Source organism: Megalops cyprinoides, chromosome 10 (assembly GCF_013368585.1).
Source record: "Megalops cyprinoides isolate fMegCyp1 chromosome 10, fMegCyp1.pri, whole genome shotgun sequence".
In the NCBI taxonomy this organism is placed as follows: domain Eukaryota; kingdom Metazoa; phylum Chordata; class Actinopteri; order Elopiformes; family Megalopidae; genus Megalops; species Megalops cyprinoides.
In genome coordinates, this window is record NC_050592.1 from 26782024 (window position 1) to 26924323 (window position 142300).

The 142300-nt window shown below is 45.7% G+C and overlaps 9 protein-coding genes across 10 annotated transcripts; 5 read left to right on the forward strand and 4 right to left on the reverse strand.

Moving 5' to 3' along the window:
- The first annotated feature begins 2459 nt into the window (after positions 1-2459).
- Positions 2460-16769, forward strand: mms22l (MMS22-like, DNA repair protein). Its single transcript, XM_036539844.1, has 25 exons — positions 2460-2524; positions 2967-3167; positions 3348-3473; positions 4020-4072; positions 4220-4307; positions 4409-4592; positions 4781-4874; positions 5055-5185; positions 5355-5468; positions 5622-5798; positions 5897-5956; positions 6538-6657; positions 7490-7740; positions 9350-9859; positions 12885-13063; positions 13244-13388; positions 13509-13648; positions 13856-13998; positions 14137-14296; positions 14577-14746; positions 14874-15085; positions 15213-15379; positions 15816-15909; positions 16173-16340; positions 16694-16769. The coding sequence occupies exons 2-25, from the start codon at positions 2992-2994 to the stop codon at positions 16767-16769; spliced, it is 3738 nt and encodes a 1245-aa protein (XP_036395737.1). The 5' UTR covers positions 2460-2524; positions 2967-2991.
- Positions 16770-19293: 2524 nt separating this feature from the next.
- On the reverse strand, positions 19294-37218 carry klhl32 (kelch-like family member 32). Its single transcript, XM_036539816.1, has 11 exons — positions 37015-37218; positions 35413-35516; positions 34860-35040; positions 32044-32151; positions 30815-30913; positions 28666-28881; positions 25830-26556; positions 25400-25458; positions 22041-22233; positions 21438-21532; positions 19294-20952 (listed from the first exon to the last, which is right to left on the reverse strand). The coding sequence occupies exons 2-11, from the start codon at positions 35433-35435 to the stop codon at positions 20791-20793; spliced, it is 1863 nt and encodes a 620-aa protein (XP_036395709.1). The 5' UTR covers positions 35436-35516; positions 37015-37218; the 3' UTR covers positions 19294-20790.
- Positions 37219-38664: 1446 nt separating this feature from the next.
- On the forward strand, positions 38665-40842 carry calhm6 (calcium homeostasis modulator family member 6). The gene is made up of 2 exons (XM_036539841.1): positions 38665-39250; positions 40282-40842. Exons 1-2 carry the CDS (start codon positions 38711-38713, stop codon positions 40708-40710), a joined length of 969 nt encoding a protein of 322 aa, XP_036395734.1. The 5' UTR covers positions 38665-38710; the 3' UTR covers positions 40711-40842.
- A 2563-nt stretch (positions 40843-43405) lies between these two features.
- Positions 43406-46099, forward strand: LOC118784892 (calcium homeostasis modulator protein 5-like). The gene is made up of 2 exons (XM_036539362.1): positions 43406-44104; positions 44595-46099. The coding sequence occupies exons 1-2, from the start codon at positions 43562-43564 to the stop codon at positions 44982-44984; spliced, it is 933 nt and encodes a 310-aa protein (XP_036395255.1). The 5' UTR covers positions 43406-43561; the 3' UTR covers positions 44985-46099.
- A 1874-nt stretch (positions 46100-47973) lies between these two features.
- rwdd1 (RWD domain containing 1) lies at positions 47974-51364 on the forward strand. Its single transcript, XM_036538894.1, has 7 exons — positions 47974-48358; positions 49190-49255; positions 49372-49502; positions 49709-49852; positions 50103-50235; positions 50757-50819; positions 51022-51364. The coding sequence occupies exons 1-7, from the start codon at positions 48286-48288 to the stop codon at positions 51132-51134; spliced, it is 723 nt and encodes a 240-aa protein (XP_036394787.1). The 5' UTR covers positions 47974-48285; the 3' UTR covers positions 51135-51364.
- An 87-nt stretch (positions 51365-51451) lies between these two features.
- Positions 51452-61533, reverse strand: LOC118784586 (amine sulfotransferase-like). Its single transcript, XM_036538893.1, has 8 exons — positions 61235-61533; positions 60140-60301; positions 54732-54940; positions 54524-54650; positions 54129-54223; positions 53854-54034; positions 53415-53592; positions 51452-53282 (listed from the first exon to the last, which is right to left on the reverse strand). Exons 1-7 carry the CDS (start codon positions 61239-61241, stop codon positions 53447-53449), a joined length of 927 nt encoding a protein of 308 aa, XP_036394786.1. The 5' UTR covers positions 61242-61533; the 3' UTR covers positions 51452-53282; positions 53415-53446.
- Positions 61534-64216: 2683 nt separating this feature from the next.
- On the reverse strand, positions 64217-70006 carry LOC118784897 (zinc finger containing ubiquitin peptidase 1). 2 transcript variants are annotated; one of them, XM_036539368.1, is made up of 11 exons: positions 69909-70006; positions 67843-68417; positions 67391-67492; positions 67006-67119; positions 66763-66872; positions 66349-66517; positions 65839-66027; positions 65547-65712; positions 65222-65385; positions 64405-64628; positions 64217-64297 (listed from the first exon to the last, which is right to left on the reverse strand). In XM_036539368.1, exons 2-11 carry the CDS (start codon positions 68405-68407, stop codon positions 64250-64252), a joined length of 1851 nt encoding a protein of 616 aa, XP_036395261.1. In that variant the 5' UTR covers positions 68408-68417; positions 69909-70006; the 3' UTR covers positions 64217-64249. The 2 variants fall into 2 exon arrangements, with proteins under 2 accessions (XP_036395261.1, XP_036395262.1); XM_036539369.1 differs by lacking the exon at positions 69909-70006 and adding an exon at positions 69583-69643.
- A 671-nt stretch (positions 70007-70677) lies between these two features.
- On the forward strand, positions 70678-80364 carry kpna5 (karyopherin alpha 5 (importin alpha 6)). The gene is made up of 14 exons (XM_036538422.1): positions 70678-70772; positions 73706-73839; positions 73944-74045; positions 74348-74447; positions 74776-74870; positions 75214-75345; positions 75523-75611; positions 75705-75804; positions 75912-76075; positions 76231-76309; positions 76584-76709; positions 76967-77094; positions 77676-77854; positions 79170-80364. The coding sequence occupies exons 1-14, from the start codon at positions 70769-70771 to the stop codon at positions 79355-79357; spliced, it is 1620 nt and encodes a 539-aa protein (XP_036394315.1). The 5' UTR covers positions 70678-70768; the 3' UTR covers positions 79358-80364.
- An 8455-nt stretch (positions 80365-88819) lies between these two features.
- Positions 88820-93453, reverse strand: gprc6a (G protein-coupled receptor, class C, group 6, member A). Its single transcript, XM_036538003.1, has 6 exons — positions 93205-93453; positions 92655-92949; positions 91735-92505; positions 90884-91099; positions 90517-90640; positions 88820-90405 (listed from the first exon to the last, which is right to left on the reverse strand). Exons 1-6 carry the CDS (start codon positions 93381-93383, stop codon positions 89276-89278), a joined length of 2715 nt encoding a protein of 904 aa, XP_036393896.1. The 5' UTR covers positions 93384-93453; the 3' UTR covers positions 88820-89275.
- Between the last annotated feature and the right edge of the window lie 48847 nt (positions 93454-142300).

Genomic DNA, 142300 nt, shown 5'->3' on the forward strand with positions numbered 1-142300 from the left:
GTACAAATGGATACTACTTATGCCACGTCACACGGCAGCCTACAAGCCCGTGACAAGAAAGTACAGCACCAACGGTGGACACCAGCCCGAGACAACGGGAAACTGCGCTTAATTCCCATAACTACCATAAAATTGTGCTTATACATTATGTTGTATTTCAGTTAAAAATGGCTGCTGGTGTCTCCAGCAAGCGTTTTTATGTCCTCGACTCCGAATTTACTCTAGGTCAGCATTTCCCAAACCTCTCCTGGAGGACCCCTTGGCTCTCCCTGCTCCAACACAGTTGATTTAAATGATCAATTTGTTATTAAACAGCATCAGGAGTTCATAACGAATTGCTCATTTGAATCAGCTGTGTTGGAGCAGGGAGAGATCTAAAACACGCAGGACAAGGGGTCCTCCAGGAGAGGTTTGGGAAACCCTGCTCTAGATGCTTCCATTTCCCCTATAACTTCCGTTGATGTTAATCGCCTAGGAAGCTCAAAAAGCTAGAGTGGTTCATCTTTCAAAGGCCAAATGAAATGTCGCTCCACGTTCTGTGTTTAATGGGCTGGTAGTTTTACAGATAGCAGATACCTGGTGGCAAAGCTAGTCACGGAGTCGCACAGTGACCTCCCCAATGTCTCCAATATCATACATATTGCATGCCAGGCAGTATTCGCGCGCTGATTGCAGAGCGCTCTCATTAAATCCGCAAATTAAAGACGTGAATAATTCACAGACCGCATCAGAGGAGCGGCATTAAGGCATCAGAATTTCTAATGAGCGCTGAAATTCTTAAAATTAAAACAAATCACATGATATTTACAAAAATCACAGTTTCCTCTGCTATATTTTTCATCCAGCATTTCCCTTTAACGTTTTTTGTAATCACTGTGTCAATGTTCCATTCCAGATGGGTGATAGCTATTTAGGAACGCATTTACTTGACATCTAACACTCTGAATTCAGCTAAATAACATAAAACATAATTATACATTCTGCATGCTATAACATGCATGCTATATATAATTATTGTTCGTTTCTGTTGTTTTTCTGTTATATTTCTTAGGTGTTTACTTTTTATAGCCTAGCCTATTCCATCATAATGAAATACCCTACATAGCGCGAAGGGGTTAACTTTAAATTTAATCGTAATTTAATTTCCCTCGTACAGCAAACAAAGGTTAACACCAGTAGGCTAATTACCAGGAAATTGAGTCTTACCTTGCATCCCGTTTGAGTTTCTGCTCGGGGGGTCTGGGTCACTTAACGGCGTGTTAAATATCAGAGCAATGTTTAACAGAAATATTATATTGTATAAATTCAATATGCGCTTCTTTATCTCTTTTATAGTCCTCCATTTTCCACTACGAGCACGGAAAAATGACAGTTTAGGCAGATTTTGCACCAGCGCTCTCGTCCACAAAGCCATATCTTGAAGGACTCGCATCTGTGTAAGATAAATAAAAAACTTTTGTAAATCCCAAAAGCAAACAAAAGAAAATCACTTCCGTGAACAGCAGCTCTTCGTCTGTTAAAATTTCGAGAAAGTGTGATGCTGCTTTTGAATGTAGACACAATGCAATGGCGAAAGGCTGTCTGCGCATATAAATCTGCATATGGAGATCAGGGTTACTGGTGGGTCCAATTTTATTTAACTGTGATGTACTGTTTTTTAATTAGATGGAAACTCTCTCATTCAGACAGGGGCGCCAGGACGTGATCTTCATACACAGGTCGAGGGAAAAGTAGTTTCTCCTATATTAACCATTTCGAGGGTGTCTGAGATTGCTTTTTATCACAGTCACATGAATAGCGCTATTATTAAATATGAAAATGCAGACATCAGTCTTAAACCAGTAAAGGCTGTCCCTGTGTTCGTCAGCTCAATGCAATCATCATTTTATTTATGTGTGCTGTGAAATGAACACCTAATATTGATTTAGCTAGTTATCTAGAACCATTCTAGCCAAACAATTGCTTATATACCTTCCATTGAAAAACAGCAAGCTTCCAATGAACTCTGGCTGTTTAATATATTAATGGAGTTATGTAGTAAACTACCAGATTTAATCTCTTCAAATAAAGCGTGAAACTAGCCATTATCTTATCATGTAAATTAAGGTGGACATCGTATACCTAGTTTCTAGTTACAATTACTCGCAGATTCGTAGCAATCTTTTTGAAGTAGCCCATTGTGAACCACTGGCGTGGCTAGCACCAGTACACAGCTTTATTATTTGAATAATGAAAGCGAATTTTCATTTCGCCTAATTTTGATTCAGATACTTATAAATTTAAATGACTGCATTGCTACAACTGTATTCCACGTTTTGCCGGGCACGCCTTCCTTGAGAACTTCTAACCAATGAGCTTACACCATTCGGTTGCGGGGAGCAGTGCGCATGCGTCGAATTTGTAGCTCGCGCGGGAGAGAGAAAAGAAACAAGGGAAGTGTATGTCCGTCGCTGTAAATACTGATTTCAAAACATTGCAAATACTTGTCTTTCTGCTGTCATACTACTGGTTACATTCAGCTAGAGTAAGTATAGCGAATTGCTGCCCCAGCATATCTGAGAACGAACGAGTCATTGAGTAGACAGTAAGTTTAGTAACGTTACCTACTACTGTAATATGGTTCCCTTATGTGTGATAGGTCTAGGTATCTGTTATGACAGAATAGGTAACTGGCTTGCTAAGTACGGGAGAGAGAAGAATGGCATGAAAACGGTAGCTAGCTGTGTTGTTACAAAGTGTTCACACATTGTTTGCTTTTTAGTTGACTAACTAACTAGCTGCCTTAATAACAAGCCGCTTTAATATTAGCTTTTACAGCAGATTATCTGAAATGGTTATCTGGCTAACCAGCCATGTAGCTTTGTAAGATGCACTGCTGGGCTGACTGTCTTAACGTTTGCTAGAGCTATTCAGCAGATACAGAATATGACAAGTAGTAGAAAGAGATTTACTTTTTCATCAAGCAGTTCCCTTGCGTAGTCCACGAATGCAATGGAGGATGACTTCAGCCAGTCTCTCACACCGCCGGTGTCGCCCTTCGAGGCGGAGTGTCAGTACGATCCGAGCCCGGCGAGGCCGCCCTGCTTCTCCTGCGTGTTCGAACCGGGCCGGGACGAATCCAAGACATTCTCTTCGGACGGCTACATCGTCAGGGGAGCGCTGAAGAGGTCAGGCCGTCACAGATCGAAGCTTGTTACAGGGAGACATTCGGTGTCGCTGACACTTTGTTCAGGTTCTGTTTGCACCACGCTTTGCTTAAGATAGTTTGTCTCTTACGCCACACTGTAGAGAGGTTTTGTGCTTTTGAAACGTTATGTGCACAAGCGGTCATGCTATCTGCCCCACAGGCTCATGTTGAGGCTGGATCCTGCACCTGGGGACTGTGAGACAGACACTGTGGAGATTTTCGGCTTTCCCTGGGTGACAGAGACTGCGCTGGTTGAGTCGACCAAGCTTCTGTTCAGCTTGTTCAAGTGAGTGGATAGTGTCTATCCTAACTCTGATGCAAAACAAAACCGGGGCCCCTGAAGTTTCAGTTGGGCGTTACAGTGTTACTCCTTTCAGCCAATGATGCCCCTCAGGTGAGTGCCTTAGGCATTAGCAGTGGCTCAAGTAGACACCAGCCGAAAGTCTGGTGAGGCACGTGCTATGGACCAATGATTGTCCTCATCTGTTGAGCTATTGATGAGGGCCCTTTAAAGATCTTATCGCCCTGTGTAAAGTCCCTGACATGGTGCTCACTGAACTGTTGTGATACTTTGAGAAACATATAACTAACAAAAACTTGTGTGCCCAGTGATGAAGCAGAGTGTTCTTGATGGGTAGGTGCTTCACAGAGGATTCACACTCATGACATAAGCAGACTATTTTAACTCACTTGTACTCCCTCAGTGGAACATTTTCTGGTTTTATTCTATGCCCAGACGGAGAACTTGCTGGAAAATGTGTTCTTCAGATGGTCCTGTTTAATCAGTGCCAGTGCCTGATTGCCAGTGTCTCTGTTTGTCTGATTATACCAGGCAGAAGATACTCAGACTGGAAACTCTAGTCCAAAACAGCTCACATGACTTTGGTAAGCATCTTCACAGAGCTTGACTGAACTTTTTTGAAGTCCTTCACAGAGAGCAATGAAATGATTTAGCTATTGTTATATCACTTATTATTACCGTTATGATGCTGTAGCAGGTTTCAGTAGGTTTGTAATTATGTGTTTCTTTAGCACAAGTAAGCAGCCTTCATTACGAAGCTGAGGATCTAAGACGCCAGTGTGTGCACTTCCTTCAGTATGTGAAAGTCTTCACTTTCAGGTAAGGCCAGATGTTTAAATCGCATCATTCCAGTGGGCGTATGTCTGTAGGGGCGGTGGCCTACAGGCTTTCCAGGGTGTGACTTCCTGTGTGGTCCGCAGGTACATGGAGCCACCCCGCGGGGTCCCGCTGGAAGAGGCGGACACGCACCCGTACGAGGATCTGGAGGCACAGCTTCCCTCTGTGCTGCTGGAGGAGCTGTTTGGGGTCAGCCTCCTCATCGGGCGAGTCCGAGATCTGCCCGCCAACGTGCAGAGCTCCTTCACCATACACCACCAGGGCAAGGTAGAGCTGTGATACATAAACAAGCACGCGCACATGCGCGCATGGCCTTTATCTGTGCATTGCTCTCATCACATTTCCTATATTATGTGTTTGTTGAGCCAATGCAAACATCCCTGTGTGTGTGTGTGTGTGTGTGTGTGTGTGTGTGTGTGTGTGGATGTGCTTACATTGATTTCTCTTCCTTGAAGCTGTTCCCTCCCGCCTGGCACCTGCTTCACCTGCACCTGGACTGTCACTGGTCGCTGCTGGAGATTCTCCACCTGCTGGGAGAGAAGATGCAGGGTGAGTCTGCCCTAAAGGGATCCCAAATGCAGCTTCGAACTACGGCTCCTAACCACTGCCCTGAAACATAATACCTGATCATAGACTGTTGTGCTGCTGCTCAGTGGATTGAGAGGTGCAGTGGGTAAGGAAAGTGTTGAATCATCTATGTGAGAACGGTGTGCTTTCTGCCCCCTGCAGGTCAGGTGGTGTACGCGCACCAGTTTGTGAATCTGACTGGGGAGAACCTCACCAGCGCCAGTCTGTTTGAGGAGCATCTCAGCGGCCTGCTGTGCGACCTCATCGGCCTGGCCATCAACAAATACAGCAAGGCACGTTTGTATTCAACCACGGCCCTAACGTTCTCCCCGCAATCAGTGTTTCAAGTTTAACTTTTCCCCAGCGGCTGAGACGTTAGTATGTCAGTAACGACCTATAACAGACAGGCCTGCAGGTTCAGGAGGTGAGAGGCGTCCCTGACTATCCCCTCTGCACCCGCAGGTGAGACCCACCGAGGCACTGACCACCCATCACTACCACTGCACCTGCACCAAAGAGCTGTGGGTCCTTATCAGGCACCTGTTGGAGCACAGGAATAGGGTGCTGCACGCACAGGTAAGTATTAACACACTCACGCTCATTCACACACACGCTCATACTCCCGCATGTGTGCGCAAGCCTCCAGCGGAGTGTTTCCCCTCAGTGTTACACTGAGATGATGATCAAGGAGGAAATCGCTTTGACAGCAGCGTCTCTGTGTCTTGTCAGTCCTTCTGGAGCTATGTCAACACACTACTGAGGAGTCTTCTGAAAGGCGAGCCGGCTGCTGAGCTGCAGGTGACACTCCCGAGTCACTGCAGGGACACGCTGGGGTTCACCTGGTGGCTGGTGACACATCTGGCTGAGCTGAGCCAGTACGGCCGTAACGGGACCCTTCAGATGGAGGTATGCGGTCGGGTTAGTGTGTGTAAAATGAGACAGAGGCCATGGAGGGAACTCACTTGCAGCTCACTCACACAAACATTAACTTTCCTGTTTTACAGAAGGTGGAGGACAACTGGAGTTTTGTCCTTGAGTTACTAAAATTAACTTGCAACCCCCAGGTAGGTCTGAAAACAACAAATATTGAAATGGTACCTTCCCATTTGCTGATCTGTGTGTGGTGTGTTACATGGTGGTGTTCAGTAGGAGCAGGTGTGTGATGGCTGTATGTGGTGTGTTACAGGGCAGTATTGGTTCTTCGTGGTGTGTTACAGGCCAGTGCTGGTTCTGTGTGGTGTGTTACAGGGTGGTGTTCAGGAGCAGCAGGTGTGTGTGTGATGGTTGTATGTGGTGTGTTACAGGGCAGTATTGTTTCTGTGTGGTGTGTTACAGGCCGGTGCTGGTTCTGTGTGGTGTGTTACAGGGCAGTATTGGTTCTGTGTGGTGTGTTACAGGCCGGTGCTGGTTCTGTGTGGTGTGTTACAGGGCAGTATTGGTTCTGTGTGGTGTGTTACAGGGCAGTATTGGTTCTGTGTGGTGTGTTACAGGGCAGTATTGGTTCTGTGTGGTGTGTTACAGGGCAGTATTGTTTCTGTGTGGTGTGTTACAGGGCAGTATTGTTTCTGTGTGGTGTGTTACAGGCCGGTGCTGGTTCTGTGTGGTGTGTTACAGGGCAGTATTGTTTCTGTGTGGTGTGTTACAGGGCAGTGTTCAGGAGGAGCAGGTCCGGATGCATGTTCACTGCTGTCTCAGTCTCTGTCTCCTGTGGGACTCAAATGTCAGCGCAGTCACTACACTCTGGGAGTACTACTGCAAAAACCTGGTGAGTACAGTATGCTGGTGCTGAGGCCAGATGGGTCTGGGCTTGTCAAGTTTGTTAGGTTGCTGTGTTAGATGAGGCTGAGTTGGTAGGCACTAGGAATATTACTGATTATTCAGGAATTTGTTTACTTGTTAATTACTGGTAACTCTTAATGAATAATGAATAGTATACATTTAGGCTCCTGAGTGGCCCAGTCAGTTGATATTGTTCAGAATACAGGCCCATACAGAATGAGCCCTAGGACCTGGGTTCGATCCCAGCTATGTCACCAGTGCCAATGCCACCTTTGCCAGCAGTGACCAGGAGCCCACAAAAGTTAGACGAATTAACTTCCTTCTGCCAGGGTTCTTTCTTCACTCTGCTCTCAGGTGACTTTTTCGGGCTCCTTTGAGTTACTCTGATGACATCGGGGAGATGTGCCTATCTTTGGCATTTGCTTCCTGGTGCAGGATGAGAATGCCAGAGTACTGGGCGATACAGTCCACTAAATCATTTATCATCTGAGACCAGCGGTATTCTGAGTGCAAGCCCTGAATTCCCCTCAGTGTGATCTGTTTGTTTCCGGAACTGATGTGTTTGCCTGCGTCTCATGAGTCATTCAGTTTTCCTCATTATGAGCTCAGCAGCGAGACAAAATTTCATTAAAAATCATGCAATCAGTCTAATTGGAATTGGAACCCTGCGTAGTATTAACTACTACTCAGGTACTTGTTGATATTTGAAATGGGTTCAGAACAGGTGGGGGTATTAACCGTTACAGACACGCTGGGTAGGGGCGTGTGTGGAGCGGACTGGGTGTGTATCAGGGTGCTGTCCCCTGTGTCGTCCCCAGAACGGCTCGTTCACAGTGCCCTGGCTCGGCGTGACGGGGCTGGGGACGGTGAGCCGGACACCGCTGGCCCTGTTGGAGAAGGCGAGGGCCTGCTGCAGCCTGGAGCCCCGGAGCCCCTCCGTCCTGCGCTCCAGCAGCCACGCCCAGCTCTACCGCTCTGCCAGCTCCTTCCAGATCTTCCTGCGGATCCTCGCCCTGCACCTCTCCCAGGACAGCACCGACAACGCCCCCTGGAGGCAGATCAAGGGCAGGTGGGTGCGGTTTGGGCCAACTGATCTCACCTCTTCAAAAGTGGGTTGCGGTGTCTGTTTTACTTTTGTTGTCCGTGTTGGGTAGTGACATATTTGAGCTCGGGTAAAAAATAAGGTTTAGTTTGTGTCTCTCTCTCTCTCTCTCTCTCTCTTTCTCACTCTCTGTTGGTCTGTTTCTCGCTTGCTCCTGAAATTTTGTGTTCATTCGACATGATGTCAGAGGTGTGAGCCAGTACAGGTGTTTCACGATCTCTGGGTGTAGGGATATTTCCCAGCAGCCCCAAGAGGTTTGTTGGGCATGCACCCGCCTTCCCGTCTTGGCAGTGAGATGAGTTACACCTGGTCCCAAACTCCTTCACTGTGGGGGGGATCAGAACCCCTGCCCAGCATCAGAACCTGTGACCGGAATCGTGGAGGAACCACGCGGCCCTTGCCAGCGAATCGGGGCTCCCCCAGGGCCAGACGGATAAATCCGGATAATGACTTCCGTCTGCCTGGAACACACTCAGACACTGAGCAGACATGAAGGCTAATTAGCTAACGAGCGTGGCGGTTAATGCCTCAACCGAGACGGCTGGCTTTGCGGAGCGGGGAAGCGGGCGGGTTTGCGGTGAGGGAGAGGCGGGTGGAGCTGGCACGGGCCGACCTGGGCCTGCTCCAGACACCCCCCCCCTCCCCAAACCCCCTCCGCCTGCCTGAGGAGGCGTGGGCCGTGCCCATCCCGCTCCGGCTCCTCGCCAGGCTCTGTGGGAGACGCGTCGCTCCCGCGTTAATGAGATCGGCGGGGTGTGTGTCCATCGCGCGGAAAGCAGCTGCATCTGCTTACCCTCGGAAAAGCTGGACAAACAAACAGAAACACGACTCTGACCCCCCCAACACTCCCAGTCTCTCTCTCTCTTTCACCGTCCCTCTCTTCTGCTCCATATTGTCTTCACTCGCTTTTCTTGGTCTCTTTCTTTCTCCCCGTCTCCCTCTACTCTGCTCCATGTCTTTTTCTCTCTCCTTCTCTGTCTCTCTCTGTCTGTTTCTCTCTCCCTCTACCTCACTCCTTCTCTTCTGCTCAATGTCTTTCACTCTTTTTCTTTGTTGTTCTCTCTCTGAGCACGTGGTCAGCATCTCTTCAGAACAGAGCCTTACTTGCGGCGGTCATGACAGTGTTAAGTGAGAAGCGGCTGTGTAATTGTAGTGGATTGCGGCCTGGTGGTGAGGCTGCTGTGTAAAGGTTGCTGAATAACCCCCAGTTTCGTCACTCCGATCCCCTACCAGCAGCGCTGATTCTCTGTTTGGGGCAAACAGACTCAAACTGCCCCAGGAGGGGTATTGATTTCTGACTCATGTTGCAGTAAAACCAGCCTGCAGCTGTGTGGCTGAGTGTCTCTGACATTCACCCCGATCTTTAAAACACATTCAGCTATTCTAACTGGCCGATCAAAGAATGCTGTGCACTTTTTCACCTCCCCACCTCCCACCCACCCGGTTACAGTTTGCAAATAATCAAGAGCTCTTAAATGCTTTGACTCTCTCTTTTTGTGCGGATTGCTATTTTTAACATCTCTTTTATGCTGTTCTTTTCCTGATTGCGCACCCCCCCACCCCTCTCTCTGTGCAGAGTGTACTCTAAGTTCCACCAGCGGAGGATGAAGGAGCTGTCCGAGGGGGGTCTGAGTAACTTCCTGCTGCTGTTCCTGGTCCTGGCGCGCGCGGGCGAGCTGGAGGACGTGGCGGCGCGGGCGTGCGAGCTGCTGGCGCTGCTGCCCCCGCCCCCACTGCCGGCCGCCCTCCGCGCCCTCGTGTGGCGGGGCCGGCTGGCCCTCCTGCTGCTGTTCCTGGAGCGGGGGCTGGACGTGGCGGCGCCGGCCGAGCGGCTGGCGGCGGACTTCGCGCAGGCGGCGCGCGAGTTCTACCTGAAGACCACGGAGCCGTCGCGCAAGCTGGCGCTGTGGGGGCTGCTGGACTCGTACCTGGAGGGCGTGCAGGAGGTGTTCGAGACCAGCGCCTTCCTGCACCTGTCCGAGGAGAAGCTGCTGAACGAGGGCTTCCGCCTGCTCCTCCCGGCCTGCCGCCAGTCCGAGCTCAGCTCCGCCCTCGGCTTCCTGCAGACCATCCTCGCCCAGCTGCAGTGAGTCCGCGTGTCACACAAGTCACGCGCACACTATCCCGCAATTTACATGCGCTCACATGCTCCTCCACACTTAAATGACTCGTACGTGCTCGTACATACTTACACACACACACTGCTGTGCATTCACACACAGAGGTTTTTCACCGTGTGTTTTTTCAGCTTACTTTACCTCCCTGTGCTCTGTGTCCCTGTTGCCCCACAGCACTCCCTGTGAGAATGCCAGAATGCTGCGATTGGTTGAGACAGTGGCTGTGTCCACTACATCACTTATCATCTGAGTCCAGCAGCATTCTGAGTGCGAGCCCTGAATTCCCCTCAGTGTGATCTGTTTGTTTCCGGAACTGATGTGTTTGCCTGCGTCTCATGAGTCACTCAGTATTCCTCATTACGAGCTCAGCAGCGAGACACAGCCAGCGCGCCCTGCTTACAGCACACTTCCTCTGCGGCGTCTTCAGTTCCCAAAGTCTCCCGTTCGTCACGCCGACAGACAGACAGCCTTACGCTGGGACCCGCTCTCAGAAAGAGCTGCTGGGCACGGCGGTGCGGCGTGCTGTGTGGGCTCTTTGTGGGCCGGTTCAGGGGAAGGTCACGCGAGCGTCATTGTTTATATTGTTGTGTGGAGACAGCCGTGGGCCGCCCCGGGTCACCCTGAGCAGGTGCTGGCAGAGGGGTGCGTAGGGTTACGCCCTGGAGAGCCCCCGGGCCCCCCGTCTCCAATAGCGCATCGGGAGGACTCTCGTTCCCCTCGGGCATGGGGGAAGTTCACCTGTAGGACACAGGTGTGAGTTACACTGATCTCTGTGCGTTGGGGGGGATAGTGTGTCCGTAGTGCCCTGGACCTCTGAACAAACGCCCCTCTTCTTGAACTGAGATCAAGTTTCAGGAAGTTTCCCTGAGGACAGTTTCAGGGTTTACTTTGGAGTCTGGGTTCAGATGCCCCAGGTTTTGACAGCACTCACTGAGCAGGAAGCTGCTGTAATCGCTGAAATCTCATGCCCTTCAGCGCAATGGTTAGTTCCGCGTAGCGGGTGGGGGGTGTGACCCGTAACTCGAGAGCCACCTACACCAAATGGTACGGAGCTCACGGTCTCCCGCACCCCCACCCTTTCCGGCGTTCACTCTGTCATGCGCACAGCGGCTCCTCTGTGCGTCCCCGGTCCCCGGAGGGTGACGCCATCGGGCTCCTGTCCCCCCACCGCTGCGCTTCCCGCCACCCCACCCGGCGGGCCCCCGCGGGGGTGCGGGGGTGCTCGTTTGCACCCTAATGGCCGCTAACGGCGAGATTCTCAAGGGTTTCGCGTTGCGCTGCGATCGCGCTGACCCAGATAGCCGGCTCAGATTTGCCTCGCCAAATTATCCTAATGCCGCCCGCAGTACTTATATATTTTGTGATTAATGCATTTTCCACGATACAATTAAAGTGTAATTACGTAGCTCTGCAATTTTGCCATCACGGCATTACCGTCATTAGGCGGAGCTGAATCTGAAAACATTAGCGGGATTAGAGGGGAGGCGCGCTCTGTTTCGGAGGGGATGAATCCGCAGCCGCGGTAATCAGGCTCTGATTCCCATGATCTGATTCAGCCTGCGATCCCCGCTGCGGCGCGGTAATCAAGCCCTCGCTGATCAATTAGCCGGGATCCCTGCCTGGTGACAGCCGTCTCCGCCTTGGCTCCGCGCCCTCGCCGGGCGGCTCTGACACGGCCACCTCCTCACAGGTCCTGCTGTGTAGTGCCCGATACACAGAAACGCTCCCCAACACATTAAAGGTGACAAAACCAGGGGAAACGCCATTAATACACTGCTTACAGTCCGTTTGCTCATTTTAAAACTGTTGGAAGAGAATGCATTCCGTATCCCACTGTCCACTGTTTTCCCACAAAATGAGAACATTTGGATTCCTGTAGACGTAGGAACATGTGTCTAATTTAGTCTGCTGTAAGAGAACCATTGCAGGGGGCACTTCTTGCACATTGTAATATAGATTTTAGTTTAGTTTTGCATATAGTAATATAGATTTTCTACAGTATGAGAGACTCTGGAGGAGAGAGCGCGGTGCAGTCGTGCTGTCCTGTTTGCTGCTCCACGCACATATCTGAGCGCACAGATGTGTGTGTGTGTGTGTGTGTGTTACAGGAGGCGCAGTCAGAGGGATTAAACGGGGTCTCTGATGATGTCTATTACAATAAGAGGTGATGGGTGTGAATGGCCGGGTAGCTGCAGTAACGAGGCTAATGAATTCAGACTGTAATCGATTGTCTCAGCTCTCTCTGGATTAGACGCAACCTTGCTGGAAGGCGTTTGGGGGGTGTGTTGGGGAGAGGGTGTGCTGAATGATGAGCGGGGAGCTCGGGGGAGGGGGGGGGCGGGTGCGTGCTCACCTCTGGCTCTCTCCTCAGCGCTCCCCTTTCATCCTGCAGAATGGCAGGACAGAGAGATCATCCCCTGCCTAAATGGGATTACAGCTCCTTCAGTCGCTTATCTGTGCTAAAGCCAGCCCCTCTCGAACCCCCAGCCAGCCACAAACCCCCAGCCAGCCACACTGCAGCCTCTCTCGAACCCGCAGTCAGCCACAGTGCAGCCAGCCACGCTGCAGTCCCTCCTCTCGAACCCGCAGCCAGCAACGCTGCAGTTACTCCTGAATCCTGCTGAAGATACCGTTGAAACTAGAGTCAGTTTCATTACCACTCCACCACCCTGCCGCCCCTGCAGCCACTCTTGAACCTGCAGCCGGACACACTGCGCCTGCCTACTTCTGTTGACAGAAATAGACAGGACTAACAATGATGGCTGATAATCTTATGGATGTTAGATAATAACAATGCTTAGTGTCACCAGCACATGGATGATGAGATGGCTAGTGACAAGAGGCAGGTGAACGTGTGAAGAGTAGTGTGTGGGCAGGTGGAGTGGAGCAGACTGTGTGTGTGTGTGTGTGTGTGTGTGTGTGTGTGTGTGTGTGTGTGTGTGTATGCACATGTGTGTGTTGGTCTCATTGTTCCCTGGTGTCTCTGTCACACAGGAGGGTCCACCAGCGCTGTGCCCAACCCTGCCACTCAGCTGCTCCCTGTCCTCCTCCCAGCGTGGCTAAAGAGCGCCACCTAGCGGTGGCAGGTGCTCTGTGGGCCAACTTCTTCCCTTTCCTGCGTGACTTACGGCAGTCCCAGACACCCCCGCCCCAGCTGGCCGACGCAGCCGCAGGTCAGAAAGACCGTCTCCACGCCAGCGCTCCCAGTACAGTCTCCCCACACCAACACTTCCAGTACAGAATTAATCTGCAGCACATAATCTCTCCCATCCGGAGTTAAGCAGATCTCCCCTGTGCAGTGAACTGTCAGGTTTGTAATGAGAGACTGACTCCGCGCCCTCTCTGTGTCCCAGGATTCACTCTGCTGGCCCTGGAGATGCCTGGCTCCGCCCCGCAAGAGCCCCACACCGTCCTGTCCATCATGCAGTGCTTCGGCTGGGACGACATGCTGCACCCCCTGCTGGTGACCCGCTACCTCGTCCACCTTCTCCAAAACAGGTGAGGCCCAGGTTAGCACTGCTGACCGTGCACTGTGTGCTCTTTGTGAGAGGCCCGGAGGCGCCGTCCTGTCTGGACCTGTGCCTCAGTCCGTGTCCTGACTGGACTCCTCTCCCACAGTGCCCTGGTGTCCTCGGTGAGCGCCGCTGGTTCTGGTTCTGGTTCTGGTTCTGCCCAGGGTCTGTGTGTCCAGGCCTGGGTCAGGTGTGTCCTGCAGCAACATGTCCACAAGAATGCTGATGGGTCAGACAGCAAAACAGGTACAGATGCTGTGGTTCTGTAGGAGCTGATTACTAAAATCCATCCTTGAAGACACTTTAAACACAAGACTCCTATAGCCTAGTATTACTTATGTGTCCTGTATGTTACTCAGGCGTGTGTGTGCATGTGCGCGCATACTATGATAGATTACACAGTATGTAGTGCTGTGTGACATGCTGCTGACATGTCGAATGCTGCCGTTTCAGCCAAGGCACTGAGCGATCTCCTGGCAGAGCTCACCAGGCTGGTCTTCCAGCTGCCGGAGGTGGAGTCTATTCTGCAGGGGGCAGGACTGCAGCCTGGAGCCAGAGGGCAGGAGCCTGCACCTGCACTGGCAACCTTCATCAAAGTACAGTATAATTTCAACATATACTCTCACACATACTTTTACTTTTTTCTTTTTTCTTTTTACCTAATCTAACACTTACACACAGACTCCTACACACTCTGCCTTTGGGCTCACTCTGCCCTCTGCTGGTTGTGACAGGCTGTGGGCCGTACCTACACGAGGCTGGAGGGCCTGGCTGAGCGCTCTGCTATGGTGTCCAGGGCACTGGAGTATGTAGGCGACGTCGTGAAGCACATCAAGCCATACCTGGTCAACAAGGGCCCCCAGGAGGGACTTCAGCTAGCATACTGGGCAATAGGTCTGTATATATCGCTGTGCTGTACCTCCTCCTTATACCTGCTCCCCCTTCACACCTGTACCTACTCTTTTACATGCTTGCTTATCCTCACACCTGTACCCTCTCTATACACCTGCACCTCCTCTTCCACTCTTCCACATACCTATACCTCTTCCTCTACTCACCCATATCCCTTCTTCTATATATTTTCTTACCCACACACCTGCACTTTCTCCACCCAACTGTAACATCTGTCCTGGAGCTCTGCTCTCTGTTCAGTGTGTTTTCTTTGGTGTTTCAGGGTACCTGTTGAAGCAGTGGAGCCCCCTGCTGGCCACCTCTAAGGCACAGCAGCTGTTGTTCCGCATTGTGGACAAGCTGCTGCTCCCCCATGCTTTGTTCCAGCAGGACAAAGGGCTGCCCCCTCAGATACTGTCTGCTGTAAAGGAGAGCCTTCCTCTGTACCTGCAGGTGAGCACCTTCCACTACCCTCACACATACCCTCCTACCCAAGTTTGGAAATTTGCACAGGGTCTGTATATAATTATTGGTTGATGAAGTGAACACTGCAGTCTGTGACCGTACCCCGAACCCACAGGGCCTGTCAGCGGCCGCGGGTGTGTCCCAGACTCAGGGAGTGTACCTGAAACAGCAGCTCCACAGCGTCATCTCCCACTACCTGGGCCGGTTCCTCCCAGCCACGCCCTCCACCGCAGCCGTGGCCAATCACCCCATCCTGCTGGCCGCCTGTGAGGCCACACCCAGCCCCCAAGGGCTAGCACTGAGGAGGGCCATTCTTCAAGTGCTCAGGTATCCGAATACACCTCCATAGCTTCACCCAAAAACATATATATATAGCAGCTTCACCTCCTGCACACCACTCAGTTTATACACCCAGCAGAGCTGTTAAAAGACTGTTTGCTTTGGAATACTGCAGCGAGAGCTTCCTGCAGTTTAAGGGCCATGCCCCGCCCCCTCGGCTAGCTTCAGTTCTGTCCTTCCTGATGGAGCTGCTGAGACGGACAAGAGAGTCGAACCCGGAGCTGCTGACCCTGCCCCTCCCACAACTTCTGCGCTGTCTCATGCTGGTCAACGAGCCACAGGGTGAGAGCAGCCCCACTGAACCTCCTGTCATACGCACCACACATTAATACTGCGCATTAATAACAGTGTGAAAATAACCATTAGCTACATGTAAGTGTATCAGAAGGTCACATTCATAGTACTTAACAGCTCCTGCTCCTGTTATGGTGAGGAGAGCTTGATGCACAGTTGGTGGTTGTGCTCCCAAAGTCAGGATGCAAAACAATTTAAAATTTTATTTTAATATTTTAATTTTCTTCCATAACACACATCAATGCTGACCCATCACTTTACTCTCTTAGAGTGCCACTGAGCAAGAATACACTGTTTATTTGTCCTCAAGTTTTTTAAATGGTGACTGGAGCAGTTTCATTGCTGATTGCGTCATAACTGATTTCTGTAAGACAGCCGGGCTGTTTCTGAGTGTAGCGGGTGACAGTGGGGCCTGTCTTTGCAGTGAAAAAGCTGAGCACAGACACCCTGCAGCTGGTGGTGGAGCGGTGTGCTGCCGCCACAGACGGACCATGTGACCAAGTCTCCGCTGCTCTGAAGTGAGTGACATTATCAGCATGAGACGCTAACAAACCACCCCCCTCCCATCTGTGCCAGTGTCACTCCAGTGCTGAGAGTCTGTAGTCCGTAGTGCGCAGGACTCTGCTGTTTGGCTGAGAAGACTCTTGGTGTAGATCTTTCCCTGAGCCCCTGATAAAAACAAAATTATATTCAGCTGCACAGTCTAAGCCCAGACTGTGAAAGCTCTGCTGTGTCCCATCCACAGAGCGTTTGTCTCAGATGTACAGCGTCTGTGTTTCAGGTGCTTTGTGGAGCAGAACGCGGGGGTGTACGACCAGCAGGTGTACGGTGTTCTGGAGACTGTGGCGATTCTGGACCCACCCGTGGCGTCGACTCTGATCCCAATCCTGTCTTTGAACCTGAGGAACACCGAGAGCAAGAGAGGCCTGGGGAGAAACGCTACACTGAGGTACAGACTGAGGCAAGATCCATCACTGACACCGTGGCACGCAGCAGTGACCTGCAGCACCGACACTGGCTCACCCACCTGAACTTCATCTCTGGACATGACAGGCTCAGTGCCAGGAGAAAGTGCAGGGGGGTGCAGCTGCAATCCACAGGAGTGCACAAAAAGTCATAAATGCTATGTAGACACTGGCATATAAGGAGACAACTGGGGCTGTACTGAGGTCTGTCTGGGGGGTGCAAAGCACCCCTAAGCGGACATGAGAGACTCTTTCCCTACTAACACATTCTCTCTGCTCAGAAAAATGCTCTGTGGAATACAATGTATCTGACTGCTGCTCTCTTTGTTTGTGACAGAAACGCCTACAGAAAGTTGCTGTCTCACCTGGGAGAGGCAGGGCAGGCAGAATTAATCAGCCTGGAGCAGGACTGACCTCTGGCCCTCACACACCGGGATGACTCACACTTCAGCGGCCCTGTCCGCCACGTTCTGGTTTTCACCTTCGGGCGAATGAAATTCTGTACATAATGTGTATAATATATGGGTGCTGTTCAGGGAGTGCGGATGCATGCAAATGTTTAATGATGTAAAATAAAACTGTCCCTTGTCACATCAATCTGTCACTAAGTTACTCTCGCCACCAATCCTGGGGTAACCCTCCAGGGAAATGTGTGTGTGTGTGTGTGTGTGTGTGTGTGTAGGGTGGTGAGATGTGTGTCAGTTGGATGATGAGGTGTGTGTGTGTGTGTGTAGGGTGGTGAGGTGTGTGTGTCAGTTGGGTGATGAGGTGTGTTTGTGTCTGTAGGGCGGTGTGGTGTGTGTAAAACCTTGCAGCTCTGAACGCAGGGATGTGTGCTCTACGGGGTGTTCAGGCGAATTAACGCTGACTGGTGAAGTCTGACCTCCTCCTCCCGCCTCCCTCTGATTGGCTGGAGAAAATGACTGCTAAAAGCACAGCAGAGTCCTCTGGTGGCGATTCTGTCACCGGGAACAATCCCATTGCTCGCATGGCTGGAGAGACTTTTGTCAGCCTCACAAGCTAGACATTATAGAGAATCAGCCTTTTGTTGCACTGCTTTCCTTTTGATTTCTCCCACAACCTTCTCCTGTCAATTACACGCAGCTCCTCTGACATATCTGCAGCATGCTTTGGGCAGTCTATTAACACCTAACATTGTCATCATCTAAGTCTACAGCAATGCCTAATTTAATTAGAATGTATATAGCAGGAAAAAACAACCAAACTGTTCTGTCACATGTTTTATGCTAGATATTCACCTTGGGGAAAATTGGATGAGTAGATGCATGTTTACAGGTATATCTCCCACTAAGCCATGTATTACTGAATGGTGAACACAATGCATATTTCAATCATAGACATTTTAGAATGCAACTGCCACATTGTGGAGATATGCGTTACTCTCACTCGCTGGCAGCCGCCTGAAAAATCTAAGTACAACTATGCATTCAAGAGATTAGAGAGAAAAAAAAACCCACAGCTGCTTTTGTTGATGCCATTTTTCTTCTTTTGGCTCTGATGCTATAAAGCAAGATGGTGATAAAGTGAACTAAAAGAGGCAGAATAGGAAAAAAAAATCACTAAACCTTTAATGGGTTTTGCAATGTACCTCGCAACTGTGCCAGTTCTTCTACCATCATCATTTATATTATAAATATGAATATTCCTTTATATTAGACCTTTTTCATCAGAGCATGTCAGAATATGGAAGTATTTACTAGTTAATTACCGGTGGCAAGGTACATTGTACCAATTAATGAGAAATGACAGGAAATGGTCTATACTGAGAAATACATTATTGGGGCAATTGATGATCTTTGATTGTGTCCTCTTGATAGAAATGTGTGCAAACTCGTTCATCAATGTCTGACACTCTTGCTTCAGATTCAAATCAAAGATGAGAGCCTGCTGTCTGCAAAAAATAACAACACCAAGCAGAGGTTTACACATTTCTATTTTTATCTCTCGCTTCTTTATAACTCATTTCTGTGTCTTGATTATGGTGATGGCAGCATCAGGTGAGAATAGCAAGAGTGGAACAGCTAACAATGGGCGTACCTTTTCTGCACATCGGCATACCTGCTATTTATGGAGGCTGAGTAAATGGCCAAAATCAGGTATAAAGGGAGCTGAATGTGCTGTTATCAGTGAGGCTTGGTGGATCAGGAAACAATGTCAAACCGATCAATAAAAGCGAGAGCTGTGTGCCTAGCCATTGACAGTGAGATGTCACTGCCCAACAGTGGTTCTGTTGTAATTAACTACCTACTGGCTGCTCTGGTGTTTGTGAAATGAATGATCAGCAGCATTGCTTTTTACCCATTGTTTTCGAACGTGTCAATGTTAATGATGTTGTTGTATGTCTCCACAATGTGTTCTGAATGTGTGCTCTGTTTTTGCTTTTTTTTGCTGTTCAGCTGGGTTTACCATTAGTTCAGCCAGGTCATTCGGTGTACGCCCCAGGGCTGGGGTGTATCAAATGCGAAATCCGCCTACTCAGAGTATGCCAGTGTGCAAAGAAAGTGCACTCCTTCACCTGGAAGAAACGAATAATAACAGGCCTCTGAAGAATCTGTTGGGGTGGAAATTCCTTCTAATTGGCCATCCTGGAATGGAGGTCAAAAAGGTGGGTGGGGCTGTATGCAGCAGGCTAGTCACAGGTACTGTAACCATCTAACTGACAGTCAGTAACTTCTAAACCGCAGTCTCCCCGATTTTTACTGCTCTCGGCCTCAGTATGATTCTCCTTATCCTAAGGATGTGAAACCAGAAAGGTGTCAATTTCACACAAACCGCTGTCCTGCAGTATGATGCTCTCTGGCTTAATGCACACCTGGGACAGAAAGCTTGTGAAGACTGTCTCCTCATTCTTTAACACAAACAATAAGACTTGCCTTTTGCTTTTCTGGAAAAAGGACAGCATTTACAGAATGGCATTCATCACAGTCAGTAAAGTCCTCCTTCATATTCAGATTAGAGCCTTCTGCGCATTCAGGCCACAGACAGCAAGCTCAGACCGGCACATGTCCATACAGTCGCTGGGAACGGAAAGATGAGCAAATGTACTGGAGACTCTTACGCTGTGTTCTCACTGGCAACATCCAGACAAGCCTGGTCCTGTACCACGTCTGCTACTCAGAATGGCTGTTTGCCATTCCGTGTTTATGTTGAATTTCCATAGGTTCACCCCAACCTGGATTTTTTCATTGATTTCCTCTTGGTAAACTGTCCCTCATTCCACTCCTACATGAAAGCTGTCAATACAGCCAGACAGAAAAGTGATAATGATTTTCATTTTTTGAAATGAAAAACAAAAAAATATGGAGGCTGAGGGGAAAAATGATTACGCTATTGTCTCTATTGTCTATTGCACTTTGCTGCCATACTTGAGAATAGTTATTATCTAGTTAAGCAGGGGGCAACATCACATAATTTGCATTTGAGTGCAGCTTGAAGTGAAAGTTTCTTGCAGAAACACAGAAATTTGTTTCTTTGCACCACAAAAAAAACATGGCAACTTCCATCCTGCCTGTTCTGGCCATATTGAGCATCTGATTGAAAGAGGAGCTGCAGAGAGCGATCCTGGCCAGAAAGTTGATGTAAATGCTAACACAGCCAGGGCTATGCTGAGGTAAAGAGCACAGTGGGATAGTGGTGACATGGCAGACCCACCATGAGCCAGAGGTCAACATCTTCAGTCACAGTCTCAGCCAGGAGGCGCATTCTTTCACCTCGCCACAAGGTAATTGCACTTGGCTCCATCCACATCAGAGGGGTGCAGTAACAGCGTTTCACCACTAGAGGAGTCAAAGAGGAGAGGGTCCGCAATCTCAGGTTGCACTTGTTAGTGTTAGGTCACTTGTGAAGTCAATAGATTGTGACATCACCCTCCAGCTTTAACAAGCAGCTCGGCATGGATTGGGGTCCTGGAAAACCACAGCTTCTCCTGGTCAGAGTGGGATGCCTGGCAGGTGAGTGGGGAACTGAGTGGCACAAATAAGCAGCCTCCTGTCATTGCCCCACTCTACACAGAAATGTCTTTGTAACCCCTTGTAACCCTCTATGATGCTGTTGAAGACTCTGGTGCACACTCATGTAGCCCTTGTTCTGAGCTCTGCTCCTTGCTCTCGGCTGTTGTGTTGTAGTCATGTTGTCATGTCAGGATGGCCATGTAAACATCATTCATACCGTCAGGGCCCGGGGGCCCTGACCCCAGGTCCAGCCCCCTCCCCCCCAGTGACGTGAATGTGGAGAGTTTGCGGGCATCCTGCCAGTGTCCATCCTCGTCTGCTCAGGCTCAGCCCTGATGCCTCCTGGGAGATGTAGTTCTCTTTAGGATGTGATACTCAGGCACAGCAAATTCTGGGCCTTGAGACTGTGTATAAGCATGTGAGAGAGACAGAGGGAGAGAGAAAACAAATGTCTGTTTGGCTGTTACACAGCTCCAATCCTGTGATGGGGAACTTGCAGTGTCTGTAGGTTGGGGCAGGTGAAGTATGGGGCAGGCAGAAAACATGCTGCGATTCCGTTGGAAGCGAACGGGAGCGTTGGGCCGTAGAAGACTTCCTCCTTCCCCTCTGTGCTAACATCCAGAACCTGAGCAGAAGAAAGTAATGCTATGTCACCTGACAAAATACCATAACATGCTAAGTGGACACTAAGTCAAGTAAAAGGGGGTAAGCAGTCTTTATGTGCTACAAATGGTGTTATAAAACATGTTATGAAATCTGTTTTTTAATTATTTTACATAAATCACAAGAAAATTACAAAATATACCATAATAAAGGATGTATGAGATGTACCTCAGAATAGGTCTGCACAAATTACTGTAGTCCTAGCTATTGTTCCATTGGTGGCACCTGTCTTCATTGACTGTTACAATATTAACAGCTCTAATTACTAATTTATGTCTTATTTTCTGCTTTAGTTTTGGAAAGAGTGCCACCAATTGAAGACAGTGATCATTAATATTTTCCATTTTATGTTTAATATGTTTTTAATTAATTTTATGTGTCATTGTGTCATAGCAGATAGCTGCTTTTGGGTAATGTTTTAAATGAAAAGTCCCTTGGTGAACTCACCTGAATACATGCCAGAGGCTCATTAGTCCAGATGGAATATCCACCAACAACGTAAATTCTGTCACTGTGGACGGCCACGCCCGATTCGTTCTGCCCTGAAGGACAGAAGATTGTGCGATTCAGTTTTTCTCAAGTGCAGGGTTGTGTGTTTCAGTTTACAGTGAAGGAGAGAAGAGGCTGGGTTGCCTGTGCAAGTCAATCTGAGACTCGTCCTCTTGAAGGGGTCAGTCTGAAATTCGCCTGTGCAAGGAGTTTCTCTGAGACTTGTCTGTGTGAGAGGGTCAGTCTAAGACTTGATTGTGTGAAGAACAGTCTGAGATTCCCCTGTTTTTTCCAGTTTAACCCTAACCCTAACCCTGACCCTAACCCTAACCCAAACCCTAACCCTAACCCTGTTTGAAGGGCCAGTTTGTGACACGTCTGCAGGAGGACTGAGTCTGAGACTTGGTTGTTTATGGACTCATTCTGAGACTCACCTGTTTGAGGGGTCAGTCTGAGGGGTCTGTTCGAGACTTGTCTGTATTGAGTGTTCCGTCTGAGACTTGTCTGTATGAGCAGTCAGTCTGAGACTCGCCTACTTGAGCAGTTAGTCTGACAACTCGCCTGTGAGAAGGCTGAAGGTACAGCGCGTCCACTGGTCTAAGTCGATGTTGTACGAGTCGATGTGCCGGACCAGGATTCGATCGTTGTTGTAGTCCAGGTCATTACCGCCCAGCACATAGAGCTGTCTCCGTACGGCTGCCATCACATGGTAAACTCTCCTCTGCAGCATCGGACAGCGAGAAAGCCACTCATTCTGTGAGAGAGAGATGGCAGGGAATATTTTAGCAGATTACTGTAACGGTAGTTAACACGTGTTTAGTACTCAGTGATGTCTATACAGCGAAGGATGAATATTGGGACGGCAGGTATGTCCTCCACCGGTGTATGGGTTGGTGCTGCGTACCTCATACCTATTCATTTACACTATTACATTATTTTCAATTAGCAGACACTGTTATCCAGAGCAACTTAAATAGCTTACAATTTCACCCATTTATACAGCTGGATATTTACTGAGGAAATTCTGGGTTAAGTACCTTGCCCAAGGGCACAACAGCAGCACCCAGGTGTGGAATCAAACCAGCAACCTTTTGGTTATGATCCCTGCTTGTTACCATTACACCACAGTGCTGCCTATACAGTAACAAGCACTCCCTTTCTATGATTTCCTACAGAAATAACTACACTAACCGTGAAGTCTGAATTCTTACAATCACTTTCTGAATACCTGAATACACTAATTTCAGATACAATAGCATATGGCCACATAATACATGCCCAGACTTGGTTTGTCCCATTTAATCATTCCATACCCCTAATTACCCCTCTCACCATTATTCCCTTCTACATTCACCTAATAGCAACATCTGCTCATTGTAGCCAGTTGTAAGTGAGTAAGACAACATTGACACCCTGCCAATGTGGGCACAGCCTGTCTCATAGTAACTGATCCAAAATCATGCAATTTTTCACTAAGTGGCTGGGGTTAGAATGGGAGTTGGATAAGCTGATCTTGAATCTGTTGTGAAGGGCTGAAAGTACCCGGAGCCACTCTGCTTCCAAACGTTGCAACGTTTAGAACCAATAAGCATGTTCACACATATCGTTTCTGCCAATAGGACACGTCAAAAAAGATGGCTGCAATTGCCGTACATGAATAATAGATCTTATACCCTGGCACCTTTCGGCATTTGAGACTTGGATGTGACAAATAAAGCTTCAGAAACCACATTCTCTTCAGATGGTAAGATGAAAACAACACAGGTCCAAGTTACATTAAATAATTGCTTTGGGATAGTTAGTGCCGGTTCAGTTTATGCGGCCATATACGGCATCATGGTCATAATTCTTTAGTGTGACTCGTATTCATTTTGATCAATCAATAAGTTTGTGACAAACCTATTTTGCCGACTTCTTGAGAATATCTGCTTTGCACAAGTGAGGAAGCTGGCATTTTTGTAAGCTGAAAGTGTTTTTGTGAAGATACTTTATCCATTTAATACTGCTCTCTCATTTCTGCTGAAGTATTTGTCCTTCATACATTATGTATTCCATCACTCTCAATAGAGAGGGAAGGAGAGAGAGAGAGAGAGAGAGAGAGAGAGAGAGAATGTGTGTATGTGGCATATGTATATCAGTGTGAGTGTGCTTTGCTGTATAGGCACACTATGAAGGCCAGTGTGTGTTTGTATTGTGGGTGTGTGTTTATGTATTAGACAATTATTTCGGGGGTTGAGCCGATGGGTGGCCATCTGTTTGTGCAGTGTTGGGTAGGGATGTAGACGGGGCGCTGGGGGGAGGGGGGGGGGGGGTTGTCCTGCCAGGTGAACAGAGTGACACTGTGAATACTAATGAGTTTCTTTCTGTCTGTCTCTCTGCGGAGGGATAGAGTGTGTATTCTTATGCGTGTCCCCCAAAGCGGTTCAGTCTGTTTTTGTTTCAACTTCCCAACATTCCAGATGGGACATTTTGGATTGTTTCGTAAGTCAGGGTTGGCTAGCAGTGCTGGCTTCAGACTCATATGCATTATGTGTTATAGTGTGTTGTGCGATGGTTCTGCCATAGTGCGCTCTGCTTTATGCTGTGCTGTGGCATAGTGCAGTATGTCCTGTGTTGTTTGCCGTAGTGTATTTGTAGTTCTTTGTAGTGCATTACGTTGCTTTGTGTATTGTGTTGTGGTGTGTTGTACGATGCTTTGCAGTATACTGTGCTGTCTGGTGTTTTGCAATATGTTATGTTGTGGAGAGTTGTAATATGATCTGTTTTATGCTGTGGTGTACTGAGAGAGTGAGATACAATACCAGCTGACACGGGAGACTCTTTCTAAGGTCCTGTTTTTTGGTATGGGATGGAAAAACTGGGAGTGTGTCCTGGTGACTTGATTGAAACATACCCAAATTCATTTTTGATCTATGATATCTAATGACAACTGGTCTAACTTTGTTTTGTGTGCATTGTTTGGTGTTTTCTTTGTATCTGTAGTATTTTTAGGTAAAATTCTGTATGCTTGGTTTCTGTTGGATGTTTGTCCCATTTAGTGCCATGGCAAAGCAAAAATCACTTCCATACAATACATTAGTGTCGACATTGTCATCCTGATTCAATTATGATTGACTTGCTTACTTTGTAAAGTGCTGTTTGTACTAGCATAGTGTGCTCTGTGAACTTTTGTTCAAGCATTTTTCCTTACTAAAGCTCCCAGCACACAGCCAAGAAAAAAAGGCTGTTTTCTTGACATCTGTCTATTTAGATCATGATTTAGATTTTAGCTTTTTAATTTACTGCCAGGACCCATTTCTGACAGTAGCGCTTTGCTGTTGTCTTTTATCTGTGAGCCACAGCAGAACAAGCTCATCAGAACTGAACACAAATGCGATTTCCATGTGATGAGGCCTATGTCTGCAGGCTGTTCCAGCACTATGGTTCACTCACCGCTAAACAGAACAGCAGCGTATATTTAATCACAACATAAACCTCACCTCCTCCCCTTTCCTGTACCTCGCTTCAAATGCCAGATTTAGACCTGCGCTGTTGTATTATTGTATTTTCTCTCTCTCCACCTTTCTCTCCCTCTCTCTGTCTCTCAGGAACAGACACATTTATAGTACCGCCAAAGGAAAAATAAAACCATAATCACCTGTCATGTTTATATAAAAGTAATATCAGTAACACTATAGCTGAAAACACATAAGTTCACAGGTGTATATAAGCAATATATTCAGCAAAAATAACAGCAACAAAAGCCAGTTTACAATTACATAAGGAAAGAGGAAGAGGAGATTCTCTCACACTCGTTCCCTCTCCTCACCCCCCCATGTGTTCGGTCACACTTATAAACATGACACTGCATTTATGCTTTGGACTGGCACATGTAAATGTAAAAGGATATATAGAGTGTGCTTTACGAGGGCTTTACACACCTGTACAGGGTCATACACCATCAGCCGGTTCTGGTACTGGGCTGTGTTTGTGACTCCACCTGCAACCAAGGAGAATCAGTATCATGGCGTTGCTTGTCTGACCTGTTTGTGGTCCAGGACCACACCATCTCCTCTGAAAACAAGCTATTAACCTATTTCTCACCACGAACTCTCAACAGCCACTGGTCCATGCCCTGGGGCTGTCCCCCTGTTCTACGCATGGACTTGTCCATGCCTTGGTTCTGTCTTGCCCAGATCACTACTGCTCCCACCAAGGAGCCCCACTTCTTCTGCCTGACACCTTTTCCAGTCCCTGCCTCATCCACTTCTACTGACTGCCAGTTTCAGCATGAACCCAGCTAAAAACCTTTACCAGTGATTGAGAATCTATACCCTCACAGAGCTTGGGTATGTGAGTCTGAGCCTTTACCTGAGACCCAGAGCAGCCCGTCAGCCACACAGCCAGCGTGGCAGGACAGGGAGCGGTCGAAGGACTGGACGAAGGTCCACTTGTTCCTCTTGGGGCAGTAGCGCTCCACGGTGGGCAGCACCTGCCTGAGCTCGTTGCGGCCGCCCACGGCGTAGAGGTACTGGCCCAGCGCGCCCAGGACGAAGTGCTCCCGGCAGGCCTTCATGGGCGCGATCTCCGTCCAGCGGTTGGAGCGCGGGTCGTAGCGGCAGGCGGTGCGCACGGCGCAGGTGCGGCCCGTGGCGTGCTCCACCTCGCCACCGGCCACGAACAGGAAGTGGCCCATGACGGCCACACAGTGGTGGCTGCGGCCGGCGGGCATGGGCGCCAGCTCGCTCCAGTTGGACACGCCGGCGATGTGCACGTGCTCCTGCTCCACGGGGTTAAAGAAGCGCAGCTCCTGCACTCGGCACACCTCGCGCTTGCGGCCGCCGGCGATGTAGAGCGTGAGCGAGCGGAAGCGGGGCTTGGTGCGCTGCGTCTGCCGCAGCGGCTGGGCGAAGGTGGCGCGGTGGTACTCCAGCGCCTCGCTGATGAGCGCCGTGGCCGCCTCGCTCGCCTGCACCAGCGGGTGGCACTTGGCCACGCGGTGCAGCGCCGCCGCGTCCATCAGGCCGTAGCGCACGTACTGCAGCAGGTCGTCCATGCGCTGGTACCTGCAGTCGTGCTCCAGCCAGCGCACCACCAGCTGCGGAGAGAGGGGGAGTGAGGGGGAGAGAGGGGGAGAGAGGGGGAGAGAGGGAGAGAGAGAGAGAGGGAGAGAGACAGGGAGAGAGGGAGAGTGAGGGGGAGAGAGGGGGAGAGAGGGAGAGAGAGAGAGAGGGAGAGAGACAGGGAGAGAGGGGAAGTGAGGGGGAGAGAGGGAGAGAGAGAGAGAGAGAGAGAGAGACAGGGAGAGAGAGAGAGAGACAGGGAGAGAGGGAGAGAGAAAGAGAGGGAAAGACAGAGAGAGAGGGAGAGAGAAAGCAATAGAGAGAGAGAGAGGGAGAGAGAGATGTGTCCAAGGCTTCCATTCAGTTGTATCACTGCAAAGTCACACTGACAATTCTTGACATTACAGTCACATGAGAAATTTAAGTTGAAAAACTACTGCTTAGAACATGACCAAAACCTGACTAAATCATTAATGACTTCTGTCATTCAATCTGAAAATGCCTGCTGGGAAGAGGAGCATGTATAAACATACACACACCCCACATGAAGTTTCTCACTTACAAATACACTCTGTGCTTAATTTTCAGGACTTGTTTATGAATCTGATATCACGTCCCTCCAACAAATCAGTCTGACTTTACCACAACTTAATTTGCATTAGAGGTATATAAAAAACAAACACACACTCCTAATGGTCACATTACTGCCCCATTTCAAGCAAGACATCCAATCGCCTCCTCAGAATCAACATTCATCCCCTCCTTCCTCCTCTCCCTCCTCTTCCTCACACTGACAAAGAGTTACAGCAGAAAGGCCCCCATGTTTCCTCTGCTGTCAAGGTCACGCTGTGTGGGAGATCTCGCTGAGGGCAGAGAATAAATTAACTCCCCCCTCCCACCCTACAACACACACACACGCGCGCGGAAAACCGCAAGCAGAGAGAGGAGAATATGTGATTTCCTGAGCGAGGAACTCCCAACTCTTCCTGACAAAGATTGACAGGCGAGCTATATCCGTGCAATATCTGTGAGCGCACGTTCTCATTGCGGACGGCAGCGGCGGCCCCGCGCTCATCACGCTCCCGTCTGACGCCCAAATTAACCTTCTCTGCAAACTGAAGGAGGCCCAAACTCTCCTAATCAGCCCTGATTAGGGCGGCAGCGCCTGGTTAAAGGGTCACAGTAATTGTGCCATCAAAGGCCTGATTGTTTTCCATCAGACGGGGCCCTGAGTGACAGCTGGGGGACCGCGGCTCCGATGGAGCTGCCGCACGCCTAATCACACAGACTGACAGGGAGGCATGATTGGTGCAAATGAACAGTCACACCCCCCCCCCCCCCACCCCCACACCACCACCCCCCTACTTCTCTCTCGCTTTACCCACACAGACCGAGTGAGGAGCGGGCCCGGGGGTTTGATATGGTATGAGTTATGACAGCGGCGAGTATAGACCACGGACACACACACACACACATACAGGTGCTGTGACTGTACTGAGGACTGGATAGACGAAAGAGGGAGGGACGGAGGGAGAGAAACATTGGGTTGAATGAAGAAGGAAGGAATCAGAGAATAAAGACAGACAGAGAGAGAGAGAGAGACAGAGAGAGAGAGAGAGAGAAACTGGGGGAAAGGGGCGATGAATTGAACGGAACAAGAAAGTCTGGCATTGCTGTCACTGGCTTCCATCAACATGTCAACATTCTGAGGAGACTGAACAGACTCTCACGATTCAGTTCTAGATTTAATTCCTTCAGCTCTCACTGAAATCAAAATATTACTTAATGCAGGTTAAAACATATCAGGCTATATTGTGCATACGCACATTCACGGACCCTTGGTTCTTTTGTGTTTTTTCACTGAAAACAGCAGCTGAGGATGATTCATTAGAATATTGAAATGAGGTCTCGTGCTTTAACCTGCCTTCCATGAGCTACACCACTCTGAATATTAAACAAATACACACACACACACACACACACACACACATATACACAGAGAATATATACCTACACATATACAGATAGCACACTAACACAGTACATTGAATGTGTACGTCTTTACTGAGAATGCATGAATGTATGTATATGAGTGTGTGTATGTATGAATTTATGTAAGTACGTACATATGTGTGTGTGTGTACCTGCCAGATCTGCTCCTCATTGAGGGAGGTGAGACGGTCGCTCTTCAGAACCTCCCTCAGCAGGCGGTAGGGGAGCAGCAGCACCTCCTCCTGGCGGCTGTGCTGAAGTTCAGACAAGTGCTCCACCAGGAAGTCCACAACTGCGCCCTCCAGCACCGGCAGGTGGAACAGGTCGGCCAGCCGATACAGGTCAAGGTAATTAAAACTGTTCAGCTCCTGTTAACACATAACACACACAGGGTCAGTCTCTAGCACACACATGCACACAAATGCGTACACGGATTCAGAAATGATGACATCCTACACTGATGGCTTTGTTCGTGTGGCCACACACCTAACCACTACACCATCACACACCTACACACTTCACAAACTACACACTTTATCGGTGCACAGCCATACACAGAGCCACACACCTAACCAATACACAATAACACAGTCTCACACCTGACCACTGCACAGTGACACAAGCATAAGCACTGCACGGTGACACAACCACACACCTGACAACCGAGCAAACACAGATCCTAATAAGAGAATGAAGGTAACAGTTTTCTGTTTTTTTTTTTATTCCTTTTTATTAAAATGACAGTTAAGACTAACACATTTTCAGGCAGTAAGGGAGAGAAAATGAGAGACGCCAAAAATTTCCAATCAACGTTATGCTGGTTTTATTGTTATACCGGCATGCTATGGCAGAAAAATATTTAAAAGGATGGTAAGAAAGATTACTAAAAATAGTGACAGAGCGCCCTCTGCTGGCTGTGAGTCTCCAAACAGGAACTGGTGCTTACAAATACAATGGACATGCTCACAGCCCACACCCACATGAGGAGTGACCCCAGTCTGAAAACTTAAACTTTTTTTAAAAAAAATTAAATTTAACCATTTCACCGTATTTGTAACATCCACCTCTCATACACACAAACATGTATACAGGTGAACAAAGAGTGTAACCACACAGTTCTACTAATCACATCATCATTTGCACCCAGGCAAAACATTTCCAAACACTGCAGCTCCTGAATACCCACCCAAACCCTGAGCCCCACTGCAGCTCCTGAATCCCCTCCCAAACCCTGAGCCCCACTGCAGCTCCTGAATACACACCCAAACCCTGACCCCTACTGCAGCCCCTGAAGACCCATCCAAACCCTGACCCCACTGCAGCTCCTGAATACCCATCCAAACCCTGACCCCCACTGCAGCTCCTGAATACCCATCCAAACCCTGACCCCCACTGCAGCTCCTGAATACCCACCCAAACCCTGACCCCCACTGCAGCTCCTGAATACCCACCCAAACCCTGACCCCCACTGCAGCTCCTGAATACCCACCCAAACCCTGATCCCCACTGCAGCTCCTGAATACCCACCCAAACCCTGACCCCCAATGTAGCTCCTGAATACCCACCCAAACCCTGAGCCCCACTGCAGCTCCTGAATACCCACCCAAACCCTGAGCCCCAATGTAGCTCCTGAATACCCACCCAAACCCTGATCCCCAATGTAGCTCCTGAATACCCACCCAAACCCTGACCCCCACTACAGCTCCTGAATACCCATCCAAACCCTGATCCCCACTGCAGCTCCTGAATCCCCTCCCAAACCCTGACCCCCAATGTAGCTCCTGAATACCCACCCAAACCCTGATCCCCAATGTAGCTCCTGAATACCCACCCAAACCCTGATCCCCACTACAGCTCCTGAATACCCACCCAAACCCTGATCCCCACTGCAGCTCCTGAATACCCATCCAAACCCTGATCCCCAATGTAGCTCCTGAATACCCAAACTGAACATTCCTCCATTATTAGTTTAAATGTACAGTTGTGAGCATGTCTTTTTGTCTAACCTGAATTAATTATGCAAGTGGGTTTAGGTGTTTATTTAATTTGTATTTGATACATAGATGTGTACAGATGTTTATTTAATCTGGATTAATCATACAGGTGAATGCATTTATTTAACTTGGATCATAGATGTGTGTCTTTCTTATATAATATATGCTACTGTTTTAACATTTGCCACATACCTTGGTCTACAGGTGTGTACCAATCACTTATATATGCTGTAAAGGCATAAATATGTACTTCTTACCTGTGTCAGCAGTACATGAGTGAACTGGTGTGCACTCTTGTGTCTCTCACCTGAATGAGGTAGTGTGAGCAGAGGCTAAGAAGCTCCAGCAGCTGCAGGTGACTTCCTGCTGACAGGACATCCTGGATCACACCTGGCTCCAGCATGATCTGAGGAGATGCACCTGCGTGAGAACATCTGTACCTGTCTGTACCTTTCTCCCTGACCTACACCTCTACATGCCTGCGTATACCTGTCTGTACCTTTATCCCTGACCTACACCTCTACATGCCTGCATATACCTGTCTGTACCTTTCTCCCTGACCTACACCTCTACATGCCTGCATATACCTGTCTGTACCTTTCTCCCTGACCTACACCTCTACATGCCTGCATATACCTGTCTGTACCTTTCTTCCTGACCTACACCTCTACATGCCTGCATATACCTGTCTGTACCTTTCTCCCTGACCTACACCTATACATGCCTGCATACACCTGTCTGTACCTTTCTCCCCGACCTTCGCCTATACATGCCTGCATATACCTGTCTGTAACAGTCACATATCAAACTGTATCAAACCTGCCACACCCTCTGTCATCTGTGTACACCTGTCTGTGCCTGTCCACATCTCCTGACTTGACAGTCTGCATGAATAGTAACAGGTTTTATCAAAAAAAACATTGGAGTAACACTAATGAGTGTTTCTGTGTGTGTGTGTGTGTGTGTGTGTGTGTGTGAGAGAGAGAGAGAGAAAGAGAGAAAGAGAGAAAGAGAATAGTACTACTCAGGCCCGGCGGCAGGAGAAAATACAGAGGGGTGCAATTTTAATCTACTGGGGGGTACAAGCAGACCCATAGCGCCAGGCCTGGTACTACCATTAGCAGTGTGTAGCAGTATATATGTGTATTAGTGAATGTGTGAGAAGTAGGTCTTCCTCTTTCTTCTTTGACTTGCTTGTAGTTGGTTATGTCATACTGATCCCCACACACTGTGTGGAGATGAATCTACTGTTTATGTGGGGCAGACATTTATGGACTGCCAGCCCCACTCTGACCTACATACACAATCTCACATCTTTTCCATATTAGTGATCTCTGACTGCTATCAGTCTGACCAAATAGGCTGGGATAAGTTACATCCAACAGTACAGAGCAGTGGTCACAACAGCAATGTGCAGCAAGGGTTTGAGAAGCAGCGTGGAGCAGTGGTGAGGACAACAGCATATTAGAAGGTGTATTTGTGGTTGTACGTTTCAGGTCTGAGTGAAGGTGTATGTGTATTAAGTGTGAGACTGACCTGCCCAGTGTAGGCAAAGTCCAGTGCTTGCTTCAGGCCCACACTGGTTACTCCCTGAAGGGTCACCTCCTCGGCTTCACTCTCCACCATACACAGACTGAACATGGCCTGGAAACACACACCACTCTGAGACAAGCACACTTACAGCTCCGCACCTATGTACACACACCTGGGCCATTCAATCTTAGGAAAGATCTGAACTCTCCGTGTTCCTCTGCACTCACTATTGCACACGCACGCGCGCACACACACACACACACACACACACACACACACACACAAACTGACACTACTGTGCACATACAGTACACTCACTCAGATGCACGCACACAAACCCTGACCTCAACGCTGCATACACACATAAACATGTGTGCAAAAAAAGTGACCTCCCAAGCATACACACACACACACACACACAAACTGATACTACTGTGCACATACAATACAATCATACAGATGTACACATTACAAAAACTGAGGTCATCATTGCATACACATACAGGCAAACACACACGCAGAAAATCTCACCTCCCAACCACACACACACACACACACACACACATTCATACACATGCAGCTCAGTTACAGCCACAAAGGAACCAGACTGAGCAGGTCACACTGGGCTTCCAACTGGGCGAATGCACTGATCAAAGCCATTGATTTGTCTCACACAGTTAGGATATGGCAGCAGTATTGATTACAGCTAGAGGTGCATGGGAGGCAGATGGGTGATGGACAGTTACTCTTTAATGTACAAGAAAACTAAGCTGAAATGAAATCCAAATTTTCACCTTTTTTCTGAGCAGCCTCAAATGTTCACCCACACTTCGGCATGACTATGAGCTGCCGAGCCGCTGAGTCATTATTGCTTTAATTGTACCTTCTATTCTCAGTTAAATGGCTTTTAATGAGACACAGAAACAAGTTGAAAAACAAACTGAGAGATGTTGTTACAACCAGTGTCTGAGAATTCAGCCTCAGAGTTTCAGTATTTCTCTGTTTCCATCAGAAGTCCCTTGTAATGCGTTTTCATTGGACAAAAAAATCATTGAGAACAAAGAAGAGGAGACCACTCCACAGGAGAATACACAGCATTCACAGTCACCGCTTCTATTTTCAGGGCAGAGAGCACACCGGGCCGAGTTGGGCGCCTGTAAGTGTGCTGCCTCATTAGCACAAGCCCCATTGACGCTGCACTAATTAAAAGCCTCCCGGTCGCGTGAATACACACGACCGCACAACCTATAGGGTGACAACCCTCTCCGCGGAAGGTCACAGGGGCCAGTGGGATAAAAAAGACTTCTGGTTTCAATCACCTGTTTGATGATCTTTGACCCTGAGGTGATCCTGAAGGGATATGCTGTGACAGTTGGCTCCCTTTAATCTCACCTAATGTAGATGAGGCAGTGGTATATAATGGTAGGCAGAGTGGGTGCAATGTGTACATTTAAACATTTTATGTGTGTATATATATATATATATATACACACACACACACACACACACACACACACTATATGGACAAAAGCATTCGGACGCCTGACCATTACATTGTAATGACATTGTATTCAAATACATATACTTTAATATGGAGCTATAACAGCTTCCACTCTTCTTGGAAGGCTTTCCACAAGATTTTGGAGTGTTTCTGTGGGAATTTGTGCCCATTCATTCTGTAGAGCATTTATGAGGTCAGGCACTGATGTTGGACGAGAAGGCCAGGCTCGCAATCTCCGTTCCAGTTCATCCCAAAGGTGCTCGATGGGGTTGAGGTCAGGGCTCTGTGCAGGCCAGTCAAGTTCTTCCACACCGAACTCATCAAACCATGTCTTTATAGTCCTTGCTTTGTGCACTGGGGCACAGTCATGTTGGAATAGGAAAGGGCCTTCCCCTGAAGCATTAAGATTGCCCTTCACTGGAGATAAGGGGCCTAGCCCAAATCCTGAAAAACAGGTGTGGCCAAATACTTTTGTCCATTCAGTGTATATATATGCATGCCCTACATTTTACTTGCATGTATAAATACTTGGATGGATCGATAGATAGATAGATAGTCACAGGTGGATAAGGACAGAGCAAGTGGTGAAAACATATTAAATGATATTTAAATGTCACAAATTCAGTTGTCCTTTAACTGAGCATTAATCCTATAACGATCTCCAATATAAAATTATTTAAAAATCTTATGAATAGCCAGCCCTGATTTTTGCACTGCAAAACCAGACATTTCCCAGGTCAGTGCAGTTATGCAACTGTAAGATCTTGGCGCTCTGCCCAAGTGCTCTAGTCCAGTACAAACAGAAGACATCTCCCGCTCCATTAGAATGCCCTAAAATTAATGAAAATAACTACATCCCCTGCAGTCCGCCTACACTTCTCAAAGCAGCCAGAGAAGACAGACCAGGGCAGGACCGAGACTGTAATCCAGAGGAGAGAAAGACTGGAGGAAGTGTGAGGGACTGGGGAGAAGACATGCATGCTCTGCTAGGAGAGAAAGTTAGGAATCCCTGCACTGCTTGGAGCAATCCCCTCTGATTTTCAACAAGGGATTAACTCCACCCCAGTTATCTCCTGAGCCCCTAACAGAATCTCATCAGGGTTTATCAGACACATCTACGGAGTCCCGTACTGCTCACTGCTGTCTTTAGCCCTGCATCAGCTGACAGACTTGTTTATCTCTGCTAACTGCCATCCGTATCATCTGACTGAGACACATATATATCTACTAAGAGCTCTATCTGCTGACTGCTGTGTGTATCTGCTCGAGCAGTGTGAATGCTGCCGACCATGTGAGCGATGTCAGGACCCAGACTCACCCGGAAGTAATCACTGCAAGCCGCCAGGACAGCCTTGTGGGCGTGGAATTTCTGTTCCCCGGCAACCAGAATGACATCACAGAGGAGGCCCTCTTTCCTCTGCTGGTTGAGGGCAGAAAGAACGGAATCCTGGTGAGATTTGGACTGACACAACCGCTGTCCTGTCAGCATATCCTGAGCACTGAGGGAGAGAGGGAGAAAAGGGAGAGAGAAAGAAAGGGAAAGAGGGAGAGAAAGAGAGAATCCATCTGTCAGTCAGTCAGTTCGTTGGGCTCCAGACCTCGGGAGGAGAAAAGCAACAGGGATTAAGGCTGAGCTGTGGAGCCTTACATTTGACGTGGGAATAATCCTCCTGAGTACAGCAAGAAGCACCCCGCACCCCACACAAACCCTGCCAATTACCTCAGTTACCCCGTGTGGCTGTATACCTGTATACGCGGGCACGAACCAAAAGGTTTATAATCCCCAAAAAGACAGGACGCTTACAGAGTTCAGACAACCAGGTGCATGACAGATGACACCTGAGACGGAGCAATTGGGTGAGGGGTGGTACCTGAGGCTAAGCTCCGAGGGCATGCTCTTGTGGGGTGATGCCGGGGGAGGGGCTCGTCAGCTGCGTTTCCTAGGTGCTGTGGTGACCTCAGGGTGCGCAACTGCCTGCAGAAGCAGACGTCTGAGACAGCGTGCATTCAGACACTATTCACCCAGATACACAGAACATACTCAGACATCGCTCACCAAGATACACAGAGCATAATCACACTACTTGCCCGGATACAGTGAGGATACTCACACTACTCTCCCGGTATGCTCCCAATGGTGCATACTCCAGACACTACTCTCTCTCACACACAGATCATGCTCACACTACTCTGCCAGATACACAGACAACATTCAGAGCCTTCTTACTCAGATACAGTGCATGCTCCAGATACACAGACCACATTCAGACACTATTCACCCAAATACAAAGAGCATGCACACAGTACTTTCCCAGATACACAGAGCATACTCATACAACTCCCCCAGACACACAGAGCATACGCGCATTGCTCTCCCAGATTCAGAGGTGCACAGAGCATGGTCAAACTATCCCACCCAGGCAGACAGAGCATACTCACAATACTTGCCCAGATATGAAGAGAATACTCACACTACTCTCCGAGATACACAGAGCATACTCACACTGCTCTCCCAGACACAGTCTGAGGGTTACCAGATAGAGGATTCATTTGAATGTAATGTCCTTCTCCACCCTGTGTTGTTCAGGGAGCTATTGATCTCATTACAGAGTGACCTTCAGATGCAGACAGCAAACCACAGACACTGGTTGAGAGAGAGAGGCCGGGCTGGCACTGCAGAGCAGGAACTGCTGGAAAAACTCCTCAGTATTCAGCCACTGACGGCTCTGTGCACGTGACTAATGCAGTTATTTTACTTATATTCAAAAACTCCAGTAATTTCGGGCATAAGAATATCTGCACATAGTATCAGCCGAGCAATCATGAACCCCTAATCGCCCATGTCCTTACCTGCTGCTAGTGTCCATGTTCTTAGCCAAACAGAAAGCTGTCCTAGATCCTTTAGTCCATTTTACATTGACCATTTTGTCCTATCAATTAAAACTTATGTCACCTTACACACCAGTGTGCAATTGTCCACCTTAGTTTTAAACGGTGTTATAACAGCCAGTAGGGCTGTGCCTCTTGGACGTACTTGACGGGCTCGTTATTATTAAAAAGTGACATTCTGCTTGGCACCCACTGAATGAATTCTGAAACTCTGAATATACCTTTTTTAAACATCGTTGCTTTGCGTGTCGAACTGCGTGCAGGATAGGAACTCGTGCTCAGACCTCTCTCTTCACAACAGCCTCCAGCAGACTGAATCTCCTAACTATCACTTTTAAATCTTAGCTGCTGTCAAGCGTTTCCTAGCAACAGGGCAGCTCAGCTACGGTGTATTTAGAGATAAACCCCCAGCTTCACCAACAAGGTCCTCGCCGCGTCAGACTTGTCAACATCCTGCGCTAGATCCCTCTCTGACCCTAGATGTCTCGTTCAACCGGGTCAGTAACAAGCTGTCTGTCATCAATCTCTCGCATGTTCCCTCTCATATCCAAGCCAACATCATGTGAAAAATGGTGTATACGCACCTCATACGGTACTAACTGAGTTGTTTTTTTTTCCTTTCCTGGTTATAGAGAAAACGGCTCTCGTTACTTGTACATCCGAAATTTAGGAAGACGATAGCAGGAATGTGAGAGCTGGAGGGTCGCGGGAGAGGCTGCGCTCTTTGTGACAGCGGTGTAGCAGCGCAGCGTACGGTTACATAGTAATCGCTAAAATTGTCACATCCAAACTCCGCCTTTCTTCACCGGTCACATGCAGTTCTTCATGCGGGACTCAGCGCCACCTAGCGACTGTCTTCTAAGCATGTCCTCGCGTAATTCATTTCAAGTTTAATTCGACATATTTGCCCCCCCGTTTTAAACAATAAATGCCGTAATGCACCAAACAGAAAACAGAACAAAATTTTGAAAAAAAAAATATTGCCTATATTAGAAAGTGATTGAATAGCAGGGCACGGGCTGAGCGTGGTCAAACCAACCAATCAAATAATGTCACCATATGTATACTTTAGACTGTAAAAATCTCAGTTTGTACAAAAGATGGGAGTGCTTGGGGTCGAGATGGGAAGGAAAACAAGATGCAGTCTGAAAAGGCAAGTCTTCAGTCTGTGTCGGAAGATGGCCAACGGTTCTACGGTCCTGACCACAGCGGGATGTTCTTTCCATCACTGGGGGGCCAATTGCAAACAAGCGTTGCGACCAGGAGAAGGGACCACGCAGGGAAGGAGCAGTCAGTCACCTAGAGACAGCCGAACGGAGAGATCTGACTGGGGTTTATGGTTTGAAGATTGATTGAATGTGTGGTTGTTCTGTTCCACTCACTGGCTAGAACCAAATTCTTAAACCCGATGTGTGCTCTGCCAGGTAGCCAGTGAAGTGAAATGAGGAGGTGTGCGATATGAGCACACTTGGGAAGATTGAACACAAGTCGTGAGCCAGTGTACTCTATTAACGTCTGGGGTGTATTGGTGCAGGCAGACTGGTGAGAAGGAAAAGGCTACACTAGTTGTGAGAGTACCAGGGTCTGCCCTAGAGGCAGTGCAGCATAGGTGGTGAGGAAGGGGCAGATTTTCTGAATGTTGTATAGGAAGGATCTGTGTGTCTGACTCTTCATTCAGAATTTTTTACTGCTTTACTGAGTCGTTGTCCCCACAGGTGTGTTGAACAGTCGGACCTCCACTAGGCGGTGCTGTTATATCATACATATCAGAGCCGTGCTCTGATAGGCCTACATATGACAAGACTGACGGTGCTGAAGCTGTAACGGGCACCTGTTAACCGCCGGTCACAGAAAAGAAAGATCAGTTTGTGACTCACTGTATATTCCCCAGGTTTTCACACGATTGTGAAATAAGAATCAAATCTGAAATGTTAAATGTACTGAAAGTCACTTTTAAAGACATATGATCTTCGTGGTATACGCCTGTTAATGAGATCAGCGATACTACACGTTTAAGAAGTACATTCTATGAATTCAGCATAATTATTTGTTTCTCAATAGTTTGTTGTCTACGCTTACTAATTGGCTCAGAAAATACCGTGTGTTTCTATGAAAACGATTGCCATATACGGTGTCCTTCTCATGACTTTGTGTCACTGAGTCAAAGAAACGACATTGGACGCACATTCACATAACGGAACTGAAACTTCATAGCCTCATACCCGAAACGCAAAAGTCCGCCGAATACAGAAGGCAACGTGCGAAGCAGCGGTCTCCGAAATGGATAAATTCAGAACGGTGCTAAATATTGCCCAAAACCAACAAACAAGCCTGGGCTTCGGGCTGGTGGCGTTGCTGACTGCGGGTGGAGAGCAGATTTTTTCGTCGGTTGTGTTCAGGTGTCCTTGCAGCTCCTGGAACTTTGTCTACGGGACCGTGTTTCTGCTGGTGCCTGCACTAGCGCTGCTGGTGTTGGGGTACATGATCAGCAATAAAACTTGGAAATTGTTCACAGGGTTATGTAGGCGCAAACCAAACTCGCGTCGTTTGAAAAGCACATGTGCCTTTTTAAAAGTGTTCCTGCAGATAACCACCGGCGCGATGATCGCTCCAGTTAGCTGGATAGCAGTTGCGCTTCTCAATGGCAACTATTTCGAGTGTGCTATGACCGGACTCAACGTGACGCTGTTCAAAAATCATCTCTGTTTGGGGAGAGCAGCCGAGTGTTCCAAAGAGCTGCACAAGTTTCCTTGCGGAAAGTCCTCCATCCCGCAGGCTGACAGAGATGAGGTCTTGGCGATTGTTCGCTCTGAGTCGCAGGTGAGACGGAGAACTGTTTTGTAAGGTTATGCACAGGTCCACAGTAAAGTGTTGATAGGTGATGTTGAATTGTGTTCCTCTTGGAACCTCAGCTCTACGATCTGTTCTCTTACATGTGTCAATTTAGGTGCATCAGCGTTATTGATCCACAAGCCATGTTAATTAGAATCACTATTACCGCCTGCTCGTTTGCATTGTTATGCCTGCTAAATGTTTCATTACACCCTGTACTTCTGGCCGTCTATACACTGTATCGTCAGCCAGGGAGTGAAATAGGCTGTTCCATTATTGATCCTCGGCCTGAGTGTAAAGTGGGCTCCTTCTTTCATTATTAATCAGTATAAGGTCATGAGGTGGAGGGTGTGGTGCTACCACCATTGTTAGCAAGAGATGTGAACCGTAAAATGGAACTATGCAATTCGGGAGGAAGTCCGCAACCTAAAGCAGAAGTGAAATCAGATTTGTGTGATTAAGACATTAATGTGAGACTGTATAGCTCAGCTGTGGGCATTATGGTGATACATGGTAATATCATATTTGGGTGGTTCAGCTGCTCGGATGGTTGACATTAGCAATATGTTAGCAATAACGCATGAGAAGGGATGTACTGCTGAACACTTAATTACTATGCACCCAGGGGTGTGATAAGGTGTGCACGGATGTGCCTTTATTTAACATAATTGCACACCTTGAAGTCACTTATTGTGCTTATAAAACAAGGTATGGTTTTTTAAAGTAAATCTTTGAGGTTGTAATGTTACTGCACCATATACAGTAGTTTTCTAACAGTAACTGAGGAACTTTTAAACTCTGAAACTTGTTATTACCTATTGGTTATATGGTAATGCACAGTTAGAAACCCTTATCAGCCATTCAGGAAACCGAGATCCCTGTATAATCTGTATAAATATTACTATTATATTTTTAGTTGGTAATATATTTTACTGCACATTACATTTGTATTATTGAGTTGCTGGGCTGGTCAGTATTGTACGTGTGTGTGATATGTTATGGTGATATTTGTGTTGTAGGTGCTTGGCTGGTTGCTGATTGCCTCTATCACACTGGGGGCCTTGCTGTTGACGTGTGTGGCCAGGTGTCGCTCCCCGGTCAGCTATGAGCAGCTGAAGTTCTGGCGGGCATACGCCGGGCAGGAGTGCGACCTGATGGAGAAGTACATAGCCCAACATGCCCAGCAGCTTGCCGAGAGGAACGTGAAGAGCTTCTTCCAGCAGACGCCCCCAGACTCCATGGTCACCCCTGAAAAGCAGGCCTGGGAGAAGGTGTCGTCCTTCTTCCACTTCAGTAAGAAGAACCACTACTACAGCACCCTCCACAGTTACGTGGAGACGTACCTGGACCCTTCGGACAAACACAGAGCCTCTGTCAGGTCAGACGCGGGGGACACGGCCAACCCTACCGTGCTCAGCTTTGTGGATGAGGGGAAGATGATGCTGTGAGGGAGTACTGTCTGTCATCATCATCATCATCATCATCATCATCATCATCACCATCACCCTCACCATCATCATCACTACCATCATCATCACTGTCCATGAATTTCACCTTTCTAGAGCAGAGGCAACCCTGGTCCTGGCACAGCACGGATGTTTCTGGATTTTTTTCCATGCATGATTGAACTTGCAATTGGTTCTCACATTAAATGAACACAAGTGGCCATATGCTGGAGGCTAGGGTTGGGCAACATCCAAATGTTGTGGGTAGGCTAGACTAACCTGAGTCTCAAAAATGTATTTTTTCCATAAAAAACTTTTTTTCTTAAAAAACATAAAACAGCTGTTAGGTTCCAATAATGCCTACTAATCTACGACGTTAACTGCTAACTGAGCAGGATTGTGTTTCATTCTGTGTGTGAAACTTGCTTCCTGCAAAGTTGACAGGCGTCAGTTGGCTCTCCTCAATCACTAGGCTTTAACCAAAAAAACTGTGAAATGGCCGCAGTTGTGATTTTTTTCTGATATGAAATTGTCATTCAATCCAAACTATACACAACTGTGATATAATCAGAGTCATGGATAATACCCCAGCAGTTACACTTCCCACACTCCCTCCCCCTGTTACTACAGAAGAGCAAACAATGGTGTAACTTGATCCCCCCATTGTTTGTCACGTGGTGATAAACAGTGGCAGTTGGATATGTATTCTGCTTACCCTCTCAGTTGTTCTGTTTCCAGCCCGATCAGCGCAGGTGAATACTACAGAAATAAAAAGAACAGTCTTTTCTGCACTACTTTATCTCACAGCTATTACACAAGTTCATTTCACATCACTGTGTACTGTTTATGACAAATACACATACACATGTTCATTAAAGCATTTTTTACATTACTATTATGGAAATGATCATACGAGTGTTGTCCTCAAATATCACATCGTCTGGTATCATAAGCTATTGGCCCAACCCTACTGGGAACACTCAATATTGCATCATTCTGTATAAACATGTCTGGCGCTCAAGGACCAATACCCACCCTTACTCAATGGGACAGCCACACCGGTTTGTACAGATAGATTACAGGGGAATAATGGGCTCAGAGATCGAACTGCTCAGTTGATGCAGCACTTTGCTCTTAATGGAATCTCCTCATTATAATCTGTTGTGCATTTCATACCCCGCGACAGTGTACAAGCTGTCCAGCCAGCATTTTACAGCATATTCCCTACAGGCCTTATGCCTTGCTTCCAAGCCTTACGCATTGTATTTGTCTTGCATTTTATAAGATATTTGGAATTACTTTTGGAATTTGTTTTAAAAAAAAAAAGTATGCGGGTCATGTGGTAATAATAAAAAAATAGAGCATGTGTCTTTGTTCCCTAGTTTGATTTCATGCAAGTCAAAAGCAGAAGTACGGACGGGTGAAATCCTCTCTCTCTGTTCCTTTTTTTTCCATCTCCCACACATTTATCCTTCCCTCTGTGATTCTGGGTGTGTTTTCATTGTTCATGGCTGCAGAAAGATAACATCTTATGTGTTAGTTTTCAATCTAAAAGTTCACATTGTGGCCTGTAGCTGTGAGTTTTTCAAGTCAGTGCTGTGGGAAAATGCAATCTGAAGAGCTTTGACTTGGTGAACAGGAAACATCGCAGTCAGACACCTCTGCACTTCCTGTTTACAGAAATCAGTTAATGGTTTCACACAGACACACTTTCTCTGTCGAAGTGACGGCCACTTAGTTCTGTATTTATAAGAAGATTTCTTCTTTCCAGGAAGATTCTTTTGTAGGATAATTACTCTATCTAGTTCTTGACAGATTTGATTTCATAGCTAAATCCGTGTGTTCTGCAGAAGATGTTTTTAAGTCTTAGTCAAGCTGATTAGAGTTATAATGCTCAGTGTCATGACTCAGTCTTGTAATGAGGGGTTTTGTAGTTTTACAAATAAACACACACCAATCAGCTCTGCATGCATCTCATCTCACATAGACCCTTTCAGACAGGCAGGAGTGAAGGAGGGGGATGAAATTGCTGGCTTCATAAGCCTGCCCCAGAGACCACAGGAAGTGAGCTAAAACTAGACTTCTCCTGTCTGTGGTAGGACACACATATTGCTTACTAGCAGGCTAAATGTGCGTGCATGGTCAACCACTTTGTGTAGCTTTGCAGTTATGTTAAAATGGCATCTACGTACAAGTTTTGAAATTCCCCTTCATTAGTGAAAGAATATCTGTTCTGTTTCCTCCACAGATGCAGCATTGTTTAATCTGTGTGTGTGTGTATGCGTGCGTTTGTGTGCATACGTGCATGTGTTCAAAGTAACTGGATGAGCGTTATTTGCTTAACTCTGAACCTAACCTCAGACTGACCCCCCCCCCTTCTGTGTTTATAATGGAATCAATACACTTATTTGCAAAACAAGCTCTCATGGAAGCTGTTTTAAACTGAATTGTAAGAACACATTTAAAGGCTGTAGAGACTGCGTATGTGTGGATTGTTGTATCTATGTGACTTATTAGAAAACAACAAAATGTGGGTGCTGACCCTTCCACAATTTTAAAATTTCTAAACCAGATCCTCAGGATCTGAGCCAGATGAGTCATGGCTTTTCCTTTTTACAGAGGGAGGGGGAGGGGCAACAGTGACAGAAAAAGTGGGAGGGAGAGAGCTGAAGCATTGAAAGAAGAGAAAGAAAGGGAGTGGCAGAGTTGGAATTTCTTTTCTTTGGTGAATTGCGAAGCGCACAGGAGAAGAGCATAAAAATCCGCAAAAGCTAAGGGCTCTTTCTCTTCTCGCCTGGCTCTTTTCCTGCCTCCAGTTTGACTCCTTGAGCGTTGTGTGAACTCTGCTGCCAGCATGGATGCTTTCCAGACCGTGCTGCGCTTCGTCATGAACCAGAAGACCACCATAGGCTACAGCTTCATGGCCATCCTGACCATAGGCGGAGAGCGCATCTTTTCTATGGTCTCCTTCCAGTGTCCCTGCAACCGCAGCCAGAACTTCTCGTACGGGCTGACCTTCCTGCTCGGGCCGGCCGTGGTGCTACTGGCGCTCGGCTTCTTCTTCAGCACGCGCATGTGGAGGCTGTTCACGGGCTGCTGCCTGAACCCGCTCAAGCTCTGCCCCCGGGGCAACTGCCTGGGCTGCACAGCCATGCTGCTGAAGGTGGCCGCGGGCGCGTGTGTCGCCCCGGTCATGTGGCTGTGCGTGGCGCTGCTCAACGGGACCTTCTACGAGTGCGCCGTCAGCGGGCTGGACGACAACCTGGTGGTGAACCTGTTCTGCAAGAACAAGACGGTGATGTGCCGCGCGGAGCTGGCCCGGGTGCCCTGCAAGAGGTCCAAGCTTCCCGCGGAAGAGAACATGGAGCTGCTGCTCATGTTCCGAGCGCAGTCGCAGGTAGGAGACAGGGTTAATGTGGACCTCCAGAATACACACACATACTCTCACATGTTATAATAAACTGGTGTGGTGAAAAAAGTCATACTGAAAATTGCACTGACAATACATGCAAATGTGAGGAAAATGTCATGTTTGACTTTAAAATCCAAATGTGTCGCCATTTTCAATGTAACTGAAAGTGTTCCTGTGTTAAATGAAACTGAACATGTTCTCGTTTTTAACGAAACAGACTGTGGTTTTGGTTTAAACTGAACTGAAGTGTCACTGTCTCCAGGTTTTTTCTGAGTTAATGTTAATTTTAGGGTTAATTACCTGATTATGATGTGCATTCAGATTCATCATGTTTATTTTTGAAATGTAACGTTGACACATTTCAATTTTTTATGTGTGGTCATGTGCTATGTGGAAAATATGTCAGTGTTTTTTTACCAATAGATGTGATAGAGGAGTATTTAGATGACAACAGTGTTCCTTTGTTGTAACTTAGATCCTAGGCTGGTGCATCATCGTGGTGGCTGCCATCGCGGGACTGGTGGGGACTTGCTATAAGAACTGTCGCTCTCAGGTCAGCTTCCTGCAGCTCACCTTCTGGAAGCGCTATATGGAGAAGGAGAAGGAGCAGTTCGAGGCCTTCGCCACCGAGTACGCTGACAAGCTGGCCAAGCGCAACCTCAAGAGCTTCTTCGAGAACCGTGACCCAGAAGCTTTCCCCTTTCCCAATCACAGGTCCTGGGAAGAAATCTCGGCCTTGTACACCTTCTCTAATAGTGAGCAGTACTACAGTACCCTGCAGAGGTATGTGGAGCGCTCGGATCGTGACTACAGCTCAGAGAAGAGGCCTGTACTGGACGTCGAGCGTGGCTTTGAGATGTCCTGAGATGAGCAGGGGACCGTGACCCATGGGAGTGGAGTGGTGAGGCGTGGTCTGGTCCTAAGAATTTAAGAATGGTACCGTCCCATTGACAGAGGACTACAGCATTCTACATTGACTGTTGCAGTCTGTTGAGGACCTCCAGCACTGGAAAGTATTTGTTTTTTTGCTCAATGTTATCTTATCAAAACCACTACAAAGTGCCAGGAGAATGTGACTGTGTGCTTCCCGTCTATTACTGCTATAGTAACGGCTGTTTGAGGTGGCACGTACCGCGGGGAGCACTGCAGACGTGTGGCCATACCATGTCACAAACCGTGTGAGTCGTGTGACTGAACCGTGGCATGTGCCTGGGTCATGTGACTGCTAGCCAAGACAATTTCTGACCACATACTAACATACTGGCTTCCCACTAAAACACTACCACCATCTTCATGATCATCATTCTGTGTCACAGAGAAGTACTGAGTTGAAACAAAGAGATGTTCTCTCAGCTGAGCTATGCATGCTCTCAGACTCTCTGCACTAACATCCTACCAAGCACAAACTCAGGGTGTTACATTACCCTAGTGGAACAGTAAATAATATTACAGAGTAAACTTTTTTGTAGACCTCATGATAAACCTACAGACCATATCTAAGGCTAAGTATGAAGTGCCATGTTGTTCTCATTTTGCAAAAAAAAATGCACTTGTTTGTCATTATTTAGTATATATTGTTTATGTCTATTTCCTACTGATAATAAAAAGTTATCAAAGAAATGTATCCTGAGTGTTATGAGAGAGAGAGGTGGAGAGCTTCTCCACATGCCATTCAAATGAGTATAATAAGGAGGTTAAGAGCAGTCTGCGCCCAGGTGTGCTGTTAAAACCTGTTAGGCACCTCCCCCTCTGTCTGCTATCCTGCTATCACCTTTCATCTCTGAACCATACTCATTCAACCACTGTCAGCAGCTCTACATGAAAAACTTTCAGACTCTACCAGTTGAATGACAGAACTCTGATTCTGCACTGCTTGGACAACCAGAAGACAAAAGAAGCCACAGCAGTGGTTGCACTCCGAGTATGAATAAATTTGCAGTTTGAACTCTGTCTTCTCCTCAGCAGCCAAATGTAAAAACTCACAACCATTTATTTCCAAACAATATTAGAAAACTAGCTGCTATTTCACATCACACCATGTCACCTTGTCTGCAAAAAAGACTTAAATTTCAATTACACTTTTGACTTGACGCTTGACACTTTCTGTCATGGTCTAACATAGAATTCAGCAGATATGCATTTTTGTTACACAATAAGAACTGTTGTTGTGGAGAGGGTGGAGAGGTACTGGCCCTTTGCTTGGAGTCTGAGGAAGGGGTTGGAAAAAGGAACTGAAATGGGAGGAGGTATTGGGTACAGGAGTGTTGCCATGAGCAACTGACATGAAAAGGAAGTGGTGAGCAGGTTTTTCCTGCTTAAGGACGGGATGGGTTTGTTAATTGCACAAGGACTGTCAAAAAATGGTCCTCCTCAATCTTCATCTGGAGCTTCAATATATGAATGTATAGAGAGAGAACCATCAGCACACAGTCGCAGAAATAAAGATGAGTATTAATTTCAGTTTGCAAGTGCATTAAATATAACTCAAACAAAGGTATGTTTGCAACATCCAGGTTATGAAAAAAAATCTTTCAATCAGTTCAACTGAGAATGCCATGAGAACCATCAATCTCTGGAATGTGGTGACTGATTGTTATGTGTTTAATTTCATTTTAATTATGTACATATCATGCCATTCCAGAGTCCTCCTAATTTTTTTGTATAAAAAACCCTTAATTGACAGTAGCTTTTTCATCAGATTGTTTATCTAATGCATCTTTCACAATTCAAATACAGACCTATGGCACTTTGAATGTGTACATTTAAGGAATGTTTGGGTCCAACCTAAAAGCAGTTTCACTTTTAATTGTTGTTGTTTGCTTCTAGAGGACTTCATTAATTAATTTGTCAAATGTGAATTGGCAAAAGTTAATGTAGTGCAGTAAGATTGAATTGTCACAAGAAAAAAAAAGTTTAAGTATGTTGAAGTGACAGATTGCACCATGTTCTCCCCAGGCTTCATCACTCAGCCCTGAAACCCATACTCATAACAGCAGCATCACTCCTCAGGAAAATAACGATTCTTCTCTATCGTGGCAGTTGGTTTCTACACATAAGACAAATATTAAAATTGTCCAAACACATCTCAAGATATATCATTTAACGTTGTAACAAGTTGAATAATTGGTGCTTACTTACCACACGTCTTCAATTACATTGTACAACTAGCTGTCAACAATGAGAGGAAGTAGTTAGCAGGTCATCGAAATCCTTGGCTGTTTTTAGGGAATACACATTTTATGAGTTCAGCATCAAAGAATGTTAAAACGCGTTATTATGATGCCAGTGAAGGCTACATTAATACAGGAAGTTATTTCCGCATTAAATACCATGTAAGTACTACTGTTGTAAATAGCGACTTTGATATCATTAATTCAATTCTACCAGCTATGCTGCTAATTCAAGGTAGCAATAATTCAATTGACTTCAAAGCCATGCTTGCATTGCTACGACAAATCCACCTTGTGGTTAGAGAAGGAAATGCATGTTCAGAACTCAATCAGCTGAGATGTTTTGAATACCGCTGAAATAAAGGAACCGAACAAATCACTGAATTGGATATTCTTAGTTAGTTATACGAAACTGTTCGGTAAAAAAGCATTAATGTTAGGGCCAAAAGAGCTTTATTTGAATTACAGGTATTGAAATTCGTATTTAACATTTTTAAACTGAATTGCTACAGTTTCTGATCATGTTAACTTTAACGATTCAAGTTGGGGATTACAAATTCAATTTCTAGAATTTAATGATAGCCGTAAAGGCCAAATAAAGCCACAAATGCCTATCGCTTAATTCGAAGAAGACTCAGGAGTCGCGGCAAACATCACATGACCACCTTACGACAAGAGTTCTTCCAGTCTGAATAATCTATCAAAGAACACTTATTCAACAGTATCGTTTGAATCTGGATGTAAAAAATGAAAATGAAACGCTGATATGACATCAAACTAAATATTTCAGTCTTGAACAAATCAATGTTTCTTTTCGATATAGTGTCATCTGAGCTGCCGATTTGTGTGTCTAAATTGTAGACCTGTCGACTGATTGCGGAATAGTCGATATCTCCTGGGCCTCTGATAAGCCGCAGACGACTGCACAGCTACGTTTTCAGTGAAAGTAGCTAAATAATCGATGGATAATTGGGAGAAGTTGAGAAGAAAGAGAAAATGACAGATTACGGAGAGGAGCAGCGGAACGAGCTGGAAGCCATCGAGTCCATCTATCCGGACTCATTTACAGGTGACGTTTGTGAGTTGGCTGGTTAGCCAACTAGCCAGCCTCTTTGTGGCTGTCCCTAGCTAGACCGAAAACGTGTTCTCTTGGTGCGGCATGTTAGCGTCTGCATATTAATTTTTCATTCACACTTCGAGAGTATATACTGTTGGCTATAGTGTCCAACCCAAAACCTAAACAGTAGAGAATGGTTGTGTCATTTACTGTATGCTACCTATGTATATGCTGCACTGTTTAATAAAAAGTCCCTCTTTGGTAGTTACTATTAGCCAGCTAGCTAGCATTTAGCAAACATTCTGATGGATTTAGATGGGCAGGCAGCTGGACAGTTACAGTGTTATAGTGACAAGCTAAGTTCCAAGAGCTTCGGCCTAAATTTAGTCCACGTTAGTTAACAACTTTAATAATGAAATGATTTTAAAACGTATAGGTATCTTAATTACATGAGTTAAAATGATTTGAGTTAACAAAGGTAGACGTAGCTATAACGTTAGCTAGCTGGGAAGCTGGGGAAAGTAGCCAGCTAGCTACTTTAGCTAGCTTTACTCTAGCCGACTGTGGTTGGCTAGTCTGGGTAGTTATTCGCAGTTGTCAGTTAGCCTACAGCGATGGAGCTTGCTGAGTTAGTTAACTAGCTAGCTTGGTTACCAGAATTATGTTGAACCACATGCTCTAAAAGAATGTTTTAATTGAGCTGTTCGTTTGCAGAAATATACCCTGTGAACAACTAGGTAAAGAAGAGGAAAGACAACGGAACTGCAGTTTTCTGTTGAATGTCTCATTTCCTTCATTAAGTCGCGGATGATTATAAAGCACGATTTTCCTGATTCTGTGCAGTACTGTCAGAAGATCCAGTGAGCTTCACAATTACCGTTGCCTCAGATGCAGGGGAAAACGACGAGAGTAAGTTCTCCGTAATTAACAGCTCAAGTTTAGCATTGTTCAGCCGTTCAATTTCTGTGTGGTTGTTGTGGACCGACTCTGATGGTCTGTGTTTTGATGTACCCTGGTTTCTCCAGCGGTGGAGGCTACGCTGAAGTTCACATATGTGGAGAAATATCCAGACGAGCCGCCACTTTATGAAATCTATTCCCAGGAAAATCTGGATGAGGCTGATGTCCAGGACATCCTGAGTCTTTTGCAGCAGCAGGTCTGTCCATCTGTCTCTTTGTATTTCTGCCTGCCTGCCTGTGTGTAACAAATGCTGGTTCAGGAGCAGGGCTGTCGGATCATACATTTGTTTGTTAATGACAGTATGTGTTACTGCAGTAACCAGTGTGTCTGCCTGCTTTGTTACAATGAGCGCTGTGTTAGGTGAAACAGCCATAGCTGGAGTGGATAAACGTTGTTTTGCAGGCCGAAGAAAACCTGGGCATGGTGATGATCTTCACCTTGGTGACAGCTGTGCAGGAAAAACTTAACCAAATAGTCGACCAGATAAAGAACAGAAGAGAGGAAGAGAAGAGGAGAAAAGAGAAGGAGGCAGAAGAAGCAGAGAAGGTCTTGCCAATAATGAGGAATTCACTCAGTTTTCTTTTTTCAAGATTGTTACAGTCAGTTGGAACTACTGCCAGTGTATACAACTGCAGTTTACATGCACATGCATACATAGTGGATATACCATTAATTCACATAATACCAGCCTGATGTGTGGTAGTTGAGGTATCTACAGCATTGGAAAACAAATACATTTAAGTGAATAAGGCCATGTTGACTCAAGACACTGATATCTGCACTGTATTTTTGGTAGGTTGCATTCCAGGGCACTGTGGTAACAATTGAGAACTTCCTCTCATGGAAAGCCAAATTTGAACAGGAAATGGCAGAGCTGAAGAGGAAGAGACAAAAGGAGGAAGAGCAATCTGGGAAGGCCAAGCTCACTGGTGAGTCTTTCCCCTGGCAACAAGAAGCATTATCTCGGCAGGGTCATAGCAGTGCTGCCCCCTGTTGGTACAGAGTCTGTAGTGGTTTCCATTTAAAAATGGAGAAACTGTGATTTTGGTGTATGTTGACATACTTGTTACAATCAGAGAGATTTGATAGAATCTAAAGGCCTCTGTATTCCTTGCCAGCTACATTTCAGAAACAATTAGCACCCATGCAGTTATTTCAGAATGAAATTACCATTCCTGTGAATGCTCTGTTCTGAGCAGTCTCATGTTCTTCGGCATCAGAGACACATCTGCTTAGTCTGGGTTAAACACATAGAGCTTCACAAAATATTTAAGACATGGTTTGATGGAAGGAGAAGTCATTTTATATGCTCTTATATGCTTATATGCATACCATGCATTGTACTGTAATTGTGTTTTTTTGTGTACCCGTTTAGATTCTCTGTTGCAGAATCATGTAGCTGCAATGTGTGTTTATGAAAGTTCATTTCATTACTTTTTTGTCTTTCTAGGAAAACAACTTTTTGAAACAGACCATAACCTTGACACATCAGATATTCAGTTTCTGGAAGACGGTAAAGTTGGAGAAGTATTACCAGCATGCTTTTTGGGGAAATCTACACTTGACATGTGCTTGATATTCGTTCAGTTGTGTTAGGACATGTATGTGGTTATCTAGTGTGTGTTGTGCTGTAGGGGCCTATGTAAATGTGTCTCTGCTGTGCGCATGCGTATCAGTGGTGCGTGTGGTTGTAACTGGTCTGTCTCTCTCTGCAGCTGCGAACAGCGTGGAGGTGGATGAGTCCCTGTTTCAGGACATGGATGATTTGGATCTGGAAGAGGATGACCCAGACTTTGACCCTGTGGGTCTTGGGAGTGATGAGGACTAAGAGGAGAAAGCAAAATACTGGAGGATGGGGTGAAAACCTGTCCTGATGTCACGTGACCATAGCCAGGTCCAACCCAGCATGACCACTCTAACTCTCTTCAAAACATGGACTCAATCCTCTTTTGGCTGTAATAAGTAATGACAAGTTCAAAAGGCATTCACACCCCCTTGTTTATTCAGTGCATACTTCATCCTCCACCTGCTATTAAATCCAACAGATACATTCAATTAGCTGCTAAACTATTGTATTTTCTTTTCAAATGGTTTGTGATGTGCAAATATGTATCTGATTTTAACATGCTGAAGGCTTGTTTATGGTTCCAGCTTGCTTGCTGGCACCAAAGAATCCTCTGTGAGCCGAGAAGCCTTCACATTTATTACGCTTTTCTGTAGTGATGAAAGGGAAGCAGTTTAGCTTGGAAACGCCTCCTTCCATTAACTGCATTGCCCTCAGCATTGTTAGAAAATCTGGGCTGTGCACGGCAAACAGCACGACACTTGAGAGCAGCGAAGTGTGACCCTTTGTTTTGGTTACAATTATGTCAGTTTGTTTGTGCGTCCACTTTGGCTGTGCTAACAGCAAGAAACATAACCCAGTCTTGAGGGAGGTGGGGTGACACCGTTGCAGGCAATGTGAGCAGCCAGCAGGGGGCAGTACTGCACTATGTCTGCTCCATACAGAGCCTTGTGCAGGGGAATAGTGGTTTTGATAAATACAGATAACTTTTTACTGCAGAAATAAACAAGTCCTATATTTTTTTGTGGGGGGGGGGGGTGGTCATGATTGGAGTGGGATTTCTGCACTTAGAATATCAGTCTTTTTAAGAATATAGAAATTTAAATTAATTCAAGAAAATCTTGCCAAAAGTTACCATGTTATCACTCAGCAGATAGCTGGCAGCCAGTGCCCAAAGGCTATATCCCCTTACAGTGGTGTCTGGGTGTATTATAAATGGGTGCTTATCCAACCAGTTAAGGTTGCTCTGCAAAAGAGCAAACATTTGATACAGAAGGCTGATGCATAAATAAGCGTTGTTAGTAATGTTGTGTTGACGCCTGTAATGGGCGTGCGCATATGACCTCCCAGTGGCTCCTGGGAGCACAAGGACAGCCTGGTGGAAAGGCAAGAGCTAGGTGCGGGGATTGCGCAAGAGAACACGGCGAAGACACTACTGTTTTACAAACGCTGAGAAGACGCTGCCTGAAGGCTCCGGAGGCGGCAGATTCCTGCCTTTGTGTCAATAATGGGAGGAAATATGCTGAAACCATGCCAAAGGGAAGGTCAGACAGGGAGGGAAGAGGAGATCAAGGGAAGGGCAGGAACTTGAGTGTTAATGGCTGCACTGTGTTTTTGAAAGCCTTTGGTGAACTGAAAGGGGCCCGAGAGAGCACATCGCAGCTTTATTTCTCTTGTGTGAGTCTTTTCACATTAATCAGGTCATTTTCTAATCCTTTTTCCTGTGCTTATTCACCACGTTTTGGAATAACCAATTGTACATAGGCTGGTCTCATGATGACATCCTCTGCGCTCATGTAGGTCTGCTGGTGTACAGTGAAAGCAGTCCTCACTAACAATGACTACCTTTCAAACTACAAGTCCCACAGTTCACCAGGAGACCAAATGCTGAGCAGATGATAGAGGCATGCCTCCCTGATGTCATCTGAGCAGCTCACAGGTGCCTAATGAGTTGTACACCACTGAGAGCATTTAAAATAGCGAACCCCAGCTGAAAAAAACCTACCAAACCCTGGTGGAACAAGGCCAGTTGTGTTCCACCGCTGCTGACTCATTGTCAAATCACTTGTTTTGCAAGACCACAGATCAATAATATACTGAGGAAAGGGACTTCAACAGTGAATGTATCAGTATCACTTTCACCAACCTTGGACAGACTTGAGCAAGAATGTCCATTTGACAGAAATGATTTTCTTTTCTGGCTGTTTAACTCAAGTCTTTAACTGATATTAAAGTAATCTCTATTGTTCAGGGTATAGTCAATGAGGACTCCACACTTCCCCTTCAAAACACAGCAGTACTATGCCTGTGGTCTGAGTTGATTCCAGTCAGTTTGAGATGATTAGTGAATCTTCCAGCATTATTCTGAATTGGTGTCTTCATTGCGATTTTGAAGCATGTTGCACACAGCAGCTGTAATAAAATAGAGGAGCTTGATCCTTTGTATATACAGTTATTGGTTAATAGGAGACAGAAATTTTGCAGTATGTAATGATTAGAAGTAAGTAGAGGTTAGTATTGCATCTAGTGAGGTCATGATTTCACCTTGATTTCAGCTTTGTTGGGTTGTGCCAGCTTTAACTGTGAGGAGCCAATGATGCAGTGATATCTTTGATGTCCCACAGGAATGTGAGTGGTAGGTCTCTCATCGTCTCTTGGAAGGCAAGATCAAATCTCTCGTTCTGAGCCACAGTGAAGTAGTTTTTCCAATCACCTACGGTCCCTTTTCAGAAAACACAAAAAGGAAAAATAAAATGGCATTTTTATCAACACCCCGTAACTTGTGCATAGGGGCAGGAATGCTCTGTAGTGGAGATTAGCAGTATGATCGGATCGCGTGTGACTGCTCTCACACCGGCTGCGATCATTGATTTTATAATATTTGCTCGGTAGACTGTGTGTGACTTGTGTAGATAATGAGAGACTGTTTTTATGTGGGCCGCATGCCTAGATTGGAATGTAGATGTGAGTGAACTCTCCTCACCTTTCCTCATGAACGAGCCCTTCTTGTGGTTGAGGAGCGAGGAGGACACGGGTTCGTAGTTGGCGCTGGGGTTCTTCTTCATGTTCTTGAAGGTACTGTGCTCGACCACGTTCTCCTTCTGTTCAACAGTCAGGTTCTTCTCCAGAAAGGAGCAGATCCTGTCCACCACCGACCTCAAGTCCTGCAACCGTGCTCGGGTTAATAACAAACTGTGACACAAAGCCGTCATTCGCACAGTACTAATTGTGTAATTCACAGGTTACACAAGGGCCCACCTGAATCATGTCCTCGTATGTTACGTACAGGAAGTTCATGTCATCTCTGTGCGAGTACCAGGCCTTGATGTGCTCAAACCAACGGTTCCCAAACACTGCTCACAGAACACACACAATTCTACTCAACACACAGTAAGCAATAAGCAAATGTGTTTGACAACCCAGCATGACTCAGCACTTCACTAAAAAGTAAACACCCAGAAGTGCTTGGTGCTATTTACTGTTAAGCACAACATACACTCAACACACCCTCTACAACTCAACAGAACACTGAATGAGCAGTACCCGCATACACTCGGTGCTGCTAAACATAACATTCACTAAAATATGCTTAACGCACACTAGGAGCTCAGCACTGCTGGGAATGGAAAAAATTCAACACACAGTTACGCTACCTTTTCCTTCCATAAACTTCTCGAAAAAGTCATCGAAGTCCTTGGGCGTCTCCAGCATGGTAGCGTATGAGTGGAAGTGGTAGTAGGACACTAGGATGTCTTTCGGGTTTCTTGCCACGTATATCACCTGTGGTTATTGTTATTACCATTAAGCAGCACACAAGGACAGCTGTTAAACATGATCAGAGAGAAAGGACAATTCCCATACCTTGCCTCTTTTCTGTTTCAGCTCTTGGGGGGCGAACTTGTAGGCTAGGTGAGAGACGCGGAAGCGAGGCGAGGGGGTGGAGACGAACTCCTTCTTGCTGCCGATCAGCTCGATCCAAGGGATGCGTTCGGAGTTCAGCTGGCCCATTGTGGCCGCGACGTCTCCCTTTGCTTCTATCAGACTCAGAATCTGCTGCATCCAGATGGTCCCTGTAAATCACAGAGGGACGAAGGTCACAGAAAGTTCACATGAGTTCATTAAAACCCGTGAGGCGCAGTTTGTGCGTTTGTAGGGGCTCCTGCTTAAATGTGCATGCATGTGCAGAGTGCTTCAAGAAGGTGCTGTCTTTTGGAAATAATATTAAATACTGGCCTGGTGCTCATGAGGCGTAAGGCATGCAAAAAAATGGGTAAAAAAACGGCCACAACATTCAAGATATAGCGAGTGTCTATTTTGTACTTTTAAAAGACTTATTATGAAAATAGTCAAGTGACAAGTAAATACAAGGCACCTTGCTATGCTTGTTTCTCAAAACAGTACAAGAAATTGCTGATTGCATTCTCTGAAGCAACAGATAATGGGCTGACTAACAATTCAAGGTGGCTCTTTCATGCCACAGCTGTGTCGATGATGGAAAACTCCCTCTAAAGTTTCTCCTGTGTGAACTCATGATAGCACCAGCCCTCAGTGTCAGCCAAGGTTCAAGACTGAGTTGTCTGTCTGTGGTAGACCTGACTTGTGCATAGCTTCAGTTTGATTTCAAAACAGAACTCACACATAGCCTCTGACAAATAGCGGTTCAGGTCATTCACTTCTCTCACACTTCTGTGTGTGTCCCTTCCCTGTTGCAGAAATAAGTCTTGTTTTATGAGGAAAAAGAATGTCTTTGAATCATCCTCTTGGGTGTGTAGGGTCAAAAATTGAGATGAAAAAAAACAGCCTCAGATGCTAACATTCAATGAGGTCATTCACGAGCAAGAGGAGCTCCCTGCACAACTTTATGTGCATTTGCTTTTTCAACACGTTTGTTGAACTGAAACACGTTGATCAAAATGTCTGTCTTTATCAATTAATTTCTGTTGCCATTTAAATTGTAAGAACAATTGACTGATCCATGGACAAGTGCAACCTATCATACAACCAACTATGGTACCTCATTTTTAAATACTTTTTTCCCCCTTAATATGACTATTTTTAAATCATGAGTACATAAGACTCATCTTACCTAGGCAACCTTTACATTGTTTCAGTAATGCTGAGGTGAGGCAAATCCTCTGACAGTGAGAGGCAATCCTCTGATAACCTTGCTCACAGCCAACAGCTGTTTTTCACGTTACAAGTCCCGGTGCCCCACTCATGAAGTGGGAGCTTACTGGAGGGGCTACTCCAGTCATGTTATCTGAGCTATGTGTTGGCAAGTGCCTAAGAGTATTGAGACAAGGAAATCCTGTCTTGTCCTCCCTTATCTCCAGTTGAATGCAAGCAATGTGTTCTAGTGTTGTGGGCTCTACCTCAATGTTAGCGGATGATATGGTCAGTTTTGAACCTGAGCCATAAAGCTCAGCCTGCATTCGAGATGACTTGGCCACTCTGAAGATCTTAAGATGCCATTTTTTAATGCTCAGCATATTATAGGTAGGTTTCCCTAGTTCAATTAAGCACCTCATGATAAGCATCAACCTGCGATTTTCCATTTCTGTGTTAAATTAATTTGATTCAAAGGTTACAGAGTAGCTCAGTAGTCAATTTATACCCTTTGAATGCAAGCTGAGCTCTACAGCCTGGGTACAATCCTGGCTGTGTCATCAGCTGATCATGACCAGAAGCCCATAGCAGCGGAACAAATTGGCTATCACCAGGTATAGGGCTGGGTAGGTCAGTCTGGGTTTAACTATCTCATTTCACACTAGTGACCCCACTGGTCGGTCGGGACCCCAAGAGTTTGGCCTGTATAAAGCTGCACATGAAATGTCTCTCTCCACCTCAGGTCTATATCAACTTATAGAATGTGATGTAAAAAGAAGTGGCGCTTGGCCTTGTGTTTCAGAGGAGTGCGTGTGTTTTTCTGCCCTCACCCAGTTTTTCAGTAGATGTTTCAGTGATGATACAACTGGACATTCTAAATTGCCAGAAAAAGGAGAAAAAAGAATTTGGGCAATCCATAGTTTAAAAAAATTGATTCATTCATGGTAAACCATTATCCATGGCTTCTTGACTGTGCAAAGCTGTTGAGCTATAGAGCCTATATGCTCTCTCTTCACATTGTGGAAAATAATATCCTCTTGATATACATGATAACATACAACCACATATAGACTTGATTTTTCAGGCATTTGGAATAAAGTGCTTCGTGAATGGCCACCCTAGGCCCCCAGCAGGAATGCAATAGCAATTCTGGAATGCTTGATTAGCACGATTAATATTGTGAGCATAATCACATATGCTTGTTAAGATGTGTGTAGCGCTGACTGGAATGTGACTTCCCACAGAGAGAGAAATAATCTTGCAATGACTATGCCATGTCTGGCTTGCTAGAGGTGTACAGAGGACGCATGAGGTAACCAAACCAGAAAAAGGGGATTCCCTTGGTATTTCAGCCACTTTGATTGGAGTATATGTTTCAATTATTAACTTCTCATATGCTGTCCATCTTTCTGATATAAATTACCCTGTATTTGGTAAAATGAATTTAGCCAGAATCATTAGTTGCATTGTATCAGACAAGTTTCTCTTAAACATGTTGGGGTATGGGTGTATACGATAGCTGGCCTCATGCTAACAATATTAGATAGCGGGGAGGCTATGTTGTGCAGTCCAGTGCTGTGTTAATGGTATCTATCCATGAGAATGTGGTGGGGATAGCAGCATTTTTGCACAGGGAGGCATAATTCCAGGAAACAAGCAGTAGTGGCCTGACTTAATGGAATGAGTAATGAGTTCAGCAACTTTGACATTGGCAGTTGTGCATACCTCAGATCCACTCTTTGTCCTCTCAGAAAAAAAACCCCTGTTGCAGCTGTGGTACCAATATTTCAACTTCATTTCATTCACGTTTCACTCCAGCAAAAGCAGGCCTGTTCCAGCAGTAGGTTTCATTTACACAACTAAGTATTTCTCAGTTCATTGCTCAGTTTCTCAGCCAAAAGTCTGTATACCAAAGAATACAGTTACATAGGTTATGTATAGATTTCTATAGGCTCCATTACTGCTCCTGTACAAAAAGTTCTTTTAAACAAAACAAACGCCCACACACTGTCAAATAATGGCAGCATTAAAAAAACAACTCCCTGCATTCCGAAGTATTAATGTGCAATAGCAAGTCCAAACGAGCACAATTATAACGCAGCAATGGTTCCCTATTACACAGGAACAATTGCAGGCATAAAAATACATGCATTATAGATAAAAAGGGCTACTAACCAACCAACTCTGTCCATTCCACCAAATCACTGGTGCTATTTAGGTGCTATTTGTCCAATTTTTGTAATCATTTTCTTAAAGCACCAGTGAACATTATAATACTGTTTATTCATTATCTTCTAGTCACTCAAAAAAAGGATTGTGCCTTTTATGTGTCTGAAACCAGAAATTCTTAATAATAATTAAATTTTAAATAATCACTGTCAGGCTGTATTAAACTAATTAATGTTCCTCATCTGGCCTATAGACCATATGCTGTGCACCCCTGATTAAGAGCACTATCAAATCTGACATTCTGCTGGTAGCCTTCTAATGTATCAAGTAGGTGAAAACTGAAGTGTTAGAAATTTGCTTGGTTACACATTGGTAAAAAGTAAATTATTTGGTAACTTGGAAACATGTGACTTACTGACAGTCAGTTCCCAAAAATATTTCTAAATAAGGCAGTGAGATTTTTCTTGAAAAATATGACTACCAAAACACCCATGCCAAGATCATGCTTTGTTCATATTTTGCTCCACATGCTTTGTTTGTGTTTGGCTCCACGTGTCACTTGTGTGAGGTCATGTTTCAACCTCACACAACCAATGCTAAATGTCAGGAGCTGTAGTTCAAATATCAAGTAACAACTGTTTTGTGCCATATTAATCACCGAGTCCAATAAAAAATGTTCACCAAAAGAGTTTCGCAATTACCCACTTTCTCCCAATACAAAACAAAACAGTTTTCTCACAACCATAACAAACACATCTGTATTAGGGAAATGAGTGAAGAAAGCCAGCCACTGTGCAACTGTGAGACTATGGTCATCATTCATCTCCTTTTCGTTTGGTTGATTTCATGAGGGTAGCAAATATAACGTTGCCCCTGGTCAGATTGCACATGCAAAAGAATTTCCTTGCAAAAACATCTTCTCAGATCAAAACCTCTGATTCTGTAAGATTTCACATTAATCATATTACTCCTATGTTGAATGCTTGATTACTCTGGGTGTGTGTCTTAAGACATTGGTGCACCAATGTTCTAACCCTCTAAGCCTCATTTTCTTCTCTCTATAGCTCTTTGTATTCCTTGATGAAAAGGGGCTGTTAAAATATATTGGGATTGTGTTGCAGCGAGCCCGTGGTGTCTGTTTAACGTGTTCTGCCAGTCTTGGTGTTTCAGAGTAAGCCCACAGCTTCAGAGGACACTGAGGAAAAACAGGATGTACAGCGTTCCGCAGACCCATTTCAGAGATCAGGGTCAGAGAGAAATCTGACACAGGATGTAGGCCGGTTACAGGCAAAATACTGGTGGAGGCCATTTATGGGTTATATATACATATTGTTATGTATGGTTTATGTATTTATGTATGTAACGGGTTTTCTGAACTCGCGTGACTCTGATTCAGATGTGATGTGTGGTCAGAACTGACAGTGTTGATAGGGTTGATCACTGGATGGTTGTCCTACACAGCATATAAAGAAAGTTTTTAAGCACTTTTTCATACATCTTTTTTTTACCAATTGTAAATTAGGCTCATCCCACTGCAAAACCCCTGTACCTTGAGTGTGAGCTGAGACGCATAGCCTACACATATATACACATGTACACACTGAAACACATACCTGCCTGGCATGGCTATTTTCCACATTACAGCTTCATAGGGCACCAGGAGGCATGTCCCTAATGTAATCTAAGCTGCTCAGAGGTGCCCAAACAAACTGCAGAGCGTTGAGAGCAGTGAGACCAGGGGAACCTGGCCAACCCACCCTCTCCAACCCCAGCAGAACGAACCCAGTTTGCTTTGCTGCTGTGGGTACTGTCGGCAAAAGACACAGCCGGGTTCAAACTCAGGCCACGGGACTCAGCTTGTGCTTTGAAGGTGTGCCTTAACCACCTGAACCACCAGTATGAAGTATTTAGTACCCCAGAGTTTCAGTCATCCAGTCAAACACTCTCGGTCACACTGTCATCCATTGTCAGTGAGGAGATACTGCTGTCCTTACCTGATTTGGGGTAAGTTATGACAAAGATGTCTGAGTCTCGGATCTCCCAGTTCTGGATCTGATCCACTTCCTTTGGAGAATGGATCCCAGAGATTAGGTAGAAACCTCGGTGTGGGATCAGTTTGAAGTCTGGAATCTGAGTTTCACACCCATCTGTAGAGTCTATGAAGATCCACAAACACACAAACATGCACACACACACACACACACACACACAAGCATGCATGCACACAAGCGCATAGATGTCTCAGTTTCATGTTATTTATGCAATTCATGTATCTTATTTGCTCAACATTCTCAGTCAGCTGTACCCACCCATGGAAATGAAATCTGTGACTGTGTTCTGTGTGGTGTGGTTTAATTCCTACTAATTTCAGCAACCCTGTTCCTCAGTATATACACAGAAATGAGTAATACTATATATTAAAAACCAATGCCAAAATCCTTTATCATATCTTGATCATTACATTTAAACACAGACAGTTTCCCCTTCCCATCAGAAAATCAAAGTCAAGAGAAAATCTCTCAAATAAAGATAACATCAAAGGTAATTTTTTAAGGACTACAATCTTATGTACGCCATGCTAATGTGCACAACAATCACATGTACTATGGTGTATAGTATTGTGGAGCTCTAAGAATTTATCTGTATGAGTAGCTTTGGCTGGTGTAAAAACCTTCATGCAGTATCATCCAACTTCACTTTTTCCTGATCTAGTTTGCATACCTTTGCATGGTTTTTGACAACCAGGAATGAATTTCAATTTTGAATGAACTATGAGGTAAAACCTACAAAGCTGTTATACTCCATCATTTGAAAATCACTTGCTTGCATAATTATTTCCTTCTTGTCATCCCTTCTTAAAAGAAGACTAGTTTTTACATTAAATGGAGAACTGTCCATCCTTTTCCCTCTGCTGGGTGTTTATTAAACACCAGTAAGGACAAAATGGCTCCCCAAAGTGCTGTTCAGGGAGTATGTGTCAATAGTACAGTGTCTCAAAGGGCATGAAACAGCCCCACCTCCACCCCCCAACCCCAACCCCAACCCAAACCCCAGCCCTCAACCCCCCAAGTAGTGCACAGCTCTCCTACCAGCCATTGTTGCTTGTGCTGCTGTCGTTCCCCAGGAGCGATTGGTGGTGAGCTGGATCTCTTGCTTTTTTAAAGCCAGCCTCAGTGTTGAATGACTTCAGGAAGTGCGCTGTAATCAAATTACAAACCCCCAGAAAAAAAAGGAGCTTAAACTGGAGCCATCAAAAACGTGCACACGTGCAAGATGTTGTCGATCCGTCTAGCAGATAGCACATCTACATGAGCCACGGCGTAGCATCTCTAGAACACAGCACAGAGTCAGAGTGCAAAGGTTTCCCGCTGTGTGCTCAGGAGTTGTGTCACGTAAATCCTGTGTTTACTGTTCATGAGATGTCCCAACTGCTTTCACTTACATCACTCTGAGGCTGACATAAAGCAAGACCATTGGATTACGACAGAAATGTGACTTCATGTTGAGGTGACGTTCTCCTTTTAAGGCCACTTCTTGGAAACGGGATGCATGTGCTGGGCAGGGTGGTGAAGTATAGATTACGAGTTTATAAGTGTGTGGTCGGTTTTGGAACTGGGAAGCATTCACAATGTTCAATATTCAGCAGACAAAATAAACAAACTTCGCCTCTGCCGTGCTGTGACTCAGAGGGAAGGAAAAGGGGAACATACCTCGCTGACTCAGTGGTAGGGTGGGGATCTCCCAGGTATGGCAAGGCGGATTTTGAGTATACAGGTGAGTCTAAACAATGCAGTCAGCTTTTTTGCTGATCCCCGATTCCAAAACCCTGTTCCGCTCTGAACACAGATCTTTTCTTCAGCAGCCAGGAGGTGTGACCGACCATTTCGAAACACTCTGAGGACAACTCATTGAGCCAACTGCCGTCTTGCTCCAAACCACCTTGTAACCCCATCTGTGCACCTCCACCATCTTATCCAGCTCTAACCCCTCACCTTTCACTACACTCACCAAACTCTAGCCCTCCCAGCATTAAGTTAATAAAAGCCAAATGACAATAACTACTAGGGGACTGAGTCTTATGACTATGATGGCTGATATTATCATGCTCCATTAGCCAATTACTCTCTCAGTCAACAAACAGCCATTGGATGTAACAAGGAGAGACTTACAAGTGATGGGAGAAGTATCTGGGGAGAGAACCATCCCAGATGTCAACCTTACCAAGGGAAAGTGTACTGAACACTGGTTATGACTGGTTATGAAATTCTTTGCGGATATGGATGGTATGTTATCTACTCATTTAGGAAAATATGGGGAATGAAAAATGGTTACATAAACAAACTCCAGAACTCTCACCCAACCCTTGCACCCTGTGTTCACCCTCAACTCTCACACAACTGTAGCCCTTCCAGGGTGTTCTTCCTCCACAGAATGCTCGCGGACAAGTTGCCAGAGTGGGCGCTGGCATGAGAAACGTGTGGCGCTGTCCAGAGCACCTCTCCAGAGAAAAGGGCTGAAGTAAAGGGAAAGGGAACATCTGATGTCTGAATGTGCACATCAAGTCATGAGACAGGCAGTGTCTGCTGACTCCCGCTCCTTACACGGTGATCTGGGCTCTGACCTACTAAGTGGGTGAGAATTATACGAAGCAAACAGTCCCCTTGCGGAGAGTAGGGTCAGGCTGGGATAGGGAAGACAGTGAGCTTCAACACGTTTGGGAAAGGGGAGACTGTGTTCTTTTATTCATGTTTGGGATGGGGGAAACTATGTGTGCTGTTACTCATGTCCTGGGGGAGACTCTATGTGCTTTTAATCATGTCTCATGGAAACTTTGTGTGCCTTTAGTCATTTGTCTGAAATCGGGGTGACTGGTGGTTTCCATGCCTTAATACTGACATCTGTAGGGGGGAGACCAAAGCTGAGAGATTAATCTTTCTGCCAGGAAACAGGGCCTCCCTGGATAACGCACATGGACATACTTGTGTGTGTGCGTGCCTGTGTGCTTTCTGTAGTAATTCAAGCTTGACTTTCCTGGACCCAAACTATTGTAAAACTACCCTTTCACCCAATCACACACTGCAATTAATGCAAGCTTACTAGGATCTGACTATGTGATGATTATTAATCATTTACATTTACATATATTCATTTATCAGACGCTTTTATCCAAAGCGACTTACATAGGTTACAGTTCTTTACAATGTTATCCATTTATACAGCTGGATATTTACTGAGGCAATTGTGGGTTAAGTACCTTGCCCAAGGGTACAGCAGCAGTGTCCCAGCGGGGATCGAACCGGCAACCTTTTGGTTACGAGTCCTGCGCCTTAACTACTATGCTACACTGCCGCCCAATCATGTAAGATAATAATGTGTACTATGTACACATATCACTTACATATTTATATATATACGTACATGTGTAGGTAATAAGTACAAGGTATCAGACCCCAGAGGGGTTCTTCCCCCATTCCCTTGACAGGAAGGTGCAGACACCCCAGGTACCACTTCCCAATCACAAATCGCCAACACAAAATGGAGCACAATCGATCATTATTCAGCTAGGGCTTTTGCAGATGGCTGATCATCAGACCCCCCACTGACTGGCAAACAACATATAGTGAGTCATAGACTGATTTAACGAAGTCAGATGCTAAGATGTAAATATCCCATGAATATACATTTCAGCTTCCCCCCCTCTGAGGACAGACAATCCAGAAAGGGTTTTTGGAGCCATCCAGTCTACAAATTGTTGTTCAGTTACTCCGCAAATCCACTGTTGTGTGTGATGCTTTGCTGCTCATCGCATGACTTTCCCCTTGAAACTGTTTGGATGCCAATAAAATTTTGCTAACAACACCGGAACTGTGCCTCTTCATTACCTGTGTGTCAGCTTGAAGGGGGCAGTTTATGAGGAAACTGTGAGAGGCATGAATGTGACTCTCATACAGATGCAGTATGTGAAGAGAAACTCACTGAATTAATCTAAAAACAATTTATTATTGCAATAAAATCTTAAATATGTACATACACACACACAGATTGTACTAATCAGTAAAATTTCACAGTATTAAAAATGAATAAAACACTTTCATGCTCCAGCTTTATGGAATTCTCTCTGCACGCAAGCTTCTGGAGTTCGCAATTCGTGTCTGCAAAACAAGAGAACGTCCTGTCAGTATGCATTACCGTGCGAAAGCACCAGGCCATTTAAACACTCTAGGCGACTGACTGGTCCGAACAGCAGATGCAGCCTCACCCGTTTCTCCTCTGGTGAAAGCACGCCCTCTACAGCCACGATCTGGTACTGATTGTGCTTCAGGCCGCCAAGGAATTTCCTGAGGTGCCGCAGGCTTGCGCAGGTGACGCCGTCACGGGCCAGCAGCTTCCTCATGTCCCCCGGGGGACAGCCGGGGTCGAAGATGAGGAGGCAGAAGCTGCCGTTCTTCTTCTGCTCTATACCCACAATGGAGCGGCTGTGACCTTCGGACAATGAGCGCAGTTGATAAGCAAGCACGTTGGCCACACGTGAAACATCTGCATCATGAATGCTCCAATGCAATGCCCAGTAACATAAACGCACTTAACGAACACGTGAATAAAACACTGAGTTAATTGCTTAAAGCTGCAATATGTATGGTTTTTGCCCTCCTGACATACAGCACAGAAAGTCAAGCAATGTAAAACAACAATAAAATCTGAAATGGACCTCCTCTATTTTCCCAGTTCCACCATAGTGCTGAGAACATGACAGAAAAACAGATTGCCACTTTAATGAACAGCTTAATTTTTGTGACTTTCAGTTTGACCAAGAAATGTTCTATTTGCGGCCGTTTTTTCAGCAACCCATCCATATCCTGCCATGGTCTCACCGTCTCCCATGTAGTGATGCTGTACACTTTTCCAGAGATTGCTGAACTATCACTACCTCATTAATACTTAATAAAAAACAGCCAATGGAAATGTAAGTGAGGGGTTATAAAACTCACACATACGGTCCTTCTATGGCAGGTCTAATGAAGTCAGAATCAGAACTATAAGTATACGGGTAATGCTGGAGACTGGTGTATACACACCTTGGTGCTGTAGGTATATGGGGGGCTGTGTGGTCTGCACGACCCTGGGGGGCAGCCTGGTGCCCCTGCAGGCTGATTGGGAGAAGTACCTCTTCACCCACTCAAAGAGGCGGGGGTGGGTGTTCCCTGAGCCAGTGGGCTGATGGAAGTCCATAAGATGCGCCCTGTGGACCCAGCACAACAGTCAGTGTCACTGGAAGTAACACTAATCTCTCTCTAAATACACATTATATATCCTATCTGAATCCATTATCTACTCTTCACCTTTTGCATCCAGTCATTATTTTGAAGCCATTGAGAATAATTCTGATAGAGTGGCTGTCACCTGACTCCTAAGGAGGTGAAGAGGGAGTAGATTTCGGTTGCCCCGATCCAGGCGCGTGAGCCCTGCAGCCGGCCGTTGAAGTGGGACGCCCCCTGGGGGTCCATCCCCTCCCGCCAGGCCTGCTCTATCAGGGCCTGCACCTGGGGGATGCTGGGAATTCTCCCTTCTGCCAAAAAAAAAAAACAGAGCCCTGAAGAAGAAATGTAAGGACGTTCCACAGGCATCCTTCACGTGTGCGAGTGTGTGGGTTTGTGTGTGCACAGTGATAGTGTGTAAGTGTGAGTGTGTATACCGTTGTTACAGTGCTTATAGGCGTCCATCCTGTGCAGTGATGACAGCAGCATCTGGAAGTTTCTGTAGCCACAACCCCAGCCCCGGTCTCCCTCAGAGGACGAGTAGTGGTCAGTTTCTGCGCTCAGCCACACGTGGGCGCAGTCACGCCCCTCCTTTAGATAATACTCATACAGGGCTGCCATCAAACCTGAGAGCGCAGAAGAGAGAGGGAGGAAGATGGAATAAACCAAATGAACTGAGAGAGATGAACATGTAGGCGGACTCACTAACTGACTGACAGATCCATTCATTTACTGACTGGAACACAGTCTGACAGGATGAGAAATAGTGACTGACTCACTGACTCAGTGAAAGGCTCACTGACTGACTAACAGGAGTACACACTGACATGATGATGAAAGGACTGGCTGACTCACTCACTGTCTGGGACACAGGCAGCCATACTGAAACAGACAGGCAGACAGACAGGCACATAGACACTAACAGAGTGACACAATGCAAAACTCACCCGATGTTCTGGTCCTTCCGTCATCGATCCCTGAGGCCAGGGATTCCATCACCTCCGCCCTCTTCCTGTGGAACTCGGCGGGGGCCATGTGACCACGAGACACCGCCCTCTCCAGGTTCTTCTCTATCTGCTTGCGGTAGCCGCCGCTTCCATCTAGCCCAAACTGCCTCTGTTTGCCCACATGCACATAAACATACACACTCACACAAACTTGGGACTGAGTGAGCTTACTGCTTCACAGGCCATATCCTGAAACATGTTCTCATTTAGAGACAACATCAGAAACCGGAGAAAAGCTGTAGTACTGACAGCCTGTTCCTTCCAAACAGTTACTGTTCTCGTTTGGTGAAAGACAAATTGTGGTTTTTTTAATATGTCCTGTTCTAAATTCTCCTGAGCGTGCTCAACAATTACCTGTAGCTTCTTGAACTCCTCTGCTTCACGTTTGTCTTCCTCCACCTTCCTCTTCCGCTCCTCTTCCTCCTGAAGCTGTTTGGCCAATTGCAGGTCTGAGCAAGCACCTTCTGAAGCACACCGAAACCAGAGCCCTGTCAGAGACTGGCCTGTTCGCCCCCTCAAGGGGTCTCACAGACGACTGCAGTCTGAACCACCTGAGTGCAGGCCTGAACCTCCAGAGAGGAGTGCTTTTGACCGTACCTGCCCCTCTGGCCGCACTGCCCTCCAGATGGAGCTCCACGTGCAGCTGCAGTGAGGTGCTGTCTGCGCAGGTCAGCGAGCACAGAGGGCATTCGTAATGCTGCGCATGGCCGCCTGCAGTCAACACACAGAAGCGCACTTTACACACACGGCGAGCTTGCACGCGCTGTGTGCTCTCAGCGTAGTGGATGTAACATGTAGTGAAAAAGCTGTGAAAGCTTCTCATTGTGAATAAGCTGTGCTGGGAGGCCTAGCGCTGTGTGTGCTGTGCATCCTGTGCTGCGCAGCTGTGTTCGGTGGCCTGTGCTGCATACTCTGTGCTGCGCGGCTGTGTTCGGTGGCCTGTGCTGCATACTCTGTGCTGCGCGGGCTGGGTGCCTGGTACCTTCGGCTACCCCTTGCTCCTGCAGGTGCAGCTCCACATGTTCTTGCAGGATGAAGCAGTTGCTGAACACCAGAGGGCACACTGGGCATGGGAAGCACTTCTCTGAAAAACAAACAGCATTATATCACAGGGATGCAGCTTCCCTAAAGTAACAAACTGCCATTGTACCCTTGGGCAAGGTAGTTAACCCACAACTGCCTCAGTAAATATCCAGGTGTATAAATGGGTAACGTAAAAATTGTAACCTATGTAAGTTGCTCTGGATAAGAGCATCTGCTAAATGCCAATAATGTAATAGTGCAATGTAATGTAAACACATGTCACAGGCATACCATATCCTGCCATATGGAGTCATATAGCTTTGCACAGTCCAATAATGTGCAGAGTATACATACATTTACTCAACATTCAAAAGGCGACTTTCATAGGCTCATGCTGTTGGAGTTCCTTACCTTTCATAGGAGAGAAGAGGCGCTTCTGTTTTGTTCTGATTGGCTCCTCTCTGTTTCCCTTGCTCTCCTCACCAGCACAGTGGGGGGCTCTTGGGCTCCCACCAAGGACAGGACAGGCAAGTTCCTCTGCATGTGCTGATGTCTGATCTGGCAAACCGCCCACCCTGGAGCTAAGTCTGTTTCCAAAGGTGCCTCCGAGCAGCTCTTCGGCTGCCAGGCCTGAGAGACCCCCGCCGGCCGCCCTATCAGAGATGGGCTCGTTGGCTGTCCTATCGGGGCTGGCCCCGCTACACGTCCTACTGGGGCTGCCTCCATTGGCCACCGTGTCAGACCCGCCGGCCTTAGTGCAAGCCTGACCGGCTGCGGTGCCCCTGTGCTTCCGAGTGGATTGGTCTCCCCGTTCTGCGTGGGCTGTGTGGATGTGGAAATGGAGCTCGTCATAGGAGACGCCGGCCAGGGAGCAAAGCGGGCAGCGCATCTCGTTCTCCAGGTGGCTGAGGAGAAGGTGTGTCCTCATGTCTGCCTCTGATATCACACCCTCACCGCAGATTTCACACGTCAACATGGCCTCCTGTCTGGTAAGCAGGAGGACAACGGAATATTTTAACCTCCCACGCCATGATATTTGAAGACATTGCAGGTATGTTTTTCAATATTGTGATATCCAAAAAGCAGTTTAATTAATCTCTGAACATATACCAACAGTGGATGTGGGTGTCAAATTACTGTAATCACTTGGATGTTCTGTGATACCCTAATTAGTTTAGACTGCATATAGACTGGATTGAGAGTGAATGGAAAAAATGGACCATCTTGCACCGAAGAATGAAACCAAATTTAAAACTTGCTCTCGGGTCGGATGGCAGCCCTGCACGAGTTATGTGCTAATTTAACCAAAAGCAAAATGATCTATCATAATCCCTTTCGATTTTTTTAGGAAACAACTTTTATAGAAACAAGCTTCAATTCTCAATTCTGAGATTTCCATCCTGCTAAATTCATATGGGGTCAGGTACGACAGTGACAGTAGCCCAATCAACATTGCACATGAGAGGGAAAATGTACGCTTTGCAGTTATTTATATAAAATTCTACAACAGTAAGTCAATATGACGATAGGAACATTTTGATATCTCCCAAACCGTGAGTACATCCCACCACTAACACTAACGTGGTGAATGGTGGATTACCAGGGGTTGCGACAAGATTAAACACTGGGACTGGAAACTGGACACTGGTGTCCCACTCTAAAACGCAGCAACATTATAAGGTTGCTAAAAAGCAGTGTCTTTTAGCTGACGGAAAAGTCCCTAAAACCTCTCCCTAGTGATTTCTCCCTGTCTGACAGGCGTGATCGCTACATTTACAACAACGGCATGAGTTTGACAGCAAAATACACCTCCACACTTCTGCATAATTATATGTTTTGAAACTGAATGTGTTAGTAAGCGTAATCGTTACACTGTAAGTATCACGTTTCGTTGGCGTACATGGTCGGTCATGTGTACATGATTGTTTTCTTGAGATGAGAAAAATTACATAAACTTTTATGCGAGTTAAAATGCATCAACCCTGGAAAAGCTTTATCCAAAGAACTATACGTGGTATATGGTGTTACCAAGCAGTTTTAAGTGGCTACGTCGTTCGTTTAGTTATCCAGCTATCTAGCTAGGTATCCAGAGAAGGGTGCTAGCCATGATGTTAACAGGCTACAATGTATATAAAACAACATTTTATTCACCTTTTACCTCACTTCTGTAGTGATAGCACCAAGAGGACATTGCAGTGAATTGGAAATCCCGATCAATGGCCACTTAATAGACTTAACGTTAGCTAACCACACAGCAGATTAACGCACTAATTGATAAAGCTAACTAACTAACTAAGTTAGTAAAGTTTCGTTCGGTTAACGACCTAGTTAACTTGAACCTGAACTGTGCTCAAAAGGGAGTAACGTTAGCAAACGTTAGCTGAAAATTATCTTACAAGCTAACTTGCTGTACAGCCTGACTTTACATGGTCCTGCGTTATGTCATTTTGATTATTTCATCCAGAAATCTAACTCACCGTATCTGCAAATATTCGCAACTGTCAAAGCATATCAGTTTCTATTTCGGTTTTCATTCAGCGCGCACTATTGTTGATCCGCGTTTGTCCACCCCAGCTACTCCGCGGCTTATAGCAACGTCACTCCAAGTGCCGGACGTGACGTAATATTGTTGACAAGCGTAACAAAAGATGGTGGATTGTTTAAAAGTTTGTCACTCGTGATTTTTTTTTCTGGTACCTTCGTAAATGGAGAAAGAAGTAATGGAGCCACTTTTCCAGTTACTTTGCAGAGGTGTAATACATTCAGTCAACAATTAGAGCAATACAGTGTGCCTGTCTCAACAACGTTCTTTTTTAAAATATTGACGCACGACACGCAATGACGCCAACGTAAAGACTAAAGTCTGGTTGAAAACAGTTCAACAGCTGTTCAATTTGCTGACATAAATAAAGCTCTTTGAATTTTTGTTTATATCTGTCTAAATGACAGATAAATAATAAAATAAATGACATCCATTATTATCAGTCATGAAATTGTCACGATCCGCAGCTCGCTTGATTTTGTGCGAAATTCTTTTTTTCTATGTCAGAATTAATTGGGAATTAACCCCTTCAATTGTGTTTGAAATGTTTGGTGAACGAAAAAATCCATTAATCGACTAATGGTGGTAACCGACATAGCAAAATCCGACACAAGAATTGCCTGTCTTAAAAAATAGAATATCTTTAGCGTAACAGAACAGAGGCTCTTGGGAAAATTGTCAGCGGTTGACATAAAGGGGCGCCATATTGAGCTAAGCTGCGGTAACCAGGAAAGGTTGTGCCAAGGAAATAAAGTAGCTTGCTAACTACGCAGCTCTCAAGAACATCTACAGTAAATGGGTGAGCTAATTCAAATTTATACATACTTGTCAGCTGTTTTAGCCTATATTTACACTAACATTTTTTACGGTATAAAGCACAAAATGTTCTCTAGTGAGCTAGTTGGCTGAATAGCTAACACAGCTAGCTCAGTAGCTGGGAAGAGAGAAGAGGGGTGTGTGAGGTAGCTAACATTAGCAATCTAGCTACGTGTTTGGAACTACCGACTGATGGTAAGTAAAAGTTGCTTACTAGCGAGCTGCTCAGCCACTTAACACAGTGACTTAGTCCACCGTTAGTAAAAAATAATGGAAAGGACACTAAAAATGTCATTAGCGTGTTAGCTAGCAAGGTTGCAGTTAAGACCGGGAATATGGCTGTACCTACCTTGTAGGCCATACACGAGAATTATTTGCTGAGCAGACGCCCTTAGCCTAGCCGGCAAGAAAGCTACCTAGCTTGCATTTTACAGTAGCTTGCTAGTTAGGTAACGTTATATAACGAAGCTCGATTGTCAGCTGAGCGATTTTGGAAGCTAGTTAATAAGGTATGTTGCCGCCCTCAAGGATGCAACGGCAGTCCTTCAGCCGGGTTTCAAATCAGCAAGGTTCTGGTGGCAGTTTAGCTTCCTTAACCGCTAGCCAACTGTGCCACATTGCCGCGCAGAGAATCGGCTTCCGACTTGAAGCATTGGCCCTGGGGATTTTCATGACATGACAGAACTACATTCATTAGCTTAGCTAACGTTAGATTGCCAGTCTCGGGAGTTACTCTCGGGAATGGGGATTTGGTCAGTTTGCTAACATTAACGTCCCATGAACTGGATTTGTTAACCTAACTAGCTAAGCGAGAGGCCCCCCGCCACTTCCAATTGCGCAACACGGTTTAGTGGTATTAGGGTGCCGGAGCTCCGAGTAAACAGCAACGAACAACAGTAATAACACAAAAATGCTACGTACTAGTTATAGGCATGTGTCTCGCAAGATCATTAGATAAGCAACGTTAGTGTTGCTAGTCTAGTTATAGACATTGCACGTACCCATGAGCGTCACGCCAAGACGCTATATTAAGAAAGAAATGTTTCGACTCAGTGACCCCTCTCATGATTTAACAGACTACAAAAGTGAGCAACAATGCGGGTAGTAATGTGCTATATGTTTGAACTGAATAACAGTCCAACGAAGGAATACATTTAAAAACATTCTTATAAGTCCGCTTGTATGGTTACTTTGGAGTACCTCTTGCAAGTGATGTCTGCCAATGAATTTAGAATAATCGTTATTAGTTGCTTGTTCCATTATAATGCTTATTTAGATTGTGAAATGTAAGTTAATTTATTTTTGGCTCTCAAGTATGATTAAATTATAAGTGCCAGCATGTTGTGCTGGTGTACAGTGGTTATAATAATTGAGCTCTGGTTATTGATGGCCCCTTTTAATCTTTTCACAACACAATACAACCCTTAAGGTTAAGATCCAATGCCTGAGAGCAGGTTGCATTTTAAATGAAGTTAAAATTGGAATTGAAGTTGGTAATCACATACAGCAGTACGTCTGTAAATGGTTAACCTTCAGCCAGATATCTTAATCTCAATTACTTAAAATGCTGTTCGCCACAAAATAACAGACTAATATAGACTCCACAAACATTCAAAGATATTTTTAAACCTCTCCTGTTGTTGAAAGCCCCTGCCCCTACCATCAGTGTGGTGTTTGCTCACCTGCTCCACTGTGCCAATATGGCTACCAAGATTGCTGAATCACTAATGCTGCAAGGCTGCTTTCTCTTCTGCAAAGATGGTTAGTTTTGCATGCACAGCTAGCTGTTAGCTGGAAATAAACAGAATATTGGATGAAATCTTATGTTCCGTCCTCTAGATGTGTGTGGCTAGCATAATTCCCTAAAGTTAGGTAGCTGGTCTGAGATGGCCCTTGTCTGGTTGGAATTAAGGATGAATATATAAAACCCACCCTCCCAATAAATTCAGTTTTTTGTTGCATAAACTGAACCTATTATTCTGAGGTGTGTATCAGTGTGTGTAAGCTGAATGCTGCGACATTAGCTGTGATGTGTAAGCCACTACATCATAAACTTGTTACCTATGATTTGAGCTTAGTTTAGGTAGCTTGCAGACTCATCTCAACTGTTTCAGCTCAGCACTGTGAAAGCGGTTATTTCACTGGAGCCTAATATCACCTGCTGTTCATGGATCTGAAGCGCAACATTGTGCAGCTAATGGCAGCGGTGCAGCTAATGGTGGTGACTCCTGACTTTGCCTCATCACACGCCGAGAAGGGGGAGGGGAGCAGGACTTCACAAAGGGTTAAACTGCTCTGCGTGCTCTGCGACCACACATACGTGCAAACGTGGCCTCCAGCAGAAGAGCAAGCAGACACTTGTGTGGGCAGAGGCAGAGATTCAATCAGGAGTTCAGTGTTGCTGTACACACTGTGGGGGTGGTTCTGGAGATATTCTGCCCCCAACAACAGAGCACGCAGTGTTGTACTCCGTTTTCAGTTCGCAGGCATTGTTTTTTTTCAGTAGGCGTGTACTGATCCAGGATCAGCGTGGCGCCTGTGTAGGCTACAGCAGCGAGGGGTGGTGGGAGGCTGGCTCCAGCAGCATCCAGCCTGCAGGCTCTCTTGCACAAAAGGAAGCTGGAGGTGGAACTGTCCCGATGTAGAAAGTAGAAGTACTCCCAGCATTTGTTCCAATCACTTGGATTTTTCTGACAGCTCTTCTGCCAGAAGGGGAGCTAATTGATGAAATCAGCTGGTTGAGTGCATGGGTGGAACAAATGCATGTAGGTACTTTTACTTTTGAGGACTGGAGTTTTCGACCTCTGAAGGAAGCGGAGTGGCTTTCTTTTCTGTTCTCTGAGAATGCCTTGGTTGCTGAAGAGTTTTCAGCTTTTTTTTTTTTTTTTTTTTTTTCCCCCTCTCTCTTGACTGTAGACACAATGGCGAGCCCGGTGAAGGATAATTATCGAATGAAGAGTTACAAAAACAAAGCCCTGAACCCTCAGGAAATGCGCCGACGCAGGGAGGAGGAGGGGATCCAGCTGCGGAAGCAGAAGAGAGAGGAGCAGGTGAGACGGCCGCGGCCTCCCGGCTCTCCCTCCTCTGTCTTTTAAAACGCACTGCAGTCACAGCGGAAGCAGTGGCCGGATGCTGACCCCTGTTGTCTCCGCAGCTGTTCAAGAGAAGGAATGTGTCCCTCCCTGTGGGTGACGAGTCCATGTTGGAGTGCCCTATCCAGGATCCCGACGTCAGCTCCACTGTACCTCTCTCAGGTGTAAGTTTCTCTTGCTGTTCTTCACCTGTATCGGGTGTAAGTCCTTAGTGCTGCACTGTACCTCTCTCAGGTATAAGTCTAACTGCTCTGCACCTGTGTGTGGTATAATTTTCCATTAGTGCTATGTGCCCATGTAAGCTTTATGTCACTGTCATAAAGCTCTTTACTTGTGTAGTGCGTTAATCTAATACACTGCTTTGTACCTGTGTCAGGTGTATTTCTCTAGCGCTGTTTGGTACTTAGCCTTTGTTCTTCGTACTTGCAGAATGTGTAACACAGCTGTACTGTCTCTGTATCTCCAGGAGGGCATCATAACTCCAGACATGATCCAGATGATCTTTTCTGACGACCCAGACCAGCAGCTCATAGCGACACAGAAATTCCGGAAACTGCTATCCAAAGGTACCTGTCCATCCTTAATGCCGTCATTTGCATTTGAAAAATGGCTTTTTTCCACTATCATTATTTCCTGTTTTTTCAAAGAATAATACACTCCATATATTGATGATTCTTTCTGTTGTGCACTTTATTTATTCTTTTATATGCAACGTTTTGTACAGATTAAACGGTCAATTCATCTATGTTTATGGAATTTAGTCAGCCTTAGATTGCTTTAGTACTTCAAGAGCTTTATGGTCAGGTAAGTTGTGTTTATCAGTATATCATTTTCAAGAACTTGTAATGGCACTTTAGTTGGATAAAAACAACAGTGTACTCTTCCCTTTTGCAGAGCCCAACCCCCCCATCGATGAGGTCATCCTTACACCTGGGGTTGTGAACAAGTTTGTAGAATTCCTCAAGAGAAGTGAAAACTGCACTCTGCAGGTGTGTGTGTGTGTGTGTGTGTGTGTGTGTATAGGTTTGCACAGGTGTGTGTAGGTGCGCCTTTAGTGTCTGTCTTTCACCCTTGCATTCCGAGAGTGCACGCTACAGAGGATGTCCTGCAGGAATGCACAGCAATGTTACTGACATTGCAAGAGGGAAAGGTTGCCTGGCACAGTCCTGTGTATTTTGTCAGTCCATTTTTTTTTTTTTTTGGTGGCACTGTATTTGTGTGCCTTTCAGCAGTGCTGTGACACTGGGCACTGTGGGATAGTGGTGCACCACTGTGTGCGCTTTGCATTATGCGACGGGGAATGTAAATGGATGAATGTGTCCTCCTTTGCAGTTTGAAGCAGCCTGGGCCCTGACGAACATTGCCTCCGGGACCTTTCTGCACACCAAAGTGGTCATCGAGACGGGGGCTGTGCCCATCTTCATTGAGCTCCTCAATTCTGATTACGAGGATGTCCAGGAGCAGGTGAGCTGGCGCTCGGTGTGCAGCTGGGGCATTAGGGGAAAGCTGTGCTGTCCAATCCTGTCAAAAGAGAACTGGCCTGAAGTGGGATTGGAAATGGGAGATGGAGTTGATTGGACTGGATGTCAGTTGTCTGGGAGCAGGGAGTTGAGTGGAGTGATTGGCAATAATATGTTTCAGGCGGTGTGGGCGCTGGGCAATATCGCCGGGGACAACGCAGAGTGCAGAGACTACGTGCTGAACTGTGGCATCCTGCCCTCTCTCCAACAGTAAGCGTGTTCATGTTTGAGTGTGTGTGTGTTTGCATTTGTGTCCGTGCTCCTAACAATATGATGTGTAATCTGAATGCTGTTTGTCCACAGGCTGCTCACCAAATCCAATCGACTCACAACTACAAGGAACGCAGTGTGGGCCCTGTCCAACCTCTGCAGGGGCAAGAACCCTCCTCCCGATTTTAGTAAGGTGAGCCGCTCCTGAACCCTAGTACAGCAGGCGTAAGTCATGTTTGTCGTGATTGCTGCTCCTCTGTCAGGGATTCAAACCTAACCCCTTCTGTGCCTCTCTCTTAGGTGTCCCCCTGTTTGAGCGTGCTGTCTCGGCTGCTCTTCAGCAGCGACCCGGACGTGCTGGCGGATGCCTGCTGGGCGCTCTCCTATCTGTCCGACGGGCCCAACGACAAGATCCAGACGGTGATCGACTCGGGAGTGTGTCGCAGGCTGGTGGAGCTGCTCATGTGAGGACAGGTTCTTCAGCTGCGAGATGCACCCAGACGCGCTGTTAAGACACCGGGGCGCAGCTGTGATGATCACGCTGACGCACTGAGCCCCAGCACAGGCTGTGACGCCGTCAGCCGCTCATTAAAGGCAGTATCTCTGTTCTCTCCTCCAGGCATAGTGATTACAAGGTGGTGTCTCCTGCGCTGCGAGCTGTGGGCAACATTGTGACAGGAGATGACATCCAGACTCAGGTAACACTCGCACACGTCTCTCTCTCTCTCTCTCTCTCTCCGTAATGAATCTGCATCCCCTGCAGCTCCTGAGGTGGTCACCAGTCTCTCTCTGGGAGCGAAGATGCATTTCTTAATAACATGGTTTACCAATATTTTAGCCTGATGTGAGGATTTTGTGAATTTACCTGTGTTTGAATGTTTGATATCTTTCTGCATGTGAGTGTGTGATTATGCCTTAGCCTGTTCCTGTTTGTGTGTCTTACTGCTGTTTGTGTCTGTTACCTGTGCTCAGGTGATTCTGAACTGTTCAGCACTGCCCTGTTTGCTCCACCTGCTCAGCAGCCCTAAAGAGTCCATCAAAAAGGAAGCATGCTGGACTGTCTCCAACATCACTGCTGGAAACCGTGCACAGATCCAGGTGAAGTGAGAGCGAATGGTGTATGTTTATGTAGTGTGTGAAGGGTATTGCTTGTGTGGCTGTGTATATTGTGTAATGTTGGTATGTGTTACTCAGTGTATATGTTATGATATCAATGATATAGTATGTGTGTTTGGTTGTGATTATGGAAATGTTTTTGGGTGCGTGGGTGGGTATGTAGGTGTAAATGTGTGTGTGTGTGTGTGTGTGTGTGCGTGTAAATTAATGCCTGCTTTTGGATGTTTGCTCTCTTTCAGACGGTGATTGATGCCAACATCTTCCCTGTTTTGATTGAGATTCTCCAAAAAGCAGAATTCCGTACTAGGAAGGAAGCGGCCTGGGCAATTACAAATGCCACCTCTGGGGGCACTCCTGAGCAGATCAGGTAGTGCTCACTGCCTCCCCCTGTGTATTATTGACCTACCATGTTGAAAATACTTGGCAAAAAGAACTGCATATTACTTTCAATATAAATACAGTTATAGTTAACTTAATATTTTGATTATGTTACATTACATTATTGGCATTTAGCAGGTGCTCTTATCCAGATCGACTGTATAGGTTACAATTTTTTTTTCGTTTACATGTTACCCATTCATACATATCACTGGATATTTACTAAGGTAATTATGGGTTAAGTATCTTTCCCAAGGGTACAACAGCAGTGCCTCAGCAGGAAGTCGAACCGGCAACCTTTCAGTTAGGAGTCCTGCTCCTTACCACTCCTTGCTACACTGCCAGCCCAACGGCGATGACCAAATTACATTTACATTACGTTACATTTAGGTTATTCGGCAGACGCTTTTATCCAAAGCGACTTACCAGTGAGGAACAGCAAGCAAGCTACGGTAGTGTAGGATACCTTGGAATAAGCTTTAAGTGCAACCTAAACAACTAAACTCAGCTAAATAAGTCAAGATAATTGGGTAAAGCTTCACTGGAGTGCGTCTTTGGCTCTGCCCGCAGGTACCTGGTGTCGCTGAACGCTATCAAGCCCATGTGCGACCTGCTGACGGTGATGGACTCCAAGATCGTGCAGGTGTCTCTGAATGGACTGGAGAACATCCTGCGCCTGGGCGAGCAGGAGGCCAAGCAGAACGGCACGGGCATCAACCCCTACTGCGCCCTCATCGAGGAGGCCTACGGTACGCACCTCTAGCGTTAGGCCCCTCTTAGAGGCCTGCGGTACGCACCTCTAGTGTTAGACCCCTCTTAGAGGCCTACGGTACGCACCTCTAGTGTTACGCCCCTCTTAGAGGCCTACGGTACGCACCTCTAGCGTTACACCCCTCTTAGAGGCCTACGGTACACACCTCTAGTGTTAGACCCCTCTTAGAGGCCTACGGTACGCACCTCTAGCGTTAGGCCCCTCTTCTTAGAGGCCTGCGGTACGCACCTCTAGTGTTAGGCCCCTCTTCTTAGAGGCCTGCGGTACGCACCTCTAGTGTTAGGCCCCTCTTCTTAGAGGCCTGCGGTACGCACCTCTAGCGTTAGGCCCCTCTTCTTAGAGGCCTGCGGTACGCACCTCTAGCGTTAGGCCCCTCTTCTTAGAGGCCTGCGGTACGCACCTCTAGCGTTAGGCCCCTCTTAGAGGCCTACGGTACGCACCTCTAGCGTTAGGCCCCTCTTCTTAGAGGCCTGCGGTACGCACCTCTAGCGTTAGGCCCCTCTTCTTAGAGGCCTACGGTACGCACCTCTAGCGTTAGGCCCTGCATCACAGAGGTCTACAAGACACACCACTTATGTTAAATCCCTCATGGAGGAGGTCTGTGGGATACACCTCATTTTAGGCCCCTCATTGCAGAGGTCTGCGGTAGGCACCTCTTATGATAGGCCCCTCATTGACTGGGTCTACAGTGTGCGCTTAGGTTAAATCCCTAATTGAAGAGGTATGCGGTATGCACCCCTCTTGGGTCCCTCATCGAGCAGGTCTGATCTGATTATTTTAGGTAACTTTTGCCTCATGGCTTAATCGTGCCTATGGTTCATTTCTGCCATTGGGAAGGGGGGTATTTTCTGAATGCACTGCTAACCTTTTCATCCTCACAGTTAAGTGTACGATTAAGCTTGCACAGGGCAATTTCATCGGTGAGGTGTAAAATTAGTCATGGCCTTCGATTTGTAATCCTGAACTGTGATTTGAACAGTTGAACAGAGAAGGCTGATTCTTACAGCTCTTTGTGTGAACTATAGAATTAGTTCATTAGTACTGAAGGTTAGCAGCCATTTTCATTTAGTGGTAATCACTGTTAAAATTATGATAAATGAGAAGAATTGCCTATGTAAATTCATGAGCCATCTTAGAAAGGCAGGTAGAAATGTTGATTCTCCAGGCCCAAACATGAACAAATTGTTGCAATCCGTTGTCATTTATGTGCTTGGCCACTAGAAGGCGACGTGAATTCATTCTGTAACAGTTCCTGCCTCTGTGTGATTGGCTTGTGTGCCGTGCCTCCCCAGGTCTGGACAAAATCGAATTCCTGCAGAGCCATGAGAACCAGGAAATCTACCAGAAGGCGTTTGACCTGATAGAGCACTACTTCGGTGTGGAGGAGGAGGATGCCAGCATTGCACCCCAGGTGGACCAGAACCAGGGGCAGTTCATCTTCCAGCAGTCTGAGGGGCCAATGGAAGGCTTTCAGCTCTAATCCTCCCTAAATCCCCACCCCTCCACCCCTGCCGGTACAGCACGCCAGCTCTGACCCTCATCCCCCCTGCCTCCACCTGCCCTGAGGCACCAGTGACTCCGCTTCGCAGCCCAGGACACCTGGGGTCCCCCAGTCACCTGGAGGAAAAGAGAGAGACACTCCAAGGGTGGCCCCGGCATCATTTCTGTCTCCCCAGCCCACTCATCTCCCAGAATGCACTGTGTGAGCCTGGACACTGCAGCGAGAGAGAGCGCTTTTCTCCCCCTCTCCCCCACCCCACCCCTTAAATTTTTAAAAGTACACTGGTATGGCAGTATCTCCCTCCACATTGACTACCTCTTCCGTCAGTCAAACAGCAGAGCTACCATGGAAAACTAACGCACGCAAATGTCTGATGGTGTGAGTGGGCCCTCTGACACAGAATGTATGTATGAGTGTGTGTCTATGTATGTATGTATGCAAGTCAGGCAATGTAAAACTTATACATTACTTTTACATTAGAATGTACATTGTCATCTGACGTTATGTGAAAAATAAACTCTGGGCTCCAGTGACCAGCAGGGACAGGTGGTCTGCGCCATGTCTCATGTATTCTCTAGATCTAAGAAAGGTTGGTACAACCTTGTATTATCCTTGACTATATTTATAATCCCATCAGATTATATTTGTAACCTTTGCAGACATGCAGTAAGTGAGATTTGTCAGCATTGGCTCTTAAACTTGAACAGTTGCACTTGAGATGTAGAATGGAAATATGCAGCTTGTGTGTAGCACTTCCTCCATGTGTGACTCCTCTATCCACCTTATTTATTCTGCTGAGGGGGTGCTAGGGCCTGCAGGTGATCCTGTAATCCTACAGTTTGGATGGAAACCAGGATGCTGTTTTAGGGGGAAAGAGGGTTTTGTCAATGTGGTTTGGGATGGGGGTGAAGACAGTCGCTGTGATGTGTCTTTGTGTCTGTATGTGTGTGTTTGTGTGTGTCTGTGGGGGTCGGGGGGGCTGTCACTGTGGTGTTTGTGTTCCCTATAATTCATGTGAACTGTGATTTGTTTTTTTTTCCTCCCCCTCCTGAATTCGAAAGCGACACGAACTGACCTGACTCTCCCCAGCAGTTTTCTTACATTCAGCATTACTTTGTGAGGTAATTTGCCATGTGTCATTTTAGCTGTAAATGTTTAGTTGAATTAAAAAAAAAAATTGCTTTGTATATTATATATACGCCTATGAAACACACATGAGGAAAACTAAAAGACATTTAAGTGATTTCGGAGAGCTGGGGGGTAACGGTTGTAGCAGCTGGGGGTGTGTGGTCGTTAAGGCTGGGGCTGCAGTCAGGATGGCGGTGTGTGTGTGTGTGTGTGTGTAGTCGGGTGGGCCAGGGGTGCAGTAATGAGTTGGGCAGGGAGTAACATGGAAGATGTGAACTGCATTGACAGACATGATACTCTGTTTGCTTCAAGCAAGGTACCTGTACTCCACTCGCCTCTGTCTCACCTGTAGCACAGCCCAAATGTAGCAGTGTTTTGACATACTGATTTTATTTGGTTTTTTTTACATTTGTGTACACCAACGACTCTGCCATACTGACCTGCTGTGAATTAGCCTGTAGTTTCTGTGAAGCAGAATTTTCATTTTATTGTTAACCCCACTCTTGAATTTTTTTTTTTTTTTTTTGGCGTGTTAAATTTATTGATTATGTAGATGCCGTGTGCATTAAAGAATGTTGGTTGATCCATGGGTAAATATATACATTTATACAATATGGAAATAATTTGTAAACCTTAATTGTTGAGCACATTCAATCGTGTATAGTTTTCTAAAATTTCTCATGTTTGTATGGTAAGGCTTTGGTTTCCCATTGGGGGAAATATGTGGTGTGTACAGTCAGTATCTGAACTTCAACAGATCTGAGGACAGCATTGGTATCTGGCTCTGAAGCCACTGCAGACCGTCTGGGGGCGGCTATGAGGACTACGTCACCAACCCGCTCTGATTCCATGTTCTTAGTGTCGCAGGGCTATGTGATGTCAGACTATAGTTCCTCTCTGTTTATGTAAAGGAGCAAATGATTCGCCTCAATGAGTTTGCTTTACTAAGGAATGTTGAAACTGTCTAAAATGTAGAACAAATAAATGTTCTGTTACAAACAGTCTGTTCTGATTCCTGTTAGGTTTGTGCAGTGACCCTGAGCTACATGAAAAGTATACAAATACTTTTCTTTAGGATGTTAAAGTAATGGGATGTTGGAACTGGATTTCACATTTATTACTTGCCTTGTTTCTGGTTTGTATGATTTTCCATGAATAGGTTGGTATTTTTTAAAACGCTTTTTTTTTTCTTTATACACTTCTGTGTTAGGAATTGCCAGTTGATTGTTATGTTTAAATTTCACCTGTAAATTTAAACTATCCCCATAAATATCTGCAGTCAGTTGGGGTTGTTTTCACATTGCTTCCTTTTGAAAGCTCCTGACTATGTTGGAACTATACAAGTGAGAGGTTTACTTGTCGAAGAGTGAGCAGCAATCATCTTGCAGTGAAAAAAATATACATAAAACAAAACTAAAAAGACACCAGCAGGATGAATGTACTGTCATGAAACCTATAAAACAGACATGTAGAAGTATAATTTCAGTGGCTGCATTTGGAAAAAGATCTGAGTTAGTGATGGGCTGTTTCAGAGCTAAGTGGGAAGAGTATTATTTCACTGATGAAATGTAATCTTTCATCTCGTCTTTATGAAAAAATGTTCAGCATGAACCTTAGATGAATGAAATACTGAAATTGATTCCCCAGATAAAAGATTAATAATGTTGCATAGGACTTTGCCTTTGTCATTACCGGTTTATTGGCAACAAACCACTTCTTAAATGTGTTGAAAGTTGCTTAAAGGGAGGCGACTACCTGTGATGCATTCGCTTTTGGAGTGTATGTACCTGTTTCATCAGCTTATGTTGATGTTTTTACATTCTGTGGGTAGGTCATTGACAAAGACTGAACTCTAGAACACTTTTTTTCAAATTCTAGATGTTTTATGTACTAATACATAATACATAATGTGTTCATTGACATCATTGTCTTCAGCTGAATCCTAAGTGGAACCAAGAAAAAAAAATCACTTTAGAGTATTTGTCTATGTAATAAATATTTTTTTTTGAAGATTATACTATGAACTACATGATTGACAAACGTTTCTTTTTTTTTAAAGATCTCAGTCAAGCAGCAAGTGTAGTATAAAACATTAGTGTTTTGTCATACTTAAATTGCTTGCTTTTATATACATTTCCCAGGTTGGCTAATGCTTCTAAATTACCAAAACTCAACAGATGTTGTGAAAGCGGTTGAAATAGATATATCAGATCCTAATTCACCCTAGGCAGATGACTAAACTAATTCACTGAGTACTGTACTGTTGGTATAAACTGAAATACTTCCCTGTTCGTGGTTGATAATGTTGGAAATGAACAACAAGAATTTCAGATATTGATTAGATTTGGTGCCGATATGACAGGTAATTTTCCACACAATGATGGAACGAAAGGATGAAGAAATCACTAAACCAACCAGGTAGAGTGGCTGTTTTTAAAAGCCTATCTGGGTGAGTGACCGCGATTGATGAGAATATAGTTATGGGTTTCATGAGTAAGTTGGGTAGGCTTTGTAAATTAGTTGCATGTTCAATTACTTTCAATTACGTTTCCAACTCATGAAGAAATTTTAATGAACACACTTTGGCTGATGGGAACAATACCCCAATGTAAAGTTATTTAGCTGAGGTTCATGCAAACATCTTTTCCTAAAGTGTACTGAAATGTTCAAGTGATAACATGAAAGTCACAGAAAACATGTCTGTCCAGAGACCTTCTCCGCCACAAGCCCTGAAATGACTACTAACCTGTATGAGACAGAACAGGAAACAAAACCACCCTCATGCTCTGAATGGATTAGATTTGCCTTTCGCCAACAAAACCCTTGTATTCGTAAATACATTTTGCAAAGGTTCTGGTTAAAGTCATTCTGATATGTCCTTGAGCCTTCCCTTGAGTTGAGCAGTCAGCGAGATCAGGGACCTGGCCGTGAGGGCAGAAACCCCCACAGGGGAGTTAACGAGGTAGAACAGGTTCTGCCGGTTTAAAATTCTCGGCTCATTGAACAGCGAGGGGGAAGATCTTTCTGCATCTCTCAGTCCTCACCCTGACTCTTCCTTATGATATGAGAAATATGTATGGCAGCAGTGTGATCGAATGGTACATGACTCATGTCCCTGGCACGATTCCCAGGTGGGGCGCTGTCACTGTACCCTTAAGCAGTGGAACTTAATCCAAACGTCTTCAGCACAATTTTAGGTAAATGAATGATAATTACGTACCTATTTCATTCACTGTGCGCAAGAGAGACTGCAAAGCATGTGATGTCATATTTCCTGAATGACAAGATGTGCTCTTGTGATCATGAACCTGTAAAATAATTCAATTAAATCATTTCATTTTCTACATTCTTCATTTTCTACATTTTCTAGTCACTGAGCAATCAGCAGTGACTCGCAGTCAAGATTAAACGCGGTACACCACCCCCTTCTCACAGTGCCCCCTGAAACGTTACAGACTCGCATGTGTGGAGAACTCACAGTTCTTCATAGTATTGTTTCAGTTTGTCCTACCCTCCTCCAGCCACAAAGTCGGAAAACCTAGCGAAAGCTGTGGCACAATCGCAGGCGATCAGATTGTTCCGATCAACAATTCTCTGGGCTGCTTGTTTTCCGCCTGTGGTCTAAAATGGTGCGTTTCAAGTCGTGGATGACGTGATTACTCTTGAGAACGAAGCATCACGCGAAACATCAATGCCAGCATGTGTAACGTAACAGGGGGGGAGGGTAAGAAAAGAATGCAAACAGGTGGCCGTGCCAGGCTCTGGGGTGGTTTATCAAGCTCATCGGGCTGTGCCAGTCTTGTGAGCAGGGAGGCCTGAGGGGTAGAAGGAACACAGTAAGTGTGAATTTGACAGGAGACAAAAATTCTGACAGAAAGTGCCAATTTTCCCCTTTTTTGTTTGCATGGAATTCCATACATGTTTATGTTTGCTTTTCTTTTATGTTCTGCATAAACACATTGAATTTTCATATACAGGTAGCTGTAATAACAGATTAAATATTGTGAATTATTAATCAGCTAACTGTAATCCGCTAAAAGCTACTGTACTAGGGTTGCCTGCCTATTATGAATGTCTAAACATTTTTATCCATAGGATGCATGCATGATAGTATTTTTTTTATGAACTGTAGTTAGGGTTTTATTTATTTTGACTATATTTCCCATTATTCACTCTCATATGACATGTTTTGACTATGACTAAACTATCACCAATGACTGGATTTGTCATTACTATTATGAATCAGACAGACTGTGACAACAAGAGGATAAAAGCACTCCTGGATGAGGAAACAGGAAACCTGGGTGCTTGAAATGAAACCTAACCTTCTAACTAAATGAGGATCCAGCATCCAGCTCATAAAGATATATAACGGTTATATATATACATATATATATATACATATAACGGGTTTGATTTGATTTGCTTTGAAGAGAGAGTGCAAATCCATAATGGCCACTCCATGCCCTTGTCTATTCAACCCTTAAGGACAGATGCTGTATCTCATGGAGGTGTGCCTATATATGGGACGTGACCTCTGAGATGTTTAAGTGAGACCTGCATACTGCTACAGTAAAGAAAATGAGGTTATTTAACCCGTGTTTCCATTCTTGTGGTTTTGTTAATGGTTGACATTGTGAAATATTCTGTTTTAAATATAAACATGACATTGGAAAATTTATCCTTCAGTGTAGACTTTTCCTGCTGTGAGGATCTAGCTGCTGAATGAATATTTTAATCGGAAAAAACCTCTTTAAGCTATAAAAAATCCCTCGTGTTAGAGTGTGAACAGACAGTATGGGAAAATACCTTTATATCTTTACAACAAAGCTGCTAAACTGTTTAATTTCATCTTTGTACCATGGTATGACTGAAGTGCAAGGAATGATGTCAAAATCCATGAATCACCCACTTATGAGCTATTTAAAACGCCTGTCACATTATATGTAAGACCTAAACCGTTCCTCATATCTAGCCACAATATTTATTGTTTACTTCCCTGTCACACAAACTCAGTTTGAACAATGGCACAATGGTTCACTTATCTCCATAACACATTGATGGCATAGATAATGCATTGTGTAACCATCCACATGAAGTGAAGTTTGTGGATCTGTGTGAATTGACAGAGCCAGTGGATAATCTCATTGGTTAATGAAGGACATGGTTTCTGTGAGTGTGCCATAAATTTAGCTGGGTGTCAGTTCCATTCTAAACTTTGAATTATTAATCTCTTACAGTCATATCTAAGTTCATGTACATATTGTATTAAACATCAGATTAACTCTGACAATAAATTACTATTCAGTGTTCATTAGTAAATAACCATTTGCTTATAGGTAATCAAGAGAAAAAGTTTAAAAGTCATCTGTGTGTATTCTCATATGGATATATTCAATCTGTTTAAATAAAAGTGTATTATTTTGTATCCCACATATTAAATTCACTTTTGTAGTCTGTGATGGGTTGTGAGAAGGCAGCAATCTTTGTATTGGGACCCTGAGTCAAAGTCAAGACATTTTATGAACCAATGGTCTAGTATATGGAATTCTGCTCATATATAAAATTTGAATGATACAAAATGGAAAATTTCAGATGGTCACACGTTAACGTGCATGGTCTGTGATCCTCACATTACAATGCCTCAGCTTCAGCCTTAAAATCTCACTGCAAGGTTGACTTTACTTCCTTTGTATATATGCTTTTTATATATACTGTTTCTACATAGCCTTGAAACATTAATTTAGCTCAGATAATGCAACAAAATGATTTTCATATATCTTATTTCTGACTTTTCATCACCCCAACTGCCACCCCCATTTGTATAATGGCCCACTGTCGTCAGCCCATTCAGGTTAGTTCTCTTATGAGTAAGGCGAGAATCAGCAATAATAACCATTTGTGGGCCCATTTGTTTCACATGTACCTCTCAATTGCCTCACAAAAATAATTAGGTATTCTCAGCATAACCCAGTCATTGAGTTGGAATGGACTGAGGTAGAGTGCAGAGTAAAAAGGTGAGTCATTTGTATGACAAGGCCAAATTTGTTTGCAATGTAAATTTAGTTTGATATGAAAATATATCTGTCAGGACACCTGCGCATGTGTGTTTCTATGTGTTTGTGTATGTATGTATGTATGTATGTGCATGTCTGTATGTGTATGAGTCTATAGTGTATGGGTGTGTATTTTGGTGTATATTCTTTGGTGTACAGTTGTAGCTACAAATATGAATTTAGAGAACTGGGCATTGTTGTGGTCTCAAGTCTTCTCATACAAACTTATTTTCAAAATTGGCATTGAAAGACATGTTTTAATACTGTCTTAGTTATGTTATCATTAAAATGTAATGTTATCTGTCCATCCCATCAGACTTGGTCTCAGCCTTACATTCAGGTAAAGTGGTATTGAAAATAGTTCATATATGTGTGTGTATGAGTGTGTGTGCTCACATGTATGAGTGTATCAGTGTGTGAGTGTGCTCGCATGTATGTGTGTTTGCACGCTTGCTTGCTGAAGTGAATTCAAGTGCCTTATCTTTACAGCAGCTAAAAGGGACTGAAGTTACTTTGTTGCTGGAAGCTATACCTGCTAGAGGAACCTGATTACAGGGACACCTGAGTGTCAATGTGACATTCATGCCGGCAGGCCTGAACCACCCCTGTTCCTGTTTGCGTAATAATTTTTGTTTATGACAGCCATCTTCATTGTTGTTTGGGACCTGCCCAGATTTCTCAATGGTGTCTGGTTTCTGAAGAGTGGTAAGAGCTCAGAGCCTGAAACATGGAAGGTATTACTGACCTGTCTATGAAATTTTACAGTCAAAACCCAGACCGACAAACGTTGTCTAGACAGTCAAATGAGCCTAACGTTCACCTTGCAACGGGAAGAGGATGCCACTCCTAATTAATACATTCACGCAGAGTTTTATAATTAATGTGTACATTAAATATTTACAAGCTAAAAATATTGATATATAATTGATTTTGATGTTACATTCTATTTATTATGTTCTATATTATAATCTATAGTTTTACAGAATACATTATATTTTATTACAATATTACCATTATATTTTAAATACAACAACTAATTCATGTCAACACATGTTGACATGTTAACATTAAAGCCACACATATGGCTTTAATGTTAACATGTAAAGTGATATAAAGGGCGGTTAAATGGTTTACTCAGATTTATTAAAACACATGGATTGGTCCCAATGAATAATTGTGTTTTAAATTGTAAAGCAAAGTGACACTAACTCCATATGTTTAAACTGTTTTAAAAGAAATGCACATAAAGCATCAAGGTTGCTTTCATGTAATTTTTAAAATGATTCACAATAGAATAAATTTGGTACTTTAGCTGCTCGGCATAGCACTAATAAACAGCATGTGCTTTTATACTGAGAACTAAAATGAACACTGTGCTTTCATCTGCTTTGTTTATGTTAAAACATTGCTACACAATGGTGCTATGTTTTAAAACAGATACGGGAACTTCCCACTGAGTGTAATTTTAATGTAAATGTGTTAACCACTATGGTTTGCGTATATGCACCTGACACTTGAAACAGCTTTGCTCGATGTCTACACATTTCCAAACTAAAGTCGACTATTGTATGTGCCGTGTATGTGCCGTGTATTGTGTTAGGCTACAGTTAACACCATAATTTGTTGTAGACGTAGCTGACACATATAATTTGAGTTTAACATGGTATGTGCATGTGTGTGGGTGTGCAGAATAGAAGAGAGAGCAGTGAGGCATGGTCAGATTGAGGGAGAACAATATAGAGGGACACTGAGTTCTGGCATTACAGCACTGAGGCATTAAGGTATTGTGACGCTAGTCTAATACAGGAAAGCCAGCTGTAGTTGTCAGACTTCAGAGCACAGGGCCACGGATCTGCAGTTTGAGGAGGGTTATGATTTGCATCTGTGATAGGAAACCGCTCTTGTACTTGCTGCCAGGATGATATGAGGTATGGGTCCAGCTGTATCCTATTAAAGTGTCACAGAATGTCAGAAGACCTTAAAACTGTAAGCATCGTGAGCTGATGAGGATAAGGACATCTGCTTATTCCCAATGTCAGTTGACAGGCTCGTCAGCTTCCTGAAGCACGGTGTGATGGAAAACAGAGGCTTCACTCTTACAGTGTAAGGACAGACGTGGCATATGAGGAGCATACATGAAAATGCAGTGCAAAAAAGGCCAGTTTACTGACATTTTATTTGAATATAGGTGACAACAGATACATTACAATTTGAAAATGAACTGTACAATATAAAATATTTACAGATACCTTTACAACTATACAATTTTTACATTGTTTGCCACAAGAAAATATGTGACTACAGTCCATAATCCCTTCGATGAAGTGGATGCTAATATGAAGATTGGCGCTGCTCCGCTGAGGTCATCCAAGAAATGTATAGTCACCTAAGTCACAGGGTGCCAAGAGCAATGTCATGACGCAACCATTTCTCATCCCAACCCCCCATGCGAATGAAGCCAATGTGTCCCACTGCTGTGGGTTCTGGTCATTATAAGCAGATGGTATGGCTGAGAAACCTTATTCATAGGTTTCATTGATCTTTACCTTCAGAGCCACCTGGGAACCCTACCTACAGTTTTTTTTTGTCATAAATTACTGATTGATATGGGAGATTGTTTTTAATTAATATTTTCAGTGAATGCCAAGAACATTATGATGATTTATTTTACTATGGCATTATGAAATCAGAACTAAAAACAACAGATTTTGTTTTATATGCTGGCATTTCTCCTCCTACAAAATAATGGCGATGCAGGATCCTGAACCAGCGCGCTGAAACTTTTCTCAGAGACGTTTAGCTTCAGAGCCCGCTCGCGCTCTGGTGTTTCAGGGAGATGGGAACACAGTGTGCTTACAGAATGGAGGGAGTCCCTGAGCTTCCCTTGGGTCAGTGAGTTGCCACATACTGAGCCGTCCATTTTGATTTTGCCGGACTGCCTGGAGGTGTACGCATATATGTCTTGCAAGAAGGCATCCTTGGTGTTGGCCTGCTTTCTAAAGAGCATTACGTAACACTTTGGGAAGAAGTTGCAGCTGAGAATGCCGTAATTCGAGATCAAAATGACCACCATCTCCACGGCGGGCAGGTATTTGCCGGACGTGGTGACGTAGACGGGACCAAAGATGACCCAGGTGATGAAGTAGATGAGCATGCTGAAGGTGATGAATTTGGCTTCGTTGTAGTTTTCCGGAAGCTTCCTGCCTTTGAAGGCGCAGCCGAAGCACACGAGCGCCAGCACGGCGATGTACACCAGCATGACGCCGAACGCCACGTACGAGCCCTCGTCGCACTCGACCAGGATGGAGGTCTCGAGCGAGACCCTCTTCTCCTGGGGGGAGGACAGCACCAGCCACAGGGTGCAGAGGAGAACCTGCAGCCCCACGCACACGCCGATGACCCAGTACGGCTGGTAGAGCTTGCGCAGGGCCGCCTGCAGGCCCGGGTTGAAGTGGAAGGCCAGCAGGATCTTGAGGGACTTCACCAGTATGCAGGCGACGCACCAGGTGAAGCTGAGGCCGAAGAGCACCTGCCTCACCTGGCACTGCAGGTTGGTGGGCTGGCCCACGAAGAGGACGGTGCTGACGTAGCTGCCTACCAGGGAGAAGAGGAGGAGCTGGCTGATCGGGCCTCCGGCGGCCTTCACCACCGGGGTGTTGCGGTACCAGAGAAAGAGCGCCGAGATCAGGAAGCTTAGCAGGACTCCTGCGGAAGCCAGCAGCAGCAGGACCGCTGCAAAATGGTCCTGCCATGAGAAGAACTCCAGGGTTTTGACTGTGCAGCTCGAGCTCCCAACTGTGGCCCACTCCGTCTCTTTGTCACACCTGAAGCACTGATCCATGTCTGCAAGGAGACAAACACAGTGTTGGCGTAGCATTGACATGGGGCTGACAGTGCTGCAGTGAGCAGGAGCGTACAAAGGGCCTGTGCATTAGAGAGAGGGCTAGAACTCACCTGTGCCGTTGGAAAAGTGATTCTCAGTGCAGTTGACACAAGAATAGCAGCAAGTGTGCTGGCCTTCGGCTGTCCTCTTTACCTGCCCGGGTTGACAGGTAGGCGCACACTTTGACTCTACCCCCTGCAGAGAAAAGACATTCAAAACAGGTTCAGTATCAGAATCACATGACTGGCACTGGACAATGTCACCAGCTTGATGGCAATGACAGAGAGAACAGTAGAGACTGCTCCTCAGAGAGACGCTGGTGTAGGCTGGGCCTGACAGAGAGAATGATGGACACTGGGTCTGATAGAGAAACTCATTAATGTGAGAGAGCTGCTTGCTTAGCCAAAACACCAGCTATTCCATGCTTTAATATGTTACCTGAAGCTCCTGCAGTTTCTTCCTTGTGCTCTTGCTCCTAAAATTGAAGCTGTGAGTCTGAGGGCTATACTCGGCCACTACGTTATCAATCTGGGCGGCTCCCTGTCCTGACCTCCACAGCGTGATGTCGTAGCCTAGGTTCACATCTCCGTTGGAGTCAAAGGCGTAGTTTTTCCCGTCCATCTGAAACTCGGATTCCTCCAGTTCTTGGAGTAGCTGCAATTCAACAGTCACAGAAAATGTCTCTGTTATGTTTTGGTGGTGATTTGAAAATTTTGTTGGGGGGGGGGGGGGGGGGGGGGGGATAGCCTTAGGTATGAGCATGAACATAAAGTGAACTCTAATGCATCTGAAACTGACAGGAATCAGTCACGTGTCATATTCTGGACATAACCAAACACTGCAGCAGGGAGAATGGGGAAAGAATGGAAATGAACTACAGTATCAGTCAAAAGTTTGGACACACCTGATTAAGATAATGTGAAATATGCATTCAAAGACATTTTGATGTAAAGACTTATGTTGAAATGCTTGAAATCTGTTTCTTAGACAAATATATATAGTGAAGTTGATGCTAGACAAATTTCTTTCAAATTTTTTTTTTAATTTTAAAAAAGGTTTTTTTTTGGCTCTTTTGAAGAATCTAAAATATATGATTATAACACATTTTTGGTCACTGCATAATTCCATTTGTGTTATTTCATAGTTTTTATGGCTTTACTATTATTCCAAAATGTGGAAAATAGTGAAAATAAAGAAAGAAAAATGTGTCCAAACTTTTGACTGGTACTGTAGTTCATGTATGTCCAGTGCTGCGGAGGAATCTGTACTGGAGGAGAAACTGTCAGCACCTCCCAGGGCTCCACTCTCTTGGGTGCCCTGCAGTCCTTCGTGGTGCAGAGCCTTCCCACAGCGTGGGCGATGGCGCTGACGGCCATGTGTATGCTGAAGACAGCGTCGGGCTGGGTGCTGTTGATCAGGACATCCGTGAGAGGCCCGGTCTGGGCCGGGCTGTAGTGCCGGCTCTGGTTCTGCAAGGAGGAGAACTCCCTCATGAAGGAGCTGTTTCCCAAGGAGCCTGTGATGTTGAGCGTGCTCAGGAAGTCATGGAAGGGCAAGATGTCTCCTCTCTTGAAGGTGAAGCCGACCACCGTCCCGATGTTTTTATCCTTCATTTTGTCAATCACGTCCCTGGAGGTGGACCACCCGTCGCTGGCGACCCAGACTTTTTTGTTTAGAGTTTCCTCATCGAGCGCGTTGAACAGGTATATCATGTGCAGGGGTTTGGCGAAAGAAATGATGACGTTGACTTTCTGAGTGGAGAGGATGGACTTGGCGGTCTTGTTGATCTTTTCCATGATGCTCTCATTGGAGAAGATGTCGGGCAGGATCTCCTTGAAGGCTATGCAGATCCCGGCGTCCGCAGCCTCGGCCATGAAGCTGTCGAGCGCCGAGCGTCCATAGTCCCCGTCCGTGCTGACCATGCCCACCCAGTTCCAGTCATTGTCTTTGAGGAGCTTTACCATCGCACGTGTCTGGTAGTTATCGTTCGGCACAGTCCTCATGAATGCCGGGAAGCGGTTCTTGTCACTCAGAATGATAGCGGACGACGCGTAACTGATCTAAAGCCAAAAAAGTCATGCATTTTAATATCGATACAACAAAAAACAATTCATATTGTCATGCTTGTTGATCCCTAGAAATACAGAGACAGGGAGTGACGCAAAGAGAGGGAAGACAGGTGAATTCAGGTATGAAATGTGGAAGGCACCTGTGGAATGAGCTCCAGGGTGAGTTGCCTGGCAACTGCTATGGACACTTCAGAGGAGGTGGCTCCAATGACAGCCATCACAGGCTGACTGCAAGATGTATCAGTTGTTGGCTCAGTCCAACAATCTATGATCACATCTACTAAGGCCTGGGTGACTTGCAGTGCAGTGGACACGTCCGAACAGGAGTCATAGAGGTGGTACCCCAGGGTGAGCCCGCCCAGCACGGGGGACCCATTGAGGGACTCCACTGCGTGGACCATTGCCAGGGCGTTGGTGAGCCCTTCCTTCCTAAACCTGAAAGTACATTCAGCAAATTTCAGTTGAGTGTCTAGTTACAGTGCTCACGCAAGCACAAAAACATGTGTGCACACACACACACACACACACACACACACACGCACACACACACACACACACACACACACACACACACACACACACATTTCAGATAGAATACAGACAACATTATATCCTTGAGCAGTCATCACTACCATAGGGCCGGTGCACCCTCACTGTGATTCCTCCTTGTCAGTCACAATGGATACTCACTTCACACACTTGTATGGCTCTGGGTGTGAGAGGTTTGTGTTTTTCTCCACTCCCTCGTGGACTGGGAAAAGCCCTGCGATGAGGATGTCACCCGGGGCAGAGGCTCCAGGAGAGACCATAGATGCTCCCCCCAGCGCTAGGATGAGCCACAGGTAGAAGACACTCCCCAGATGTGCCATCTCTGTGTCCTTCTCTTTCCCTGTCTCTCTTTTTTTGTCCGTAACTCTTTCACTCTGTTTTATTCACTTTTTATTTTTCTCCTCTTCTCTCTTTCTCCCCCTATCACTCTCCCTTTCTTTGCAGATCACTCTCTCCACCATTCAGCACCTCTCTTCATTGCTTGTTATTCTTTTCCCTCTCCTTCTCTCTCTGTCGCTTTATCCTTATCTCTCTGAGTGCTTCTGATGGTGTGGCACAGTTTGCCCCAAGCATCCTTGATATAGGCTGGCGAACAGAAGCACCGCCTTTTCTACCTTACACACCTGTCCAGAGGGTATGTCCCGCCCCTCTCTGCACTCCTACCAGGTAGCCCCACCCACCTCTGTGAAAGACAGTCCTGAAGGCACTACACATGCCTGTCAGCCATATTTCCTTGGCTCAGTTTCCTTGTTTTTATTTTTAACAATTTCGCCAGAAATAGAGCGGTGCAGGCTCTGCCGCACCCTGCTGTCTCACGTCCTCTGATCACCTGACGGCCTCCCGTACTGTCGGCACAGAGAGGGGAGACCCACCAGACCGGTCTGTCATCCATCCCTGGAAATGACATCACACAGTTTTTGAACAGAGTTTTCTACAGCAAACTGCATTGGAGACCCTCAGATGGTGCAATGGGCATAGCTGCTCAGTGCTGCGAATTGAGCAAGGTACTGCTGTGTTTTTACATAATGGTTTTTTGTGAATGCTGAGACTGATGGGGGGATGACCTGAAAAAAATTATAACAAATGCTTAAACTGACACCCACCATTATGGGTAAGTGCCATTGCGATTACACTGAATGCTCCTCTAAGAGTAATCACTCCTTTCTGAGTATCTGTTAAAGTTGTGACGTTATATAGTCATAGCCTTCTATATGGTTTACAGTAAACAAGTTGTTAAACTTCAGTCTGACCTGCTTATTTACAAGAGTTAAAAAAGACTGTTCCTGTGACCTGTCTGGGGACTACAGATGAAATATAACTTCATAACTAAATTAATATTCTGGGGCAGTCAAGTGGTTGCCCACTGTCCCTGCTTTAAGTAAATAAATAAATATAAACATAAATGTATGTGTTCTAATCTATATTGGCTGGTTTTTGGACGTTGATGTTTTTCATTACTGAATTAAAAAAGAAGCTACATTAACACCACAAATAGTCTTTCAGAAACAAGGTGGAATATCTTGACACTTGTAAATATTGCTTTTATGGAAGCTTAAAGTGATATTTTGACACCATACATGTGAGTACATTTGAAAGAAACCATACTCCTGCGCAAAAACCCTCATTCAGAACACAAACATACACACACACACATACTCACACACACACAAACCATTAAAAACCTTTTGGAACTGATGAAATGTTAACAAAGTTCAAATTAAAGTTATTTTTTTCACAAATGAGTTTTTAGCCCTTCAAGACACTTTACCTTCTGCCGGAGGGCTAAAGTTCAGTTGTCAGACCAGACCTATCCACTAGAGGGTACCAAAAGTCAGGAGAAAAGGGCAGGACAATTGGTTGAGGGTGCCGCAATGAAGTAAAACATCGCAATCTGTTTTGTCCCTGTTTGTTTTCATACAGATAAGACAGATTGTTGACAAGGAGGTTGTTTCTCCATGCAGACGGTTACAGAGACAGAATGAATAATAACAACAGAATTTCACGTGGGCATAGCTTTAGGGGAGGCAGGGAAGAAATGTCCTCCTCACTGCTGAGAGAATGTAATTTATTGGTTACCTTGTAAGGCAGCATTTCTGTGAACAGTAAGAGCAGCCACCCCCAATGTTCCAATGAGACCTATGCTCCCATCAATACAGACAGTAGGTATCAGAGATTGAAGTCGGTTATAATTACACCACAATGGGTTAAATGATTTCATTAAAAGACTCCAGGTTTTTTTATTTTCAGGTCTGGTAACAAACGGTGGTTTTGTCTCATATAATCTAGAGTACAAAATATATGAAGTATTGCAAAACTTTTCAAATTGCTGAGTATTTTATTATCTGACAGCCGTTTTCATTGACAGTGCATTTTTAGCATGGGAGGTCACTGAATTTGTCCTCCTCTGAAACTGCAATAATCTCAGCCACACTTTGTAATAACATCATCTTCTCCAACACCTTTACCCCTAGGGGGCACTGTTATGCTATGAATCTTTGAAGGTACCAGCCTCTTCAGTCACACCATTCCCTCCTGCATGAAATATAGTACGTGATTGAGAGAGTGTGTGTGTGTGTGTATGTGTGTGTGTGCACTGAAGGACAGGGGTGTGATCAACATTACACTAGCCAAGCATAATTTGTCTTCCCCAGTCGCTACACCAAGGCTGTGCCGTATCCGGTATGTTATGGTCGGCTTCTTCACGGTCCTGTCTGTTGTGGTCGTGGTTGGACTCTCTCTGGATTGTGGTCTAGATTCCTCTCCCTCTGGTCATTACAGAGAATTCCTTGCAGAGCTCAACCCTGAGCATCAGATACATAAACCAGGCCAAAACAAGGGAGTTACCATCATACCCTGGAGCACACAAGATGCACACAACCCAAACACATATGTCCCAGACACAGTAGAGGTGTAAGAGCTGAACCACTGGTGGAGGAGACAGAGAGTATGCAGTCTGTGTTGCATCACTGCTGGCAAATTTCACTACCAGGCAAAGAGGTGAAAAATAATATTGATTTGAGCCGTGAAGACGGGGAGCAGGAAACATGAATGAAGGACGTGAGTACCTGCTTGCAGGGCTGAGCTGGTTCCCTGCAGCAGGTGTGTGATCATGCACTCCTTCACTCTGCATGGGAACATGGTCCTCTCCGCTGTACTCAGATCAGTCTGCAGGAATTCAGTTCAATAACCTGAGGAATCCTGAGGAATACTTTTAGCTGCACTAGAAACAGACTATTGTATATTTTGAAAGAGCGGGACAGAAGTAACAGAATATAAGTTTGGAGAATGCAAACCTGCCCTGCGTCCTACATTTCAGAGACACCACATCTTGGAGGCTGGTATTTATGACCTGCCCAAGGCCACTGTGCAACCCAGTGATGTCTTAGTATGAGAGTCACACCATGAAAGTATTGTGTTTATAGGATGGGAATTGTGCAGCTCTTGCAGAGTGTGGAGGGTAATTTAGGGTACAGACAAATACTGATTAGTATATTGTCAGGCGTGTGGATGTAGTTGTGAGTAGGTGTGAGTTAGAGTTGAGTCAGGTGTGGGTAAAGATGCGGTTGGGTGAGGATTTCCCTGCTGGAAATGTTGATGGGCATGAGTAAGGTTATGGTCAGATGTGTGTTAGGAGATGGTCACGTCTGAGTGAGGATGTAGTCACATTCAAAGTCCTGACAGTGATCGATTGCTGCGCTCCTTTTAATGTGAAAGCCAGCCAGAAGACCCCTAGAAGCTGCCCTCAGCCGCCTGGCCCCTCCAGTCTCCCGAGCCCCACTTACCCCCTCTTCAGCCCCTTACTCTCCTGCCCCCTCGGTCCCATGTTCCCGCTCTTTGTTCTGTAGGATTAACTCCATTGTCCGCCTCTTGGCAACACTGGCCGACTGCGAGGTGACTCCACGGGCCGCTTGGTTTCCCAGCCTGTGACCATGACAGAGCGGTTAACTGCTGCCAAGCGCAGGGGGGACCTGCCTCTCACCCCTCAAGTCACCTGTAGAGAAACAGCACAAAGTCAAGATGTCTGGCTGACTGAGCCACTGTTAGCCCGGAACCGTGAAAAAAAAAGTCACAACTGGGAATTGGCTGTCAGTACTTTCCCAGGCGTTAGAGTTAGAGAGGACCCACCTCTCCACCTCAGTGTACCCTACTGTTTACCCTCTCTCCCTTCACTCTCCTGCTCTTCTACTCTCTACCTTTTATCCTATTTCTCTTTCTGTCCCCAATTCTCCACAAGACCCTCACTTGCCTTCTCTCTCTGAAACCACGAAGACCCTCTTCTTCTGACTGACTCTAAAGGGTCTGTTACATCAGGCTCGTACATTCCATAGCCAGGGTTACAGGGACCTGATTGGTAAGTCTAATATGGTACTTGGAGATGAGCATCAGCTGATCAAACCTCTTCCGGTATGAGCACTCATTGGGTATTCCTATACGAATCAAAGTTACAAGGGACATGCGGGGTGCCAATGACAAAGGCTGGTGTGTGAGTGTCTCTGTCTACGAGTGTATATGTTTCGAGTGGGTAAAATGACTCCCCCGGCTCTTTGTGTAGGCATAGACAATAAAGTCATCACAGGACTTTGTGATTTTGGTCCCTTTTTATCCCCAATTAGGGCATGTGCCAAGAGCTCTGGAACACTCCCCAGGCTGGTGGTCTGAGAGTAGTGGGTTGAATACAGAGCACCAATCAACTCTGACCAGCATTCACCAGCACTAACCAACATACAGAGCACCGGGGTTAATCCAGAGCACTGAAGATTTCATGCTGAGCTCTGAGGTGAATAGAGAAATGGGGAGGGGGTGTGTTCAGGGGAAAAACAATGCTAGGGTCCATATAAAGAATGTGTGAACAGAGTATGGGAGAGAAATAGTATGGAACGGTGAATAAGATGTTCGGTGAATGGAAGCGCTGAGGTGAAAAGTGACCTGTCAGACATAAGTAAGATTGAAGACACGCATAATAGTCCTACCCTGTGCACTGTCCATCTACAAGGACATAACAAAGCTTGGGACTGAAACCAAGATATAAACCTGTGTTTAATTTAACTTTTTGTAGGTTGGTATTTCCTGTAAATCTTGTGAATGGCCTTCAATGGAGAGTGGAAGGCATATATTACAGAGATGTGGGCACCACTGTGAATTGTCCAGTGTTATGAGTATGAGTAGAGAGGGGCATTGTGGGTATTGTCTGGGGGAGACTCTGCCCCTATCCCATATGAAGAGAGATAAGGTTCAAAGTGCAGATATCAGTGGAGGAGACAGTAGGCAGGTAAACCAGCCCGCAGTTCCTCTGTAGACACACACACACACACACACACACACACACACACACACCGATCCCTTCTCACTGCAAACACACACACACACACACACACACACACACACACTGTACAAACTGTTTTCCATTGGCACCCCTGTGGCTGCAATGATAACAATGTCACCGATTTACACAATGCAGTCCGCAACATATCAGGATGAATGGTATAAAGCAGATTTCAGTCTCAGAAACTTGTATCCCCTTTGAGTCAATAACATTCAGTATCTAATCAATTGACATTACTGTCAAGAAAATTAAATTATACCTGTGAAATGTCTTCTTTTCAGATTAAACACAGGAGCTAGCAGCTCATTTCCTGTAAGCTGATTGAATACTGTTGCCGAGGGAAGATGTTACAGTGGATATTTTAAAAATAGCTGTCAGAAGCTATGGTCTATCTATGGAGACAGTCTAATTTTTTCCTAACACAATTACAACTCATGTTGTTTTTTCACTTCTAATGTCCAACAAGACCTTAGAATACTGCTCCAAAATAAAAGAATACTGAGCATTCCACCCATCCTGCTGCTTGTAGCCCAGAGCTGGAGATGAAGGCAGTGTAGGATTCACCCTGTATAATATAGCAAGCAACCTCATGGTCTTGCTGTCCAGGGAGTGGGGATAGGGCTGGTGAAGGAGAGGACGAGGCAGAGAGGGAGAGAGATGCAGTGAGATTGGACCATCCAGTTTTGAGGCTGAGAATCACAGTTGCATTTTGCTGAGCCACTGCAGCTAAAGAGATAATCCAGCCTGAGAAAGGGCATCCAAAATGACAAATATTACCCCTTTTCTCCTCCCGTCTCAGAGGACATCCCTACAAGTAACTTGGAAAAACATACATTAGCGACCTGATCTTGTACCCTGCTCCAAAGATAAGTGCACTTTTTACAGAAGAATTCATGTGAAGCCTAAAAACATGTTGCTTTAGCCAAATGTGACATAACAGTCACACTATTTAATATTTGAAAAAAAGCTGGATCTGAAACGCCTCCAGACGCGACAGACATGCAGTCAGCGTGTGAGAGCATTTATGTTGTACATGCTCCAGTAACACTGTAAACCTGAACTCCTCTCCGGCGCTGAGCAGATATGAGGAGCTGCCAGTTTCCTCAGGCCTGTCTCTCCATAATGGACTCCAGACACATCCTCCTCCTGAGATATGTCAAGCCTATTTCCTCTGTATCAGCATCTAGGCATAACGATCCGATCCCCGCTCTGACAGAACTGGCCACAGGCAAACACGGGCTGATCCAAGTCCCGCCGCACCCAGAGAAGCAGGCACAGGCTGGCCTGAAAGCTGCCCTACTGGCAGAACCAACCACAGGAATAGAACACCCATCCTGCTGTCCTAGCGCACGCTGGACTCTGAGATCCACTCCTTTGCCTAGGCCTTCTACGGGAGTCCCTTAGGTGCCATGTGGAGGTGTGGGAGCAGTAAGCAGCGCTAATGGTCCCTCAGCTCCCGGCGTGATAATTCTGTGAAACTCTTGTCCAGCACATGCTCTTCTTTCCAATGACCACAGTGTTCCATAGACTTTTATCATCACCAGATGGGAATTTAAAGGTTTGGAATAATGTGCTTCTGGCTACCCACAGAGGAGGGCAGATAATTCCTCTAATCCTTTTATTTGGTTCTCATACTGAAGATGTTTTTTTGGTGAATTATGACTTAGTCAACCTTTAAGCCTGGGCATCAATAAATCAGAGCAGCTTCTCAGTGACTCATACACTTGTTTAATCCGACTGATGAGTGCAACGTGATAATGAAACCTGGGCTCCAGATGAACGCAAGAATATTGAATATTACCATGGCACCGCTGGACACTGTCCTGGAACAGCTGAGTATCAGACAGGGGAACAGTTCAATATTGGGGTGGCACAGCTGAGAGGGGGGGGGGGGGAGAGGGACAGTTGAGCATTGGAGTGTGAGACGGTTGTGTTTGCTTTGGGTGCGGATCGGTCCGCTGTGAAAGTTACGTAAGGAGAACGTCGGAGATGATATGTGGCCTGACCGCGGGTTTCCCACGCCTGGCCATTTAAATCACACATCTGTTTCTGTCAGTGTTCCGCTCCATGCAGTCTGAGCAGAACGCTCACAGCCAAATGGCCCCTGAGTTAAACACTGGAGTGTGTGAGCTTACCGCATGTTGCGTAATTCTACCTGTCAGTCAGCAAAGGAGAAGCAGATCAGTGTTGTGCTGACTCAGTAATGTCAGAATACAGATGTGCTACTCGTGATTTGTTGAAGGCTGTCCAAAACTGAGGTAACCCTTAAGGGGGGTGGGGGGGTCTTACCCATTTTTAACTATCTTCCAATTTGCTCTGTTGACTATTGAATTTTTAGGGTGTCCAGTGCACCCTAAAAAAACTGTAAGCACTGACTAATGGTAGATGGTTTTTCTGTGCACTGTTAGCACTGGTACAATTGTTCAAGTGCTGTAAAGCTGTCAGATACTGCGTGTCACATTATGATGTAAGTCTGTGGATGGAGGACAAATAACCACCCATCCACCCACCCACAATCACATGCACACGCACATGCACACCCACACACACAGACACAGACACACACACACACACACACAGACACACACACACACACACACACACACACACACACAAACACACACACACACACGAGCACAAACATACACATCTACTTTCTCACCCTGCAGATAAGTTAGAGCCCTGCCTCATTTCAGACCCATCCTTTGCACAGGCGTCTCTGGGTCCCTTATTTAGCCTGCTGGGTCCCTGCAGTTTCACAGATCCAGCAGCTGACAGGGACCTCATCACTCGTCGCTCCTGGACAATGTGTTTAGCACAGTTGTGCCGCGGGGGACAACAGGTCTGCGAGCGCGCTGCTGGCACCACTGAGGGGGGCCTAATCAAATCTGCAGGGGGGAAATTCGATTGCAGCTGGGGGAGGAGGTAAACACTCGCTCTCAGGGACATTAAGCCACGACTGACCCTGCTGGGAGAGGACAAAAACAAATATATCACCCTATCAAATGATCATATAAATAGATGTACAGGACCTGTATGTTTCCATAGGTTCTACAGTAACCTGACATTTGAAATGTCTAAAATGAGCAGAGACACTGTAATACTGTTATACTATGGTTATAAATCAGCTGAGCTCAGGACAAGGCAGAGATCTGCAAACTATGGTTTGAAGGTAAGATCACGATGACAACAGGTTGAACAGGATATGAGAATAAGACCACAGTTTCTACATCCTGATTGTGTGTTCTGAGGGTAGGATAACAGAGACTGCAGGTAGACTGTGTGAATTTGGTGGGGAGATCATGGTGACTGCAGGTAGATTGTGTGATTTGGGGGTAAGACCATGGTGACTGCAGGTAGATTGTGTGATCTGGGGGTCAGATCGTGGTGACTGCAGGTAGATTGTGTGATCTGAAGGTAAGATCATGGTGACTGCAGGTAGATTGTGTGATGTGGGGATGAGATCATGGTGTCTGCAGTGTGTTCTCAGCAGCAGGCATCCTGTTCCTCAGGACCTGACGTGAGGTGGGCTTATTTTCTCTGAATTGCTGTTTCACACAGAAACACAGCCACACAGACCACACTCACAGCAGAGCCTCTTAACCAACCACAGTAAACACTGCAGATATGAAGGATGTCCCCTTCATTGACACAGCTGCAGCGTGATTACATTCTCTCTGTTAGGATAAACAACTCTCTGAGATCCGTGTTTACTCACAAATACACACACTCACAAATATTCACACAAACACACACACATACAGGCACAGACATATGCGGATCTGTTTACACATACAGACGCATTTTCAGAACACACAAATGCACACAGATGCATAGGCACACATTCACACACGCAAATACACACATGATGTATGCATGCATATGTTTGCCACTTTTTGGTATTGATGAAATGTGAAAAAAAGGTACCACCAACGTTGCAGGTCCTGCATTCACTGAGACTCGCTTGTTGAAACTCTGCACTGAGACTGATCCGCTCACTGAGTCTCTGCACTGAGACTGATCTGCTCACTGAAGCCCTGCACTGACACTGACCTGTTACCCGGTCAATGGGTGAGAAGCAGGGCACCCTGGAAGAGTAGGGGGCAGGGACAGAGACTCAGAGACAGAGAGGTCAGGCTCTCACTAATCATGACTTCATAGCATTGCTGTTCCCACTGATAGTGCAGCATGGAGTACACTGGGAGAGATATCATCTGCTGAGAGCTTTTCTGCTGTCACCACCACTCACCCCAGTGATTGCAGAACTGCTGAATCTACTGCCAAGGCTTGAGTGGACCGAACTGTCTGAGCTGAAGTGGGGTTGAACCAGGTCATAGAGGCTGGAATGCAGTGGAATGATGGAAGATCAGTTACTACAGTACTGGATTGGGGCCTCAGTGCGATATGGCTGACCACTACCCAAAACTGACCAGTCTGATCCTGCTTGAACACTTGTGTGCCCTGGTAATAATAATGGCTACGTGCCATCTTTCAATGATGTCAAAGTACTTTACAGTGAAGCATCACTGAGGTACGTCTTGCACTTTGCAATATGTGCCATTATATACAGGTCTTTTAATGACCACATTGCAGTACCACTGCAGAACCTTGGTTCCACAAGATATCTTCTCCGACACAGTGTCCCCATTACTGAGCTGGGGCATTGGTCGCTCGTTCTATACAGAGTGATGACTGCCCCCTGCTGGCCCAAAATCACTCAGCAGCAATCTGGTTTTCTATGATATTCCATCTCTGATATTTCTATGATATTCCATCCAAGTGCTGACCGAGGCCAACCCTGCCACTAGACAGGAGAAAGTTACAGGGAGATCTGACTGCTGGTGCTAACACTGATTCTGTTTACACGCTGATACTGATCTCGTTTAAAAACACTGATGCACACTGCTCCTGTTCAAACAATGATCCTGTTTACACACCAACAAACAATTCTTCTCTAATTGAATGTTGAGAAGCTTAGATTTCAGAACAGCTTTTTCCCACCAGCGTGAGTCCAAAAAGGCATTTTAAAACATTCTTGAAGGGCAGCAGTGCGGCTTTTACCAGGGGTGAGAGAAAGACACAGACTCTGTGGGTCAGTATCCTTTAGAAAGAGAACAGAGAATCCGGACTTTTGTTTGGATGCTGTTTAATGCACTTTCTAATGTTTATATTAACAGAGAATAACAAAAAAAAAAAGATTCTCGAAATCTAGAATCAGAGACAGATAATTATTAGCAGAACCATGTCTCCTGGGCTGTGGGCTCTGGAACAAACTCAAAAATGTCTTTTAGGTAGGTAGTAAAAACAGCTAGCTAGGCCCCTGATTTGGAGCTAAAATGTTTTGTCACAAATCTGATGTACTGAAAGAAAAGGGAGGACAGAGCTGGAGAGAAACAAGCGATATTTACAGCAAGGTCCTCTTAACAAAATAACAGGTCATTATCTTTCTAAGGAATGTCAGAAAGGATTTATTGAATTAAATAGCTAGCTTTGTTGGCAGTGTGTTTCGAAAATGTATTTTGACTGGCTCACAGACATCTGCAACAGCCTCTATTGATATGCATTCTCTTACAGGACATTGTTAGACAATGATGTTCATACCAATATGACCCTCTGTGTCCCTATGCAACCCCTGCTGCACCCTGCTGTGTCCCTGATCAACCCCCACAGAACCCCACTGTATCCAAGCTTAACCTCAGCTGCACCCCACTGCGTCCAAGCTCAACCCCAGCTGCACCCCACTGCGTCCAAGCTCAACCCCAGCTGCACCCCACTGCGTCCAAGCTCAACCCCAGCTGCACCCCACTGTGTCCAAGGTTAACCCCATCTGCACCCCACTGTGTCCAAGCTTAACCCCATCTGCACCCCACTGTGTCCAAACTCAACCCTGTCTGGACCCCACTGTGTGCTTTCTCAATCCCTAGTGTACCTCACTCTGTCCTTACTGTACTACCACTGTAGCCTCTGTGTCCCTATTCAATCCCAACTACATCCCACTGCGCCCCTGCTCAACCCTATTCATGTCCCACTGTGTCTGTCCTCAACCTACACAGCATCCTTCTGTTTCATAGGCCCGGTAGTCCTAAACCTCTATACATTTCTGGGTCAACTTGTTTCACCTCTGTTGCACTGTGTTAAGACTGTGTTGCACATTTTAAGACAGACTGTGTTAAGACATCTGTAAGACAAGCAGACAGAGTGAGGAGACACACACACTGCTAAGTTAGTGCCAGGAGGGCCACTGGGGGTCGGGGGTCAGGGTTCAAGGCAGCCTGGTGAAGCCAGGCTCAGGAATGTGTGTACTGGCCCCTTTATGAAAGGGCTGAATTCCTTTCCAGAAGGTGCGTGTCGGTGAGCGCTGACGGAGTTCTGTTCCAGGCAGAACTGGAATCCTGCCTGCCCTGCAGCTCCGCGATTCAGCGGACCCAACAATGTCAACTCTGCCATTGTAGCTTCTGAAAAGGCCGCTGCTCACACCTTCACGGTCCACGGCTCCCAGGTCTCGGTTCCATTCACAATTACGTGCAGAGAAGCATGTGGGTGTCACTTTTCTGTGTCACAAGGGTACTTACACTATATTGTATTTCTGGGAAAAAATCCAGACTGAGCTATTTGAGTGTTTAGTCAATAAGGAGACCTTGTAGGTCGTACTTTGGAAAAACTTGAAAACATTTGGTGATGTTCTACTACAAGATGGCTTCCTTTCACGGCCCCTAAAATTTGCACAAATTGCACGTATAATTAGCTCTTGTTTATTTATTTCACTCACATTACATTTCCATTAGCATTTTGAACAGTTCATTCTGATTAACAAGTCTTTGAGTCTTTTCCACTCATTGTCTCTAAAAGGGCACTTAAACCTGTTATGCTACACCATGAGCGCTATCCAGTGTCTGTTTAATGTCAGCCTGTTCTGTTATGAAACACAAGATCGTAAGGTACCAGTAACCACGCGTCAATTTGTAATTGCGTTTAGCCACTTGATGGCCAGACATGTTCCATGCTTTTTCAGTTCCGGGTTTGGAATCGCTTCTCTAAATATCCAGTAGGTTCAGAGGGCTGCATGGCGAGTGCCGGGAGCTGCTTTTCCTCAGATGTGCGTGATGTGTGCAGGTCATAAACTCTCCCTCAACAAAAGGGCTGAGCTCATTGTTTGAGTGGATTGGATGTTGTGCAAGACGGGAAGAACGGGCTTTTGTGCGGACTTTCTTTGAAAGTTTGAGCAAAGTTTGCGAGGAGCATGAAGCGAGCGCCTCTATCACCGCGCATCGGCCGGAGATAGGCATCGGGAGCTTCTGTGTAGCTGCGGGAACCCATGCAGGGGCCGTGCAAAAACAGACTTAATGGACACATTTATCTGCTGGAGCCCAGAATACTGAACACAATGTTTTAAAATGCAGGGGCGGGTATTTTGTCTGGGGAGCCCCGGCTTGCGTTGCGGTGGCGGCGGCGCGCTCTGAGTGATTGAAGATGATAGCCGGCCAAGGACAAAAAACGGACACGGCGGCGCTTTAATGATGAGCCTGTGATCTCCCAGCGATCGCGCTGGGGAGGGAGGATGGCCTTCCGTATCTGTGTGTGTGTGTGTGTGTGTGTGTGTATGTGTGTGAAGGGGGTGTTTCTGTGTTCTCTCAGCTGTATCCAGCATATTTGCATGCGGTTTATAAGAGGTTTCTGGAATGGGGGGCTCTCTTTTCTCTCGCTGACTTGTTGTAGGCGAGCTTGCCCTGCTCAGAGAGCAGGCCCTCTCTGAACACTGAAGGTTAGGAAAGCTGAAGGCAGAAGAAATGTGAATGCCCCACCTGGTCTGAACCGAGCCTTTCTTCCTATCAATAACTATCAGCATTCTGCAGCAATTCTTCCTGCAGCAGCCACCAAATGATGTTCTCTCCCCCATCTCCCCCCGCCCTCTCTCTCCCTATCTTCCCACTTCCTATATCTACCTCTCTCTCTTTCTCTCTCTCCCTCTTTTCCTCTCTTCTGTCTCTCTTTCTCCCTTCTTATCTCCTCATACCCTAGCTCTACCGCGCTCACCCTCCCTCTCTGTTGTATCCCCCCTGCCCCTCCCTCCCCGAGGATGGATCCCACACCGGCTCTCCTGGGAGTGTCTCTGTCAGCGAGTTCAGGGAGAGCGGCTCAAATGCGACAAAAGACAGCGGCCGCACTGTAGACAGGGGCACAGAGCCATGGAGAACGCCGAGACAAAGGATGCTGTGGCAGCTTCACAGGCGCTTTCTCTTCCTTTCATATGGTTTTTGGCAGACCATCTGTCTGCAACTTTATATAGACCTACTGTACACGCTCTGGACGGCCTTCAAAGGGAGGATATCAGCTCTTTTGTAAAAATGCTTGCAGCCATTAGCTCTCTGCAGTGTTGTATGTGATTTATTCCAGGGCCTATAAGTTATGACTGAGGAATTAGCCGAGATTTCTTGCATCTTTTTTTTTTCTATTTTACAATCCCGTGTGCAGTCTGTGCGCAGTCAGGGTAGTTATAGCTATAATCCGGGTGTGTGGTGTATGGACATCGGAAAGAACATTGCCTGCGTAAGAGGAACGATTTCAAAAATAAAACCTGTAAACAAAAGTCAGATTCTAAATGAGCACAGATACCTTTCTGACTCTGAGGAATCTGCGGCAGGGAGAGTTTCTCGAGCCCTGTCACGGACACCATGGCAACATATTCTTGTTTTCATTTTTCCGGTGTTGCGTGTAAAGTTTTGACAGTCAGTCCCCGTGAATCCGCCAGAAGGAGAGCTCACAGCCTGCACTCCGCTGCTTGGGTTCTTGCTCAGATGAAATGTTAAGGAGGCGACAAAGATGAGGCGGGAATGTGGCCCAGCCTCACTGTTTATGTGTCAAACCACTTATAGAGACTGCGTTCCTTCTTATCCTGTATTTGTAGAGCTGTTTATCTCCCTTCTTTGTGCAACCACCTCTCCTCTGTCACTAGTGCACAGTACACTTAACTTCATAAATGCCCAGTGAGATACATGAGGGGAAACACCACTAGAGAAATCAGACCTAAAGGGTTAATCTTGCTTTGCAAACCACCTAAACTTCTGAGGTAGACGCCGTTCTTCGGGTAAGTCAGTTTCCCCCTGGCGGAACTAATCAGTCCCACCAGAGGTTTAGCAATCGACTTCTACAGCAAAGTAAATTTACGTCTCGTCACCCTTGTTCAGTCTGTCTTTGAGTCGACGGAAATAATTCACCTCTTTTGCTCTCCGGAGGTAAATATCTCTGAGGATTTGCATAAGTAGCAGTTTAGCGGAACGTTTCTTTGGTGTGTGAAAGTGTGGTGAGGATTACTGCGTTTTTTCTCAGCCTCTCTTTCATTCCTCGTCCTTTCAGCGGAATGAACGTTTTTTTCTTTTTTTTCCATCTTCTGTGGAAGACCGTGCTTTTATTCAAGGCCAGGTGTTAATGAAATAAATTAATGAAACATTTGCTCACTTTGAAACCCTTGTGGCTTGATTTACGAATTATAAACAAGTTTTGCCTTTTTAGTTAAGATAAGAAGAATGACTGTCTGGAGGAGAAAGCCAGCGTGTCTTTGTTTTGGGGATGGAAAGACTGACTCCCCCTCCGCATGTCCCTGGGAAACATCTCGGGGAAGATTGCGGACACCTGTGAGGAAGGCCTGGCGATGCAGCCCGGTTCATGTCTGCTGAAACTCTGCTGCAGCCGGCAGGCCCACACATCTGTCTTTAAAGGGAGTTTGTTCTCTTGTGTTGGTCTGCAGCTGTATGGTTGCCATGCAAATGCAGGCCTTTCTTAGACTTTTCTCCAGCCTCTCCTCCAGTCTCTCACACGACTCTCACTGACACTTTTCCCACTGAGAAAAGATCAGGAATGGATACACGGTAAGCTTGTTTTAATGAGCCAATCGAGTCATTTAAATGCCACTGATGTGAACTGAAATGCATTCTTCAAATAACTCTTCTTGTTTGTCAGTGAAACAAGTGACATGTGAACATTTGGTAAAATATAACAGTCTTAAAACAAGGCTAAGGTTTTTCAAAGACAGTATCATTAATATAACGGTGACGTGAAGCTCAAACACAAGGCTCTGGATTCCCTGAAGAATCTGAGGTATTTGTGAATGTGAGTGTGTGGCTGTTGGTTAAGAGGTAAAGGTAAAGAGGATCATGACTATCTCTTACACAAGCTTGGGATTATTTGTGTTTGTTTGCAGATGTGCTCAAAGTGGCCCATCTGCCCACGCGCCAGGCGGAAATGAAACATTTAGCTCGAGATAGCTGATACGAAATGTAAATGCGCTATCTTTTTTAATCTTTTCAACAATGGGAGTAAAAAAAAAGAAAGACTAGATTATTGTCTGCCTTTGACAATGCGGACATTGTTTCAGTTACTGGTGTCCTCATCACAGACACATGAGCGGTCACATTTCCCTGAAAGAAACCCAAAGCGTGTGGTTCATAGTGTCCATCCACCTTCTTCCTGGCCTTTGATATTCAAATGAAACATGGTGCTGTAGAAACACTGCCTGCCTCTGGGGTTAGAGTATAAACGATGGAATTTCATTGAAAACAAGGGCTCTGACATTTGGCAGAAAGCAATGGGGGACAATGAGACAATTGCTGTTTTAATGCAGTGGTGGGAAGTTGAAGGAATATGGAAGGTGCGTAATGTCCCGTGTGGACAAACAGCAGAAATGCCATAGGGGTGCCAGACAGAGTTACCTCTCTCAGAGCTCTCTCTCTCTCTATTCCCCCTGTGTCAGTGGTCCCCTTTCTCACCACTTCCTGTGTCAGTGGTCCCCTTTCTCACCGCTTCCTGTGTCAGTGGTCCCCTTTCTCACCGCTTCCTGTGTCAGTAGTCCCCTTCCTCACTGCTTCCTGTGTCAGTAGTCCCCTTTCTCAGTGCTTCCTGTGTCAGTAACCCCCTTTCTCAGTGCTTCCTGTGTCAGTAACCCCCTTTCTCAGTGCTTCCTGTGTCAGTGTAGACCCTATCAGCATCCCCTCTCTTGGGGCCAGGCAAGCACAGAGTTCATATGGGGACATCTGCTTTAGTATGAATACATTAATTATTAATCTTCATGCATAATTGATCATTCATAAAAAAAGATGTTGGACTATATTCACCTTCTCACCAGCAGGGAGGAACAAAGAGGCCGAGGACTCAACATGGAAGTAACTCAGGGCATCACTGAGGTTCAAACAGCACTGGAGTTCTGAAGGTACATCACAACAGGCGTTGCATTTTTTAGTCACTCATTGACTCGATCATTCATTGGTGATGTCAGTAGACTCTCTAGAGGTCTCCCACCACATGGGGAATGATGCTCCAGTCTCACACGCACAGTGACTCCACCCGCTGAAAGGAAGGCATTCTGCTACTCATGTCAGAGGCTTGTGCTCATGGATTTGTGGAGGTTAGCCAGGAGCTCACAATGACCATGCTGATCCTGTAAAAGCCTGAACCTGAGACATATGAAACAGACCCCCCAGGGCCAGGCCTGAAACATGCTCACCAGAAGTATTGGGGTGAGGTCATGTTTTGGGACATGGGGTCAATACATAGGACATACAGTATAGAGGACAGATAGGTCATCTCATCCTATAACAGATATACACCAAAATATACCTCACACTATAGCTGGTCTTCCATGCACTGTATAAGGTCTTCTTCACACTAAAGTAATTGTTGGCCATTTCAAGACTTTGTCTTCAAGGGGATATGACTTCAGAGAGAACAGTGCATTCTCCAGTATGCACTTTTTCTGGTCTTCCACTAAACAAAGCTGTCACATCTTTTTAAAAACAGGATTAACTAATAAGGGCTGTCGCACGCCACTCCTGAAAAGCCATTGAAAGGCCTAACTTGCAAAATGAAGCAGAAATTCGCTCGGCCAAATGCAGGGCTCCGTCGACCAGAAAAGGCCTTTTCAAACACCTCCTCATCAGCTCAAATCAAGATGGGAGAAGACATGAATGATTACATTCATAATATCTACAATGACCGCTCACGGCCGTGTCCCTCTGATGTGACCAGGGGGGAAGGCTCCGGCGTGCCAGCGACGTGAAATTTCACTCCATCCGAGCGCCAACGAGGGACCCCTCCTAACCCCCCCCGCCGCACCCCGCCACCCGCCCCTCTGAGCTGGAGCTGCGAGTTGGGAGACGGGGCGTACGTGCCGACTGGCAGCGTCTCCTCTCTCCCTCTCTCCCTCCGCGCTGACATCGCCCCACTTTCTACGCGCTGCGCCTTTGTCTCGCTCGCACACAGGCACAGTGAAACTCAGCGTTCTCCCGGCCCCATTAATGGTAATCTCATGCAGCCCACGTCACCCGCTGCATAATAGCCACATCGGCCCCCGAGAGCTCCCATTCAAATGTGTTTGATGACAGTCCCTCTTCCCCTGGCATTGCTGGTTTGTATTGTTTTTATAATAAGCCCGAGTCATCCGAATGTTACCTCGAACTTTAAGGGACAGGAAAAGTTTGGCTTGCCTTGTCTCTGCGCAGGTTCAACTCTCCTTCCAGCCGGTGCCAAGTCTAATGAAAACCTGAACCTGCAATCTGACTCAGAAGCACAAGCTTAAGGGACTCGTGTTACGCTTTAAATTAAATTAAATGTGTGTGTCTCTCTTCAAAGGCTCCGGTCATAATTATAACTTACAAGGCAAAATTATTAGCGACGTTATTAAAGTACATTTAGGGCTGATATCAGATACGCACATCACCTCGCCCTGGCAACAAGCTTTGTTACACTTCAAAACCAATGTTTCTGAAAAATGTAATGAATGATTTAATTAAGTTGGAGCACAGTGAGCATGATGTCAGTATTTTCATGCTGTGAGTCCCCATCAGCACCCCCCCCCCTCCGCCTCTCTCTCTCACACACACACACACCCTATCAGCCTATTCTGTACTTCCTGCCTATGTGTTATCATGGCACCAATGCAGTGTGCTCCTTGCAAACCAGCCAGTCTCCTTAAAGCTCTGTGGATCACATATCCCTCCTTTAAAGTACATTGGCTCTCACACAGATCTCTCTTCTTGAAAACTTGATCACACACAAATTTCTCCTGTACAGCATCACACTCAGATCTCTCCTCTATCACACTGTGGATCTCTTCTCTGCACAGATTTCTTCTTAACAGCACTATGAACCACACATGGATCTCTCCTCTCCAGTTCTGTAGATCACACACAAACATCTCCAAGAATGGATCACATGTAAATCTCGCTCCTACCATACTGGTATGAAAACAGATCTCTCCTCAGGAGCATACTGGATGACACATGAATCCTTTCTCTCCAGCACTGGATCACACGCATACTTCCTCATCATATCTCTACCTGTGTCTATCATCCAACCTCCAGCAGGGAACTGCAATGATAGAGCCTGCACAGGCGCTGTGTGTAATGTGACCAGCAAGGGGCAGTGCTGCCCCTTCCTGATAGCTGGTCTCTGTGTTCATGCCCAGCAGAAGCTAGCCACTGGGCACACCCAGGGCATTGAGAAAAATAGATACCCACAAGGCCAGAGGTGGAAGACACTGTGATTTTATGCTTAATATGAATAACTGAGAAGTTCTCTCCAATGGGCATGTTTCTAACATTACCGTAAAGAGCCCTAACAGTATTTGTTTGATTGGGAGGGCAAGAAACATGTTGTCAGCACAGGTCTGTCATCTGTATATATGAAATAAGCATTCTGCCTAATTGAATGAAATGAAAACAACTAACAGTGAATTTCCTGGCAGTCAGTGCGAAAGTCTAAATGCCAGCAATGGGGAGAACATTTGTCTTTAACTTTGGACTTTTTCTGAGCTGAATGGCCAGAGAGTGTACTCTTGTTAAAGAACCACACAAACCAGACAAAACACTTCAGGAGACTTATTCATTCAATGCCTGTGGTACTTTTTTTTTTTGCAAAGGGCTTCTGGGGGAAGAGAGGCCACTTAACAAATGATCTTTGTCCCTTTTTGCTGTTCTTTTATCCGCGGAGGTTCATTCTCGGCACTGAGGCTGGTTCCTGCCTCTGTTTTCAGTGCACTTTGGAATAACTCTACAAACAGACTGAGAAGAGGTGCTTCCATCGGCTCCAGGAGGGAGGAAAGGCGAGGAGCACAGAGGAAAATTGCCACTGTAGAGATTCTCCAGTCTCAAGCACTGGCCTAATTAGTTCCGAACTAGAGACACTGACAGGTTTTCAAAAGGTTATTGTGTTTTTTTTTTTCCATTCTTCGTACCTTCACACCCTTGTCCTCGCATTGTGCTGGGATCTCTGCTGTTGAGCTCCATAGTTGACGTGGTCAGATGGGACAGCGGCTGCGTCAACAGCGGTGGCGTGGAAAAAACCCAAGGGAGCAGCTTTGTATGCGCCGCGGAGGACCCGGAGAAATGGACTTTGCTGAGGGAGTAAAAATGCACAATATGAAATATGCATGATGTGAACGGCATACGGAAATGTGCTGCGCTCGCACGTATCGCTCAGTGCTGCTGTTGCTGCTGCGCATTTGGGCAGTCGTCAGCTCAGGACTCCGCTTTACTGGAGACAGCCGCGGAGGAAGGTGATCAGCTCACGGCAGCACGTGACCCAAACTGACCTGAGGACAGACTATTGGACTATGAGGACCCTTGAAGAAAATCCCTTTGGAAAACGTTTTGAAGTAAAAATTTTGACATAAAATGTACCGTTTAAAATTGAAAAAAATCAAGGCTATTGTCACAATAATGTATTAAGTGTTCTCTGTTCCTTTATTTCTCTTAAAACCATCAATTCAGTGATGAACAGGTGACACATGTGTTAGCTGAGTGATGGGGCTGTCCAGTAAATCCCCTCCCACCAATTCTCTTTATCTTCCTGTGAAAGTGGCAGCCTATTGTACAATTTAATATGTATTTACATTAGGAGCCCAGCTCTAATGTCATTGGTTGAATGGAATGATCTGCCCATTGGTTTGATGTTTATTGTGTATTGTGAAGGTCATGTCCACTGATGCTGTAATGGTTTGTGGGAGGCTAACATCTTGCCTGGAGTTTGGTCCTCATAAACTTTCAGCCCTGCTTCTAATCAAAACCACCGTTTCCAGTAGAGGGATACTTTTCCCTCTGAACTCTGGGAAAGCTAGTGTTTGGGGGGGCTGCCTTAATAGTGACCAGATGGTCTTGCTTTTTTCTGATTGGTTATTACTGTTGAGCCTGGAGGTCAACCTCATGATCTCCAGCCCGCATGGATAGACACTCGCTTGGTGTCTTTCATAGGGCCTCTGCAGGTGCTCTGTAGGGTCCACCACGTCAAAATGTATGACTACTTCTACTTGGAACTGAGGGTCGTGGAACCAGAAGTGTCATGTCACTATTGCTATCTGCCTGTCCACACATGCACACACATAAAATATACATAGTATGCATATATATGTATATGCACACATATTAATGGTATGTGGCCTGCAGCTGAATGTGTTTTAGTTGCTTAGTCTGGTCCCCAAAGAGAAAAGCTTGGTTTAGGATCCCTGGTTTAGTCAGCAGAGCTGCCGTTGGCCACTGTGGCGCTGGTGATTTATGAAACGAGGAGGGTGGCATTCAGAGGAGGGTCTGGCCTGGCAAGAGGATTTGCATGCCAGCCACGTCAAGCCCCCCTAGAGCCATGTTTCTGGGCCCTCAGAGGACCTGGCAGTGATGCCAAACAAACAGGGGCGCAGTTGGGGGAAAGGGGGGTGTCCCAGGACACAGAGAGGAGGGGGGTCACTGCTTATATGGGGTGAGATGACATCATACACTCATGGTTCACTGAATACTGGGATATTCTAGGGATGGGGGCAGAGCTTCTACTAAGAGTGATCACTATCTGTGCAATGGGACAGAGGCTGTTGTTTAAGAAAGATTGTTCCTTGTGCAATATGTAATGGGGGTGAAGCCTCTAGTTTAAGATGAAATACTTTTAAGATGGCTGATTAATGAACCAACAAATTCATATTTTACATTTATCATTACTCTCAATGCCTCCCATGAATATATAGCTACCAATTCCAGTTCATGTGTACCCTGCATCTGTGAAGCAGTGTCTTGACACAATATTTAGTTTGCATAATTGTATCCTTATGGAAAAAATACAGCACTTTGACCAAGATAAATGCACTTTGATTTGTTATACTTGTTTTCTTGCCTGTCTTCACGTGGAGGAGTGACAGGAAATACTTGACACTTGGTGTATCCTGATACACGTGTGCGCACACACACACACGCACGCACGCACGCACGCACACACGCACCATGGATTTCTGAGGGAAATCTGAGGTGCTGAGGGTTATGCTGCACAGTCACAGATCTCTTTCTCTTTTTTCCTCTCTCGCTTCCTTGCTCTCTAAATCTTTCTGCCTGTCTTTCTCCCTCTCGAGCTCCCTCCCTCTCTCTCTCCCTCTCGAGCTCCCTCTCTCTCTCTCTCTCTCTCTCTCTCTCTCTGTTGTCTCTTCCCAAAGCAGATGCAGGCACTCCCCTCACCGCCACGCCCAGCTGGGCCTGAGAGGGTTCATTGTGAAAAATGAAATGACCGTAGATGTACCCGTATTAGGGAAGGGCCGCTCGGAGACTCCTCAGAAACGTGCAGCTGGACGGCAGGAGGCGAAAGTGAAGCCTCATGGGGCAAGGGAAGCTTTATGGCCCTGCCGTGAGCCCGCCACATGTGTCTGCCGTGGGAAACCAGCATGCAAACTTCAAAGGGTCGCGTCTGCACCTTTCTGTGAGATCACCGTTTGTGCCCTGTAGTGTCTGTGAGCTCACGGATGTGGGGAAGGGGGGGTTAGTCTGTCAGAACAAACCATGAATCTGCACATGTGCCCAGCCATCTGCTGTTGCGTCATTACAGATAGAGGCGTTCACCATCGCAAATAAATAACAGCGAGATGCCGCCTCTGGCGAAAGCAAAACAACTGACAGTGCACTGCAGTGACGTTGTGCCTGATTCGGGGAGTTGAGCTGCCACTTGGACTGCATCTGGAGTCCATCAGAGCCTCTCCAAGACATGCAACACAGGCAGGAAGCGTGGAACACTGAAACAGGAAACACATGGAGCACTGAAACAGGAAGCACATGGGAAATGAAGACTGGAAGCACATGGAGCACTGAGACCAGTACCGCGTGGAGCACTGGGACCAATATAATTCTGCAGGGTGCTGTGGCCACACCTCTTACATTTACTTTGGAAACACATAAATGTTAGGAAACATCTGTGGAGCAGGCTACATGTCACCAAAGCAGCCCTTAGCATGAGACGGCTTGGGACAGGGGCACAGTGCAGATGCAGTCACCACAGAACAGAGAAACCAAGTCAGAAAGTATTGGGAAGAAAACAGCTTACAGTGAAGTTTAAAACACAGCCACCGGAAAGGTCGCTGAGAAACCCGAGAGCTGGGTACAAGGTCATAGGCTGAGACCTGACTTGCTCCCTCTTTTTTCTTTCTTTCTTGTTTTAATGTTCTGGTTATGCAATGCAGTGAGCCTTCACCCCACTGAACCCATACAGCATTGACCCCAAAGTCCAGTCACCCTTCACCCAATTGACCCCACGTTCCAGTGAACGTGGGGCCCATTGACCCCAAAATCTTGTGATCCTTCATCTCAGGGACCTCAAGCTCCAGTGAACCTTCACCCTAATGACCCCACACTATAGTGATCCTTCATTCTACTGACCCCACGCTCAACTGACCTTTCACCCCAGTGATCTCATGCTACAGTGACCCTTCACCTGGCTGACCCCACACTGTAGTAACCTTTCAGCCTACTGATCCCACTCTCCAGTGAAGCAACGCCCCAGTGACTCCCCACTTTGGTGACCCTATTCTAGGCAGTCACGCCGGGGGCATGTTGTACCGTGAGCAGACATTTTAGGGGGCTGCTGTGCAGTTGTCAGTTTGAGGTGAAATGAGATTTGAGGTGCTGACAGCTGGAAGGAGGGCACAGGGACCCCTACTTATATTCCCAGTCCCAGCTGCGGCTGGCTGCCTGCCAACACAGCTGAGCCTTACATCCCCCAACCCCAGCCCCCCCTCCCCCAAATGGTTCTCCCGCCCAAAATCTCTGAAGAAAGTTGGTCAAAGACTGTAATCTTTATTTCTTGGCAAGAGCACCTGGATCTGATCCAGCGGGGCTAACAACTCAAAGCTGGAGCTCAGCTGCAAACTCAGTCACGCTTTCCTGGAGATCCCGGGCTGTTCCGTGTTAAAGTGGAGTAGTATTACTATTACAAATACTCACAAAAATCATCCAAAATGAGTGGGAACCCTGCCGTTTCACAATGTGGTTCATTGTCATCATTTACAGTTGAGGAAACTAAGGAAACGCAAGCTTGGATTTAATGTTCTCAGACACACTGTCAGTCCTCTAATGAAGGCTTTGAACGTCAGCTCAGAGCAGAGTACAGTAAATGTTGCACGTTTTTCCAGCATGGCTAAATTAGAGCATTTAAAATATATTCCTTCTCATCATAGTAATTTACTTGTTTTTTTTCTGACCCCAGGAAATTGTTCGGGTTTCGTGTTACTGTAATGAACGATGAAAGCAGACAGGAAACAGGAGTGAGTGCTTTGGTTTCCGAACACGCCCCCTCAGTCTGTCGGTCTGTGATGCCGATCGCTGCAGCTCCGCCGGTTTGGCTCAGGCCTTATCATTTCGTAAAAACGAGGAAGTAAGAACGACAGGGAGGCGTCGTTCACCCTCACTGCCCTCGCAGGAAGCTCCCCTCTCCACCTGTTCACTGGAGCTCCTCGCACTGGTGGTCAGATGGGTGGGGGTGGGGTATATGGGGGGGTGGAGTCTTTCCTGTGCGGCACCTCCTCCTGGCAGCATCGTGAGGCTGTGGGCTCTTCCGGATGCACAGACACCAGCGACAGCCGGACGTAAAAGCTCCCTGACTGTAATGTGGGAGGTTTAACCTCTCTTTTCGGATCAGTGCAGTTGCGCCCTCCTCTACAACCCGGGTGGGGAGGCAGCGATTTTCTGAGGTCTCAGTGACGTGGCATAGGGAGAGTCAAGGAGAGCCATTAATCCTCTTTATATTGTTATTTCAGCATCATTTTGTCATCGCCTCTTAACAAGCAGACCGCAGAATGATACTGTGCCTCATATCCTTATAAAGTATGGTCTCGTCTGGTCTGGTTTGGCGTCATGTTCCCATTCTTATGGTTAGTAGAGGAGACAGGGTGGCATAGTGGTGAAGAAACTGTGCTTTGCGTGTAAAGGTTGGATTCCTAAGAATGACACTGTGCATGTCGTTGTGCTCTGGGTTTATCTCTGCATCAAAGTTAAAAGCTCTACAGCAGCCCTCTTAAGAGTCCCTCTCTCCTAGCTGTTCTTTACCTCTCTTCCTTCTTCCCTCTCCTGCTCTCTCTCTCTTAGTTGCTCCCTTTCTACCTATCTGGTATTCCCTGTCTGGGCAATCTTTACAGCTGGTAATGTTTAAGAGGGAAAGAGCCTGACTTGCTTTCAGGAAATAAATGACTTCCTCCACTCTGCAGTGACTCCATTCACTCTCTCACTCTTCTGTGACTGTTTCATTCTCTCACAATACAGTCACTCCCTCAGTCTGCAGGGACTCTCTTCAACTTTTTCATGAAATAAGCATAGATGATCTTTTACTGGATTGCTGTTTTATGATGGATTATGTCTGCAGCAGCTATCATCACCTAACTGCAGAGAGTAAAGGTGCATGAAATAGCACCCTCATCTGGATTTCAGGTGAAAACTTGACGCTGAGATTAGTTGGCAGAGTGCCCCCAGGTGAAGAGGGTGTGTGTGTGTGTGTGTGTGTGTGTGTGTGTGTGTGTGAATGACAGCAGTGTAGCATAGTAAGGGGCAAGACTCATGACCCAAAAGTTGCCTCTATGCTTCCCTCGCAACATGTACATATGTAACATGTACATATGTAAGCTATGTATGTAATCTGCTTAGCAAATGGAATGTAATGAAAGGCTTCTTGAAACGAGAACAGGTGTTACTGTACTTGTGTTTCTTTCTTCCAGTACATAGACCCAACAGACAGGTCATTACAGGACACTGAGATTTGCTTACGGAAAGTGCCCCTCTAGGCTTGTAGGAAGGAGGAGGTCTGACACAGAGGGGGCATTGCCTGGGGCTCAGGATGTGCGGAGTTTACAGTAAACACAATTCAAACGTTACCTGCATTTCCTGGGACCCCGAGGGGGATGAAACGCTTCAGAGATCGAGGCCAGAGGCTGTGTCGCGCGCAACGTTGCTGGGATATAGCGGCACGTCCCCCCTCCCACCTCTGTCACACGGCTGAGAGACGGTGACATTTTCAAACTTCCAGTGAGCAAATCAGCCATGAGCTGGAGCAAGCAGGTCACATGTAATGTTGGCTAATGGCGTAGTAATGAATAAGGTATAGTGCTTTATTCTCACTGGCCACATTAAAGTGCAAGTAGCGGATCAGCTTGGGGGCCATTCAAAATTTAAGTTTGGTTTGAGTTGAATCTGCGTGGGTATGCCTGATTCTGGATACCTTCCAGCAGCGCCATGGGTTAACAGTCTCCCGTGAAACTAAACGATCACACTACCACTTGGCCGGATCGTTTTACATACTTTCTGATGGGTGTTTCATCCTTATCCAATATTATTCTTCAACTTATTAAATGTTCCCCAGCCGGAGCAAACTGAATTAGAGCGCAGTGGACTGTTTTGAAACCAAACCCAGACACTTCATTTTAGCAGCAGCGCTTCAGTTATAATAAATCAGTATTTATCATAACTGAAGCGAGACAGAGGCACTGAAGACTACAGCTGTAGCTTGGCGCTGGATTCGTATTTAGGGTGGAGCCGCTGCCTTAGACAGACAGAGGCGCCTCTGGAAAGCTCAGAAATAACAGAAAGGCAGCTCGTGAAGAAGATGGAAAACACAATCAGTAATTCTAACTGTAAAATGTAGAATGTAAAGACAATAAAAGGACTTTATCTGTTTAAAAAGGTCACTCCACAGATGTCTTCCCTCTGTCACCCAAAGCAGTTGCTCACCTGTAGTAACAGGAGATTCCATCCTAAAACCCTGGTCACCCTGCAGACACAAAGTGGGTTACAGTAAAAAATGCCTTGCTTCTATGGGACCTCGAACAGCCCCTACAAAAATGTGTGCTTTTGGATATTAGATTGGAAGTGCATAAAGCTCACATCATGATTTTTTTTTATTGTTCTGTTGTTTTATGTTGTGTGCTTCTGTTTTCCTACATGCTTTACTGTTGGCAAAGCTATTTCCTTTTTGGATTAATAAAGTACTATCTTATCTTATCATGAAAATTTCACTGATCTTAGTGAGTCACTACATGTGTTCTGAATGTGCTGTGTATATGCGATACAGAGCAGGACCTTTGATAGATGTGAGCCTCCATGGGCAGCTGTGTGTACACACACTCTCCTGGCAGAACTGTTGAGCAGTGACACGTAAACACCAGCGCTGTGTTTATTTGTTGGGTGGCCGGCAATCATCTCAGCAAGTTTGCAGATCCGAACTCAAAGATGAGATGTGACCTTCATCCACAGTCATAACAACCCGTGATCCCCCAACAGCTTTGAATAAGCAACATGTTTTCATTAGGTCGGTTTTTCTCAGTAGTAAGTTTCAGGGGGTTCTGAATGATAACTATTCCCTGCGTCATTAATGTTCTGGAGGAGTTTTGGGTGTAATGTCAGGAGAGTGTTTGAATACCTTTACCCTGCAAGCTGTATGACACCAAATATTTGTCCACTGCGTGTGGGTGCACATAGTGGCTGTCAATGTGAGGGTGTGTGCTTGTTTGGTGGTATATCCTTGTAAGTGTGAGCGTGTGTGTGTGTGTGTGTGTGTGTGTGTGTGTTTGTGAGTGTGTGGTGGTGTGTGTGCATGTATGTCCGATGGTATGTCTGTGTGCGTGTGTCTATGTGTGTGTGTGTGTGTGAGAGAGAGAGAGAGAGAGAGAGACAGAGAGAGTATGTTTACAGTGTGTGTCTTGTATGTGTTTGTGAGTGTGGGTGGTGATGTGTGTGTTTTGGAAAGAGAGTAGTACCAGGGACCTGTCCTGACAGACAGGGGGCGCTATTGGGCTCCTGGGCATCATAGGACAGAAAGCTTGTGGTGCCCCAGTCATGCTCAGCCACTTCTGTCTGCACACAGTTAGACACATGCACTCCTCCACTGTGGTCACCTGCACACACACGCACACACACACACACACACACACAAAACCCCGAAACTCTCTCTTTCTTTCTGGGACTTAAGTATTTTAAGCTCTTCTCTTCATCCTTCTCAGATCAAAGCGGCCTCTGTCTTGGGATCTGGCTCCTCAATTAAGAGGATTAGCATCAAATTGTGATTTGATTCATTCCCCTCCGTGACACTCTCTCGGACAGAGAGCATGTGAGCACCGCAAACAGGTGGCGCTGCATAGGGTGCTGGATACAGGAGCCTGGGAATGCTGGGGACCAGGGAACCTGCCACAGGGACAAACGCTCACTGGCCCTATTTTTCTTTCCCTCTGCCATGAGAACTCACACATTAAGAAAACACTCAGGTTTCTGTAGTGTGTGTCAGAGAAAGGGTAGACCATGGGCCAGAGCAGATCTCAGAGCCATTACTCTGCTTTGCACATATGGAGAAATTACACTGAGTGCACAGGGTTCAGGTGTGGTAACTTCCTGCCTACATGATAAGAGACACATGTATACACACACACTCATCTTAGACACTCCTCTGTCTCAGGTTTAGTTGGTTGTCATGTAGGAGGGGTCACAGAGGCCAGCAGACTCCGGGATATCCCGTAAAAGATCACTGGCTTTATGTCTGACTGAGATCCTGCTGATTCAAACCCCCGATGATGTCACTTCCTCCATGCAGCGAAAGTAGATTTCCATCCCCGGAGGAGAGAGTGATGAGGGCTTAGAGGGAGTTAGACAGAGAGTTAGTCAGCGACCGCAGGCAGATCCTCTCTCTCTGGGTCCTCCCGCGCGCGCACGTACGTGATCGCACCCCTGTGAGAGAGCGTGTGTGCGTGCAGTGTTTATGTAGCGCGGGAGAAGGAGTTTGTATAGTGCTGCTTTACCTGTGAGTCATCACTTGCACTCACTGCCGGTTACAGGCCCTCCTTAATCATCCCTGAGTTCCTCCTCTGGCCTCTGAGACTCACTGGCTGCATGCATCACCCATCCCAAAGAAGGTCCTCCTATACCCGAAAGAGCGCCTCTTTGGTGAAATAACAATTCTGCCTCTGCCAGCCAAACCTAATTACAGATTCCTGCGAGCAGAAATGATGAAAGATTGGATTTTCCTAAATTTTTTCCAAATTTGCTGCGAGGTTTCATTTCATTTCCATTTCATTTCTTTGGCCGTGGGCCCTGTTGAAACCTTAAGCTGACATGCAATTTTACTCTTCAAAAAAAATTTCTATGCAGTGACGAATATTTCATCCTGAGTACTGTATGATTTGATCTGTTCTTTTGTATCGCACCCAGTATGACACCTACTAAATACAAGAAGCTTTGCAGCCAGCAGGCTTCCCTTCAAGTGTTGACTGGACGTTATGTCAATATCAGTCTTATGTCAGAGTGGAGACTCCTCTGGTCTGTGTCTGAGTGTCTGTGTGGGCCAGCTCACGGTGGCTGTGTGTACAGCATGTGCATGCTGCTTGTGCTGGAGCTGCTTGCCACTCAGAAATTACTGCATTGTTTGGCATCAGAAAGTCTCCCCTGCACACATGAGGTCACCCCTTTCCTGTCACACCCAGTGACCAAGAACAACAATGACACCATTGTACTCTGGAACCAAATAGCATCAAAGACGCATTAAATAACTCAACAGATAGAAGGAAAGTCCTCGACACCCTTTGATGGTTGAAGAAAGAATTAAACGGGCACAAAAGGATTTGTCCAGGCTTATAGCCCCAGCGGAATGTAAATGTTTAGAGAGTAAAGAATGGTTGTGAGGTGGAGAGTGGCCTGCTGTTTACCGCGAACAGAACAGCTGAGCAAATCAGGTGCTGGGCAGGTTACACCACGACAACTGCTGTTGTACAACACTGGGTGGCGCTAACACCAACACAGACCACACTCCTTTTACTATGACCCCTGCCGACCACGCCCCTTTCCTGTGACCACAGCAGACCACACTCCTTTTACTATGACCCCCGCCGACCACGCCCCTTTCCTGTGACCACAGCAGACCACACTCCTTTTACTATGACCCCCGCCGACCACGCCCCTTTCCTGTGACCACAGCAGACCACACTCCTCTTCTATGCGCCTCGGGAATTAGAGGTAGTGTGCCTGCATGCGTACGTGTGTATGTGTGTGCATGTGTGTATGTGTGTGTGTGATGTGAATGTATGACATGTGTGAGACAATGGCTGTGCCCCCTAGTCTATCAGGGTCAGTGACCACAGGTGCAGGTCACTCACGGGCTACCCTGAGGTCATATTAAACAGGTGGGTCATCCTGTTCTGACACTGTGATGCCACTAGACGAGGATCCATTCAGTTCCATACCCGAAGCATAAAAACAAAAAAAAAAGCACAGAGCCAAAAAACTATTGCTGGGACAGCATATCAAATTATTGATATTTTGTCATCAATACATTTGCTAATATCGTTCATCTTGCAGTTGTTTTTTAAGATCCACAACCTTAATTTTCTCACTGACTAGGAAAGAAGCAGAGTAACTTGGAACAGTAGATGCAACAGTAGATTCATGATGAAAATAGGCCATTCAGCCCAACTGGGCTTGACATTTTCCCTGCAGAGCACCGAGTGCATCCAGCGCTGTGTCAGGCCTGGCCTTGAACACTCTAAGGGTCTCTGCCTCCACTCCAAATCCCAAGGAGCTGCTCCATCCCATAATAACTCTCTGTGACGAAAAAAAACGCTTCCTGGTGTCAGTGTGAGAGCGTGTGAGCATCCTGCGAATGACAGGGTAACTGCAGCTGCTGAATGGGACACAGAGGCCCTGTGGAATAATACGAAAACAGAGGCCTTTGAATTGTTGCGCTGACAGAGAAGAGAGGAGAACTCTTTCACTGGAGAAGCGTTCCAGCTCCCAGGCCAACGGCATTACATGTGAAAGCGATGTTCATTCCACATAGTTATCTTTTGGGATGCAATGAGATCTGGCCAGGTGGTAGCAAGGCAATGCAGAGCATTTTTAGAAGCTCACTCCACTTGAACGCTCTTCTTTTGTTTGTTTTAAGCATTCTGGCAATGTGGATCCTGAGTGAGGGGGTATTTGGTGAAGAAGGGCAGTTTGTAAAAAAGGTTTGAATATAACCCGAAAACATGGTCATGCTTTAGTTCTAAGAAAAAAAAACAGTGATGCATAATCTTTCCTTTAAAGATAAGAGTGGACATTGTTTCCCAGTCTTATTTTTGCCCTTTTTTTCACATGTCTGCAGATGATTTAAGTTCGTATTGGCCTTTGCGATTCCAATTGTTGTTTATAATGCATTTCATTTGTTAGGGCAAAGGTGTGATTTTTATCAAACATTAACTTTTTTGAACCTGCTGTTCGAGTTATTTGACTATGTGAAAAGAGTATCATTTGCAGAATGGAATTCACCGTGAGGTTAGATGATGAACTAATAGAGTGGGAAATCAATACATCATTTAAGTTGTACTGAACGTTCCCAATGTCATACGATACAAAATGCATGCAAACACCTATAAGCTTGACCATTTCCTATCCAAAATATCAACAACTTTACTCAATAGCATTAGACTGTATACAACTCCAACTCCAACTTTCCCAACAACATAGGACAAAAGTAATTTTATCACACGCAACACGCACACGCTCTTGACTGCCAACACTCCAATGTCGCAATACATTTTAAAAATTCCAGAAAATGTTCTAAATATTTGCTGTCCCTTTCTAATCAAACCACTGTTAACCTCACATGGCAATGGGAAGGGGGGCTTTCCTGGCAGTGAAAGTTGGGTGCTTTGGGTGTGTGGGGGGTGGGGGGGGGGTCTTAGCCACAGTGGGGAAGGGAGGAGCCCCATACTGCTCCAGTGCATACTAAACGGACGTGTTGATCTGGCTCCAGTTTCACTGAGGTGAGAGACTCCTGACCCCATGTTTAACGGCCAATCGTAGATTTTAATTTTACACGACACTTCATTTGGTTTGTTTGTTTTCCATTTCATGTCACACCACACATCCCAAAACCCAAATGAAAAATTATTTTTTTGTTTAATAATATATTTTTCCGCTCCGCGTGTGCAGTTTTAACCTGGCCCAGTGGTGCTGCTGTTCAGCTCTGTCCTTCCAATAACAGAGAGAGCCAGAATGCTAGACAATCACTGACTGTCCTGGCACATAAAGGCCATTTATTATTTCTAAAAATATGTCAGCCTGACATTTAGGAAAAGCACATTTTTTATTTGTGTTAAACCATTCTTTGGTTATGTGTCTGAATTCTTTGTAGTTATTCTATTTACTATTTTATTTAAAACTTGTGGTCTGCCTTGTGGCCAAAGAAACCAAGTGCCAGTAAATTTAACTAAAGGCTGGTGACAGCAACAATTAATTAGCTCCTGTCTACATTGGTGACTCTGAAATTAAAGAGGAAGTGAATGAAAGGGGAAGTGAATGTGACCCATACTGTGGATGGAGGGATGTGATCTCTTCTGTTGAGAGAGGAGTAAGGAGATACATGACAGATGAGTGAATGACAGTGTTTCAGAGTTTATTTACATACACATTTATGCAAGATCTTTTGTATGAGATTTGCTGTGAGAGCGTTAGGAGAAGCTGCTGTGTCCTCCCGGCCGCTGCTCCTGCCCCTGACAGATCAGATGCTTGTGTTCAGAGCTGTGGAGACATTTCAGACTTTCCCCGTTTCCCCCCAGCAAATGAAATAGACATGGAGTCACCGCTGACTCCCCCCCGGGATGAATAAAAGAGCAGCAAAGCAGGTGGTCTGAGGGGATATTACACACACTGCCTGAGTTAAATATTACTCTCTCAACACTTCCCCACAGCCTTAGAGGAGAGTGACTAATTGAAACAGAATCGCTGCTTCTGACAATCAGACCTGTAGGTGTTCACAAAATTTCCATACTAGAATTCTCATGTGGGTGTGAGCCAATGCATATCATTGTAGCAGCTGTTAACATACGGAAAAAAGGCTCAGGTGTCTTTTTTCCCAAAAAACTCTTTCCTGCTAACTGGCATCCGAGTCACTGATACACAGTAATCTGAAGCTACTGACATACTGACTTCCTGCTTCAAAACCAACACACAGTAGAAAGACTCCATTCCTCCCAACCGCAGCACAGCAGAGCCATATGGCCGAAAGGCAGTGTCCTCTAGCTGTGCCGGAAAGTCTGTGGGGACCCATTCAAACTAGAGTAGACTCCTTCACACCAAGGGGTGCAGGAAGTGACCTCACACGTCTGTGGCAGGCCCAGTGCGCTCCCGCTGAGGTGCGGGGTGCTCCCCGCGTGCTCGTTCTGAGAGTGGAGCACTAAAAGTTTACTGTGCAACCATTACTTTTTATTACTTCTTTCTGTCTTTTCACACCGCGAGGGAAACTGCTGACTTGCTTTGTGGCTGTGTTAAATGTCTCAGCCCCCAACAAAACCCTTCCTTCAACAAGAGCTTGTGTACCTTCCCCAGCTTGTAAGCCGACTCCACAAAAGTTTTAATGGAGTGAGTTTCTGTGGGGTAGTAATTAAGTTTGTGATGTATACTGACTGAACCTCATTCATTTGGAGATGATTTGTTGGGTAATGGTACTGCGATGGAAGCACAGATACAGCCCTACTTTACATTCATCTGCTGTGCAGTGTGTGGCCTGGGCTGCATTGTTCTGTGGACTGTAGTCCTCAGCGCCCTGCTATGTGCTTACAGTTGGGTGACGATGATGTTCTCTGACCCCTGACCTCTGATCTCTCTGGAATGTAAATTCAGGTGAAGAGTAGGAGTTTGCCATTCATCAGCTGATAAGTCTGCTTTTTCCCCTAGTCATTCCCGCTAACCTCTCCCATGGCTCCTTGCCCCTCCCCTTTGCTACCCGCTTCTTCCCTCCTCCTTGCTCATTGCTTGTCCACATCCCAGCGCCTCTGTCTCCCATCTGTGCCCGGGCAGGGTGGATCTGTCCCAGGAGGCCTGTGCTGCCGGAAGCAGAGCCTGCCCCGCGCTCCGGGTGGCGCTGTGGCATGTTTACACACCTGGTGTATTTATGGGCTCTGCTGAAGTTTCAGCTGCAGGGATGGGACAGAGACACAGGGCTTCAGAGCACCCCCCCACCACCCCATACACACACACACACACACACACACACACACCCCACCACCCATGAGACTGCAGACCAGCACTCGCTAGGAGCCGTGTCCTAAACATGAATGATGAATATCTGCCTTGTAAATTTGCTGACATTAACATGTTTATTTTAGAATCCAGCATGTGACCCCCTGTGTCAGAACGTCTCTCCTGTGTTGAGCCCTGCACTGAGCTCCAGGGTGTTTAGGGCTTAGTGCACCCACACCAGTCGCAGAGGATTTATGTTCAGTTTAAGTGCAGGTCCTGTGTCTGCTGGTTCCAGCGTCTAAAAGAGAGGAAGAGCAGAACTCTGCAGGTGAATATACAGATTGTCTTGACTGAGGGAAAGGCCTGTTCCCCTTTGGAGTTCTGTCCCACAGTGAGGTGAAGTCCAGCTAGGCCTTAAATCTTAAGTAACTTCAGAAAAAGAACATGCTGTCCCAGCAGCCCACTCATTAACCTGACAGCCTGTGTCGGCCATATTTATGGTCAGAAATAAATGTATCGATGCAAGGTGGTCATGGTTATTGTTTCCTCTGAAGAAAACATGGTCAATATTGTTAGTTTCAGGAATAAAGAGAATAGAAAGAGGGCCCATCACATGGAATGCTGACTTCACAGAAAGAGGTCACATTCATCCTCACAGAAACCTGTCAGATACATGGCATTTGAGGATATTTTTTCTTTTACGGAAAACCTTCAGACAAGTATCTGTTGATACGTGGATCACGTAACTAATCATGTAATGTTACGTGTAAATTTTCGATGTAAAACCGGAGTGTGAACTGGAGAATGTTGAATGCGTTCTGTGGACAATAATCCTAAGTATATGACTTCAGCCAGTCGCCCAGTCTGCGTGTACTTCTCTGGAAAGACAATGAGCAGACAAGGCTGATGGTAGCAACAATGATGCCAGAGAAGATGATGATGGTGATGATAGTGGTGATGGGGGTTATGGGGGTTATGATGATGATGATGGTGATGATGCTGTAAGGGAAAGTCTGTTGCGGTCAGAATGGTCTGCAGTGTTGTGACACCCTCTGACATCAACGCATGAGCACACAGAGAATAACGTCCTGTAATGTGTGACAAGGCACATACTCACTGTGGAAATTCACTTTCTGAAAGTGTATGTTAAAAATATTGCATCATGGGAAGTTTGCACAGAATCCTGTAATCCTAGTGTAACATAAGTCTTGGTATGTCTGTGTTATAACAGGCATAATTTCTTTGTAAATGTGACTCACTTACAGAAATGCTTCCAACATTTGTGTGGGTTTACTGTCAGAAACAGTTCTTAAGGCAGGTCATTTTCAACCCTGAATCTGGATACCTGGTCTTTAGGGCTACAGTGCAGGGTGTAAGAGATGCACCCACAATGTTTTTCACACTGACTTATTAACCTGCCTCTTGTCTGTTATCTCTCTCTTCTGCCTATCTATCCCTCTCTGTTTCCATATCTAGCAGTCTCTCCTCCCCCTGCTCTGCTCTCTGTCTTTGATCATAGGGGATTAAGGTCAGGTGTCTGAGTTCAGTGCCTCATCCTTAGGCTGTACACAGTCTCAGGCCAGGGAGCAGAACCACTGCTGATCCAGATTCAGTGAATAGTCCTGACCCCCTGACCAGCAGCCTATATCCATTTCATACTTAGGAGCAAGTAGGTGTGTGTGTGTGTGTGTGTGTGTGTGTGTGTGTGTGTGTGTGTGTGTGTGTGTGTGCGTGTGTGTGTGCGTGTGCGTGTGCGTGTGCGTGTGTGTGTGTGTGTGTGTGTATGTGTGTGTGTGTGTGTGTGTGTGTGTGGTGTATGTGTTTGTGACCAACAGAACAGAGATAATAGGAAATTTAAATGAGGTGGCCGTGCCCATGCCCAGTTTAGTGGCCACATTTGACTGATAACATTTGAGTAGGTGCTGTCTCACAAGAATGAACACGAACAACCGGAGAGCTATATTAGGAAGTTGAGTGGGAGTTGAATAAAATTATGAAGGATGTCCATAACCGTGGAGGCCAGGTGGTTGAGAGCAGAACTGAAACTGAGTTTTAAGGTTTGTTGCAACAAGAAGATAGATTTTTTTCTGATGCAACATTCTTTGACCTGGCTTGAGGTCAATATTTACATTCTACAGGGTAATGCATAGACATGACCTTTACTTCATACATTTGTCTGTAAGTGTTTTGTTAACCTTGAACTTGACAAGTATATTCATAACATGAAATTCTTTCTCTCTGCATCAATTATCTGACAGGTGGCATTTGAATATCAAAAGTCAACTTCAGCTGTTCACTAACACACACACCGAACAAACACACAGGTACAAACACATTAAATGATCAACAGTGCACATTTCTCAACATACTCTTGGCCCACTTCTCTCTGTTTATAAAAATATTGCAGGTCTGTGCATGGGGGTGTGTGTGTGTGTGTGTGTGTGTGTGTATGTGTGTGAGACTGCCCTGAAAAAAAAACAAAGCCTAGCCAATCAATGATATTGGCAAGTAAATGGGAAGTCGCACATATACAGCTTAACATTGAATTTGTGTACTGAGTCAATGTATGTAAATTTAGTTCAGAGCTGATACACAAAAATCCCTGTGAAAGAGGAAACCTCACATGACCCCAGTTGGTGGGGCAGAGATTAAAGCCAGGAGAAAACAAGTATCACAGACAAAGAGACCCCTGGGGGCACAAAACTCAAACGACAGCTGATCTGCAGGCCACATTGGTGCTGACAGTGACCGCCGCAGACTGGATCATTATGAGAGGCAGTTGCCATTGGCTGCGTGTAGAGCTCAAGCAAACCCTTCAATGGGTGGTCTGCATTCCCTGCAGGGGGTGTATGTTGGGGGGGGGGGGCAGTGGTCTTTGATGCTACACTGTGTAGAGAAAGAGAGAAATACAGTAGGACTTCAGACCAGACGTTCATGCTGAGATGAATACTGTTTCCGTGCGATGCACAGTGAGGACCCTCCTCATGTGGAGTTTTATTCCAGTCCACAGCAGTATGAAAAGACTAACGATGTCCTCAGGGACATGTGAATGGTGAATGTACATCCCCCCCCCCCCCCTCCCCCCTTGCACTGCCATTATTCATAAGCATAAGATATCAACAGGATTTGGCAAGATATTTCTTCCCTCCTATTAACCCCCACTCTTATCCCGCTCCCACTTCACACTTTTCACCCATAGCTCCTTCTGTAGCTCGATTTTCTTGAATGGGGGAGTGAAATCCACTGGAGTGGTCACCTGTAATCCTTCAGAAATGAAGCCAATTTATTGGGACAGGACAGTAAGTTCACTTCCAGTTGGCTTTAGAATTATTTGGCCTACATCTCTAAAAGTCCAGCTTCACTCACTTCCAAAATGATCCAGGTTCATTCTCTTTCAGCAGGGAGGCACTGCAGACAACTGGGAGCCATTGCCCTTCCAGTCCTTCAGTCATTTCTAAAACATAAAGCCTGGAAGCACATGGGCTTCCTGTTGGAAATTCTATGCCAGTGGAAAACACTGGCAACTAATATTGTTCCTTTATGATAATAGTATCTGAAATCAGCTATGGAAGTAAAGCCATCTGTCAGGGCTGCCTTACATTTATAAGAATGTACAATGTAAATTTTTTCTTCAAATCTGAATATCTACTTTAAGGAGCCCTATTTGTCATAATGTTTTGAAACTAAATCTTTGAAAATAAATACATAGCCCATCATATTTTAAGAATGATTCCTGCCTGTGGAATTTGTGTTGGCAATCCCTGATATGATTTTTTGGGCAGGATTAACTTATCCTGTTTAATATTCCACCATATTTTTCAAGAACTGCATGTCAAACTAACTGGCCTGTCATTCCTCAGCACAGTCCTGCTTCTTATGTTTTGATGGTTGTTTCTTATGTCCAGAATGTCCTTATTAGTACACCTCGATTTATTCAGTCAGGACCAGCTGACTTTATCTTAGGCTTTGTAGTTTTTCAAGGCTTTGGTGCTTTCTAATATTTGCTTATGTCAGTTTTTGCAGATTAACTGTATTCTGATGCATAGTATGATGGAGCCAATCACATGATTTAACTGCACTTGAACTGCCTTTGTATCTGAACCCTGACCTCACCATCCTCTCTCACCTAAACAGCATCTCTCCCCACTTTGTGTATTTGTGATCTGGATGTTTTGGGAATCTACAGTATGTCTTGGCTTGGCCTCCGTTTTGTTGTTGTGCTACGTGATATGAAGCTGTTTTGGAAGGAGAAGAGAATCAGCGATGTGACATCAGCCAAACTCTGCTGTTACTCTTTGCAGGGTGTGACTGACCCACAGTAAACTTGGCGGTTGCAACACCCAGTTCACTAAACCCAAATGCTTAACCTTTAGCTACGAAAACCATCTCGTTCAGCATGTTTGTATTGTGTTCTGTTGTTCACAAAGTGTTTTTCTCCTTTGACTGTTCTCCGTTTGCCTAAGTGAATAGCCAACTGTTTATTTCCGCATTCCATTGGACCTCAAAATTTAGGGTACTGGGTGAATCAGTGACTGCCTGCCTTGTTGCTGTGGAGCACTGGTGAATGGCTGAGTGTTTACTGTGAGAATGCACACAGCTGGTAGAGTGTGTACGTGTTTGCTGTGGGGCTGTTGGGTAGTGAGTGAACGAGTGAGTGCTGTGGCACCACAGTGTGAACAAGGTTGTGTTTGCTGTTGGAATGGATGGTACAGGTGAACGGCTGACTGTTTGCTGAAGGACTCTGGAGTGCGGGTGAATGCAAGAGTGTTTGCTGTGTGGTGGGGTAATGCAGAGCCACATGTCTTTTGTCAGATGTAGAACAGAGAATATTTTGGATGTAGGCTTTAAAGATATTTATACAGACATGCCTTATTATTCTAGCCATTGAGCAAGATAAACCCCTGAACCCAAAAGTCCTGAAATCCTGCATCTGGAGGAATGGAATTTCAAAATCCAGGAATTGTCCTCTTCCTCCCTTAATGCAAGTTCGTCATTCTGTGAACCCCTACCTCAACTCTAATCAGCAGCAGATTAATTCAGTGAAATTTAATTAAAATCTCCCTAAAGGCTTTCTGATTTGTGGATTTCATCATTTCCCAGCTGATATTTCATTACTATTAAATGTGCAAAGTCATTCAGGCTCTTGCAGCAGATATTTCAAGTGGCAAGTAGGGTGTGTGTCAGGGTGGGGAGATGCATGTCAACCTCACCTGTTCCGATACTCCAGGTATCTTGCCATGTTTGAGACTGAAATAGATGGCATGGATATCTAACAATGTACAACATACTGTACTTGTGTGTGTGTGTGTGTGTGTGTGTGTGTGTGTGCGTGTGTGTGTGAGAGAGAGAGAGAGAGAGAGAGAGAGAGAGAGAGAGAGTGCGCATTTCCTCCATTCTCTCAATTCTCAGTCCTTTGGGGGATTCTGTGGTGACAAAGCTGTTGTACTTGTAGGATGATGAAAGAGCTTCTTCCATGCATAAATGACTTCAAATACTAGCATGTTGTACGTTACAAATTAATACCACAGCTTAGAGTATTTCTTTTTTTCACTCTTCCTCGGTGGCTCTGATCTTCCCCCTGACTGCGGCGAATTGCTCTCCCCTCCAGCGCTGACTCACGGCCTTCCCTACGCTGCTCTGACATCACGCGGCTTAATGAGGACCTGCTGTGCTGGGATCAGAGCGCTGAGGGAGTTATGCAACACTGTGCTGCGTGATCCGTGACACACTTGGAGTGTGTGCCGCGTCCCCCGTCAACAAACTGCACACTCCCTCTCGCTGTCTTCCCTCCTCCGCCCCATCCCCTCTGTGCTCTTCGTCCCGTATACTCCTCATCCTCACCCTCAGCCTCTTTCTATCCTTCATCCTCACACGGCTCATGACAGGAGGAGTCGCTGGGGTCGCCTGCTCATGCCAACTGAATATTCCAAACATCCTCTCCATTCCCCGGAACATTCCCTCTAACACTCCAGCTTGGCAGACAATCTAAGTAGCTCTCCTGTGGCTACGCATGCGTGGAGAAACTGGCGTGTTGAGCGAAATAGACTCTATATTGGACAAAACAAAAGCATGGACCAAAGCAGACCAGAGTATGGATCAATGCAGCATAGCAGAGTATTGATTAAAGCAATATATTAGAGTATGGATGAAAGCAATATAGAATAGGGAGTAAATGCATACGAAGACTGAAAGCCATGATTATATTTTCCAGTTAACCCTAGGCCATGTATGATTTCTTTTCATGTTTGATTTTGTTTTCCACTGTATTTTGTGATGTCTGTGATGTTAACTGTGTTTCTTTACAGTGAGTTTTAGTGGTGTGTAGGGCCTTCCATATACAGGGCACCAGTTCATGGAGGTGATATTGCATTCCTCTCCTGAATATAAATAGTCAATTATAAATTATCAGGGCACCATCTTTTACCTAAACATTGAAAGAATTTATTCAAATGAGGAATAAAAATAAAGACATCAGGAATTTTGTGACTGAACTGTTACACTCAGTCTTTGTCAGACTCCCTCCTTGGCTGGACACAGCAGGAAGTTGCATGTGGCTTGTCCCTCTCTGAGTGTTGGGCCAGAGGACTGGATCACTTCCTCCAGGATCACTGGCCTGCCTCTTCCGTGTAGGCTGGTGCAGGGCACGGCCATACCCCTTGCTCCAGGAGGCAAAGGAAAAACTCGCCATGTCCTGATGGATGGATCCCTTAGCAGACCCTGTAGAAGGAGAAGAAATCTACAAAAGGTCTCACTGTCTTCTGTCTTATAAAAGTTGTAAGACAAGGCCAGCATAGATCAAACATCAATTAATCACCAAGTTCCACGTCTCAAAATGTGAAATATATGATGGAGGGTCCAGACAGAAAACAGAGGGCGAATTCCTCTATCTTTCTGATATGGTGCAGAGAGGGAAATGCTGAAGCTCAGAAAAATGACATTACAAACATCACCTTCGCTATAGAGGGCATAATTGCCTATGTAACTAGGAAATTTACGTAACTAGCCATAGTAAATTGTTTCTTAACTTCAAGATTACTCCCACTGCATTCAGACCTTATTGTTTCACAGCCAGTATGTCAAACCTGAGTGCGCACACACGCACACATTAGTGTGTGGGTGTGTGGCTGTGTGTGTCAGCATGACATATTCTCTGGTCAGTACGCAGAGGGGCTGGGCTTGCCGGCACAATTGAACTGTGACATCGAACACATGCTGGTCACACACTGACAGTTTGCTCTGGGGTGATGGAAACTCAGACATTCCACCCCAGACATTCCTGCTGATGGCTTTACCAGACATGACACCCTATTCCTTCCATTTGGCTCTTCCTGTTTAACTGCCCCGCCATTCCACCCCCTCAATCTTAAAACCTCGTTGACTAATTCACTAATATCGTCCCAAGTAACACTGATGTACCAATTTGCTCATCAGCACTCGTCATACAGAGGCACACAGAGAGCAAATTTTTCTCCCCCTCTTTTCTATTTCTGTCCATGTTCTCTCTTTCTCATCCCTCCTTTCTCCCTCTCCAGTGGAGGGTTAAAGGATGATCCTTCCCCTCACCAACATGCTCCACAGAAACATTTCAAATTAGCTACATTTTGACAGATAAACTGGTATGCGGCAAATAAGTTCAATAAAACTGGTATGCGCAAATAAGGTCAATAAAAATAAAATCTTTTGTATAATACATGCATGTTTTCCACAGCACAGTCCACAGCAGCTGTATAATGGAAGATAGAGTAATTGCTGATGGTGTTTCACACACTCCTGGAAAGGCTTTGTGTTTGTGTATGTATAAGCTCACTATTATTGTTTACTTTTGATTATAATGTCCACGTTTTAATGACCTGATCTCCCTCATTATTTGTATTCTATTGCGGAAATGTACTCAGCTCTCCTCGAAGGTGGAAGCGGAAAGCACTAAGTAATTCTTCAGTGAATCCGCACTGTTCACTGGACTGTTATTTTGTGACAGGTTGCTCCCATATATCGCTAGATGTAAAAACAAAGACTTAAAAGAAATGGTTTTCTTCCTTCTCTAAAGCAGATGATAATTGTGGACCATCACCTCTGCCTGTAGCGGCAAGGTGACCTCTCCTCTTTACCATTGCTATAGAGACTGGAAAATGAAAAGCAGAAAGGAATTCTCTATTCAATCAAAGATGTATTTCACTGTCTGTAAAAAATGACAGTATTACCAAAGACCAATGGTTTTCCATAGACCTGAAAGTTGCATGGATGTGGGATGAATCACAAACCTAAGGCTGAATCATGCTGATGTTATATGTTAGGTTACCAGAAACACCAGCCGCATCTAAACCCTCTGTAGTTTGTCACGATTAAACATGAATTTCCGAAACATTGCTCCTGACCCCCTCCCGCACAGTGAACCCAGTGCACTTTTCAGCTATTTTTTTAGAATCCTGGGTGGGATTTCCTTCAGTTTAATTTATTCCTTTTAAATGAAGGCCTGGCTTCCTTTATTTAAAAAAGAAACGGCAAATTAATGGCCCCATATAAATTTAAGTGACTCGGATTTTTGTGATTTTTTTTAAGGTTTTGCAGACTCCCTAGTGAAAAGCCCACCTACAGAGAAGTGTCACCTCATAAAATCCCTGTCTTTATGGACCTGAGCGCTCCCCTGGGGGTATCCCCTTTCACTGTGCACTGCTGCGCCCTTATTTGATTATCACGCTGCTTCCTTCACCAGAACCTGCCCCTACACGATCCAGTCACTGGGAAATCACACCCTAACCTGTCAGATTTTGTAGATATGCCAACAGATAAACTCCCACGGAAGCCAAAGGTGAGTTTATCCCACCTGATTTTCATAGAGATCCGTGTATCCAAATTGGTGCCCCGCTGAGCGATCCAAGACGTGGGAAAAAACATGCACTCACAGGAGGAGATCGGCACGTCAAAACATCCATTAGACCGGCTGAACCCGGGCACTCTCCTTTGCTGCTGTTGTTGAGTATGAAAAGTGTTGTGATGAAAAGCTTAAAAGCATGTCTTAAGTAACATATGCAGGTTTGTCCTGGTGTATGACTCAAGACCAGACTTTGAAAAAATGCTTTGAAGACCACTTTAAAATAAAGCAACTACACAGCTTGATTCTTCAGAGTGGAGGAATCTCTTTCTCTCTATGTATATGTGTGAAGAAGCAGCAGCAGAATTGGCAGGGATGCTGTTCTGAGTGTACTCAGTATCATCTGTGTGTGTGTGTGTGTGCGTGCGTGCGCGCGCGTGTGTGTGTGTGTGTGTGTGTGTGTGTCTTTGTTTCTGTCTAATGCAAAATAAAAAGTGTCCACAGTAGTTAATTATGCATACCCAGTGTGCTTTCACATGGTATTGTTGAATCTTACTGAGCATGTCCATTTGACTGAATGTTCATTTGCCATTAAGAAAGCTACTGAGACAACTTTGTTAAGAGTGTGGCATAGAGAGTGTACCAGGAGGTGATACATAACCACGAGGAGGTGTGGTATATGTGCCAGGAGGCGTGAGTAACGGGAGGGATGGCACAAACAGCAAAACAGCAGGGAGTGTGTCACACATGCCACGAGGTGCAGCGCAAACGACACGGGGTGTGGCGTAATTTGGCAGGGAGTGTAGGATAAACGCCAGCTGTATAATCTCTCTGTCACGTATAAAGAGGGAGATTGTGAAGGACTGAAATAGATGTTTCTCTGGAGAGGGAAGTGTGCAGGTCCATTTGAGATGTTCCAGAAGGTTTGCATTGCTGCACTCCATGGCAGGGTCCTACTGCCCGCTCCACCCGCCCCGCTCAGGGATGTGCTGTGCTGTGCTGTGCTGTGGCATAAGCCCGCAGATCCAGCTCATTTTTGTTCAACATCCAAAGCAATGAGCTGGCCATGGTCTCATTCATGAGCAGGAAATAATACTCCTTCCAGCAGACACTGCAACAGCTCCCAGCTTTGCCGGAGGAATATGGCCAGAACTGGGATCTCAGGCAAATAAGAACAGAAGCATCTGTTGAGCCCTCACTGCAACCTCTGATGTCAAGGACACAGAGAGGTCATCAAATGTCAGCAATGAGTAAAGCACAGGTATATCACTTAGAGAGAAAAATCACATGCCAAAAAAGCATGATAATTCTGTACAATCCATGAGATGAAAAGGTTAGCCAATGGGTAATAAGTTCTGTAAGTAGCAAATACTGTATATACTGCTAAATATATAGTAGGTACTGCAGGTAGCAGGTACTGTAAGTGATAGGTACACTGTCAGTAGCAGGCACTGAAAGTAATACTCACTGCAAGGTTTAGGCAGTAGTTACAGTAGGGAACAGTTTAGGTAGTTTATACTTACAAAAAGTAGATGAACATCATTTATCATTTGAGAACATATTTCTTGGCTCTGCATTCTGTTGTTGTGACAAAATGATGTAATTTGTCCCCATATGGATGAAGATTGTCTCAGTACCCTGCCTGATGTATAAGTGATGTGTAATCTGAACACCCTGTTTTGTGAGAATGAACACCCTCTACTTCCACAGAAGAGACTTTATCTGGACACCTTGGCCACAGTATTCTGTTTCTTGATGAGCCGCTGAGCAGCTGAGGAGCTGATAGAGAGAAGACTGAAAAGGTGGACGAGATTTCAACACCAGCGGAGGTGCCACTGTTCTCCATTTCAAATAATATTTTGATTCGGTCCTTGATCATATGATTTAGTACAGTCTTCTTTAAAATCTATTTCATTTAATACATAGTAATTAGTAAATGGTGAAGTGAGGAGCAGTGAAGTGAAGGGATCCTATGAAAATGTGATCATTTCTTTCTTCATTTACACAAACTGCCTCAGGCCTTGTGATAGGTGTGTGTGTGTGTGTGTGTGTGTGTGTGCGTGTGTGTGTATGTGTGTATGTGTGTGTGTAGGTGAAAGAGAGACAGAGAAACATTCACCACATGATATCTGAAGCCATTAATCCCCACATCCTGTCACGGTTTCAGCCACATACAACACTAAAAGCCAAAGCAACCTAACCTGCTACCCCTCATGGAAACCACAAACCATCAGTCTCCACACATTACAATCCCTAACACACAACCACATAAACATAACACTCTCAGATTCCTCACAGCAAACCTCAAAGCCACAAATCCAATACTCTCCAATCTCTCACACAAAACCAAATACCCACAAACCCAAGACTCCCCTGTCCCCCACACACTACATGCAATCCTTCATACAATGTTCCAGAAATACAATAGACCATACAATGCCTCTTCCGAAGTAACGTTGAACCTGGAAACCCAGTTTCTTTTGGAATAATATTGTCCATTTAGTCTTCTCCCCTTTGTGCTTGATTGTACTCATCATGTCTCCCACCTAGTAAGATTGGACCTTTTTTTGTTTTATCTTTTCTTTGCCTTCATAAATTATCACAAAACATTATCTGGTGAGGATGACAAAAGAGAAATTATGAAGACAGAATCTCACATCCAGGAATGAGACCCCCACAATCCTGTGGTCTGCTGCCAGTCTATTTATTAAATGTAAAACTTAAAACTTCCTCAGATCAACCTTTTTTAATTTTTTAAAATGAATATTTTAGTGAAGCATTTATTGCAGTGTTGAAATTCTCCTGTACTCCTCGCATTGGTTACAGAATAAATGGAGAATGAAAGAACTGTTCTGGTAAGAATGTGTTTCCACAAGTTAGTAGAATTATTAACAGGGAACTGCAGCACTGATTTCTCTATCTCGGTTCTTGTGGTTCTTGTGGACCACGCTCTTCTGATTGTCCTAATTTGTATAAACCTCACTGCAGCTAGCTTTTAAACTCAGTGTTCTTAAACCTTACTTTGACCGGTTATTTAAGGTAAGGTTTTCTAACCTTGCTGAGGATACTATTTAATGTAATGTTTGCAAACCTGTATTTTCCTAGATATTAGAATTTTTCAGAACAGAAGAGAAAACAGGGGACTAGTTCAAACACTATCTCCAAATTATTCTGATGCTTTCGCACTTTCTGAGGAGTGTGATGGCAGAGCAGAAAGGAGAGATCGAGGCAGATATCTTACCTGCCCCCTTCACAGTTCACTGCCCGTTTGGGCCTCTATTCACTGCGGCGGCAGGAGGGAAATCTGGGTCTTGCTGCAGTATGTCAGTCTGTCCCTCTCATATCTCTCCTCCCCACACTCAAACTCTTGACCTCTGACCCTGGCCCTCTCCAAGCCCTGAGTTTCCTGCTTTTTCGCCTCTTCCTGCACAGATGCTGTGTAATGCAAGGGACAGAGGGCAAACACAGACCCTTTCCTAAAACAAGTCCAACAAGTCTTCCCTCTATTCTTGCTCTCTCTTCCCTGAGCGCTCTGCATCACTGCAGACTAATGCCCCCCTCTCAAATGCTCACATACCAGCTGGAGGACAGGACACGGGCAGCTTTGAAATCGCTCTGTTAAAAATCACTGTTTTAAAAAAGGAACAAAGCATACTGAATGAAAATTAGCACAAAAAGTGTCCTAGATCCCTGATGAAATGCAAAGATGTTGATAATGAGTTGCATAACAGTGTGACACTACCAGTACAGAACTTCCTACACCAAAACCCCTTGGACACTTTGGGGTAGATAAGGTTTATCAGATTTCTCTTTTTCTTGAAACACAAGCCCTGTTCTCTGCTCTCTGAGAAAGTGGCCCTGTTTTCTGTTACCTGAGAGAGTGGCATAGTTATGTCAGAGACTGGCCATTCTCTGAGAGCGTGCCTGTGCTCTCTCAGAGAGTTGCCCTATTCCCTGAGAGAGTGGCCTAATTCTTTAAAAGTGTTGCCCTGTTCCCTGAGAGAGTGGGCCAGTAATCTGAGAGATTTGCCGAGTTCTCTGACAGAGTGCCACTAGCCATCAATTCCATTTACAGTGAGCAAAAAGATGTGATTCAGACAAATGTCATCATGGACATTCTGCCGCAGGTCACTGAGTGTAACTCTGTCAAATGTCTGCTTAAGTGGACCTCACTGATCTAAGAAGAGGAAGAAGAGGGATAAAGCTGGGTGTACCATTTACACAGGCTATAAACCCCTCAGCAACGCTACATACCCCCGTCAATGACGCTATCTAAACCCTTCACCAAAGCTGTGCATACCCTTCCACAGCACTGCACAGGCTGTGCATCTGACAGCCGATGAATGAAGCGCACAGCTTAGTGTTCATGACCTGTGCTTTATTCCATTTAGGGGCCTGAATGTGAGTCCCTTCAGAAAAGGATGAAACTGAGGTCCTCATTTAGGGAGAAGGCAAAAAAATTCAGTCTACATGAAAGCTCTGGGGCACAGTAAAGAGCGGGAAAGTGGAAAACTGCAGGACAGGCAGAATCACGAGCTCAAAGAAGGTTCCAGACCCAGCACGTATGAGGTGGGGTCCTCCGATGAGAGGCACAGGGGAATGTGGTCATCTAGTGCATTAGAGGAAATGTCACGCTTGCGAGACGGCCTAATTGTTTCAAGAGCAGCCATGTTCTGGGGGGACTGCTTATATAACACACAGTGAGCGGGGCGCCGTTACGCAACACACTTCCTGCCTGTATAAACATGTTTTCAACTCTCATTCTGACATTTATTACTTTATCACTCAGCAAATAGCTGGTTTACACCAAAACAGCGCACTCTTCATATGTTCCTCGTGTTGCCACAGCAAAGGTGTTCTCGAACGAGAGCAACAAAACATGGGGCCTTGTTTGAACCCAAAAGATTTTTATTGGTCACTTTAGCCACACTGGTCAGTGCTGACTCGGTGAGAACCGACACACAAACACACACTCTCTTGTTTTAATAAAAACACGCAGCAAACAAGGACTTCAAAGTCTGACTGGCCTTATGGGGCCAACAGACCTGCAGCAGACGCAAGCGCTGGCGTCACTGTTGGTACACACGTGCCACACATGGGATCTGTTTATGAGGCAATTATCAATGGAAACAAAGTGTGAATCAGAAAATGATCCGGTAACACAAGGTAGCAGGGGTTCGATCCAGGACTTGTTCCAAAGCACAGGGAGCTCCGCTCTGAACACTGTAACCAGTAGGTACTTCTGTTTCTTCCTCTATGCGTCAGAGCAGGCAAACCGCTTTCATTTCACAAAATTCACGAGAATGATGTTATCACAACTGCAGCACAGCTGAGTCATACAACGCTATCCATTTAATATTTCCATTATGCATTACAATGGATTGACTAATTTAGCTAAGCTAGCTAACTAGCAGGTAAAGTTTGCCATGTATATAATGTTAGCTAGATAACAGATAAGATTAAATAAGTAAAGCTTTAAAATGTAACTGACATCCTGCCGTTGTGTGATGGCGTCTCTTCCTCTTTGCTGTGCTCTCTCCCCTTTCCCCCCGGCACGTGATGGGGAGGGGTAGGGTGGTTGTGATAGCAGTGGTGGTGGGCGGGGGCTGGGGGGGGGTGGGGGGTGTTTGGGTGTATATGCAGCTGTCTCTGCAAAAAAAAGAAAATAAAGCAAAACAATGACACATGGTAGCTCTGGGGATGGGCGGCACCCTATATAGCTTATGCTTAGGGCTAGTCATGACAATGAGCAAACAGAATCTGCATTCAGTTATAGTTATAAATCATCATACATCAATATGTCTTCCTCATCACTTAGAACAAATAGGCAAATGAGTCCAACATTACATTTTCATGCTTAGAAAGTCTAAGTGTGATATTGAACTGTGACAGTGCTTTGCCATGCTGACCATGTATAGCTATGCAGGTAAGACAGGTGAAAATGTACAGGTGTATATAATAATATACATCTCTAACTTCTCTGCCTAGTAACAAAGAGGACTCAAGGAGTCCTCTATCTGATACTGTAACATAAATGAGTGACTTCTCCATCCAGAATAATAATGATGATCGGTTTGTTTGCCCAAAATCATTGACATGAAAATGATTACAGCAAACATTTTGGGACATTCTTTATAATAAAACTAATCAAGCCTTTTCTGAGGCAATACTACCAAATGTTTCCTAAACCATGTAACTTAGCATTGAAAGGAAATATGGTCACAACAGGTTTCACATCAAAGTGTCAAAAATTCAATCTCTCGTATGGGCTCAAACAGTATCACGTTTTGATTGTACACTTGGAAATGGAGTCATGGATATTTTATGAGATTGCCTTTTCTTCCATTATCCCAGTGCCTGTTGGCATGTACAGGACATCGGCAAATAGGCAGACAGGAGCACCTGTGTCTTCATGTGTGTGAACTGGGTGATCCTAAGAATTCAATCCTTCAAGCTATGGTTTTTTTGAGCAACAGAAACTTAATGCAAATTGGACACTTATTGTGTGGCAGTATGAAACACTATCTGAAATCTCTGTATTTAAATGAGTTGAAAGATGGAAAAAGTGAGATGGAAAAAGTAATGAGATGGAAAAAAATGAGATGGAAAAAGTAACCACCTTAAGCTAACTTTTCCGTTATTTCCGTGGGAAAGGGCAGAGTATTCTGCCAACCCAAAACTTGCACTGATGGCACCCCTTCAATTGCAGTTATAATGAGGTAAAAGTCTCAGATCAGATTCACGGCTGCAGGACTCGTTTATGGTTATATTCTCCCCAAAACTCGTCAGTACGGTTTATTATACAACTGCACAGTACAATGACAAACTCCCCGAACCACAAACAGGAAC

Coding starts and splice junctions, on each gene's coding strand:
- kpna5 (XM_036538422.1), top strand. Junction 74,448..74,775: donor CCGGAAACTGCTATCCAAAG/GTACCTGTCCAT, acceptor TCCCTTTTGCAG/AGCCCAACCCCCCCATCGAT. Junction 76,310..76,583: donor GAGATGACATCCAGACTCAG/GTAACACTCGCA, acceptor ACCTGTGCTCAG/GTGATTCTGAACTGTTCAGC.
- rwdd1 (XM_036538894.1), top strand. CDS start 48,286: ATGACAGATTACGGAGAGGAGCAGCGGAACGAGCTGGAAGCCATCGAG. Junction 49,256..49,371: donor TGCAGGGGAAAACGACGAGA/GTAAGTTCTCCG, acceptor TGGTTTCTCCAG/CGGTGGAGGCTACGCTGAAG. Junction 50,820..51,021: donor TATTCAGTTTCTGGAAGACG/GTAAAGTTGGAG, acceptor CTCTCTCTGCAG/CTGCGAACAGCGTGGAGGTG.
- gprc6a (XM_036538003.1), bottom strand. CDS start 93,383: ATGGCACATCTGGGGAGTGTCTTCTACCTGTGGCTCATCCTAGCGCTG. Junction 92,950..93,204: donor GAGCCATACAAGTGTGTGAA/GTGAGTATCCAT, acceptor ATGTACTTTCAG/GTTTAGGAAGGAAGGGCTCA. Junction 92,506..92,654: donor CCCTGGAGCTCATTCCACAG/GTGCCTTCCACA, acceptor TTTTGGCTTTAG/ATCAGTTACGCGTCGTCCGC.
- calhm6 (XM_036539841.1), top strand. CDS start 38,711: ATGGATAAATTCAGAACGGTGCTAAATATTGCCCAAAACCAACAAACA. Junction 39,251..40,281: donor TTGTTCGCTCTGAGTCGCAG/GTGAGACGGAGA, acceptor TTTGTGTTGTAG/GTGCTTGGCTGGTTGCTGAT.
- LOC118784897 (XM_036539368.1), bottom strand. CDS start 68,407: ATGTTGACGTGTGAAATCTGCGGTGAGGGTGTGATATCAGAGGCAGAC. Junction 66,873..67,005: donor CAGTGCGGCCAGAGGGGCAG/GTACGGTCAAAA, acceptor GGTGTGCTTCAG/AAGGTGCTTGCTCAGACCTG. Junction 66,518..66,762: donor AGGAGTTCAAGAAGCTACAG/GTAATTGTTGAG, acceptor GTGGGCAAACAG/AGGCAGTTTGGGCTAGATGG.
- LOC118784586 (XM_036538893.1), bottom strand. Junction 54,651..54,731: donor TGAAACAGAAAAGAGGCAAG/GTATGGGAATTG, acceptor CAATAACCACAG/GTGATATACGTGGCAAGAAA. Junction 54,035..54,128: donor CATACGAGGACATGATTCAG/GTGGGCCCTTGT, acceptor GCACGGTTGCAG/GACTTGAGGTCGGTGGTGGA.
- mms22l (XM_036539844.1), top strand. CDS start 2,992: ATGGAGGATGACTTCAGCCAGTCTCTCACACCGCCGGTGTCGCCCTTC. Junction 14,297..14,576: donor GCTAGCATACTGGGCAATAG/GTCTGTATATAT, acceptor TTGGTGTTTCAG/GGTACCTGTTGAAGCAGTGG. Junction 15,910..16,172: donor CAAGTCTCCGCTGCTCTGAA/GTGAGTGACATT, acceptor TCTGTGTTTCAG/GTGCTTTGTGGAGCAGAACG.
- klhl32 (XM_036539816.1), bottom strand. CDS start 35,435: ATGCCCTCGGAGCTTAGCCTCAG. Junction 35,041..35,412: donor CCCTCGGAGCTTAGCCTCAG/GTACCACCCCTC, acceptor TCTCTCCCTCAG/TGCTCAGGATATGCTGACAG. Junction 30,914..32,043: donor ACTTTGCCTACACTGGGCAG/GTCAGTCTCACA, acceptor GCATCTCCTCAG/ATCATGCTGGAGCCAGGTGT.
- LOC118784892 (XM_036539362.1), top strand. CDS start 43,562: ATGGATGCTTTCCAGACCGTGCTGCGCTTCGTCATGAACCAGAAGACC. Junction 44,105..44,594: donor TGTTCCGAGCGCAGTCGCAG/GTAGGAGACAGG, acceptor GTTGTAACTTAG/ATCCTAGGCTGGTGCATCAT.